A 143,671-nucleotide genomic window follows, 5' to 3' on the forward strand; every position below is an offset into this window, starting at 1 on the left:
GATCTCATCCTTGGGGGGTACTCGACTGGAACGTCTCTCTTCACATGGGGGTACTTGGCTTAAAAAGGTTGAGAAACACTGCTGTACATGATATTGTATGTAACCAGTGCCCCTTCTGTGCCAGGTACATGAGGCCTGAGGTCACCAGCCGTTCTCTAGACCCGCCGCCAACACTGCATCCTCAGGGAGAAGCTCGACATGGATGATTAATCGCGTTTGGAGCTTGGGAGAGCGCAGCACATGCTTCTCCATTCAGGATTTTGCAGAGTTTTGGCCCTGTCCTCTCCTCTAACTCTCTGAACCTTCCAGGCCTGGCACGAGTTTGCTGTTCCTGGAAGCCGCGCAGATCCTAATGCTAATTCTCTCCCTGGTGATAACCGACTGTGTCGCGTCCGTACTGAGGAGTACAAGGGCCGTGTTACTGCATGCTTCACCAGGATTTTCATACACTGCCTCAATCTATGTGCTGCAAAATTTTACAAATGAGGTATACCCCATTATATATCAGCAGTGTCCAACAGTCACCATTTATATCCATCATCTGGTCCATCACATCGTCATGTTTCTCAGTCTCTGCTCATCCCAGTTCATGAATAGAATCCCAAAGCTGCAGGAAAGACTGACAAAGAAGCATAGCAGTGTGAAAAACTGGGCGACAGCTCCTATGGGCAGCTTAATAGCAGCCATTCACATGAGAGCACAACACCGGATGAGACTTTAGAGGAACTTTTCAAAATGTACTTTCTGGCATGAATTTTGTCATACAATTAATTTTCATCATGGACTTCAGAGAGGCAGCGTCTTTCAGCAACATGTGTGGAGAAATGACAATCTGGGAAGCTTTACGAGCCCCTCCTGACTCTGAGCTCTAATGTTACCCGTCTCACATAGAACATGTCACATTAGAGCAATGCTTTCTTCTCGGATCTGTCAACAAGATGTTAAAAATGACTTCACAGCTTTGTGACCTCACAGACCGCCATGATGATGCCAGCCGAACCTCAACCCCTCCAATCCCTCTTATTCCATCATGGCGCATATCAACACCTCCCTGAGGCTGCAGTACACTCACAGAAGTCTGGAGGCCGCCCAGCCTAGACCGCCTCACATGCCATATTACAGAAAACCATATCCAGAGCCCCCAGACCCCAGTCTCCATGTCCGATCTATTAAAATATGACAATATTATTGCCGCACGGTAAAAAAAAAAAAAAGGGAAATGGCCTGGTCATTAGGGCCTAAACAGGCTGCGGGGGCAAGGGGTTAAAGGGCATCTCCAATTATCAACACCTTCAGCTGATTAAGGCCGCACATAACCTGTACCTTTCTATAAGGGTCTGAATCCCTACCCTCATGTCGTCATCACTGGACTACAATACCCAGCATGTTTAGTTGCCCCATCTCTGCCTGTCTATTGATGATATAGTGTGTAATAGGGAGGCCATGTGTCCAGTGTGGACCTGACATGGTTAATGACTCAGCTATGAGTAGCTGGAGATGATTGGCCCCTGCGTGTGGCTCTGGTAATTCCTCGGCTCTCGTACATATGACGCATCTCCAGCACATTGTGGTTCCCGATGTCACCGCGTCCTTTCTCAGAACACGGTGTAAAAATGAGATGCGTTGCAGCCTCCGTCCTGGGATCCCATTGGAACATCATGTGCTCAGGGATTAGGAGCTTTATGCTCACATGTTACTGGGGTCTCCATGTCCTGGGTGGGATCCTGAGTGATGAATGATTAGCCCTGTGTGATGACCGCCGTATTATCCAGTAATTCCAGTATCTACGCCTTTAGCCCTGTCAGTCCGGAGAAATCAGCTCCTGGTTTTAGATGCTGGTCTTGGCACTGAAATGAATGTACTCTCATACTCCAATGTAGCAGGCTCTCTCTTTCCTGTATGTGCTGGTTTATGAATACAATACCACCCTCCAGTAAAGACTGACACCATCACAGACAGGAGAGGAGAGAGGAGATTTATTGGGGGGTATGTAAGGGGATGATAGGATGTCACAGGTGATTTTCTAGTTTATTTTGTACTCATACAGAGGGCAGCAAGCTTGATGGTTACTGTCACTTTACGTGACACAACAGGCTTGGTGGTTGCATCTCACACTTGGTGGGTTTGTCACTCCAGTTTAATCTTTAAAAATATTGCATCACTTATCAGGGACCAGAAGACGGTGAACAACATCAGTAGACCCCTAGAGGATCAGGTGACAACCACAATGGCTAAAAACTTCCTCCCCTAGCATTTGTTGCTGGTCCCTAGGAGGCTGCTCCTGCCACACCCTACCCGCTTAGGTGTTCCTCACTGAGGTGCACCACCCACTTGTCTAAGATCAACTCTGTAGGTGACCACTCACACATTTACACAGGCCCCAAAGTCCTAAATTCTCTTAAAATCTGACCCTACTCAATGCCAGCCAATGTCATCTCCACTGTTCTTCAACACATGTGATCCTCAGGGAGTTGCTTGTGGGCTGCCACAATTACCTGACCTCTATCCAGTTATTGCTGCACTCTAAGCAGACTCCTCGGGGCCCATCTCTTGTCAGGTCTTATCAGAATCCCTCCATGTCTAGTTCTCTTGTCTGATCAGCAGCTGGGGACCTCTGCCGGCCAGATAGCTTCAGCCACACACTGTGTCACGTCCTGCTAGCATCCTTATATATAAATTCCTTAGTTTATTGTACTATAGGGCCATCTAGAGGCAACAATTATCATTGCAGGCATACATACATGGATTGCATTGTATGGATTCAAGGGCTTTCTTCAGTCTTACAGCCTCAGGCTATGTTCACACTACGTATAAGTACAGCCGTTGCTGTCGTACTTTATGCAGCGTGGAACATTGCCTATTCTTCTAAGGGATCCCAGCCGGAGCATATACACATCGTATACGGTCCGACCGGGATTCCTAGTGGCGCCGCAAGGAACTGACATGTCAGTTTTCTGAAACCCTGTCAGTTCACAAAATGAAGCGATCGGCTCCGGCCGCTTGCTTCACTGTGTCCTATGGGGATTTCTGATGCGCCCGCATCAGAACACTACGGCTATAAAGATCATCCAACCGGTACTTAAAGAGGACCAATCACCTAAATGTAACTGTCCCTATTATGAAAGTATATCTCTCCCTAACTCTATTCATGAAGATACAGACTGCATTTGCAGTCTGTATCTTTATACTTTACCTGATCCTCTGTTCCCTGGCTGTTCCGGTGGGCGCCGCCATCTTGATGACGTCACTTGCGTTCCAGCGGTGCGTTCCAGCGTGACGTCATCAAGATGGCGCCGCCGCCGGAACAGCCAGGGAACAGAGAATCGGGTAAAGTATAAAGATACAGACTGCAAAGGCAGTCTGTATCTTCATAGATAGACTTCATGAAGATACAGACTGTATTTGCAGTCTGTATCTTTATACTTTACCTATCCTCTGCTTCAGTGCCGCACGGCCGGGCGCCGCCATCTTGATTACGGGCCTTGCGTTCCACCGCTGGAACGCAAGTGACGTAATCAAGATGGCGGCGCCGGCCTTGCTGCACCGAAGAAGAGGATAGGTAAAGTATAAAGATACAGACTGCAGAGGCAGTCTGTATCTTCATAAATAGATTAGAGGAAAGGGACTAGAAAATACACAGCGATCTTGCGCTGTATAGCGCGAGATCACTGTGTATTAACGGAGCGGCGGGCAAAGGATCATGGGAACCTTTCCTGCCGCTCTGCATGACGGGAGTTTCCTGTCTCGCGCCGGCTCTTTTGAAAAGAGCCGGCTCGAGACAGGAAAATAAAAAGTGAATAATTAAAAAACGTGATAATAAAAATAATTAATTATATTTACAAATGTTAATAAAATGATGATTTACATCTAATTAGGGAAAAAAAAAATTTTAACTTTCGTCCATGATTGGTTCTCTTTAAGTAGTGTGAACATAGCCTCAGGTGTATAACATCCAGCCCCAGGACCTCAACCTCATCCACCACCTATGACCAGAAAAGAGGTTGTAAACCTGGCCTCTCCCCAACATCAGTGTCTAACCTCACAAATGTCTTCTGTACGAATGGGAAGAGGTTCTCAGACACTTCAACAACCTGTAGAAAGAGTGGACGCTGTTATACCTACAAAAGTGAATACCAGCCATATAATAAACCCATCCCAGAGCCCTAACCACAGGATGGCATGACGTTGGGAGGGTCTTGCGCAATATTTACAGTTTTTGTCTGGACATATAGGGGGAGATTTATGAAACATGGTGAAAAGTGAAACTGGCTCAGTTGCCCCTAGCAACCAATCAGATTCCACCTTTCATTTTCCAAAGAATCTGTGAGGAATAAAAGGTGGAATCTGATTGGTTGCTAGGGGCAACTGAGCCAGTTTCATTTTACACCATGTTTGACAAATCTCCCCCATAGTGTTACGTTATACAGTCATGGCATTGAATTGAGTGTGCAAAACTGTACAAATAAATAAAAAGTACAAGGCATATACTATACACTTTAGTTTAGCAGTTCTGTTGCGGGCAGGTTATGGTGAATCATTTTACCTCATAGAAGATCTCACGGTGGTTACCAGCCATATGGATGCTATAGGGGTTGGGAATACTGGGTGACCAGCTCTGGATATACATTACTATTTTTTGTCAAAATCTCTTGTTTTTTAGCAATTGATGATCCTGGAAGAACAGAACACCCTCATGCGGATTCAAACTATGAAGAATAAAATTCCCCACAATCCCATCTAGGTCATAATGAGAAGCAGCAAGGAACAGGCCGCACGCAGTACATAAAAAAATTGCATCAATTCGTCATTTCTCGTTAAGTTTCATTGATCTTGTTAATTTCTTCCAAAAATCCCCAAAATTATAAGACGCCGGCAGTCTGTGAACGATCAGCTCAGATGTTTCTCCTAATTGTAATAAGGCATGGCGGAGCGGTGGGATGAGTTCTCATTAATCATTATATCATTACCGCAGAATCCATATGACGGCGTTCACTCGTTACAATGTATCAGGCTGATACAATGTATCAGACATCTGCAGCTCAGCGCGCTCTCCTGATGGTTTGTAATAGTTTGTCAGTGCCGTTCAAATATATCAGTCTATACTGTACAGACTGGAGACAAGTGTACAAAACCCTTGACTGTATAATGTTATCAATATCAACCTTCCCAGAGGTCCTGAAAACGATAGAGATCAGGGTGACAGGAAGGAGAACTGTTAATAATAGTCTGTGGGTGTAGGTGATATGAGCACTATGGTAGTGGGCACCATTATAAAGACATTGTGGGGGATCTGATCACTATGGTAGTAGATAGTATTAAGGGCACTGTGATATCAGTACTACAGTAGTAGCACTATTATAGGGGCACTGAGGATATGAGCACTATGGTAGTAGAGCACTATTATAGGAGCACTGTGGATGATATGAGTACTATGGTAGTAGAGCACTATTATAGGAGCACTGTGGATGATATGAATACTTAGGTAGTAGAGCACTATTATAGGAGCACTGTGGATGATATGAGTACTATGGTAGTAGCACTATTATAGGAGCACTGTGGATGATATGAGTACTATGGTAGAGCACTATTATAGGAGCACTGTGGATCATATGAGTACTATGGTAGAGCACTATTATAGGAGCACTGTGGATGATATGAGTACTATGGTAGTAGCACTATTATAGGAGCACTGTGGATGATATGAGTACTATGGTAGAGCACTATTATAGGAGCACTGTGGATGATATGAGTACTATGGTAGAGCACTATTATAGGAGCACTCTGGATGATATGAGTACTATGGTAGTAGAGCACTATTATAGGAGCACTGTGGATGATATGAGTACTATGGTAGTAGAGCACTATTATAGGAGCACTGTGGATGATATGAGTACTATGGTAGAGCACTATTATAGGAGCACTGTGGATGATATGAGTACTATGGTAGTAGAGCACTATTATAGGAGCACTGTGGATGATATGAGTACTATGGTAGTAGAGCACTATTATAGGAGCACTGTGGATGATATGAGTACTATTGTAGTAGGTACTATTATAGGAGCACTGTGGATGATATGAGCACTATGGTAGTACCACTATTATAGGAGCACTGTGGATGATATGAGTACTATGGTAGTAGAGCACTATTATAGGAGCACTGTGGATGATATGAGTACTATGGTAGAGCACTATTATAGGAGCACTGTGGATGATATAAGCACTATGGTAGTAGAGCACTATTATAGGAGCACTGTGGATGATATGAGTACTATGGTAGTAGAGCACTATTATAGGAGCACTGTGGATGATATAAGCACTATGGTAGTAGAGCACTATTATAGGAGCACTGTGGATGATATGAGTACTATGGTAGTAGAGCACTATTATAAGAGCACTGTGGATGATATAAGCACTATGGTAGTAGAGCACTATTATAGGAGCACTGTGGATGATATGAGTACTATGGTAGTAGAGCACTATTATAGGAGCACTGTGGATGATTTGAGCACTATGGTAGTAGCACTATTATAGGCGCACTCTGGATGATTTGAGCATTATGGTAGTAGAGCACTATTATAGGAGCACTGTGGATGATATAAGCACTATGGTAGTAGAGCACTATTATAGGAGCACTCTGGATGATTTGAGCACTATGGTAGTACCACTATTATAGGAGCACTGTGGATGATATAAGCACTATGGTAGTAGAGCACTATTATAGGAGCACTGTGGATGATATGAGTACTATGGTAGAGCACTATTATAGGAGCACTGTGGATGATATAAGCACTATGGTAGTAGAGCACTATTATAGGAGCACTCTGGATGATTTGAGCACTATGGTAGTAGCACTATTATAGGAGCACTCTGGATGATTTGAGCACTATGGTAGTAGCACTATTATAGGAGCACTCTGGATGATTTGAGCACTATGGTAGTAGCACTATTATAGGAGTGGACAAGGAGAGAAAGGAGCTGTTGCACCTCACACCTATGGATGACACTAATGCCTCTCGGCTACATTTAAAAACCAACGCCAGGATGTTGGTATATAATTTGATCAAACCATATTGCCTCATGTATCGCAGACAGGTCCCCTACACTAAACCCACAATGTGTCGGTCAGCGACCCCCAACTTCGCAAAGCGAGCGCAAGCAGGAAAAGGAGGCCACGGAACGGCCCTGCAACTATTATAGGAGCACTGTGGGTGATTTCAGCACTACGGTAGTAGGTACTATTATAGGGGCACTGTGTATGACAGCGTTTCCCAACCGGGGTGCCGCTGCACACTGGGGTGCCAGGAGAACCCGCCAGGGGTTCCACGGGACCACAGTGGGAAATTTGACACTGTCACTTTAATATACTTAGAAGCTGCGGCCGCGCAGCTTCTAGGGATATGCCGACCGGTTTGATGTTCCGCCCACTCACACAGTGAGCGGGCAGAACATTCAATTGAGCAGAATGTAGGAGCAGGACCTGTCAGCGTCCTGCTCCTACATTCAATCCCATAGGCCGCCAGCACTTCACACCTGCAGCCTATGGAACTCTGGGACGTGACCTCTCCAGTAGTCGTGATGATGTGACCTCTCTAGCAGGCGTGATGTGACGTCATCGAGCTTGCCGGAGGTTCCGTCCCCGCGGCTCGCATAATGGGGCCCAAAGAGGAAGGAGGGCTGCTCTCTGCAGCCACACAGCCTGGATTAGGTGAGTATGATGTTTTTGTTTTTTTTAAACTATTGGTGCATATTGGTATACTACAGGGGGGCATTTTTATTATATGAGGGCATACTGCAGGGGGGCATTTTTATTATATGGGGGCATACTGCAGGGGGCATTTTTATTATATGGGGGCATACTGCAGGGGGCATTTATAATATATGGGGGCATACTGCAGGCGGGAATTTTTATTATATGGGGGCATACTGCAGGGGGGATTTTTTATTATATGGGGGCATACTGCAGGGGACATTATTATATGGGGGCATACTGTAGGGGGCATTAGATGGGGGCATACTGCAGGGGGCATTATTATATGGGGGCATACTGTAGGGGGCATTATGTGGGGGCATACTGCAGGGGGCATTATTATTATTATATGGGGGCATACTGCAGGGGGCTTTATTATTGTATGGAGGCATACTGCAGGGGGCATTATTATTGTATGGGGGCATACTGCAGGGGGCTTCATTAGTATATGAGGGCACAGCAGGGGATCCTACATACAGGGGGCAACCCACATTTCTACTTGATTTACTTCATATAACACCAAACAGCGCAGTTACTATGGGAAGCTATAGAAGGGAGAAAGGAAGGGAAGTTGCTAGAAATGTGCGGAGCCTATGATGGTTGTCTCGCAGGTTCTGAAGAAATGAAACGTAGCTGGAAGAAATCATAATGGAGGCCTGGGCCAGATGGAGAGGAAAAGGGAAGGTCACACCTCAGATCAAAGAAGACGTCATCAGTGAGTTACTGTATGACGGTTTTCATATTTTGTAGAACATTATCCAGTAAGGATGCCCCTAGCTAATTTTTTTTCCAAGTGGTGCCCCGAGGTGGAAAAGGTTGGGAAGCACTGGTGTATGATATCAGCATTATGGTAGTAGCACTATTATAGGAGCACTGTGGATGATATCAGTAGAACTATTATAGGAGCACCGTGGTCCTTCATGTGAGACGAAATTCCTCCCCTAAAGAGTATTGGTCGGGGTGGTTTTGGCACCATTACATTTGTATGGTTTATCTTACAGATACGTTTATACATCAGATGAGACCACCCAGCGAGCACAGCCTCCGACCCGGCTGCCGCTCTCTAGGAGGAACATGACAGTGATGAATGACGCTGCTCTGTTCTCTGTCCCGAGTCCAAGAAAAAGAACAATTTATTATATTCTCAGTAAAATTAAAATGTAGCAAACAGAAAGTGAACGCCACGTCCAAAAACGGTACACAGTAATGGCCGGTAACAGGGTGCTGGACATCACAGCAGATACAAGGGTGCAGACTGTACAATGAGGGGGTACGTGTGTAAATGAGGACATGTGCTGTCACAGTATCTTACATACCTGTACTGTTTTTCTACTTCATGGATATAATCGCTCTCTGGTTTCCTCTCTGAACTGTGACCCTGCTGATGCCATACACAATGAAGACACTTTTCCCACAATCCTCCTTGTTTGCAGACTCAGTGGAGACCAACTGCCAGTACTATATGGGGATTGCAATGGCACTGAGCATGTGTGACCACCTTAGTGGGTCATAACCATGGGCAACAGGTTATGGTAACAATGCAGTATATAGGGGATCAGTAATCTATGTCTCATACAGGGCATTAGCAGAAATGCTTCTACATGTCATATATGTTTCATTTCCCACAATGCCTCAGTTTAGACCCAGTTTTCTTAATGACACATCCCTATAAGTCGCTGTCCTCTGTATCACATAGACATTCTCACATTGTCGCAGAAAATGACAGCCACCATTTTTATGTTTAAAGATGTGCGAATCACGAGAAAATTTGTTTCTCAAATATTTGCAAAACATATAAACAAATTTCATTAAAATTGTTCAAATATAGTGGCTACAATAGTGGGACTATTACAAAATAACTGATTTTTCAACCCTTGTTGCTGACATTGCCAAAAGTTGAAAAATGATTTTTAAAAAATATTAATCATTCAATTTCCACTATGGACAGCAGCGGACATTGGTGGATCAGCGACGTAAACTCATTTTTGTCCAGGACAGCAGTGGACATTGCTAAATTAGCCGCGTCAAATGACGCCCGAAGAACGTTGGTAGATGAGGGGCGTCAAATCAAATGTTCTTCATGGGCATCATTGCACGCCGGTGAATCAGTGGCGTAAAATTAGTCTCTCACAGGACAGCATTAGACATTTTAAAGCAGAAGCCCCATCAGGGTCAATGTCTTAGCCGTAGAAGGCTCTAGAACAGACACCTTTTTTCTGACAACCTCAAGTTGGAGAAGATTGTCCTACTGTACTGAATGTTCTGCCAAAAAAAAAGATGTCTTCCAAAACCTTAATGAATCTGGACCTTTTTCCAAGACCTGCATAATTAATCAACACCAGGTTAATGTCGTGTTAAAGGCATCTCCAGCTTAAATGATCAGGAAAGGGGGAAAGCCATGATGGGGTATGGGAGTGACCATCCCACCCTTGCTTTGGTCACTCCCAAATAACCTCACTCTAATGGTGCATTCACATGTGCCCATCAGTACTATGTAGACTTTGAGAAATACGCAGTTTCAGACTTGAACTAGTTAGTTGCATACTGAACTTTGTATTATCAGCCTGCCCCATAGTCCTGACAGTATTATGAGTAACTTGCCTTTCAGTAACAGAAAGCTGCTGGTAGTAGCTATTGAGGTTTCTTAGATCACATTTAGAGCACATTAGCTTCTGTGATATATACCCCATCAAGAACCACAACAGCCATTGAAACTTCACACAACAATTACCTTATCAGTAACCATTGTGCGAGCTTGTGATATCTTAAAACCCCCCAGAACAGTTATTGTCCAGTTATCATACGCGTGCGGAAAAATGGGACATGAAGTGTAAGATTCCTTGGCACAAGTTCCAGGGTTGAAACCCTACGGCTATGCTTAACAAAAAGTGATATGCCCTCTTGGTGAAACAGTCTACACTACAGGCAAGACAGGAAAGTCCTACTGGGGGTCACAATGGCCTCTGCCGCACTGAACACCCTCTCTGATGCAACGCTGCTGGCTGGGCATGATAGATATTCAGGTGCAAGGGGAATTTCAAGTAGGACTTAACTTGGAATTTTAGCTGCTGCCTGATGTTAAAGTGACTGTACCACCAGGCCCAGGCTGAAGCACTGGAGGCAGGCCGACCCACCTATAGTGGGAGGAAACCCTAGCCCATCTATGATAGGGTTCCATTGATTCTAATGGAGTCACGTATTGGAGGGGATGGAGTTTCTTCCTGGAGTGCTTCAGCCTGGGCCTGGTGATACAGTCACTTTAACTTCAGTGTGGGGCTGCTGGGTTTCTTCTTTTGGTGGCTTCATAAAGTAATTCAGGATTGTTTGGAGGCTAAAACGACCACCGTGGCTACTGCTGGCTCTCACGCTTGTGCTACTAGTGCTACTATCTGCCCCCCTTCCCTATCTTTCCCCCCCTCAACCTCCCACCAGGAAGTGAAGTTAACTCATTCTTAATGACTGTTGACCCCAGGCTTTTCTGTGTGACAATGACATCTTTTGTGACAATGACATCATCAGGAGGGAGGCAGGTCTAAGCGCTGTTAGGCCAGCCTCCCTTTTTCAGATGACTCAGGTTGCTCAGCTCTGATTGGCTGAGCAAGCTGTAAGCCATCTAACAGTTTTACAGAGTCAGTTAGACATCACAGGAGATAAAGTGCATTATGGGAAACCCCAAACCAGGAAGTGAAGAAAAAATGAAGACACCAACTGGAGTTTCAGTTCATTTTTTTTTTAGCAGTGCCGGAGTTGTCCTTTAACCTGTTCTGAGCCTACAAAGATCTCATATTCACCCCAGGTATATCCGTCACAGGTAAAGTATAACACATCCATTTATACGGTATATACAATCCCCGCCCCCTACACCCTATGGATATTTTTGTTCATTCCGGGTGTATCTCGCACAGGTAACGTGTTACTCTTCCGTTGCTATGGACCCTACAGTCATTTTACTGGAGCCTGAAGGGATCTCATGTTCCCTCTAGGTGTATCTGGCACAGGTAACGTGTTACACATCGGTTTCTATGGTACATACGCTCATTCCACTCTGCATTATAGTTATATCCTGTTCATTCCGCGTCTATTTGGCCTATTATTAGAGATGAGCGAACCTGGAGCATGCTTGAGTCCATCCGAACCTGATCGTTCGGCATTTGATTAGCGGTGGCAGCTGAAGTTGGATAAAGCCCTAAGGCTATGTGGAAAACATGGATATAGTCATTGGCTGTATCCATGTTTTCCAGACAACCTTAGAGCTTTATCCAAGTTCAGCAGCCCCCGCTAATCAAATGCCGAACGTTCGGGTTCGGATCGACTCGATCGATCTCTACCTATTAAACCAATTAAAACCTCATTTTACATCTCTCCTTACTGGAAATAATGTCCAATCTTTTTCTTTACTATTTTTAGTAAGACCCTAAGATGGTGTTGGGGCCAGGAGCCTGAATGTTATGGGTTAGGGTGGAGAGAAGTGCCTAGGCAGATAAAGGAGCCAAAGCAGCACAGAGAACTAAGCACTCACTGCAGACATTACTGGATGTGCTTCTGCCCTTACCTCACTAACGTCTCATGCCCACAACTAACATGGCCGCCCGCTCGTCACAGACGTCAGCCGGAAGTGGAAGTCGCTTCAGTCAGGGTGGACAAAGATGGCGGCTACCTGTGTCCTCCTGTCATCGGTCACACGGCTGCTCCGTCCTGCGTTAGGAACAGTGTGGCGGCCGGGATGGGGGGGAGTCCTGGGGGCGCAGAGCCGAGGAATGCGGCAGTGTAAGTGCGGAGCTGGGGTCTGGGCCAGGGGGTGGAGGGGGACAGAGCCGAGGATTAGGGGCTGGAGAGGGCTGCAGTAATGGGGTGAAGGAGGGGGGGGGGTACAGAGTTATATAGGGAGAGGGGTGCGGAGCTATAATCTTTCCGGTGCAGTCATGTGACCTTTCTCCGTTTCCTTTCAGTGACTGAAGTAAAAGAGGGGAAGGTGACCACGGTGAGTGATGAGCAGTAAGCAGTGCTGTGCATGGAGGACTGTATACTGCTATATACCAGTGTGACAGCCTGGATCTTTCTCTATTAGTGATGTCACTTGTCCTGTGGGGTGGAGGGGGGGGGGGGGGGTCTGACTTCTGGGACCCCCCTCCCCCCCTCTCTTTCCTTCTGGCCTGTACAGCCACTCACAGCTGAGGGTTTGTTACACTCTCATCCAATGTGACATAAAGCTGTGAGACTGCACCAGGAAGAAAGTTACAGCCATACAGCCATCATTACCCAACAACCCCAGAATTGACAATGACTCTGTATATTACAGGTGGAGGGGCGAATCCTGGAGGAGAAGCAGACTATGGCCCCCCCGAATCCTGAGGGCCAGTGTCCGATCTGCAGGTGGAACCTCAAACACAAGTATGACTACATGGTAAGACTTCTGCACTGCCTGAGCTCACGCCACAACGCCAACACTGTGTATGGCCAGCAGAATAGCGAGCGCAGCTCTGGAGTATAATACAGGATGTACCTCAGGATCAGTACAGGATAAGTAATTTATGTACATAGTGACCTCACCAGCAGATAAGTGAGTGCATCTCTGGAGTATAATACAGGATGTAACTCAGGATCAGTACAGGATAAGTAATGTAATGTATGTACACAGTGACCCCACCAGCAGAATAGCGAGCGCAGCTCTGGAGTATAATACAGGATGTAACTCAGGATCAGTAATGTAATGTATGTACACAGTGACATCACCAGCAGAATAGTGAGTGCATCTCTGGAGTATAATACAGGATGTAACTCAGGATCAGTACAGGATAAGTAATGTAATGTATGTACACAGTGACCCCACCAGCAGAATAGCGAGCGCAGCTCTGGAGTATAATACAGGATGTAACTCAGGATCAGTACAGGATAAGTAATGTAATGTATATACACAGTGACCCCACCAGCAGAACATAGAGTGCAGATGATCAGGTCTCCATTAACTGAGGTCCTTTCCTCTATTGGATAAGTTACTGTAAGGTAAAGAGTTGATAATGTCTTCTCTCTGCAGGACGTCCTTGTTCTCAGTCAGTTCATCCACTCAGATGGCGGTATGTTGCCGCGGAAGGTGACGGGCCTGTGTACAGAGGAGCACAAGAAGGTGGAGGCGTGTGTAAAGATGGCGCACCGTGCAGGTGACGTAGTGGCTCCGTGTCCTGTCACATGCAGGTCGGAGCAGTGTAGGAGTATGTAATCCGTCCGTCACTCCAGTGTCATCTCAGCCGTGGGGAAATCTCTGACCTAGTGACATCATAGATACTGGAGAGATGATGATACAGTAAAGGACAACACTGATTACCATATTCTATCACCCTGTATATTTAATTCTTTACTGTTTTCGAGGCACCTGCTTGTTGTCAATGAGTGATGACATTCAGGGGCTGAAAACACATCTTGACCTAGCCAGGAGCCCATCGTCGGACTGTCCGCACCGATACACTGTGACGAGCCCATTGGCTTGTGCAGTACTGAGTGGGCCAGGATGGTTTCTGGGATCAGGACCTGCCATAATAGAGCAGCTGTAGAGGCCAGATCTGCAGGGGAAGGGGGTGACTAGATGAGTCAGCCACCTTAACACCTCTGAACCTGTGACATGAATGATGCGGTCTGCTCTGTGGTCAGTGTATTGAAGAGCCGGAGGAGCAGATTGATGTATAGAGGTTGTATTGAAGCTGTACCCGCCATCCTATATAATACATGGTTAGAAAAGTGCAGCTAAATTCTTGCAAAAACGCCACCCCCTGTCCTCAGGTCGTGTTTGGTATTACAATTCAGCTCTATGCACTTCAATGGAACAGAGCTGTAAAACCCACATTCAAACGGAGTACGGGAAGGTGCAGCTTCTGGGAGAAAGCGGCATGTATTTCTAAGCCTGGACAACCCCTTTAATCTGAATTGCTACTTTTTCTGGGCTTACAAGTCTAGTGGGCGATCCTAATCAGAGATTGACAGCCTTCCTGTTTGCATAAACAGATGTCCATCACTGGTTAGGACCACCCATTGCACTCCTAAGGCCAGAGAGAGTAAAGACATGTTATAATGAATATGAACTTGATCCATTCAGCCCCTCATGCTCTATAACACGATGCCTGCAGATTGCACTGCATTTACCATGTGACATGTTCCTGTTATACTAACAAAGATACTAGTGTCACCATTGTGATGTTTATTTTCTCCTCCCCAGGACTACTTCCCAACCACCGTCCCAAACTGCAAGAAGGACAAAAACCCAAAGAAAAGTTTCATCTGAACAGGTGAGAGCTGAGGAGCCTCTAGTTTTTTCAACAGGTTGACAGCCACATTTGGGGATCACAGCTATGAGGAAAAAATGGCAGCACCTCTATGCCTCTGTTCACATTGTCGGTTGCATGCGACTTAAGTACAGACAAAAAAAACTGTGCAACAGCAACCTACAGGTGCAAGTGCCGACCATATATACTCCCCCTGGGGTATACACGATAAAAACCTGCTCTATAGATAATAAAAAATGTAGATCTTAGCAAACTATTTGATCAGAGTGTACCATGTCACCACGTCAAGGTGTCCTCAGAGACATGGTCCCTACTCTAGCATTCTCACACTAGCAATGGCCTTTCCTGGCACAAGCCTACAACTGGGCAGAGAGGATTCAAATCTCTTTTTATAGCACCCTTGGGACATTGGTGGAGTGCAAGCCAACAGGAGGTAGCCCCCCCCCCCCCCCCCCCCCCCCCCACACACACACACACACACACACACACACATACAACAGAAAAAATGGCACCACCTCTATGCCTCTTTTCACACTTTTTTAATATCTATAGAGCGTTTTTTTATCAGTACACCAGGGGGAGTATATACGGTAAGCACTTGTACCTGTGGGTTTGCTGTTGCACTTCGGTTTTTTTTTTGTCAGCTATAAGGACCTGTCTTGAGAAGTGCAGAGCAGTGATCACAGCTGATTGGGGGTGTCTAGCTAAGCACAGTCACTGACCAGGAGCTGGTAACTTTCCCATGAAGGACAACATTTTAGAAGTTGGTGGCTCCTTATAAATGTTCCTATAGAACACCAGCTACTGACATGCCCCGCTGCTCAGACAGAGCTGATGGGTCACATGACACTTTCTTGCAGCTGACTCCAATAAGAAAGGAGTCCAGGTTCATACGTTAGAGTTTCCTATCTTAATTGTTTTTTTTCCCTCCTAATCATATCTTGAATGTGGCATCTAGGAGGTTAAAGGGAGAGTAAGATTTATTTTGGTACATTGCTTTAAAAAAAAAAAAATCAAACTATATTACTATGTAATATAACTTGATTAAAGTAAATGTATACTACTTTATTTCCGTGGAGTGGCAGCAGTAAAGGGGGACATGGCCCCTCTCCTGCCAACAACCTGTAAGTTCCCAGACCCCTGCTGTGATCCTGCGCTGCTGCACAGGGCTAGTGATACAGAGAAGTCCTTCTCCTTCCCTCTTATTAGAACATACAGCACCTGGGGGGAAGCTGCCTGTCACCATAGCAGAGTGCGGCAGCCTCTCCCCAGTTAGCAGTCACTACTTCCATTTAAGAAAGCTGGTAAATAAACAATAAAGCATGTATGTTAATGACGTTATGTTACAAAGTAATATAACTTTATTATGCTATGTACTAAAAAAAAAAAAAAGTTTTACTCTTTGGATTACCCCTTTAACTCCTTCAAGATAGAGCCCTTTAATGCACAGATGTCCGGGTAAAATTAAAGCGTAACTGTCATTTTTTTTTTTTTTTATTGCAGAAATCAGTAGTATAAGCGACTTTAAGAAACTCTGTAATAGGTTTTATCAGCCAAAAAAGCCTCCTTCTGTACTCAAGAAGCAATCTCCCAGCCTCCCCCCCCCGACTTCTTATCTGTGCATTATCAGGCAAACACGTCTACATTACAGAGAAGCCAGTGAAGACGGGTTCTGCTCTCTCCATTGTAAGCCTATGAAGGGGGGAGGGGCTGAGGGAGATGAGGGAGCAGGAAGAGGTGACATGAAGGTCAGCTGTTTGTAGACTCTCTGGGCACCTAAAACGCAGGATTCTGGGGTCAGAAAGGTCAGTGCTTATCTATGAACTTACTGAGAGAAGATTGCAGGGTGTTGTGCTGTGCAGAAATCCTCCGTGCTCAGTCACTCCTAACAGCCTCTCCCCTCTCCATAGCCACATAATGGAGACAGAAATCCTGCTTCATCTGATGTGAGGGGGGAGGCTGGGAGATTGCTTTTTCACTACAGAAGGAAACTCTTTTAGTACATAAAACCTATTACAGAGTTTCTTAAAATCGCTTGAACTGTTGATATTTAATGTTTTCAGAAAAATGACCCTGAAATGACAGTTACGCTTTAATGCAATGTTCCTCCCCGCCTTCTGAGAGCCATAGCACTTTTATTTTTCCACCTACATGACTGGTCAGGGTGTAATTTTTTTTTGTGCCATGATCTCTAGTTTTTATTAATATCATATTGGTGTAACTGAAAAATTTTGATTGCTTTTTATTAATTTTTTTTTTCTGATATATAATTTTAAAAAAATTGTCAATCTTGGTTCCTTCCTGCACACATCAAACCCCCTAAAGTCAGGAATGTATATGTACATTCCTACTGCACAGGGTATGTGCAGTAGGAACGTATATCTACGTATTACTGATGGGAAGGGGTTAAACAACTGGAATCAAAGGTCGCTCTTATTCTGTCAGGTGTCAACCATTATACCCAGGAGCTGAGCCTGGGTATTTCCTCATCCTATTTCCGCCACAGATTTACAGCTTAATGGGTTGTCCGAGATAAAATAACATTTACCTCTGCTGCCCGGAAGATGTCAGTGATATATACATACCTATCCCGTTCCGTCGCCAGTGATTTGAAAACATCCAGTGAAAAGCCATTCCCACCAGAAATGAAAGCTCAGTATAAGCTCTGTACCGGCGGTGCTGAGCTTCCGTTTCCAGAGGGAACAGTGTGTGACAGGATGTTTTGATGTCACTGACAGCGATGGAGAGCGGGTGGCCCGGAACCTAGCATCGGCGGTGGAAACTGGGAGAAGTTTCCCAGGGCTGGATCCAGATTTTCCAGGCACCTGGAGCTAAAGGCATCCGGCTGATGCGCTTAGTACTTTGTTAATACTGTAAATTTGATCATTTCTATTTAAATGTAATTTTATCCCAAACACTGCCTTTAAAGTGACGCTACCCCGGGCTGTGTCATGTAGCTGGATTTTATCTATTGTCCCTGTTGTCAGCCGCTTCAGGCCTCTGTATGTTCTCCTCTCAGGTATCTCACTTTCTGGTCTGTGTCCTCCGCTAAACCCATCCTGAAGAAAGGACTGAAGTGGTGTAAGAAGAAAATGCCGGTTGGGGACCCCATCATGAAGGATAATGTACGATATGGCCGTAAACCACTCCTCTTCAGACAGTGAGCGGAAATTACGGCGGCGTCCTGTGCTCACTGTGTGACTGTATAATACGTGAATAAAGATCTGTTTTCTCCATGTGTGTGTGTCAGTGCAGAGTCGGTTCACACAGAGAGTTAGGAATGGGGCAGGTTTATTGGGTTTGTTACAGTCAGTATAATGGGGGGGGGGATTGTATCAGTCCCATTGACCTTTTAGAAGATCTGGTGTATGCCATGACAGATGTGATCTCCAAAGTGAGGTGATAGCAGTGACCTCCTCAGATCATGAAGGGCAGGTCAATGTTCCTCTCTCCATTTCCAATGTATACGTAACCGTGCTGTGGAGTCAGGGGGACGTGGTAAAAGGTCATTCCCAGCCACAGCAGACTGCGCAGGACCACCACACTGCTGCCCTGCTCCCACTGCAAGCTCCAACAACCTGTGGGGAAAGTAAAGAGGGGTTACACCAGGGGGAATCATATCCAGGGTACACATTATACAGTTCAGTAAATCCTGATAGTATCCAAATTGTGGATCACCAGCTATTGTAAAGCTAAAAGTCTCAGAATACCTTTGCAGACACAGGGCATGATGGGAGTTGTAGTTTTCTGACAGCTAAGGAGCCTAATAACCAGAGCAAAGGCGCCATAGGTTGTTTAGTTTTAAAGGGCAGCAACACAAACAGGCCTGGACCACTTGTCTGGTCAGCATGGCCACCCTGACAGAGCACTGGCAGCAGGTTCCTGGTTCTTCATAGTGTTTCGGATATGAGGATCTCATGTGGAGGCTGCAGTGAGATCTCATCCCCCTCTGAGCAGCCGTGTGGAAACTTCCCTTAGAGCTTTTGTCTTCTTAACAATGAAAACCATATTTTATTTTCTTTGTGGCAGCCGCCAAAAGGCGGTCTCTGGGAGTGCTCCATGCTCAGGCCCCAGGGCAGGGGAGGGCGCGGCGGAGGCCACATGGGAAAGCTTCAGATGTCCTGATAGACGGGTGCGGTCGTCTGAGGGGCCGCTCGACCACAACTAATCTTTGCTCTGTAATGAGGAGCAGAGGACGCGTCCACTCCGGTTATTACACTGCCTGTGTTACCACCGTGTGCCAAAGCGTAGGCCGGAAAAATAAAATCGGCATCTGTCACGGGTGGACTAGAGGCGTCGCTGGCTCCAGATGAACCATTTTTGGAGACTTTAGCTGCTTTGCCATCATGGCAGGACATTTGGTCACATGCTCGGAGGTGTAGGAGCCATTATCTCTAATAACAATTCCCATCACACTTATCCCCATGGAAAACCACCAGATCCCATAAGCATCAGATACTGTAAGAGGTCCTTGACTTTTTAAAAAGATACCACCTTAAGTTTCAACTCTCCCTCCACACGTATGAAGACTCAGCCTAGTTGACCAGACTAGTTCTGAATAGAGAGAGGGGTAAGCTGTCCTTATGTTCCCAATAGAGATGAGCAAACCAGGTTCGAGTCCATCCGAACCCGAACGTTCAGCATTTGATTAGCTGGGGCTGCTGAACTTGGATAAAGCTCTAAGGTTGTCTGGAAAACATGGATACAGCCAATGACTATATCCATGTTTTCCACATAGCCTTATGGCTTTATCCAACTTCAGCAGCCACTGCGAACTTTCGGGTTCGGATCGACTCGAGCATGCTCCAGGTTCGCTCATCTCTAGTTCCCAACCATTAAAAGATCCGGCAGATGAAATACACCAAGCCTGATCCTTCAAGGGCGTGTTCAAACTAGTGATGCACGATGCACTGAAATATCGATACTACTATCGATATTCTCGGCCAAAAAGCTGTTCGATACCAGGATTTCCTGGTATCGATACTTTATGTTAAACTGCAGAATATAGCACAGAGAACACGGCTGCTGGCTAGCTGAGCGCCGGCTATGTTCTCTGTGCCGCCCCATGCTCTTACCAAATTCAAAAGGCTGACACATAGCAATCGCTTGTGCGGGCTACTTTACTGTGTAGATGCCGCTGTCACAACTGACAGCGGCATTTAAAGGGGTTATCCAGCGCTACAAGAATATGGCCACTTTTCCCCCTCTGTTGTCTCCAGTTCAGGTGTGGTTTGCAATTAGCTCCATTTACTTCAATGGAACTGAGTTTAAAACCCCACCCAATCTAGAGACAAGAGAGGGGAAAAAGTGGCCATGTTTTTGTAGCGCTGAATAACCCCTTTAACCCCTCCAGAGCCGCTCCATATGCAGCGGCCCCCACAGCTAATAACTGCAGTCCGAGATCCAGCAGGCGGCAGTCATTTAACCATCGCAACCTCCTTCTCTGGGACCCAGAGATGGGGGGATGTTTTGCGGCTGCCCCAAGTCCGGGGTTAGGGCAGGATTATGGCTCAGATGCTTTGCAGATTCAGCAGAACCCGGTGTCTGAGAGAGGGAGCAGACTGTAATAAATGCAGCTTAGCACCGGCAGTTCAGGGCATAGGATCCATACAGGCAATCCATATAATCTGCCCCCAGGCATCTCTGCAACTTACAGTATGTACTCAGAGCACAGGACATACAGGCCTCAGGGTGGATTAACAAGGAACTATATTAGAACATTAAGGAACTGTCCCAGCTGCGACCACAGAAAGTGATGCTGAGAGCTATTATAATAACTGCACAGTGACATAGAAGGATGAACTATCCATACAATCTAAAGGGTTACTAGGAGCCACATAATGGGATTTGAAGATGGATAAACTGTTTAGTACATATAGAAGTAATCTACAGTAACTGTTTTTGGTTTTCTGCTCTGATCCTGGCAGTATTCTGCTCCAGAGCTGCACTCACTATTCTGTTGGTGATGTCACCGTGTACAGTACATACATTACATTACTTATCCTGTATTATACCCCAGAGCTGCACTCACTATTCTGCTGGTGGGATCACTGTGTACATACATTACATTACTTATCCTGTACTGATCCTAAGTTACATCCTGCATTATCCTCTAGAGCTGCACTCACTATTCTGCTGATGGGGTCACTGTACATACATTACTGATCCTAGTTACAGCCTGTATAACACAAGTTCTTTGTAGACACGAAACAAGCATGTAATGATGGGAGATATCAGATATAAAATGCTGAATTATGAGTGCAGCTCTGACATTAGAACAGGTTGGTAACATTGAGGTTGGTGAATGGATATGTTGGGGGTGATATAGTTGGGGTACAAGCATAATCATAGTCCCAGCTAGTCCCTGTATACAGCATTAGGCAGTGGAACAGCATTCTCTGCACAACTGCAACTGTCAACTCCCAGCATACCCTCTTTTACACTACAACTCCCAGCATACCTCCTTGTGAAGGGAGTTGTAGTACACAAGGAAATATGCTGGGAGTTGTAGTGCACAAGGAGATATGCTGGGAGTTGTAGTGTAAAAGAAGGTATGTTAGGAGTTGTAGTAAACAAGGAAGTATGATGGGAGTTGCAGTTCTACAGCAGCAACCTCCCAACACAACTCCCAGCATACCCCCTTGTGCATAACAACTCCCAGTCTCATAGCTGCAGTCTGGGAGGGGGACATCATATTTGTAATACATAGTATGCTGGGTTCACACTACGTATATTTCAGTCAGTATTGTGGTCCTCATATTGCAACCAAAACCAGGAGTGGATTAAAGACACAAAGGATCTGTTCACACAATGGGAAAATTGAGTGGATGGCCGCCATATAACAGTAAATAACGGCCATTATTTCAATATAACAGCCGTTGTTTTAAAATAACAGCGAATATTTGCCATTATATGGCGGCCATCCACTCAATTTCAACATTGTGTGAACAGATCCTTTCTGTGATTTTAATCCACTCCTGGTTTTGGTTGCAATATGAGGACCACAATACTGACTGAAATATACGTAGTGTGAACCCAGCCTTCAGATACACAGGATACTCAGAAATAAGTTGCCTAAGGGTATATGCACACTGAGCAATTCTCGCGGAATTCCGCCCGAATTCCGCCATAAAAAGCGGGCGGAATCCGCGTGGAATTCCGCCCGTGTAAATGCAACATTGCTCCTTCCATAGAGAACAATGGGATTTCCGACTGCCCGTGCACACAGAGTAAATTTCCGTCTGGAATGTACATGTCAATTCTTTGTGCGGATTCCGCTAGAGGAATCCTATAGAAGTCAATGGGGTTTGAATTCTGCTGGTAATTCCGCTTGCATTCCGCTTGATTTCCGCGCGGATTCCGCTCAAATTCTGCCAGAGCAGAATAGGCGAGGAATTTCAAGAAGAAGTCTTTCAGCTACAATTCCTCTAGAATTGCTCAGTGTGCAAGGGCCCTAAGGGTACAAACACACACGGCTTATACGCTGCGTATTTACTGCTGCGAGAGGCTATGTGCACACTGAGGAATTCTCGAGGAATTGAAGCAGAACGTTTTCAGGCAGAATTCAAGCAGAATTTAAGCCCCCCATTGACTTCTATAGGATTCCTCTAGCAGATCTACAGCAGAAAATTCTGCTCGGAAATTCTGCAGTGTGAACAACAGAGCAGAAAACCCATTGAACACAATGGGACTTTGCTCTGTACATTTTTTACAGGAGGAATTTCAAGCTGAATTCCTCGCCTTTTCCTCAGTGTGCACATACCCATACGCAGCAGATTAGATCTAAATAACTGAACACAGTATCAAATCTGCTGCGTATCTGCTGCGTATCTGCTGTGTGTGTTTGTACCCTAATGGCGCGTTCACACCTACAGGATCTGCAGCTGATTTTCTGCAGCAGATTTCATTTAAATAACTGAACACAGCATCAAATCTGCTGCAGATCCTGTAGGTGTGAACGCACCCTAAGGGTACAAACACACAGCGTATACGCAGCAGATCTGCAGCAGATTTGATGCTGTGTTCAGTTATTTAGATCTAATCTGCTGCGTATTTGTTGCGTATCGCAGCAGTAAATACGCAGCGTATAAGCCGTGTGTGTTTGTACCCTAATAGAGACCACCAACTTTTCCCCGACCCCCTTATCTAATAAAGCCAGTGCTTCATTACTGATATGGAGGAAACTAAGGAGTTAGCAACGGAATCTGCGGGATGTTCTCCAAGCGGATCCCTAAGGGTGCGTTCATACTACGGAATTCTCGTGGATAACATCTTGTGGATTCTGTCAATTCTTTGGGCGGATGGTGGAATCTGCCCGAGCATAAAATGGAGTTTTTGGCACGAGCGGAGAGTCAAGCGGAAGCAAGCGACAGAATCTACGGGATTTTGTCCGCAAGAATTCCGTAGTGTGAACGCACCCTAAATATGCAGTGCTTCTCAATTCTGGTCCTTATTGCCACCAACAGGTGATGTGTTGAGGATTTCCTTCATATGTCACAGGTGATATAATTATAATTTGTGTATGGGATATTCACAAAACATGTCCTGTTGGTGGGCCATGAGGACTGGTACCTGCAGAACAGCAGAGAGGAAGCCTAATTTTTCATGGTTTACACCTGGAAACAGGCGTAAACCATGGCATGGTGTGTAGATTACTGCGCCCATCTGGGACAGGCGGAGTTCCTGACAGATTCACGAACAGGGCCTAATCTAAGACTTAGGCCATGTTCTTACAATGTATGAGACTGGCCATTCTGTGACCCGTCCGCAGTGTTCTGATATTCTTTTCGGCATCCGTGTTCGCCGTGTATACACTCCGGCCAGGATCCCATAGACTGAGAGGTAATGCATATTTTCGTAATAATCGCGGCCGTTATACAACGGGCGTGATTTTACGAAAATATACGTTGTGTGAACATAGCCTTATGGTGCGTTTACACAGAAAGATTTATCTGACTGATTTTTTTTAAGCCACAGCCAGGGATGGATTTGAAAAGAGGAGAAATCTCAGTCTTTCCTTTATGACCTGCTCCCTGTTTATAGTCTGTTCCTGGCTTTGGCATCAATGATCTGTCAGATAAATCTCTCTGTGTAAACGGACCATTAGGCTGGGTTCACACACAGTATATTTCAGTCAGTATTTTGGTCCTCATATTGCAACCAAAACCAGGAGTGGATTGAAAACACAGAAAGGCTCTGTTCACACAATGTTGAAATTGAGTGGATGGCCGCCATATAATGGCAAATATTTCTGTTATTTTAAAACAACGGCTGTTATATTGAAATAATGGCCGTTATTTACTGTTATATGGCGGCCATCCACTCACTTTCACCATTGTGTGAACATAGGGGGAGATTTACAAACATGGTGTAAAGTGAAACTGGCTCAGTTCCCCCGAGCAACCAATCAGATTCCACATTTTATTCCTTACAGACTCTTTGAAAAATGAAAGGTGGAATCTGATTGGTTGCTGAGCCAGTTTCACTTTACACCATGTTTGATAAATCTCTCCCATAGTCTGTGTTTTCAATCCACTCCTGGTTTTGGTTGCAATATGATAACCACAATACTGACTGAAATATACGTAGTGTGAACCCAGCCTTAGGCTGCAATCACGTGCCATAAATGATGTGCCTATGGACTGGGAAGCCCTATCATGGACTGTTTCCCCACCAACATGATGTATAAATATGATACTGACAGTGGGGAAACTCTTTGAAACCTCGCGGCTCTATTACTACCGCAGGGCGGGGAAACAGTCCGTGATAGGGCTTCCCTCTTTGTAGGGCCCGTAATTTGCAGGACGTGTAAATGCAGCCGTAGGCTGGGTTCACACTATGTATATTTGAGGCTGTATTTGGTCCTCATGTCAGGTCCTCATAGCAACCAAAACCAGGAGTGGATTAAATACACAGAAAGGCTCTGTTCACACAATGTTGAAATTGAGTGGATGGCCGCCATATAACAGTAAATAACTTCCATTATTTCAATACAACAGCCGTTGTTTTAAAATAACAGCACATATTTGCCATTAAATGACGGCCATCCACTCAGTAACAACATTATGTGAACAGATCCTTTCTGTGTTTTTAATCCACTCCTTGTTTTGGTTGCTATACAGCCTCAAATATACAGCCTCAAATATACGTAGTGTGAACATAGCCTTAAAGGAGAAGTCCCGCGAAATCAAAAAATGACAGGGAGGCAGGAGGGTGTAACAAAATAATACACAAAGTAAACTTACCTATCCTTGTGCCCCGTAGTGCCGCTCCTGGATCCAGCTGCAACGTCACATACCCGGTTGAGTGATTGCCCACTCAGCCAATCAGTGACTAGGACGGGACATTGGAGTTTACATATTTTATCATTTTCCTGCACTACCCTTCCTTCCTCCATTTTTTTTAATTTGGTGGGACTACTTCTTTACTAAGTCTTAATAAATGTCCCGCATTGAGTTCTCTGCGCCATGCGTGCCACCAGTGTGCTCCTCACCATACGTGACCTCAGCCATCAGTGTGCTCCTCACCACACGTGACCTCTGCCATCAGTGTGCTCCTCACCATACGTGACCTCAGCCATCAGTGTGCTCCTCACCACACGTGACCTCAGCCATCAGTGTGCTCCTCGCCACACATGACCTCAGCCATCAGTGTGCTCCTCACCATACGTGACCTCAGCCATCAGTGTGCTCCTCACCACACGTGACCTCAGCCATCAGTGTGCTCCTCACCACACGTGACCTCAGCCATCAGTGTGCTCCTCGCCACACGTGACCTCAGCCATCAGTGTGCTCCTCGCCACACGTGACCTCTGCCATCAGTGTGCTCCTCGCCACACGTGACCTCTGCCATCAGTGTGCTCCTCGCCACACGTGACCTCAACCATCAGTGTGCTCCTCACCACACGTGACCTCAGCCATCAGTGTGCTCCTCACCACACGTGACCTCTGCCATCAGTGTGCTCCTCACCACACGTGACCTCTGCCATCAGTGTGCTCCTCACCACACGTGACCTCAGCCATCAGTGTGCTCCTCGCCATACGTGACCTCAGCCATCAGTGTGCTCCTCGCCATACGTGACCTCAGCCATCAGTGTGCTCCTCACCATACGTGACCTCAGCAATCAGTGTACTCCTCTGGTGAGGTCCCCTCCCCCTGCGACTAGCATCCTGCCCTGGGATTTTCAGCGTTTGATCGGCAGCCACACTCTGGCTCAGACACGGATTAACAGCTCATAAAACAGACTCCTGGCAGAGTGCACCGCACGTTCCTGAGCCGCAGCACAGCCGGGACACATACATAAAAGGTCACACATCACAGCAGCGAGAAAGTGATAGAGCGGGAGATAGGGTCAGCGTCTTACATCATCGTCACCTGCAGCGGCTCAGCATCATCTCCTTTACTGGTCATAGGGAGCAGGATCAGCATCCACTTCTCCTGTACTGCTGGGCACCCTTCTCCTTCCTCTATGTAACTCTCACCCTGTGACTTCCCACAGAACAGTATACTCCCCTCCTGAAGCACTCTGTATCTCTTTAGCATCTTAAAGTAACTATACATCATGTATCTTTGAAGTTCTTCACTTGCCATAACCTCATAACCACTGCAATACACCTGCCCAGACACTAGGCGGCGCACAATGCACCAGGTAGGATTGTACTCTCACCTTTAGGGATATCATGTTCCAGTGAGTCTAGGAAGTCAATAGCAGGGTCCTGGTCGGCCTTCTCCAGCAGAGACTTCTTCTTGGGGATCAGCGTTGGAGTGAAGTGAAGGAAGGAGCTCAGCTTTTTGGCCTCGCTGACAGTAAGACCTGGAAGGGGTGGGATCATAGGGTCAGAGGTTATGAAACCAGAGGATATGGAGCAGGTGCTTCTGTCTAATGAAAGAGGCAACAATCTGCAGAGGAGACAAGCAGAGATGTTCTGCAGTGATGATGCTGTAAAGCAGGGATGGGGAACCTTCGGCCCTCCAGCTGTTGCAAAACTACAATTCCCATCATGCCTACACAGCCAGGGGTGATTCTAGCCTCTCTGCTGCCCGAGGCGAACTATAGAATGACGCCCCCCCCCCCGTCAATCCGCCCACATTATAATCCACTACTGCCCCCCCCCCCCCCCACTGCTGTCCCCAATAAACATAATGTTTGGTCCCTTTCTGCACAGAGGATGTCAGGAGAGGAGGGGGCTGACTTTATAGGAGAGGTCCCAGCAGCACAGAGGATGTCAGGAGAGGAGGGGGCTAATCCTATAGGAGAGGTCCCAGCAGCACAGAGGATGTCAGGAGAGGAGGGGGCTAATCCTATAGGAGAGGTCCCAGCAGCACAGAGGATGTCAGGAGATGAGGGTGCTAATCCTATAGGAGAGGTCCCAGCAGCACAGAGGATGTCAGGAGAGGAGGGTGCTAATCCTATAGGAGAAGTCCCAGCAGCACAGAGGATGTCAGGAGAGGAGGGTGCTGATCTTTTAGGAGAGGTCACAGCAGCACAGAGGATGTCAGGAGAGGAGGGTGCTGATCTTTTAGGAGATGGTCCCCCTCTTCCCCCCTTATAGATGGTCCCCCTCTTCCCCCCCTTATAGATGGTCCCCCTCTTCCCCCCCTTATAGATGGTCCCCCCCCCCTTATAGATGGTCCCCCTCTCCCCCCTCCCTTATAGATGGTCCCCCTCTCCCCCCTCCCTTATAGATGGTCCCCCTCTTTCCCCTCCCTTATAGATGGTCCCCCTCTTCCCCCCCCCTTATAGATGGTCCCCCTCTTCCCTCTCTCCCCCCCCTTATAGATGGTCCCCCTCTCCCCCCCTTATAGATGGTCCCCCTCTTCCCTCTCTCCCCCCCCTTATAGATGGTCCCCCCTCTCCCCCCCCCCTTATAGATGGTCCCCCTCTTCCCCCCCTTATAGATGGTCCCCTCTCCCTTATAGATGGTCCCCCTCTCCCCACTCCCTTATAGATGCCCCCTTATAGATGGTCCCCCTCTTTCCCCCTCCCTTATAGATGCCCCCTTATAGATGGTCCCCCTCTTTCCCCCTCCCTTTTAGATGGTCCCCCTCTTCCCCCCCCTTATAGATGGCCCCCCTCTTTCCCCCTCCCTTATAGATGCCCCCTTATAGATGGTCCCCCTCTTCCCCCCCCCCTTATAGATGGTCCCCCTCTTTCCCCCTCCCTTATAGATGGTCCCCCCCTTATAGATGGTCGCCCTCTTTCCCCCCTCCCTTATAGATGGCCCCCCCTTATAGATGGTCCCCCTCTTTCCCCCCTCCCTTATAGATGGTCCCCTTCCCCCCCCTATAGATGGTCCCCCTCTTCCCTCTCCCCCTCCCTTATAGATGGTCCCCCCTTATAGATGGTCCCCCTCTTCCCCCCCTACCTTATAGATGGTCCCCCTCTCCCCCCTCCCTTATAGATGGTCCCCCTCTTTCCCCTCCCTTATAGATGGTCCCCCTCTTCCCCCCCCCTTATAGATGGTCCCCCTCTTCCCCCCCCCTTATAGATGGTCCCCCTCTCCCCCCCTTATAGATGGTCCCCCTCTTCCCTCTCTCCCCCCCTTATAGATGGTCCCCCTCTTCCCCCCCCTTATAGATGGTCCCCCTCTCCCCCTCCCTTATAGATGGTCCCCTCTCCCTTATAGATGGTCCCCCTCCCCCCCTTATAGATGGTCCCCCTCTCCCCCCTCCCTTATAGATGCCCCCTTATAGATGGTCCCCCTCTTTCCCCCTCCCTTATAGATGGTCCCCCTCTTCCCCCCCCTTATAGATGGTCCCCCTCTCCCCCCCCCCCCCTTATAGACAGTCCCCCTCCCGCCCCTCCCTTATAGATGGTCCCCCTCTTTCCCCCCTCCCTTATAGATGGTCCCCCCCTTATAGATGGTCCCCCTCTTTCCCCCCCCTATAGATGGTCCCCCTCTTTCCTCTCCCCCTACCTTATAGATGGTCCTCCCCCCCTACCTTATAGATGGTCCCCCTCTTTCCCCCCTCCCTTATAGATGGTCCCCCTCTCCCCCCCCCCCTGCACAGCAGATAAAACAAAAACAAATAACAGCACACAACTCACCTGCCATCCGTTCCCCCGTCGAGCCTCTCTGGTCTGGTCCCGGCTGATGTGCGGCTGCCCGGGGTGTCCCGTCCTGTCCCCGGCAGCGCGCGCATCAGAGAGCTCCCCGTGTGCCTGTGGCTGTGACTTCCGGCGCACGAGGATCTCTCTGATGCGTGCGCTGCCGGGGACAGGATGGGACACCTCCGGCAGCCGCACATCAGCCGGGGGACTAAGGCTGCATTCCCACGTTCCGTGATCCTGACGGATCACGGACGTGGAATGCATTTACCGGAGTCCCCCCGCGCCCGGACAGCATCTGTAATGAGATGCTGTGAGCGGGGGAGACTGTATTCATAAGCGCCGCGCTGTAGTAACAGCACCGCGCGGCTGATTCATTACAGCGCGGCGCTTATGAATACAGTCTCCCCTGCTCACAGCATCTCATTACAGATGCTGTCCGGGCGCGGGGGGACTCCGGTACATGGTACGATCAATGGCGGATTATAATGTGGGCGGCCGCCCGAACCGCTCATATTATAATCTGCCACTGAATGCCGCCCCCATGAAGACAGCTGGTGGCGCCGCCTGAGGCAGACGACTCAGGTCGCCTCATGATTGCGGCGCCCCTGTACACAGCTGAAGCTAAAGCTTCGGCTGTCCAGACATGATGGGAATTGTAGTTTTGCAACAGCTGGAGAGCCGAAGGTTCCCCATCCCTGCTGTAAAATAATGTTGGCAAATACTTCCATATAATGAGTGACGGAAGAAGGGGGTAACACTCTGCAGAATCTGCAACTTAGAAAACTGATGCATGATTGGCATCAGGTGCCCCAAACACCAGATTCTGTTAGTGTCCCCTACAGGTAGCAGGAAGCATTGCACCCCTTACAGTTAGGCTGCAGGGACATGAGGTGCGTCCTTGCTACACACATCACAGATTTCTCATTTCAGGTGTCTAGAGCTGCTATCGGGTCAGAATTTGGTTCACGTGTGAATGCGGCCTTACACTGCCGACAAGGGCGGGCAGTGGGTCCTTACCTCTGAAACTGACATTTACATTGACCTGTCCGAGTGGATTCTTGACGAATGCCCCACGTGGCGCCACCGCGGCCTCTCGATCAATCAGTGCGATGGTGCCGACCAGGCGAGACTCCTCCTTAAAGTGGTTCTTCATAAGGAGAAAGGAAAGAACATTAGAGACGACCCTGCTACACAGCCCGATATAGAGGACCCCAGAGAGATGTATAATTACCGTCACCTCCTCCTCAAACACGGCCAACCCCTCCCCCGCCTTCCTGTGCACCGTCAGCTCATACTCATGGGCGGGGTCTCCGATAAAGCGACCCTTGATGAGTTGTGCTTCTCTGATGACATCATCGGTAGGTGGAGGCAGAAGGCACCAATCCAGACAGTTCAGGCTGCAAAACACAGGGATTATAGTCCCCAAAATACAGAGGAGCGCCCCTCCCCCAGACCAGAGACACAACGATTATAGTCCCTTAAATATAGGAGAGGGCCCTCCTCCCCCCAAGACCAGAGACTACAGTCCCCAAAATACAGGAGAGGGCCCCCCTCCCCCAGACCAGAGACACAGAGATTATAGTCCCCAAAATACAAGAGAGCACCCCCCCCCCCCCCCCCCAGAGACACAGAGATTATAGTCCCCAAAATACAAGAGAGCACCCCCCCCCCCAGAGACACAGAGATTATAGTCCCCAAAAAAAAGAAGAGCGCGCCCCCCCCCCAAGAGCAGAGACACAGAGATTATAGTCCCCAAAATACAGGAGAGGGCCCCCCCTCCCCCAGACCAGAGACACAGAGATTATAGTCCCCAAAATACAAGAGAGCGCCCCCCTCCCCCAGACCAGAGACACAGAGATTATAGCCCCCAAAATACAAGAGCACCCCCCCAGAGACACAGAGATTATAGTCCCCAAAATACAAGAGCACCCCCCCAGAGACACAGAGATTATAGTCCCCAAAATACAAGAGCACCCCCCCAGAGACACAGAGATTATAGTCCCCAAAAAAAGGAGAGCGCCCCCTCCCCCAGACCAGAGACACAGAGATTATAGTCCCCCCCCCCTTAGAGCAGAGACACAAATATTAGAGTCCCTAATCGGAGAGTGAGGGAACAGGGAAGTACACAGTATATCAGGGCTTCCTGGCACCCCAGCTGCATGCTGGGAGTTGTAGTTTAGACGCGGCTATCGGGGCATGCTGAAAGTTGTAGTTTAGACGCGGCTATCGGGGCATGCTGAAAGTTGTAGTTTAGACGCGGCTGTGGGGGCATGCTGGGAGTTGTAGTTTAGATGCAGCTGTCGGGGCATGCTGGGAGTTGTAGTTTAGATGTAGCTCAGGGGGCATGCTGGGAGTTGTAGTTGTGACGTAGCTCAGGGGGCACGTTGGGAGTTGTAGTTTAGACGCGGCTATCGGGGCATGCTGGGAGTTGTAGTTTAGACGCGGCTGTCGGGGCATGCTGGGAGTTGTAGTTTAGATGTAGCTGTCGGGGCATGCTGGGAGTTGTAGTTGTGACGTAGCTCAGGGGGCATGCTGGGAGTTGTAGTTTAGATGCAGCTGTCGGGGCATGCTGGGAGTTGTAGTTTAGATGCAGCTGTCGGGGCATGCTGGGATTTGTAGTTGTGACGTAGCTCAGGGGGCATGCTGGGAGTTGTAGTTTAGATGCAGCTGTCGGGGCATGCTGGGAGTTGTAGTTTAGATGCAGCTGTCGGGGCATGCTGGGAGTTGTAGTTGTGACGTAGCTCAGGGGGCATGCTGGGAGTTGTAGTTTAGATGCAGCTGTCGGGGCATGCTGGGAGTTGTAGTTTAGATGCAGCTGTCGGGGCATGCTGGGAGTTGTAGTTGTGACGTAGCTCAGGGGGCATGCTGGGAGTTGTAGTTTAGATGCAGCTGTCGGGGCATGCTGGGAGTTGTAGTTTAGATGCAGCTGTCGGGGCATGCTGGGAGTTGTAGTTGTGACGTAGCTCAGGGGGCATGCTGGGAGGTGTAGTTTAGACGCAGCTCTGGGGGCATGCTGGGAGTTGTAGTTTAGACGCGGCTGTCGGGGCATGCTGGGAGTTGTAGTTTAGATGTAGCTGTCGGGGCATGCTGGGAGTTGTAGTTTAGATGTAGCTGTCGGGGCATGCTGGGAGTTGTAGTTCTGCCCTCTCACCTGTAGAAGGTCCTCCTGCCCCTCAGCTGCTCGCCCTCCTCTGTGCCCTGCGCTATGTAGTAGTCCCCCCGGACCCCCAGGATTTTGCCCCAGAAGAAGACGCAGGAGAGCCGCATGTCCCTCCGGAGCAGCAGCAATGAGGTCCGCAGGGCGGCGCTCTGCTCTGGGCTCAGGCCGCAGCCGGACACCAGCTCCATAGACGGCTGCAGGCTCTCGGCGTCCATCACTGCTCTCTCTCAGCGGTAGCCGTCTCCTGAGGAACAGTAACCAGGAAATGCTCCGGTCTCCATAGTAACGCGTTCTGTAACCAGGAAAACGACTTCTCCACAGCAACCGTCTATACGCTCCGCCTCTTTACTTACGTCACTTCCTCCTCTCTTCCTGCCGCTCTCGGTCCCTCCCTCAGTTTGCGATCGGGCTGATGCCCCAGACAGTGGGAATAACGGCGCAGCACCCCGCCTGTCACAGCCAATAGTAGCGCGCTTTATATGTTTGTGCTGACTGATGGTGAATGAGAGAAGACGTGATTGGCTGCAAGCTTGTGACGTTGTGACTACGGCGCATGCGTGGTGGAGGCTAGACCTGAAGAGTCCTCAGACCATCACAGGACAGTTACAAAAAATGAAAGCTAAAATGTCATTGGTTGCTATGGGGAACAGGCGCAGGATTTTATTAATGGGGCCTAATGTGATCCTCAGTGATCCCCCCTTTGTTTTGACCCAATAGCTGCCTTGATAGCCAAGGTACAGATAGTAGGGGAAACCCGCTGGGTGACTGCAGGCCGGGTCATCAGAGCCGCAATCATAAACTCAGGTCATTGTCTAACTAGGGGAGGCTAAGTATCAGTACAACCAATGCTGCCCCATAATCCTCGGCACAGGCCGTATATACAGTATGGAGCAGCTGTTGTATACTTCACTATTATATACAGTAAGTAATTATATAACATGTTTCATCAGTTTGTTTTTGTCCCACACACCCAACCAAATTTGTCAGTGTCCCACACATTTACCTGACCAAACCCAACTATGATCCAACCAGACTAATCCCTGAACTAACCAGACTCAGCCCAATCCAACCAGTCCTAGCCCTGATCCAACCAGACCTAGCCCTGATCCACCCAGACCCAGCACTGATCCACCCAGACCCAGCACTGATCCACCCAGACCCAGCACTGATCCAACCAGACCTAGCCCTGATCCAACCAGACCCAGCACTGATCCACCCAGACCCAGCACTGATCCAACCAAACTCATCCCTGATTCAACCAGACCCATCCCTAATTCAACCAGACCCATCCCTGAACCAACCAGACTCAGCCCGATCCAACCAGATTCAGCACTGATCCAACCAGACCCAGCAATGATCTAACTAGACTCATCCCTGATCCAACCAGACCCAGATTCAATCGGACCATGTTTCAGTGCCCCACGCATTTACCTGACCAAACCCAACTCTGATCCAACCATACCCAGCACTGATCCAACCAGACCTAGCCTTGATCCAACCAGACCCATCCCTGATCCAACCAGACCCATCCCTGATCCAACTAGACCCAGCACTGATCCAACCATACCCAGCAATGATCCAACCATACCCAGCAATGATCCAACCATACCCAGCACTGATCCTACCATACCCAGCACTGATCTAACCAGACCCACAACTGGACCAACCAGACTCACCCCGATCCCACCAGACCCAGCAATGCTCTAAGGCTGCATTCACACGCTTTGGGAAGTTGTTCGTGCTCACGGATCCGTGCGCACGGACAATTTTACAGCCCATTGCTTTCTATTGGGCTATTCAGATGTTCCGTGATTTCACGGATCTGTGATCCGTTCCGTTAAAAAATAGGACATGTCATTACTTGGAACAGAAGCACGGAAAGGATTCCCCATAGAAATCAATGGGATCCGTGTTTTTCACGGATGTGACATCCGTGTTCATCCGTGAAAAACACGGATGTGATATAATCGATGTAATTTAAAATGCTTTAACACAGATCCGTGAAAAAAACGGACACGGATACAAAACGGATGCAAAACAGATGAAAAACGGACTGTTTTGCACAGATCACGGAGGTAGCTGCCGGACCACAATCACGGACCGGGAAAAACACTGAACGTGTGAATGCAGCCTAACTAGACTCATCCCTCATCCAACCAGACCTAGCCTTGATCCAACTAGACTCATCCCTTATCCAACCAGACCCAGCACTGATCCAACCAGACCTAGCCTTGATCCAACTAGACTCATCCCTGATTGTACCAGACCCAGCTTGAATTCAACCAGACCCATCCCTGTTCCAACCAGACCCGGCCTGTCTGCCTACTTCCAACCAAATCCATTCCAATACACTTGGCAAAATACCCTGCCTTGGATTTGGCAGAGGCTTCAGAAAACATGGTGATCTTTCTGTGTAGCCTAACAGATTGCACCATTTTTTCCTAAACACTGAGAGCCTTTTCTTGCCTCTAAGCCTCTGGTCCTTTCATTACACCACAGTGCGGCAAAAAACTTAAAAATATCCTGCAAGTGCTGCCATGTTTGATAGAAAGCAAAGTGTTAGATAAAAGCCTGTATTGATGTGGGCTCCGGAGGTGGTGCACTCTGCTTCCTACGTCCAGGCTCGAGCTCCTCGTCAATATTTGCTCCAGAGATCTGTCCATCGGAAACAGCTCGTCCTGGCGCCAGCTCTGTCCTAAAGGATGAGCGGCTAAATTATGGCAGTGTCCTTCACACCCTTATGTGTTATCCCAATGTCAATACAAATGTTCCGCTTTCGTTGCATCAGGAGGTTTGTTAATGTTCCAGTAAAGGCGGCAATTATCTCGTAATTCACAGATGACTGAGGGAAACAAGAAAAGGTAATAATATAGATGAATGGAACAATTTGCCTTTTTTGAGAATTTCTTCAGAGTTTTTGTTCTTTGCTGTTTTTTTGTAATATTCGTGCGCTTTGATTCTTCATTACGAGCCGCATGCGTCGCACCGGGGGCGGTAATCTCATCTCATCCGTTCTCTGCCTCCTCATCGTCTTTTATTACATCCTCATAAAAAGTGAAAAGCAACAAAGCTGGACATTTATATGGTTATAACGCTCTCGGTGCTGGCTCGTGCAGCTGCTCTAATAACTTGTAACATGTGTGTACGAGTAGAAGCGCCACATGATGTGCCCGGCCGCAGGTGGGTCCCTATGGGTGGGATCATACAGGGAAGATGGCCAATGTTTTTTCTTACTCCCATATAAGCAGAGCTCATTCTCGCTGCTCTGCCGCAATCTTTCACCAATTTAGATTTTTATTTTGCCTATTTTAATAATTTCGCTATATTTACTCTTTATTTATAGACACAGAGCCACCTCAATTTTTTTTTAATAACTCTTCACGCACCACAGTCTTTTGTCCCAGGGTCTTAGGGTTTAGGCCTCCAACCCAAACATTTATAGAACAGAATGAGGGACAAACAATATGGCACACTATTTACTGTGCCCAATACCGGTACAAGTAGGGGCACCCACTCGGGCGCTCTGCAGGCTATATCAGGGATTACAGTGCATTTACATCCAGTGATTACAGGGAGCATCTTCTTGAAGTCATTTTCTTTATCTTCTCCAACCAGCCCAGACCGTCAGGCGTCAGGATGATTTTCTGCAACCACAACACCAATCCGCGAATCTGCTGAACAAATATCTCCATACTCACCTCTATAAAAATTCCTATTAATATAACGTAATGTTCCCTCTGTGTCCCCCCGCATATTTATTATACCCCTCACATAGGTGATTGGATGGGTTTGTTACCCATAGATGCAGGACGTCCTATTAGGAATAAATATCTGACCAGAAGAGTGCTACAGGTTTTTAAAATACACTTCAGAAATCTGAGGACGCCTTTGAATGTCTGCAGACCTCCTTTACACACCTTTCACCTTTCTTTGCTATCTTTCTTTGTATCTAGCACTTTAACAAAAAACTTGTTATGTCTTAGAGCTGAACATTTCTTTTCCTGTCTTCCTGTGAGATGTCACCATAGGCTTCTGCTGATCTGTCTCCTGCTGCAAGAATAGAAGCTGCAGCATGAATAGAGGAGGAGAGAAGCTGCTGCAAGAATAGAGGGGGAGAGAAGTTGCCGCAAGAATAGAGAGAGAGAAGCTGCTGCAAGAATAGAGGAGGAGAGAGAAGCTGCTGCAAGAATAGAGGAGGAGAGAGAAGCTGCTGCAAGAATAGAGGAGGAGAGAGAAGCTGCTGCAAGAATAGAGAGAGAAGCTGCTGCAAGAAAAAAGGAGGAGAGAAGCTGCTGCAAGAATAGAGGGGGAGAGAAGTTACTGCAGGAATAGAGGGAGAGAAAAGCTGCTGCAAGAATAGAGGAGGAGAGAAGCTGCTCCAAGAATAGACAAGGAGAGAAGCTGCTGCAAGAATAGAGGAGGAGAGAAGCTGCTGCAAGAATAGACAAGAAGAGAAGCTGCTGCAAGAATAGAGGGGAAAGAGAAGCTGTTGCAGGAATAGAAGGGGAGAGAAGCTGCTGCACGAATAGAGGGGAGAAAGAAGCTGCTACACGAATAAAGGGGAGAGAGAAGCTGCTGCAAGAATGGAGAGAGAGAAGCTGCTGCAAGAATGGAGAGAGAGAGAAGCTGCTGCAAGAATAGAGGGGGGGAAAGAAGCTTCTGCAAGAATAGAGGGGGAGAAGAAGCTGCAAGAATGGAGAGAGAGAGAAGCTGCTGCAAGAATAGAGGGGGGGGGGGAAGAAGCTTCTGCAAGAATAGAGGGGGAGAAGAAGCTGCTGCAAGAATAGAGGGAGGAAAGAAGCTTCTGCAAGAACAGTGGGGGAGAAGAAGCTGCTGCAAGAATAGAGGAGGAGAGAAGCTGCTGCATGAATAGAGGGGGAGAGAAGCTACTGCAAGAATAGCGGGGGAGTGAAGCTGCTACACGGATAGAGGGGGAAAGAAGTTGTTGCATGAATTGAGAAAAAAAGAGCCTGCTGCAAGAATAGAGGGGAGAGAAGCTGCTGCAGGAATAGAGGGGAAGAGAAGCTGCTGCAGGAATAGAGGGGGAGAGAAGCTGCTACACAGATAGAGGAGGAGAGTTGTTGCATGAATTGAGGGGGAGAGAAGCTGCTGCAAGAATAGAGGGGAGAGAAGCTGCTGCAAGAATGGAGGGGGAAAGAAGCTGCTGTAGGAATAGCTTGGGAGAGAAGCTGTTGCATGAATTGAGGGGGAGAGAAACTGCTGCAAGAATAGAGGGGAGAGAAGCTGCTGCAAGAATAGAGAGGGAAAGAAGCTGCTGTAGGAATAGCATGGGAGAGAAGCTGCTGCATGAATAGAGGGGAGACAAGTTGCTGCAAGAATAAAGGGGGGAGTGAAGCTGCTGCAGGAATAGCAGGGGAGAGAAGTTGCTGCAAGAATAGAAGGGGGGAAGAAGCTGTTGCAAGAATAGAGGGGGAGGGAAGCTGCTGCAAGAATAAAGGGGGAGAGAAGTTGCTGCAAGAATAGAGGGGAAAGAAGCTGCTGCAAGATTAGAGGGGGGAGGGAAGCTGCTGCGGGAATAGCGGGGAAGAGAAGCTGCTGCAGTAATAGAGGGGGAGAGAGACTGCAGCAGGAATAGAGGGGGAGAGAAGCTGCTGCAGAAGTAGAGGGGGAGAGAAGCTGCTGCAAAAATAGAGGGGGAGAGAAGCTGCTGCAGGAATAGTTGCCAATAATATTTTTAGCCTTTTGCCCTTGGGCGGCAGGGCAAGCTGTGATCCCTACACTGGATCTTTTGAGGTACATATGTGTTAGTGATTTTCATTTGTTTTACCCCTTAGTGATCAGGCTGTTTTTGTTGTTTCTTCCCATCAGTCTAGTTCTGGTTGTTTTTGCAGGATATGTTGTATATTGTAATGGCACAATTAGGGTACATATAATTTTATAATGTTTATACAGTGTGGCCGTGGAAGTAACACAGCAGTGCCACAGTTCCACCATTGTTTTGTGAGGTTTTATGACGTTTGCTGTACAGTAACAACTAGTGATACATTTATTTTGTTGAGGCGATTATATGACTCCAGATTTATGATATATTTGTTTGTTTTTGGCGGGGGCATTTTTACTACTTTTGGGCTTTTGCGAAATCGCTTTAAACAACAGATTAGTTCTGTCATCATATTCAGGGATCAGTAACCTTGATATTTTTCTGCCCATGAGGCCGCCAGGGCTCCCACTTGTTTTGCCAGATGAGTTGTAGTTTTCATCTGGGACATTTTGGAGAATATAAAACTTTACAATTACATCTTATTCTGTTTTTTTGGAGGCAACATGAACAAACTGCACCAGTTCTGAAATTTGTTTCTACTACTCTTAAAGTAATTCTACCATCGCTTTATTGTTTTTTACATGAATAGAACAACGCTGGGATTCCGATGCTGTGGTACTTTTTTGAACCGCGGTCCCGTTCCCGTGCACGGCGCTGGTCTATTCCCGAGCATCGGCCCGGGCATGAAGGTAGCTGGGCAAGAGGGTAGAGTAGGGTACAGTAGATCGTCACACCATCCCGCTTCAAGTGCTTCATGCCTGGCCAGTGCTTAGGAATAGACCGGCGCCCAAAAAATTCATGTATGCGATGTAAGGGTGGTACATACACTTTAACCTCTTCGTCTTGTGGGATAAATTATTAGATCACTTTATTTACTAAGTCGACATGATTGCAGCAATACTAAATTTCTGTAGTACTTTAATGTTGCGGATTAAGAAACCCATCAGCACGGTAAGGGTGTCCCCTTTCTATAGCATATTGTAGCCGCATGTCCCGGCCTGACTGCAGGTCACCCAAACTGGCCCTTGAGTGTCCCCCATATGAAGGCATGTTTGCAGTCACTTAGGGGTTAATTCAGTAGGAGAGGAAAGTTAGAAAATAAACCATATTATTTTTTTATACTGACTTACACTTATCAATGACCTACTGTATGAGTTATAGTGTTTGTCCAAATGGTGAAACCATACAATATACTGGAATATTTTTGTACCCCAGTATATCAGTCCTGTGCATAGGAGCATGGAACAGCCATGGGGCCTTTATGTGCCCTCAGGCTGGATCTGGCTTGAGGCGGTTAGTAGCCAGGCTCTGAGTTTTCTCCAACCCCAGGAGCCACTAGTAACTCCTCAGACACTAGCAGCACCTGCACAATTGTTAGAGAGCATCAAGGTGCAGGGATGGGAAAAGGAATGAGGAGGGAAGGTGCAAAACTTTGGCACAAATCTGATTGACAAGAAAGAAAAGTTCTTAGCCTTTGGTTGGTGGCTGGTTATCCATTAGCCGGTGCCTGGCATTTTACCATAGCAACGGCCCTCCACACTAAAGAGAACGAGGAGGAGGGATTAAGGGGTGTCGCAATCCTAGGGCACAGGTACTCTAGACCAGTGATTTTCAATTAGTGTGCCGCGACACATGGTCGGGTGTGCCGCGGAAAAAGTTCCCCAAACTATGGTGCCCCTGCCGATCGCCCCGCTGCTGCTGTCCGCCTCACCTACAGGCCGCCTGTAGCGCCCGGACGTGCTCCTCCTATCCAATTAGCGGAGGCCGGGAGTGTGGTGCGCTGCGGCGGGCCGTGATGCACGCATCCAATCAACGTGTGCGCTACGGCCCCCGCTGATTGGAGGAGCACGTCCGGGCCCTACGGGCGGCCAGTAGGTGAGGCAGACAGCAGCGGCGACCATCTTGGAGGAGGTGAGGAGGAAGGGGGGGGAGAGAAACCTGGGGATGGGGGAGAGAAACAGGAGAAAACAATGGGGGAGAGAAACCTGGGGATGGGGGAGAGAAACATGGGGATGGGGGAGAGGAGCATGGGGATGGGGGAGAAACGGGGGAGAGAAACATGGGGATGGGGGAGAGAAACATGGGGATGGGGGAGAAACAGGGGGGAGAGAAGCATGGGGATGGGGGAGAGGAACAGCGGAGAGAAGCAGGGGGGAGAGAAGTTTGGTGGAGAGAAGCAGGGGGGAAAGAAGTATGGTGGAGAGAAGCACAGAGAGAAGCATGGGGGAGGGAAGCACAGGAGAGAAGCAGGGGGGAGAAGTATGGTGGAGAGAAGCACAGGAGAGAAGTATGGAGGAGAGAAGCATGGGGAAGAGAAGCAGGGGGGAGAAGTATGGTGGACAGAAGCAGGGGGGAGAGAAGTATGGTGGAGAGAAGCACAGGAGAGAAGCAGGGGGGAGAGAAGTATGGTGGAGAGAAGCAGGGGGGAGAAGTATGGTGGAGAGAAGCACAGGAGAGAAGTAGGGGGGAGAAGTATGGTGGAGAAAAGCACAGGAGAGAAGCACAGGTGGGGAGAAGAAAACAGGCCCAGGTTTTACACTGAGTGAGTATAAATACATTTAGAATCTATATTATTAACTACAGTGGTGCCTTGGATTACGAGCATAATTCGTTCCGGGACTGTGCTTGTAATCCAAATCCACTCTTAAACCAAAGCAAATTTTCCCATAAGAAATCACTGATAGGCAGACAATTGGTTCCACACCCCAAAAATAATGATTTTATATTCTGAACAACATGTAAAACTAATGAAACAAACATTCAGAAACAGCAGAATATGTGATATTATAAGTTACTGTACAGTATAGCAGTATGTGGAGTATAATGTATAGTAAGTGCATAAACCTGATAACACAGCAGCAGTTTGTAGAGGATGGAGCTGCAGATCCCCATAATGCAGGAGCGTAGTACAACAGGCTAGAATAGAGAAGCAGGGCTGCTGTCAGAGGTCTGTGTGGTCACATGACAGCAATGAGGAAGGGGTGTGTGTTCAGCATGGACCAATCAGAACTGACAGAGACTGCAAGGCGCAGGAAGGAATGAGCAGGACAGATGGGCACAGTATAGCAGCACTCTGTCCAGAGAGAGAGGGGTTACAGCTATGGAGAGATTACCTCCACAGTCCTGTCCCCTGATGTAAGCCCCCAGCCTGAAGTGAATCTGCTATGATTTGCAAGGTGAGGGAGACTTCCTGGGTCAGAGTACAGGGCTGTAGACCCCGCTATGCAGACCATGCTCCGCCCCCACTAGCGCTCCCACCCAGTACAGGGAGCTCTTAAACCAAAGCAATGCTCTTAAACCAAGTCACAATTTTGAAAAAACTGTGAGCTCTTAAACCAAAACGCTCTTAAACCAAGTTACTCTTAAACCAAGGTACCACTGTATATGTATAATATGTACTGTTTTAGTGTAATTTTGTGCCATTTTGGTTGGTGGTGTGCCCCGGGATTTTTTAAGTATAAAAAGTGTGCCGCGGCTCAAAAAAGGTTGAAAATCACTGCTCTAGACCACACCAATTTGACACGGCTGCAAGTTTAAAAGTTGTTTTTTAGAACAATAACTGCATTACCTGCCGAATGGAGCCCACAACAGATCCTAGATTAAAACCAGCTATCTGACGATATGAGCGGACTATTGGGTTTTCTGCCTTTTTGGTTTCCGGTTAGAGGGATTTCACTTTGTGTCTTTTCTTCATTGTGCATTTTTTTTCTCGACCGTACACAGTCCAGCTCTTTTTTTCCTGCTCCTGAACCATCTCCTGAGCCATCAAGACCAAAAAACAGGGCATGTACATTAACATTAGATAATCTAATAAGAATGGACTTTCCCTCGTACTGCGCAGTGTGTATATAATGTGAGTGAACCCTGAACCCTTTATTTTGGGGTTTCAGACTTGATGTGATTTTTTTGGGTCACCTCCTGTCTTGTATTCAGTACCGATGCTCGCTCCTCAGGAAGGATCTTTACACAGGTTCTCAGTTTTCGCCCAGGAGGCGTCTCACTAATTGAATTTCACGCTGAGTCTGAATGGACGGGATTTGGCTGCGAGGCACCGAGGAAAAGCAATAACCTCCCAAATACAAAACACAGGGAAGGAAAACAAACGCCTTCCCTGACTCACAGTAACCTTGGATTGTGTAACGGGGTCTGCACCCCTTCATGGCCAGCCAGACCGTCCAGTGCTTCGGAACACATATTTTCCTGCTCCTTCAGCTGGGGGCAAGTGCTACCCCAGTGTCCTGTCATTGTGGACGGCACAGTGGGGGTCATTCCATTCATCTCTATTCAAGTTTGGTCACGTGTTCAGCACTGCTACATCTCTGCTCCTTGGTGTTGTAGTCAGACTGACTCCCAAATAGTACGTTTTCATGCATCTCCATCATTAACGATGGGTTGTGGTTATTTTTGTTCCGCTCCGCTCAACTGGCTGAAAAGGATCAGTAGACTGGACTGCACTGCCGTACATAAGTGGTGCTGGCGTGCTGTCAGGTGACCTTCCTCTGGTTAATCAGCAAGAAGGATTTGTGCGTTGCTTGTCCCTAGGTACCATTCAGTGAGCGTTATTACATCCACCACTACAGCCCCATGGAAATATCCTAAAGCTATCGTGGTTTCTAGTCATTGAGATGGCAAGAAGGTAGTGACTGCCCTCAGACTGGTTTCCCACTCGGTTTCGGTCCTGTTTAAAACATGCTCTGGGGCCCTTGTGCCCTATATGATACATGGATGCGCCATGTACCATCTACAGTTAATGGAGAAGAATGTAGACCCCCCCCACCCTGGGTCCAGCTGCTCCCCTCCTCACTGCTATAACCAACGGGTTTAGCAGCCCTCTGATCGGTAGTGGTGGGGGCCAGCTGTGCCGTAATCCCTGTCCATTATCACCAGATGGAGCCGGCTGCCTTACAACATTCTCCTTTCTGTAGGTCACGGTGATCTTTGCCCAGAGATCTGCTTGTTTTGAGACTCCAAGATCCCAGTAGCAATGCTCTAGGTTTTGAGATCCACACTTGGCACTGGTCCACAAGATCAATACGAAACACGGGTGATAGGATTATGTGATTGTATCAGATTTTTATTAATTAGGCTGCATTCACACGTCCCGCGACCACGGACAATTTTAGGAACCTTTAGGCTGGGTTCACACTATGTATATTTGAGGCTGTATTTGTGAGGCTGTATAGCAACCAAAACCAGGAGTGGATTGAAAACACAGAAAGGCTCTGTTCACATAATGTTGTAATTGAGTGGATGGCCATCATTTAATGGCAAATATTTGCTGTTATTTTAAAACAACGGCTATGGTATTGAAATAATGGCCGTTATTTACTGTTATATGGCGGCCATCCACTCAATTTCAACATTGTGTGAACAGATCCTTTCTGTGTTTTCAATCCACTCCTGGTTTTGGTTGCTATGAGGACCTGACATGAGGACCAAATACAGCCTCAAATATACATAGTGTGAACCCAGCCTATTAAAGTGAATGTGACCATTGACATAATCCCGCACCGGGAAAAAAATAGGACATGTCCTAGTGCGGATCGCGGCACGGATCACATCATGCTCTTCTGTCATTTGTGCTGCTGGGAGGTGGGAATCCGTGCCGAGCGGCGGCTGGGCTCCAGCTAGGGGATCGTGTGAATGATCCCTTATTTTTAAAGTGATAGGGGGTTAACATTACAAAATTAAAACATAAAAAGAAAAGAGGCAAAAAACGGCACAGGCGCCTCGTGTGATACCAGAGGGATTAGGTTGATAAAGAAAGAGAGCGGTAGCGTGCTCACCTTTTAGCCACTTGGGCTAGTAGCATATCACCCTAAACAGGGTATGGATCTTGGGTGAATCCTTCACAACTCGACTATGGTTCGGCTGATGAATCCTGGACTGCAAATGCTGGTAGTACCTCCAAGACGGGATACTCCTCACAGAGGGCCCGTAAAGTGAACACAGTGAAAATAAAAAAGAAAAAAAGGAGGTAAAAGCAAAACCAGCGCTGTCTCTGGAGTAAAGCCAGTATCTTGGATCAATTATAAGTAGAACAGTAACAATTTATTGCACAGAGTTAACATGTTTCAGGAGTAAAATCTCCCTTCCTCAGAACAAAGGTGCATAACAAGCTCATGGCAGCACTGACATTTAAACACATGGAAAACCCGCCAAACACGCCCCCAGGGTGTGGGAAGGGGGGGGGAGGGGGAGGCGGGGAAAAGAGGGAAAAAAACACAATTAGCATAAAATTCATTATATATAAATTCATTATATGTAAAAATATAAAAAACAGTTTTTAGACCACAAGTCATGAGACTGACCGGCTCGTATGGAGCCGTCATGGAGTTCAAATGAGGCAATTTAAATTGTATTAGTAGTAGGTGTACTCTGTACGCCGGGTCTATAGCGCCGCAGGCGATACAGGTAGGAACGCTAATCTCTTCAATAACGTGAAGAATCCAATATAGACCGTCACGAAGTACAAAAGGGGCGGAGCTTACCGCAACCAACTCAGATCAAATAGGATCTCTCTCTGCAACGCTGCGCTCGGCTAGCATACAGGTAACGTGAAGAATCCACATATAGACCGTCACGGAGTGCAACAGGGGCGGAGCTTACCGCAACCAGCTCAGATAAATCAAATAGGATCTCTCTCTGCGACGCTGCGCTCATTTGAACTCCATGACGGCTCCATACGAGCCGGTCAGTCTCATGACTTGTGGTCTAAAAACTGTTTTTTATATTTTTACATATAATGAATTTATATATAATGAATTTTATGCTAATTGTGTTTTTTTCCCTCTTTTCCCTTTTGCTCACACTTGTCTTGCTTGGTGGCCACTTTCTCCGCTGGTGGCGCCTGCCGGGTTTGGGGGGGCCTTTTGGGGTTTGGTCCTGTGACATTGGGGTTGCAGGGCTTATTCTATGGCCTCCCTTCCCTGCTTGCGCTCACTTTGCGGGGTTAGTGGTCGCTGACTGACACAGTGTGCAGTTAGTGTAGGGACTCATGTGAACCAGGGGACCTGCACGTGGTACATGAGGCAATATGGTTTGATCAAATTGTATACCAACATCCTGGCCTCGGTTTTTAAATTAGCCATAGGCGTGATGTGCAGCAGCTCCTTCTCTCCATGTCCAATCGAATATAAAGCTGTTCTCAGAGATCTGAATCCCAGTGCATTGTGGGAGCTCGGGTGCTGAAAGTGTATACAGACTGGAGGGATCATAGGGAGCACTACACAAGAGGAGCCTGTCTCTGTTTTGATTGCCAATCAGCGCAATTATAGAAACAGCTTTGGATGTGACTGGAGTATGAGACCTGATATAATTATGAGTCACCTGGAGTCCTGGAGAGTTATCTGGTTCTCTATTTCTCCATAGTGGTGTTCCCCTTTAAGCCCAGCGGCCTTGGAGTGTGGGAGTTGCTGGAAACGCTTCTTAAGATGACATGAAGATTTCATTACCGGCTGCTAAATTGAAACCAAAACGACCTGAATTATTGTCAGCAATGACTTCCTGCTGCCACATTGGTTCCTCTGAAGCCATCGCCATCCATGTCGGATGCGGTTTAACGCTGGCGAATGAGAACGATGACAGGTGCGCCACGGCCCCAGATCTGAGGAGATTTTTCCATGCCATCTGCCAACAACCGACACCAGGGAATCCGTGCCCACTTAGATTGGCACCTGTTCTGTAGTCACTACAGTATACACGGAAGGCACTGCTATATACTACAGTGTGGAGGATTCCTATATACAGTGCTGAGAAACTAGGCTTTATCAGGTACCTGCAGAGCTGCACTCACTATTCTGCAGTTATATCATGTGTTATCCTCCAGCCACCTCCAGAGCTGCACTCACTATTCTGCTGTTATATCGTGTCTTATACGTCAGTCACTCCCAGAGCTGTACTCACTGTTCTGCTGTTATATCATGTCTTCTCCTCCAGAGCTGCACTCACTATTCTGCTGTTATATAATGTCAACAAGCAGAGTTCCGTATGCAGCTCTGGGTGTGACTAGAGGAGAAGACATGACATCAGATAGGAGACGCAGTCTGGGAAATGTTCTGTTTATCTGGTCTTTGCTCCAAGAACATTAATAGGAAACAGTCCGGGCACTTTATTACGACTGTGATAAGAAACAGGCCGGGCATGCCGCCGCGATCTGTAATAATAAGAATATGGGGATCTCACTGCGTTCTCAGTCTTGTAGTGGCCAAGTGATACCTGCTCCTCTGCCAACCACAACCCCAGAAGATATAAAACCATTGCCATCTGTGAGGAAAACAAGGAGCGGAAATTCTCCAGACTAAAAGACAATGCCCATCACCACACCCACAGCGAATCACCCGCAGGGTCCGGCAGCGCTGTGCAAAAGTATTCACCACCCTCCTGGATCATGACAAGACTCAAACCCACGACATATGACAGAACCTGAAGCAAAGACACATGACAAAACCCAAACCTAGAGACAGATGACATGACCCAAACCGAGAGACACGTGACAGGACCCAAACCTAGAGAGATGACAGGACCCAAACCGAGAAACACATGACAGAACCCAAACCTAAAGACACGTGACTGGACCCAAACCTAAAGACACGTGACAGGACCCAAACCTAGAGACACTTGACAGGACCCAAACCTAGAGACACTTGACAGGACCCAAACCTAGAGACAGATGTCAGGACCCAAACCGAGAAACACGTGACAGAACCCAAACCTAAAGACACGTGACTGGACCCAAACCTAAAGACACGTGACTGGACCTAAACCTAGAGACACGTGACAGGACCCAAACCTAGAGACACGTGACAGGACCCAAACCTAGAGACACGTGACAGGACCTAAACCTAGAGACACGTGACAGGACCCAAACCTAGAGACACGTGACAGGACACAAACCTAGAGATATGTGACAGAACCCAAACCTAGAGACACGTGACAGGACCCAAACCTAGAGACACGTTACAGGACCCAAACCTAGAGACACGTGACAGGACCCAAACCTAGAGACACGTGACAGGACCCAAACCTAGAGACACGTGACAGGACCCAAACCTAGAGACACGTGACAGGACCCAAACCTAGAGACACGTGACAGGACCCAAACCTAGAGGCACGTGACAGGACCCAAACCTAGAGACACGTGACAGGACCCAAACCTAGAGACACGTGACAGGACCCAAACCTAGAGACACGTGACAGGACCCAAACCTAGAGACACGTGACAGGACCCAAACCTAGAGATACGTGACAGGACACAAACCTAGAGATATGTGACAGAACCCAAACCTAGAGACACGTGACAGGACCCAAATCTAGAGACATGACAGGACCCAAACCTAGAGACATGTTACAGGACCCAAACCTAGAGACACGTGACAGGACACAAACCTAGAGATACGTGACAGGACACAAACCTATATATACGTGACAGAACCCAAACCTAGAGATACGTGACAGAACCCAAACCTAGAGACACGTGACAGGACCCAAACCTAGAGATACGTGACAGAACCCAAACCTAGAGACACGTGACAGGACACAAACCTAGAGATACGTGACAGGACACAAACCTATATATACGTGACAGAACCCAAACCTAGAGATACGTGACAGAACCCAAACCTAGAGACACGTGACAGGACACAAACCTAGAGACACGTGACAGGACCCAAACCTAGAGACACGTGACAGGACCCAAACCTAGAGACACGTGACAGGACCCAAACCTAGAGATACGTGACAGAACCCAAACCTAGAGACATGTTACAGGTCCCAAACCTAGAGACACGTGACAGGACCCAAACCTAGAGACACGTGACAGGACACAAACCTAGAGACACGTGACAGGACACAAACCTAGAGACATGACAGGACTTCAGCCTGGTGGTATGCGGTACCAGAACAACCATGTTAAAGGACTAAATAAGGTTTAAGAGGGAAGTGTTTTAAAGAAAAAAGCTGAACACAAGAACAAGGGTACATTATCGGTTGGGGGAAAAAAGGTCAGAAACAACTCAAGAAAATATTACTTTACTGAAACAGTAGTAGATACTTAGAACAAACTCCCAGCAGATGTGGTAGGTAAATCTACAATAACCGAATTTAAACATGTCTGGGATAAACATATATCTATCCTAAGATAAAAGAGCAATGCTAATAGGGCGGACAATCTGCTAACGTTTCTATATATCGTGGTAAATACTTGTAATCAAAGTATTTTAGGAGTGATACCTTTATTGGCCAACAAAAAATTGTTAGAGCTGTGAGCGTTTTCTATATGGAATAGTTGACAGCAAGCAGTGAAGGAGTTACACCTTGTGAGATCAATGAAGCATTAGTGACTTCTAGCGGTAGTTCAGTTTATTGCAGCTCTTTCCAGTCATTCACAAATCACCAGTGAGAAGAACTGAGAATGTTTCTGATCGTGCAGCGCCCTTACTGTGGTATACTCAGGTATCCCTCACACCTCATTGTACTGTAATGTCCAGACTAGATATGAGCAAGTACAAAAATGCTCCAATGCCCGTTACTCGAGTCAAGTATTTTCCAATGCTCGATTCGAGTAGCGAACCCCTTTAAAGTCAATGGGAGACTCGAACATTTTTTCAGGGGCCTCCTATTTGGCAAGTGAGGGTGTCTGGTACACCTTAAACCTTAAGAAAGTGATGGAAACACCACAGAAATGGAACTGGCACAGTAGGGGGAGCATGCATGGATGAATTAAAGACTCCCAGGTCCCAGAATTACGCCACTTTTACAGACTGACAATATTGCGCACCCACCCCGAGATAAAGCCCGATTTAAAGTCTAAGGGCCCTATTCCACAGTAACAATAATCAGCCGGATCGGCCCCATTTGGCCCGATTCGGCCGATTATCGTTCGGGGAAATAGAGAGAACGATCAGCCGATGATCGTGTCATCGGCTGATCGTTCATTTAGGGCCAGATCATCATTCCCCCACCGCATATCGCTACGGTTGAATAGCGGTGCGCGGCGGGCGACCGTCGATTTGACAGCAGCAGCAGCATCATACATTACCTGTCAGGTCTTCTCCGTGCTGTCTTCATCCCCGGGTCCCGCGCTCTCTATCTTCTGAATGGCCGGTCAGCTGACGGAGCGCTCAGCCAATCACAGGCCGGGACCGCCGCGGCCTGTGATTGGCTGAGTGTGGCCTGTCAGCTGACCGGCCATTCAGAAGATAGAGCGCGCTGGACCCTGGGATGAAGACCGCGCGAGAAGCCTGGACAGGTAATGTATTACTGCTGCTGCAAGGACATCGGTAACGATGTCCTTGCAGCCCTCGCTCAACGATCATCGGGCCGTAGAATAGGACCAGTAAACGAGCGGAGATCTAGCAGATCGCCGCTCATTTACATCGTTGATCGGGCCCTCCTCGGCCCGTGGAATAGGACCCTTAATCCTCCACATAGCCTAGAAAAAAAGACCAGGGGGATTGTTCTAATTTAATAGAGAACAGTGGAAGACAGTGGAGGCAACATCCTGACAGTAACTTGTCAGTTTAGGGCAACGCCAGAACATATGCAGGACCCCTCCCTTGCCTCTTTGGCACCTGGGACATAAGGCATCGGGACGGACTTCCACTTCCACTCAAATAGGAATGCTGGGATTCTGTACACTCTGTGCAGGCGATATACTTGGGACAAGCAGTGCTGCTCACCTACAGACAATTGGGGTGTCATCCCCAGGACCTCCTTCCACTGGTCATCCTCAAGAGGACCCAAGTCGGCCTTCCACTTCTCTTTTTTAGTCAGAGGATACTTTTCCAGAAATTTGTTATGTAAATAAATATACTGTATAGAAATTAAGCCGGAGGTGGATGCAGAGGTGCCCACAATGTTAATAGGTGGAATAGTAACACGTTCCCAAGTCAGGATGTCCCCCTCCCCTTCACATGCATGCCGCAATTGCAGATATTTATAGAAATGAGCCCTAGATATAGGAAATTCTTCTAACTGTTGAAAGCTTTTTAATTGGCCGTTCTCATACAATTGACCCACTATGCTAAGACCCAGCGTCTGCCACTGAGTAAACCCCTCTAGAAAGAAGAGTTCCCCCAGCCAGGGAGAATGCCAGATAAAGGTATATGCCGAGCATCCCGTCAGCCCATACATGTCCCTCACCTTCCACCAAACCCTATGGCACAATTGTAACGTAGGCTGTCCCGCAGCAGCAGTGGAACACCTGAAATAGTTTCCGGGATTTAGAATGAGCTTGCAATAGTTTGGCAGTAGAGTCCGATATTGCGTCAGTCTCCCATCCCCTAATATGCTGCAGCTGAGAGGCTAGGAAGTAGAACATAGCATTGGGCACTGCAAGTAGCCCGGCCAATTTTAACCTCTGTAAGGTTTCCAGTTTGATACGAGGATGTTGAGAACTCCATATTAGATTTCTAAACAGGTTGTGTATTTTATGAAAAAAGCGTAAGGGAACCCAAACAGGAGAGTTATGTTACCTGTATAGCTGTCATGCCTCCAGCATCTGCTGTCTACTGTACAGACTCCATCTAGTGGCTGACTTTGCCTTTATTTATTTTGACCCTCTACTGTTACCATCCCTCCTCAGTAGAAGTGATGCACTGTTGGATAAAGAACCCCATTACCACACGGTAGTGACTAAATCCCATACCGCAAAGGGACCTCACTGGGTGCGCGCACACAGCTCCCAGGCAAGCCCTGCCCCGGCCGGATTTTATTGGCTGCTCCACTCTGGGCTTCCTAGCAGTCAAAATCAGACCCTGCCGGACCCCCGACCCTAATCCGAATGTTTAGTATTAGGGTTAGGGTTGGGGGTCGGCTTAGGGTTACGTCCCATGTCTAACCCTCCCCACAGCCCCAACCCTAACCCTCCTGATTAGCACCAACCCCAAGGGTTAGGGTTGTTGTGTGGGCAGGGGATAGTTAAATGTCTCTCTGACCACTGAATAGAGGCTTTCACATAGCTCCCGCTGTGTAATCCTTTCTTCTCTGCTCTCTGCTGCCGACTAATCTCCCTCCTCCCCTCTCCAAAGAACAGACAGGGGCATGACTGATGCAATAAGACACAATTTCCTGATAATGAGCAGTGAATGGAAAAGAGGAAGGGGTGGGGTGGGGGGGCTGGGAAAAGTCTTTTTGAATGCAGATAATGGCATATTTGCCTAATAAACCCAATTACAATGAATACCTGCAGTAAAATGCGCAGAGCCAGGGAAGCTATGCCAGGGAACCAACATGCGAATATTCATAAATACTTGACTAGGCTGCAAACATATAAGCACAGTGCACAGTGATAAAAATATTCTTGAAAAAAGGTTCAAATGATAAATGTCCCCCTAAGTCTTTCATACGCCCTTATATCTTTGGATATCACAATCCTTAGGTATTTAAACTCTGTAACAATTTTCAGGGTAGTGGAAGGGTCAGGTAGCTGTATAGAATCTGCATCAACTGGCAGCAACACTGACTTGTCCCAGCTGATAGACAAACCCGAAAAATTACCATATTCGTTTATAAGGGCCATGGCCGATGTACCAGTGTCATTCAAGTACAATAACAAACTATCCGCCTATAGTGCAATTTTCTCCTCCTGGGGACCTCTTGAACCCATGAACACCCGGATGATTACAAATTAAAGCCACAAGTAGCTCTATGACAAGCGCAAAAACTTTGGGGATGGGGGCAACCCTGCCTTGTTCATTGCTGCAAACTAAACCTGTAGGATAAGCCTCCATTAATCTTTAACCTGGCATGAGGTGAAGAATATAATAACTGAGCCCAGGAGATGAACTGAGGCCCAAATCACATTTTTTCCAACACAGCCCACAAGAATGGGCACTCAACGCCGTCAAAGGCTTTCACAGCGTTAAGCGAGCACACTGCTGTATTCCGGGAGCCCTCAGAAGGCAGCTGGAGATTAACGAACAAACGGCGAATGTTCGTCGTAGTCGACAAACAGGTTCCTTTTAAATAGCTCCCCGGGCAACCCATCCAAACCTGCGCCTCATGGAAGAGGCTGCGACCTCCAATTCCTCCAATGTCAGCGGCAAATGTAAAGAATCTCTTACGTCATCAACTAGGGTAGAAAGAGAGATAGATGACAAGAATTCTTTAATGTGAGCACTATTGGCGTTCTGGATATGAGTGAGAAGTGCAGGGTCTCTATGAGAGCTAGAAAGATTCCCTGTACGCTCCCCCTCTACAAAAAACATATGTTTGGCAAAGATTCACTTATGGGCAGCTGATTCCAAATCAAAGTCTGTAATCGCCTGTTGGGCTTCCCTGAGTCTAGTGGCCGTGGCGGATGAGCTACCCACTATATGATTTTCTTCTGCCTGCAGTAGGGAATCCTGGAGAGCTGACAGAAGACGGCCCTTCGCTCTTTTGGTATGAGTAATTTGTTGTATAAAATAACTCCTCAAATAGTCCTTCATGATATCCCATTCTGTAGGGTGGCAGTGCCAGCGTTAGGACTAAAGAATTCCTCCGCTGCCATGTAAATCCAGGGAATCTCAAGGATCGCTAGCCAAGTGCGTACAGCAGGGTACCACACCCCGGGGTGTTCAAGAAGGAGACTTGGAGGGGAATGATTGGAGAGCGAGCGCAGAATAAATTCAACTTCTAATACCCAGGATAACGTGTGCGCGTCTCTCAAGGCTAGATATATACGGGATAGACTGTAATCGCACACCAGGATGCTATGCACTCCAGATATCAAATAAGGTTATCTCAGATGAAATCGCACTTAGGGTATTCGAACAGTCGTCATCGCCATGGACACCCTATCCATGAAGTTATCCATGACAGTGTTGAAATCTCCTACAAGGGGCAGTGGGGCCGCTGTAGTATGTTAAACAGCCATTATTTCATATTTAAAATAACAGCTGTGGTTTTGAGTACCAAATAACGGCTGTTAAAAATCATTGTGTGAACATGGTTTAAATAAGTGATTGCACAGATCAGATTGTGTCTATGTGATCAGCACTCTATACAGATCAGAGGGGTCACCCCACAACCTGCGGTACATGGGGCAAAACCTGGAGAGCTGAAAGATATTCCATGTAATCTGTGCCAGGACTGGAGCAACTTGGTGGAACCTGCAGAGTCTGTTTGTACTGTGTCAGTCTCTACAGTAGTTCTGGTATTTTATTCATTAAGCGGGAAGCTCAGGATACAGTTCAGTGATACCTAGGTTTAAAAGTAACTTGGATTGAGAGCGCTTTACAAGATGAGCTCACAGTTTTTTAAAGTTGTGACTTGGTATAAGAGCATTGGTTTGGTTTAAGAGCTCCCTGTACTGGGTGGGAGCATGGGAGTGGCATGGTCTGCATAGGTGGTCTACAGCCCTGTACTCCAAACCAGGAAGTCTCCCTCACCTTCCAAATCATAGCAGATCAACTTCAGGCTGGGGATGGCATCAGTGGACAGGACTGTTAAGGTAATCTTACCATAGCTGCAACCCCTCTCTCCCCAGACAGTGTTGCATTTATGTTCCCACATATTTTCTGCTCATTCCTTCATGCTCCCTGCAGTCTTTATCAGCTCTTGTGTTTCCCATCCTCTCCATTCCTGCTATAATGTGCCTGCACTTACACTCAGCTATACACACTGTTGCTATAATGTGCCTGCACTTACACTCAGCTATACACACTGTTGCTATAATGTGCCTGCACTTACACTCAGCTACACACACTGTTGCAATAATGTGCGTGCACTTACACTCAGCTACACACACACTGTTGCTATAATGTGCCTGCACTTACACTCAACCATTCACACTGCTGTATATAAAGTTTCTGTCACTGTCCTCCTGCACAGCTCTGTGATTCTTACTTCCTGATTGGTCCATGCTGAACACACCCCCTTCCCCATTGCTTTTATGTGACCACACAGACCTCTGACAGCCCTGCTTCTCTATTCTAGCCTGTTGTATTATGCTACTGTATTATAGGGATCTGCAGCTCCATCTACAAACTACAAGCTGATTGCTATACTGTACAGTAACTTATGATATATTCAACTGTTTCTAAATGTTTGTTCCATTTGTTTTACATGTCATTCAGAATAGACCAATTGTCTGGTTTTCAAAAATTTCTTATGCGAAAATTTGCTTTGGTTTAAGAGTAGATTTGGATTATAAGCACTGCCCCAGAACAAATTATGCTCGTAATCCAAAACACCACTGTACATTGAATTGTGATGAGCCGTGATGTTGTAGACTGTAAATCTCTTGATGGGTTCTGGACGTGGTATGACATCAGTGGATTCAGTCACCAGTGACACATGATGTGACATCATCTATGTTTCTCTCTTCACATCTTCTCTACCTTAAACACAAAATTCTGGATGTCGCGGGCCAAAAGTTCTGGTTCCTCAAAGGCCGCAAAGTGACCGCCGCGTGGCATGTAGGTGTAGGAGACAATGTTGTGGAACTTCTGCTTGGCCCAGACCCGAGGCGCATGTGCCAACTCACAGGGGAACGCGGCAATGCCAGTGGGGACATACACCCCGATCCTAGAAGAAGAAGCAGCCATAAAGAGCATGACCTCATATTTACATTTCTTACCATTCAGAATCTCTTCTGTGGGTGACTAGAAATATTCTCATTTACTGTACATCCAGAGACTTAGCTGGAAGAAATATTAGGTCAATTCTGAGGATCTGTTAGTGCCCTTGCACACTGAGGGCCCTATTTCACCGGACGATTATCGTTCAGATTATTGTTAAATCGTTCGAATCTAAACGATAATCGTTCGGTTGAAATGCAGTTAATGATTAACGACCGAACGAGAAATCGTTGATCGCTTTATAAGACCTGGACCTATTTTTATCGTTGCTCGTTCGCAAATCGTTTGCATTGAATAAGACGTCGTTCAGTCATTCGCAATAGATACGAACGCAATAGCGAAGAAATAGCGAAGAAAAACGATCGCAATTACGATCATAAGTAACGATTATCGTTCCATGGAAATGAGTGAACGTTTTCAGGTCTTTCGCAATAGCGGTCGTTTGAGATCGTTAACGATTATGCAAACGATAATCGTCCGGTGGAATAGGGCCCTAAGGAAATCACGCGGATAACCTCCAGTGGATTCAGTGCACGCTCCCAGCTAGCTGTCCCATAGGCTTTATTCTCTGGCCAAAGAATTGACATGTCAAGAACCTAGTTGCTTTGTCAACGAGAATCCCTAAACCTGAGCACTGCAGTACCAGACATAACCTGGGGACGGAGGGGGCATTGTATTTGAAAGAAGCAGCCATGTTTTCTGATCCTGGTCAATCCCTTTAAATGCACGCAAGCATGATGTAATTCTATAAATGTCCCCTGTACATCATCAGCCCCTCCCCCATCAACATCCCTGAACTTTCCCCACATCTCGAAGACTTACTTGGTGTCAGGGGTGCGGTTATAGTTGCGCGTAAAGTTCTCCTTGTAGAACCTCATGGAGGATGCGATTGATCCCGTAATCCAGTAGATCATGACGTTGGTTAAGAGATCATCCAGAGAAAATTTCCTTAGCAGAAGAGACATGGATCAGTCAACAGCAAAATCTTCACCACCCGTGTCCCAAGATGATGGATCTACATCTGGGTGTAATATGTTTGAACTGTGTCATACGTTCCTGTCACATCCAGATTACATCTATGCCTTATAGTCACCTCCAGAGCTGCACTCACTCTTCTGCTGTTACATCATGTCTTCTTATACTTTGGAGGTCACCAGACTCAAGATGTAACAGTAGAATAGTGAGTGCAGCTCTGGAGGTGACTGGTGTATAAGCATAGCATACTAGTGATTACAGCCTAAGGGTATGTTAACACTGAGCAAATACGGCGGAATTCCGTGGTGGATCTCTCTTCTGCGGAATCCTGCCGTGCTCAGTGTCCCGGTGTGAGTGAGTAAGAGGGCGCACGCTCCTCCCCTGCCACCGCTCTCCGCTCAGAGAAGTGACATGTCACTTCTTTGAGCGGAGAGCGGCGGCTGTGGAGGAGTGCGCTCTCCCATAGACGGGCTATGGGACACTGAGACAGACGGCATTACGCCTGTTTTACTCAGTGTGAACATACCCTAAAAAGTTTTTCTGCAAAGCATCATGGTCTTAAACAGATTTCCATATGCTGTGACCCGCCGTCTTATCCTCCAGAGTTATAGGTAACTCTGTACCTGTCCAGGCCGCCATCTTCTAGGTCCCGGAAGGAGTTGTCAGTCCATGTTGAGAACTTCTCTAGGATGTAGGCAGCGAGTCCGGCGGGTGAGTCGTTCAGAGCAGACCCTATGGGAGACGAGGACGATGTGGAGTTAAGGAGACCGGTGATCTCATAGGTTATAAAAAGTTTTCCTAGAAATCAATAGTGCATGGACGGATAAACTGTATAATAAATAATAGTATGGGCCAATGTCTCCTACTTCACTTACGAGATGCTGCTGTCCCCTGTACCTGATTAGGATCCTATGGGGGACATCTATGAAGGTTGCGTTCCTGGCACACACCACAGAGAAAGTGGTAATTCTTAGCGTCTCTGTGGCGTACGCCGGTTGTAACCCCAGCTCACCAGATAGTTGCGGCAAGGGAGAGGAGGCGTGGCCTGAGTTACCATGATTACTCAGAACAATTATCGTTTCAATTCGAACACTATAAAGATAACATCCCGTATAATAGGGCCCTTAGTATATCCACTGGGTGGGTGGATTGGGGGTGTCCCCTATGTGTACTACTACTCATCTCTGCACTCACTGAATAACCCTAACAACTATAAAATTATTCCGAGCTTTCAGTCTTCTTTGAGAAATTATATTGTACATAGCGTCACCCAGGACACTGATCAGAACTATCTGCTGGATCACTAGAAGCAGGAACAGATCTGTAAGCTGGGGGTGCAGTGCTCCAGAGTGTGGAAGAAGATATTTCTGCAACTTTATGTGAAACTGATATGCATATGTATATGAAACTAGCCTGCTATCATCCCTCTATCCCTTATACCTTTCTCCTCATTGACCCTGCTGCCTCCCAGGCTTCCTCACTGCCACCATTGTCACTTATGACCATCTGGACATAGGGGCCACTCACCTATGGTGTCAGGTTTGGTGGCCTGTATGTGCAGGTATCCAGTCTCCCGCACAATCCTGAACACGTTCTTCTCCATGTAGGGATAGAGCCGTCTGACATCTTCTCTCGTCAACCCCACCAGCCAGGGCATGTATTGGCCGATCAGCAGTGACTTCAGCCTTCCCAAGCCTCCAGTCGGAAGCATCACAAAGTTCAGATGGAGACCCTTTACTGACCTACGGGAAAAGATGTGAACTATGAATGGAGAACAACCCCAAATATTCTACCCCCAGATAATGCAGACATGTCCTAATCCTACCACACACCATGGACACTCACTCAGGCTTCATCTGAGACAAGATGGTGGTGATTCTGCTGCCCCAGTCCCCACCCTGGAGGTAAAATTCATTGAAGCCAAGTCTGAGCATTAACTTGTAGAAGATCCGGGCGGCGGCGAAAGCGTTGAATCCTATAAACAGAGAGAAAAGGGTAATGCCAAACCGAAATGTCATCACGTCATTAAGAGCCAATTACGTCTTCCATAAACTGTATCTATGATGGAGTCTGGCACTCACCCGTCTTAGATGGCGCATCAGAAAAGCCATATCCTGGGATAGACGGACAGATGACCTCAAAGACAATGTCTGTATTGAGACCATGGTTCCCGGAATCCGTAAGGAGGGGGAGGATGTGATAGAACTCATAGAAGGAGCCCGGCCAGCCATGGACCATGAGGAGAGGATAGACTTTCTGTCCGGGGCTCAGATGTGATGGCTTCACATGGATGAAATGTATGTCCAGACCTGTGGGGTAAAGATCACACACGTGTCAGGAGTTTCTCGAGATTATGTCATGTATTGTCTTCTCTACCTTCTATGGTCGTCTTGAAGTGCGGATATTTATTCAGGGTCTTCACTTGCTTCTTCCAGTCATATTTGTTCCTCCAGTAGGAAATCACTGTCCGCAGGTGTGAAGAATGAAACCCATAGAGGAATCTGGCGTCTTCCAGAGGAGAGAAGAACCTGGTGGCATCCAAGCGTCGGTGAAGATCCTGGAAAGACATAATAATACACAGGAGTCTGCTGGAGCCATGCGGAGGATAGGGCCTCACAGAACGCTAATGCGGAGAAGTCCACAACGTTTACAGCAGCAGTAAAGTGAGACCTCTGAAACCTCAACTGCAAACTGCCGAAAAATCCACAGTGGAAGATGACCTGAATCCTCAGCATGTCAATCATTGTGAGATTTATTGTGGATGCTTCTCATGTTCTGATGCGGCAGAATATCCACAGCGGGGGCGTGGCTTGGCCATGGACCCGTGAGGATGTTCTTCACAGGAGCTCCGTTCCAGCGGCCGCTTACAGCCTCTATAAGCGGGTTCCACACTGCTCATCTGATATGCGCAAACATCAGAGCACCCCAGCTGATCCCCTGAATCGCTCGATGACGAGATCCGCCTCCTCTACCCCCGGTATTGATCGCTTTTTCAGGCCGGCTCCGGCGACTCCCCAGACCGCGCTGCACAACAACATGGCGCCGGTCACCTCCTCACAGCGCGAGATGGCTGACCCATACCCTGCCTCCTCTTCTGAGCCCTGGACAGATCACCAGCCTCCCGGTCCTCTTGAGGTCGGGCCTCGGGGGTCACACTCGCCTCCACGGAGCCTCTCCCCGCTGGCGACCGCTCCGGCCATGGCTGTCCCGGACCACGTGCAGCAGGACTCTCCCGCCGCCATTGTGCAAAGTGAGTTGCAGCTGCTACGCAGCCTTATACAAGCCCTCCCTTCTAAACAGGACTAAGATCTGGTGGTACAACGTATTGAAGCCGCCCAACAACAGGCCTTGGAGGCCGTGAGGGAGGATGTGACGTCTCTGACTACCCGCGCCTCGGCCGCGGAGGACGCCATTTCTGCCCTATCCGCCAGAGTTACCTCTCTGGAAGATGACTCCTCCAGTACTAGAAACCAGCTACAGGTCATGTCCCTGTTAGTAGATGACCAAGAAAACTGGGGGCGACGTAATAATGTACGCCTGAAGGGCCTCCCGGAGCGGGGCGCACAGGATGACCTTCTAACCCGGGTCTCTACCATCTTTAATCAGGTCACCCACCGCCCTGCTGATGCCACTTATGTGATAGACCGCGTCCATCGGGTGGCCAGAGCCCAATCCGCTGATGGGACACCTAGAGACACTCTGCAGACTACATTATTATGCAGACAAGGAGGCTATTCTGCGCGCCGCAGGAGAGCATGGAGATGTGCGCTTTGAGGACACCGTGGTCCATTTATTTCCAGATGTATCCTCCCGCACGCTATCCATGCGGAGGAGTATGCAACCTTTGCTGGTGGCGATCCATTAGGCTGGAGCCTCTTATAGATGGGGCCACCCATTCCATGTCATTATCCGGAAAAACAATGACACGTGCCCACTCCACCGCCCGGAAGAGCTGCCGGAACTGTTCACCTTCCTTGGGATCCCAGCTGTATCGGTCCCAGACTGGTTGTCATTGGACCGCCCCCAAGCACCCCCGAACAGACGTCGTCGCAGACCGTCAGCCCCCCCTATACTTCGGGATGAGTTTCTCCCTCCGCCGGATGTTAATGCAGGTCCGGATCTGTCGGCCCCTTTGCCTGAGGAGGCTTGAAGGCTGAACTCCTCCATGCTCCTCATACTTGCCCCTATGCTCCGTCCCCAGTTTGGACATCAGTTACATGGGAACTTTCCACAGGACAATGACTCTGTTGTGACCCTCCCTTCCCATGTTGCTGTCCCCATGTGTTACAGCATAACCTCTCATTGCCCGCTGGATAGACCTTCCCTCCGGAGGTTATTCGTCTTCATGGTCTCCGGTGTCCGGTTGTGATTTGACCACATATTATGTTTATGCCTGAGTGCCTTCTCACATGTTCCTACGTTTAGTCAGATGTTTGCTCATACCTGTTTTATGTTTTTCTTTCCCCTTTTTTCCCCCGCTAAGCTTTGTGCCCCGTGGAGGCCCCGCTCCTCCCCCCTTGTTTGTCGGGGGGTGCGATGCCTCTTTGGAGAAATATTCGCCAGTTATGGTGGTCACTGGATACGGCTCTCCCCATGGTTTTCTACCTTTCTCCTTTCTCTCCCTTCCTGGGGCCCTCGATTTAGGTGGTCTCCAGCTAGGATCTTTCAGGGTCTTACCCGCCCTTCTTTCTTGTATCCTTCCTCTCCCCCTCTTGGGAGTTCTTCTGTGTTTGTCTCCTATTCTTGGCCCCTCTCCTTGGCTTTCTTTATTGCCTGGGGATACAGGGCATCTAATCTCCTGAACCTCGTATACCCCCCCCCCTGCTTCCCCCCGCCTCCCTCTTTTCCCCACTTACCTCCCCCCTCTCCTTGTCTCTTTACCCTCCTAATCTTTACTGCTCCTGCCCCTCCCCCCCACTAGGCGACATGTCTCCACCTCAGCTGGACCTCCGGGTGGGCTCTCTGAATGTAAAGGGCCTGCACGACCCAGGCAAGCGTTCTATCTTGGTTAATCTTTTGCGCAAACAGAAATTACATGTGGTCTTCCTACAGGAGACACACCTAACAGAGTCTCAACCTGTCTCCATCTCTAATGCATATTTCCCATTTGCCTATCATAGTTTCTCATCTAACCCCAAATCCTGCGGGTCGAGTATCCTGATCTCCAAACACCTACCCTGGGACCACATGGACACCAGGACGGACGATGCAGGTAGGATGGTGCTTCTTAAAGGCCGCATTGCCACACACGTGTTTACATTTGCTTCCCTTTACTTGCCCAATACGGGCCAGGCGCAGGCACTTTCTGTTATGCTTGACTCCATGGACGACTTTGTGGAAGGGACACTCCTGGTGGGAGGGCATTTCAATGTGGCCCTAGACCCCTCACTGGACACATCTTCTGGCTCCTCTCATCTTAGCCACGCGATGATCCTTCGGTTTAGACAGACGCTACATAACCACCGCTTAGTGGATGTATGGCGTCTTTACCATCCAACTGACAGAGATTATACCTTTTTCTCCCCGGCCCATAACCACTACTCTAGACTTGACTTTTTTCTTGTACGCCATAGAGACTTGCCCCTGACTCGTTCCTCTTCTATTGATAGTATAACTTTCTCGGACCACGCCCTTGTCACACTGACTCTGGACCTGCCTGCTTTGCGCACCTCACAGGGGCAATGGAAACTGAATGCGTCCCTCTTACAGGACCCCCAGCTAGTGAAGCATGGAGCGAGACTAAAAAGGGAAAGGACGGCGAAGACCGAACGCCTCTTGACCCAGTTAAGAGACCTAAAGGTAACCCATAAAAGAACCCAGGACCCCGATACCACCGCTGCCCTATTGGCCAAAAGAGAGGAGCTGAGAGCCCACCTGATACATAAAGCTAAGGCCACTCTATCGAAATGCAAACGTTACTACTACGAACATGGCAACAGGCCGGGGCGGGCGCTGGCGCGCGCCTTGAGGTTGCAGCAGGCTAGGCCCTATATACCCATGATTAGATCCCCTGCACAGACCTCCCTCCACATGCCTGCTGATATTGCAAACGCTTTTAAAGATTTTTATGCCACACTGTACAATATTGACGCCTCAAACCCTGACACACTCAGCGCTGGCTTCCGGGATCGTATTCAACGTTACCTGGTCAGCTCAGGAATGCCACGGCTTGATTCGGAGGTGGCCGAAACTTTGGAATCCCCAATTACCAGTGAAGAACTCTCTCTAGCGGTAAAGGAGTCCCAGACGGGCAAGGCACCGGGCCCAGATGGGTTTACCCTCGGATACTACAAAATGTTCCTTGGTAAATTGTCCCCACACTTCCTGGCGGCATATAATTCCCTGTCCTCGGGGGGGGGGGGGAGTTGCCATTAGATACCACTCGAGCACACATTTCGGTCATTGCCAAGGAGGGGAAGGATGCCACGCTTTGCTGTAGCTACCGTCCGATCTCCCTCCTGAATGTTGACCTCAAGGTTGGTCGGCCTCCTTGGGGGGATAATTCACCCTGACCAGGTGGGCTTCATGCCACAGAGAGAAGCTAGGGACAACACTATCAGGGCTATTAATCTACTCCACAGGGCCAAGTCCCAAGATTTGCCACTCATAGTCCTCTCTACTGACGCTGAGAAAGCGTTTGATCGCGTCAACTGGTCATTCATGTCGGAGACTCTTTCCTACATCAGTTTGGGATGTGGCTTTCTGAACTGGATTCTTGCCCTGTATCATACGCCCTCCGCTAAGGTCAGGGTTAATGGCCTTCTCTCAGAGGACTTCAGGATTCCTAACGGTACTAGGCAGGGTTGCCCCCTGTTGCCTCTCATTTTCGTGCTGACCTTGGAACCGTTCCTTTGTAGAATATGCTCCAATGCTGATGTGGGAGGGGTCACGGTGCGCGACACCACACATAAAGTTGCGGCGTATGCCAATGATTTGCTTTTTTTTGTCTCCAATCCCACGATTTCTCTTCCCTCTCTGATTAAGGAGATGGATGCTTTCTCTCATCTCTCTAACTTCAAGATAAATTTTGCAAAGTCGGAAGCAATGAACGTGGGGCTTCCTGAATGTGTGGTGTCGACGCTCCGGTCCTCTTTCCGCTTCAGGTGGTCCTCGGGCGCCCTTAAATACTTAGGTATACTTCTCCCTTCTGATTTGAGGAAACTCTACGAGCTAAATTTCCCCCCTCTTCTATCTAAAATTCAGTCTAGTTGTGCCGAGTGGTCAAGGGGCTATTTCTCCTGGTTTGGACGTTGTGCCATCCTGAAAATGAATGTCCTCCTCAAGCTCCTCTATAGATTCCAATGTGTTCCGACGTCCATCCCGCTTTCCTTCTTTAAAGCTATGATGTCCCTCAAAATTAAATTTGTGTGGAATAACAAAGCCCCCCGTTTGAAGAGGTCTCTACTGTGCCGCCCGAAATCTCGAGGCGGGCTGGGCCTGCCGGATATCCGTTTGTACCACCAGGCCGCGCTGCTCACTTGAGTGGTGGACTGGTGCAGGCATGCAGCTTTTAAGCCATGGGTTTCACTAGAACAGTCCTTCGCTAGCGCCCCCCTCGCCTGTTTGCCATGGATCCACCCCTCCATTGTCCCTTCTCTAAAAACTCACCCGACAATTGGTCCCACACTACTCGCCTGCTCCTCCCCAACCAGTAGACAACACCTGCTGCCCTCTCACTCGCCCTGTTTCCCCATTTTGGGTAACCCGTCCTTCCCCTCAGGGATAGAGGACCCTGTTTTTAGAGCCTGGTCTAAGCATGGTAGGACTCGAGTGCAGGACTTTTTGTCCCGAGATGACTGGATATCCTCTGAGGCTTTGGGTGACATTAGAGATCCAATGCCACAGGGATCATGGCGTGTACAGCAGATCCGTCATTTCCTCCTCTTGCTTCCGATGCCGTCCTCCTTTGGCTCTTCTAGGACGCCGTTCGAAGTTATGTGCTTGGACAAGGGTATGCTGCGCCACTCGCTCTCCCTGACATACTCACTCTTGATTTCTCCTCCGGATCAGGAACCCCCTGAGTTCCTACTAAAATGGGAATCCGATCTGAATTTGACTCTCACCACTCCCCAAAGGGATAAGATCCCTCTCCTGGTCCACAAGTCGTCCATGAATTCTGGGTTCCAGGAAGCTGGATACAAGATACTCACTAGATGGTATAGGGTTCCTACCCGTCTTCATGCCATTTGGCCGCATGTGGACCCTGTGTGTTGGCGGTGCGGCCGGGAAGATGGTACGCACGTACACATATTCTGGTCATGCAGCTCCTTGCGGCCCTTCTGGGACGTGGTTTGTAACATGATTAGACGTATCACTAACCTTTCCTCTGAGCTCACACCGGCATTGTTCCTCCTGCACCACTGTGATATCACAACCCAGAAATCACCTGGTGATGGCGGCTCGCTCTTGCATTCCCCTCTTTTGGAAAAAAGCTACACCCCCTCCTGTGTCCCTTTGGATTACAAAGGTGAATAATCTGATGCTGATGGAGGACCTTACATCCTCCTTGACGGATTCCAACAAGAGATTCACTCAAACGTGGATGGCTTGGATGGAGTTCAAAGACACGCCCGAGTACGCTGGCCTCCTAGGAGACCCGGACTAGGGGATGCTCGACCCATTCTGTGGAGGCTCCACATTGCCTCTCAGACACCGGTGGGGGGGTGGTTTTCGGGCAGGACTCCTACTCTGGCGCAGGTCCACACGGCAGTGGGGACGGGGCAGTCTCACCCTCCCTGTCTCTTCCTTTCCCTCCTTCCACCCCCCCTTCCCCTCCTTTTCCCCTTTTCTTCCTCCCCCTATGTTACTTCTCTCCCCCTCTTCCCCGTCCCTCTTCCTACACCTCGGTTAGGGCTACTTTCTTCTCTCTGTTGAATCCTGGAGTTCACCGCCCTCGTCTTGGGGGTACCCCAGGTGGCTATGTTCCTTTATCTCTATATAAATATTGAGGAAATAGGGGGAATCCGGCGACGCCTGGTGTGCTGTGTAGTTGCTGTTTCTGCTTATTATGGTGTATGATGCATCCCGTCTTTACTCTGTTATTTTTGCTAATCGTTCTGTGTGGGTGCAGGTTCCTTTAAATGCACTCCTGCGCCGAGGTGCTGTTGTATTTCCCTGCCTTTGCTCTAAATAAAGAATTTAAAAAAAAAAAGAATATCCACAGCAAATCTGCCAGGTGTGGCCCTACCCTTAAGCTCCAGGGCGCCCCCTATCCCCTGGGAGACATCACAGTCATGGGTTTTATATCTATATTATGGAGTTACTGGGGTCTGCCGTGAGTCTTGAGGGGGGTGGGATCCACTCATACCTCTATGTCGGCCTCTGAGGCTTCGATGATAAATGGCCGCACACGAGGGTCCTCTCCATGGCTGACGGGCTTCTCCCCGGAGCCCCACCAGCCTTCTCCCAGCTCTATAGACTTGATTTTCTGTCCATGCAACTTCCAGCACAGGAGCGCTCCCCCAAGGCTGACTGCGACGGGGACCAGGAGGCTGTGAGGCCAATGCTCAGCAAAGGCCGACCTGTGGGAAGGAAGAGGTCCGACATCACATTATAGGACTTTGCCAAAATGGACGCCATGGTTTAAAGGGTTTCTCACTGCAGGAATAGGATTTGAACTCTACGGCCTCACAGCAGCACAGAGGCTATCAGCAGATTAGTCAATGCAGCTCTGGATGTGATTGGAGCACAAGGCTCAATGTTATGAACAGATATTGATTATGTGCCCCCCCCTTTCCAAGCTCCCTCTGTGAGACAAATCCAGCAGTTAGGAATTAAGTGGACCCCCGCAATAAGGTGACCCCACTGTTAAACATTAATTTATCTATGAGACCGATGATCCTGGGCACTAGGTGAGGGGTGACGGGTGACTGGGATGTGTGGATCCGGGAAGCTGAGAACTCCATGTCAGGCAACAGCCGCACCGTTGCTCACTCTCATAGTTATAAACTCCGGCATCACGTAATAACATTTTTGCAACTTTCAATTATTTTTCACTTAATTTTTACTTTGTTATTCCCTAGAAACAGTCAGCAAGCTGCTGTTGACAGATCTTACTCATTATGTGTCTGTTCAGTACTTTGCCAGTACTTAGATGACTGATGGCTCATTTTCTATTAGCCAGTGATTATTATTATTATTATTATTATTATTATTATTATTATATTATTGTAGTAGCTTTTTTTGCGATAACAAGATGGAAGCTGCAATATAACCGCAATGTGTATACACAACTGAACTCTCACCAACGTTAATATACAAGTATAAACTGTGTTTTCTAGTTAAAAGGTTCCTGCAGAATTGTGATTCCAGCTTTGGTTGCAGCTCGAGTATAAACCATTCAGGATGATTACAATATTAGATTCAAGTTATCAGTGGGTCTATGCAGGGGTGGGGAGATGGCCAGAAAATGTTTGCAAAGTTTTACAGTATGGGGGGGCAACTTTACCCTGAATACATTGGGGTCCTACCAGAAACATGTAGAGTACACCTAATGCACCCCCACCCTCACCTGCCATCCTCCAGAAGCTGTCTCCACATAGTAGGCTCTGCTATCCCGCCGTCTCACTGTGGCTGCCCTTTGTCCTGTGGCTGCCCTTATCACATGTAGGGGCTGGCACAAGCCGCCCGCCCTCTGTACCACCTGTCTGTGCAAATATCAGGCGCCAGGATCACCAAAGTGCACAAGGAAATCACCTGAGACAACTGAGCCCTCCTCCATGCTCTCCCTACTCCACCTGCCTACCCTCTCCCCTACATCTTTCTGCTCTCCCTCCTCCTCCTTAACCTCCCTGCTGTCCCTTCTGCATCCCCCTGCTCTCCCTCCTCCTCCACTTCCCTGCTTTCCCTTCTGCATCCCCCTGCTCTCCCTTCTCCTCCTTCACCTCCCTGCTGTCCCTTCTGCATCCCCCTGCTCTCCCTCCTCCTCCACCTCCCTGCTCCCCCTTCTGCATCCCCCTGCTCTCCCTCCTCCTTCACCTCCCTGCTTTCCCTTCTGCATCCCCCTGCTCTCCCTCCTCCACCTCCCTGCTCCCCCTTCTGCATCCCTCTGCTCTCCCTCCTCCTCCTCCCTGCTTTCCCTTCTGCATCCCCCTGCTCTCCCTCCTCCACCTCCCTGCTCCCCCTTCTGCATCCCTCTGCTCTCCCTCCTCCTCCTCCACCTCCCTGCTTTCCCTTCTGCATCCCCCTGCTCTCCCTCCTCCTCCACTTCCCTGCTTTCCCTTCTGCATCCCCCTGCTCTCCCTTCTCCTCCTTCACCTCCCTGCTCCCCCTTCTGCATCCCTCTGCTCTCCCTCCTCCTCCTCCACCTCCCTGCTTTCCCTTCTGCATCCCCCTGCTCTCCCTCCTCCTCCACTTCCCTGCTTTCCCTTCTGCATCCCCCTGCTCTCCCTTCTCCTCCTTCACCTCCCTGCTGTCCCTTCTGCATCCCCCTGCTCTCCCTTCTCCTCCTCCACCTCCCTGCTCCCCCTTCTGCATCCCCCTGCTCTCCCTCCTCCTTCACCTCCCTGCTTTCCCTCCTCCTTCACCTCCCTGCTTTCCCTTCTGCATCCCCCTGCTCTCACTCCTCCACCTCCCTGCTCCCCCTTCTGCATCCCCCTGCTCTCCCTCCTCCTCCACTTCCCTGCTTTCCCTTCTGCATCCCCCTGCTCTCCCTTCTCCTCCTTCACCTCCCTGCTGTCCCTTCTGCATCCCCCTGCTCTCCCTTCTCCTCCTCCACCTCCCTGCTCCCCCTTCTGCATCCCCCTGCTCTCCCTCCTCCTTCACCTCCCTGCTTTCCCTCCTCCTTCACCTCCCTGCTTTCCCTTCTGCATCCCCCTGCTCTCACTCCTCCACCTCCCTGCTACCCCTTCTGCATCCCTCTGCTCTCCCTCCTCCTCCCTGCTTTCCCTTCTGTATCCCCCTGCTCTCCCTCCTCCACCTCCCTGCTCCCCCTTCTGCATCCCTCTGCTCTCCCTCCTCCTCCTCCTCCTCCCTGCTTTCCCTTCTGCATCCCCCTGCTCTCCCTCCTCCACCTCCCTGCTCCCCCTTCTGCATCCCTCTGCTCTCCCTCCTCCTCCTTCCTGCTCCCTTTTCTGCATCCCCCTGCTCTCCCTTCTCCCCCTTCACCTTCCCTTCTGCATCCCCTTGCTCTCCCTCCTCCTCCTTCACCTCCCTGCTCTCCCTTCTCCTCCTTCACCTCCCTGCTCTCCCTTCTGCATCCCCCTGCTCTCCCTCCTCCTCCTTCACCTCCCTGCTCTCCCTTCTCCTCCTTCACCTCCCTGCTCTCCCTTCTGCATCCCCCTGCTCTCCCTCCTCCTCCTTCACCTCCCTACTTTCCCTTCTGCATCCCCCTGCTCTCCCTTCTTCTCCTTCGGCTACCTGTTCTCCTTCCCGCTGATCTGAACTATATGACGGCAATATGTGGGCTGTATTGGAATACTTACAAGGAAATAACATGACAGTAGTTACAAGACCAGGAATGGTAGTTTTATCTGGGTATTACATGGCAGTGGCATGTGTGCACTATATAGTATTATGTAGCCATTGTATGGTGGTGTTATATAATATATGCAACTTTCCAGGCTTACATATGGGCCTTGGTACTGTAAGTGGGACCCTTGATCATATCTTGCATTGGGCCCCTGGCACTTCTGTTTTTAAGGATTCAGCACGTCAGACAATCTCAAATAATGAAAAGAAAACTTTATTAAAATGACAGAGAGGCGTTATAGCCCCAGAGAATGAGGGATGGGGAGGGGGGCTTTATTTCTTTTCCACTTTTGACACAAAGTTCTGGATGTCGCGGGCGAGAAGTTCAGGTTCCTCAAAGGCAGCAAAATGTCCTCCACGTGGCATAAAGGTGAAAGTGACAATGTTCTTGTATTTATCCTTTGCCAATACCTGAGGGGTGTGAGACAACTCTGAGGGAAATGCTGCAATACCGGTGGGGACATAGATCGGGGTCCTAGAATACAGAGAGAGATCACATGATCATACACACAGCTGGTATAACCCGGGTATATAACTATATATGTACAGCTGGTATAACCTGGGTATTTCCTGTATATAGTGATACATGTACAGCTGGTATAACCTGGGCATCTCCTGTATATAATATATATGGACAGCTGGTATAACCTGGGTATATCCTGTATATAATTATATATGTACAGCTGGTATAACCTGGGTATATCCTGTATATAATTATACATGTACAGCTAGTATAACCTGGGCATCTCCTGTATATAATTATATACGTACAGCTGGTATAACCTGGGCATCTTCTGTATATAATTATATATGTACAGCTGGTATAACCTGGGTATATCCTGTATATAATTATACATGTACAGCTAGTATAACCTGGGCATCTCCTGTATATAATTATATACGTACAGCTGGTATAACCTGGGCATCTTCTGTATATAATTATATATGTACAGCTGGTATAACCTGGGTATATCCTGTATATAATTATACATGTACAGCTAGTATAACCTGGGCATCTCCTGTATATAATTATATACGTACAGCTGGTATAACCTGGGCATCTTCTGTATATAATTATATATGTACAGCTGGTATAACCTGGGGATCTCCTGTGTAAAATTATATATGTACAGCTGGTATAACCTGGGCATCTCCTGTATATAATATATATGTACAGCTTGTATAACCTGGGCATATCCTGTATATAATTATATATGTACAGCTGGTATAACCTGGGGATCTCCTGTATATAACTATATATGGACAGCTGGTATAACCTGGGTATATCCTGTATATAATTATATATGTACAGCTGGTATAACCTGGGTATATCCTGTATATAATTATACATGTACAGCTAGTATAACCTGGGCATCTCCTGTATATAATTATATACGTACAGCTGGTATAACCTGGGCATCTTCTGTATATAATTATATATGTACAGCTGGTATAACCTGGGGATCTCCTGTGTAAAATTATATATGTACAGCTGGTATAACCTGGGCATCTCCTGTATATAGTGATATGGAGCATGCTGGTATAAACTGGGTATATCCTGTATATAATTATATATGTACAGCTGGTATAACCTGGGGATCTCCTGTATATAACTATATATGGACAGCTGGTATAACCTGGGTATATCCTGTATATAATTATATATGTACAGCTGGTATAACCTGGGTATATCCTGTATATAATTATATAGGTACAGCTGGTATAACCTGGGCATCTTCTGTATATAATTATATATGTACAGCTGGTATAACCTGGGCATCTTCTGTATATAATTATATATGTACAGCTGGTATAACCTGGGGATCTCCTGTGTAAAATTATATATGTACAGCTGGTATAACCTGGGCATCTCCTGTATATAGTGATATGGAGCATGCTGGTATAAACTGGGCGTCTCCTGTATATAATGATATACATACAGCAGAGGCGTAGCTAGCTTTTCCTGCACCCGGGACAAAGATTCCGTTTGGCGCCAGACACATTCACATATGCACATATACAGAAACATGACATAAATACAGACACAAGAACGTTCACTTTCAATGTAGGGAAGATGCATACTTCCTCCTTCCCAGTAGCTAAGTGACTCTGTACCCACAATCTGACCCCCCCAAACCTCTTGTACCTTCGGATAGCTGCTTTTAATCCAATATCTGTCCTGGGGTCCGTTTGGCAGGTGATGCAGTTACTGTCCTAAAAAACAACTTTTAAACTGGCAGCCCTGTGCCCAAAGGTCGGGGCTTAGATTGTGTATGCATTTGGCTGGCACAATCTCTCTCTCCGCCCTCCTCATCATTAGGAATGCTCCAGGCAGATTGTCTCCTATTCACCACCTGTGTCAGCACGGCACATGGGCTGGATCGTTAAAGAGGATGTACTATCAGGTACATCCTTTTTAATTTGACCCAGGGATAGAATGGCACCGTCACGGGGAAGCCGGTGCCGCGGTCCATTTTTTGAACCGTGGCCCGGTTCCCGTGTACGGGGGCGTTGTATCAACGGGTCCCGAGCTGGAGCTGAAGCACAGGAGGCTGTGCGGCCTGCCTCCAGTGGGACGGAATTCCCTCCCCTCTATGACACGGCCTCATTAGAATCAATGGAACCGCATCATACAGGGGCGGGGTATTCCTCCCACTGGGGGTGGGCCAGCCCGCCTCCTGTGCTTCAGCTCCGGCTCGGGACCCCTTGATACAACGGCGCTGTACACGGAAACCAGGCCGTGGCACAGCTTTCCCCGTGACAGCACCGTTCTATCCCTGGGTCAGATTAAAGAGAATGTACCTGATGGTACATCCTCTTTAAGACACCTGTGCAATGTTCAGACAGGAGAAAATGTTCCAGTGGCATTCCTAATGATGAAGAGGGTGGAAAGGAGGGACGGAGGGGAGGTGCAAAGTTAGGGCACAGATACTCCCCTTGGACACGGGGCTGCAAGTTTAAAAGTTGTTTTTAGGACAATAACTGCATCACCTGCCGAACGGACCCCAGGACAGATCTTGGATTAAAAGCAGCTATCCGAAGGTACAAGTGGTTTGGGGGGTCAGATTGTGGGTACAGAGTCGCTTTAAAAGCTGCAGACAGAAAGGCACTGTGTATGAAGGAGGCTGGCGCCCCCCTCCATCCTTGCTCCCGGGGCAGCTGCCCCCCCTGCCCCACTCCTCGCTACACCCCTGCATACAGCAGGTATAACCTGGGTATCTCCTGTATATAAGTACGTGTATGATATTTCACCTTGCGGCTTCAGAAGTTTGGGATTCCCTTGTCAGATTCTCCTTGTAGAACCTCATTGAAGATGTGACGGATCCCGAGACCCAGTAGATCATCACATTAGTGAGCAGATCATCCATGGAGAACTTCCTGTGACACATACATGACATACTTTATTATTACCCTCTACTAGTCATGAGAAAAAAAACTATGTTTTTCAGCAAGCTGAAAAGAAAGATGTTTTTGTAAATGTATTCCATTTTGCTGACCTCTAGTGGCCAATGTAAAAACTACAATATGCAATTTTCATGTGGACAGTGAAGTAAATGCACCCAAACATTACGGTCAACTCTCTTTCAATATGTGTAAGGATTGTTTTATATGATGCATTGTTTCTAACCTCTGCAGGCCACCGTCCTCGAGATTTCTGTAGTCTGGATCTGTCCAGGTAGAGAACTTCTCTAGAATATAGGCAGCAAGACCAGCCGGAGAGTCATTGAGGGCAGAACCTGGAGAGAGAGGACATCAGCTGGTCACACATGGCAGAGAAGACACCCCCTGAGGGTCATCGCTAGTAATCTCTGACCTATGCCTCTCCAGACAGTTGTAGTTCTGTAACTATTGGAGAGCCACAGGTTGGAGACCACTGACTTAAAGGAGCCCTCCGTTCTCTGCATTACGTTAAATGTTTGACAGCTATATAAAAGTGAGGAAATCTCTCCCTGTCCCTGGACTCTTTACCCACAGTATCCGGTTTAGTAGCCTGAATATGGAGGTATCCCGACTCCCGCAGTCGGGCGTACACCGACTTCTCAAAGTACGGGAAGAAACGTCTGACATCTTCTCTAGTGAAGCCGACCAGCCAGGGCAAATGGCGACCAAGAAGTAGGCACCGCAGCATGTGGAGGCCTCCCAAATTTATAAACACCATGTTGAGGTGGAGACCCTTTATTGACCTGAGAACAGAGAAGATAGGATAAAATGTAAGGCCGCCCATAGGCCACACAGCTGTCTATTCTTTCTGACCTGCATATGCATTATCACTTGGCTGTATGTAATGTAGATAGAGGAATAAGCTGCTGCAAGACACCATTCCCCCTTCCCTCTACACCCCTCTATCCCCTCCAGACCCTTAAGACTCCTCTGTCCCCTTTCATACTCAGCTTTCCCCCTTTAGACTTTTCTGTCGCTATGCTACTCCAGTTCCCTCTGCTTGCTTTGCACTCCTGTTTCCTCCTGCAGAAACTTGTTTTCCCTGCTCCAGACCCCTCTGCTTCCTTCTCAAGACTCCTCTGTGCCTTCCAGACTCCTCTATTCCCCTCCCTCTAGACACACCCCCTCCCCCTGTGGTGTCCCACCACGGGTGTTGCTAGTGTATACACCCTTCGCAAAAGCCTGTACTCTAAGTAAAAGTGGTGATGTAGTCGTACCTAAGTTTTGCCACTAGATGTCGCTAGTATGGATACCGTATACTTAAGTATTGCACAGCTATAGTACTCAAGCGGTTATTGTTGTTTGTGATTTGTGCACCAATGAGAGCTCTTTCCTCATCTCTACCCATCTCTTTTCTCCGTCTTTCTCTGCACTCTCTTCTCACCCACCCACAGCAGGTATTACATACATTGTAGGAGGTACACACATGGGGAGAGAAAGTGTAGACACACTTAGTCTTAGTCTGGTTCCTGTACAAGGAAGACACAAGTGAGATGGGTCCTTACAGCAGTCATGGCCAGGTCCCCTGCTAGAGCCAAACTCCAGTGTAGTCTAAGGTGTGGTAGTAAACGGACACACGTGGGAGACAAGGACACTCATTTCTTGAAAGCACCACTTCTATACACTATGCAGTGTTAGACACTCTCAGAGAGGACAAGTCAGGGATCATCCCAGCCCACACCGTGAACAAGTCTAAAGATGCAGGACAGTATCCCGAAGAAAGAGGAACTGATCCGGATAGAGCAAAGTTGCTAGAAGCCTTTGTACTCTATCTTGCAGCGCGGGTGTAGCCAGGAAACCTTGGCCACTCTGCTCAACCCAGGTAACAAGGTCTTGGCCTTGTGTCACCTTCTTATTCTACTTCTAAAGTTCCAGCAGAGCAGAGTACTACATTGGGTTGGGACTCTCTCAACATCCTCCTCTCTACTTCTCTGAACTTACTCTATTCTCTGCACGCAACCAAGCCAGCATGGCTATTCTACCTCTCAAGCTCTCAGCACAAGTCTTGTCAGTCAAGTCCAAAGTTTATTATCAAGTCAGAAGTCTATTGTATATCACTGTATCAAGTATTCTTGGAGTAAAGAAGAGATTATTTATTGTAACAGGGCTCAGTGAATTTTGCTTAAGCGCCGACACAGTAATTGCATCTACCTTGGGTCATCTCCCCTTTCTGTGGCTGGCGGTACCGATAGTCTGGGTGGGTCATCACTCCACTCCGCACCACCGTGATAAGCGCTCAAGGAACCCCCTCACAGGCCGGCAGGCCACCGACCATTGGGGAAGGGTATAGCCAGCCTCCCTAAAATAAAAGCAGGTGTGTCACCATACCTGTGTGCCCAACCGGCACTGGCGTCACGACAATCTAACACCTGGCTGAGCTATATCCCAACCAACCACTATTGCAGTGGAGTCACACACCACCATCTAGCAAGTGACCGGTCGAGTCTCACACCGGGGCTGCATCACACCCCCAATGCTCTGGCTGAATCTTATTTCTCCTAAGAACAAAAGGAATGGACTTGGTACACTCCTCTTGGCTTAGCAACAGAAACTGACTGAAGGTGATGGTACTACAACTCCCAGCATACAGGACAAGACTTACTCTGGTCTCATCTGTGACATTCTTGTGGTGATCAGACTCCCCCAGTCTCCTCCTTGCAGGTAGAACTCACTAAATCCCAGTCTGAGCATCAACTTATAGAAGATACGAGCAACCGCAATGGCGTCCAAACCTAAGGGTGACATCACAACCTATAGAATCACATATGTTGAGCGATATATTATATATAACATTCAAATGTACTGCATAGAACAGATATAACAGTGTAATAATACACTGTATGACATAGTATATGGAATATAAGGGGAATCTATGTTACAGTATATAGAATAGAATAATATAGTGTGATATCTGTGGCTCGGGCCCTGACAGTATCTTTTCCTCAACAAGGGTTGTACTTTTAGTGCAGTGATTGGAGCTCCGGGGCCCCTGCGCCCACCATTTTTGTCTTTTCGGTCCACCATTCTCTTATCCAGGAGATTTGGTAGCTCCGGGTGTGACTCCACCCCTGAGGATTCTCTACAGTGACCCATCCCCCGCTTACCTTTCTTGTGTGAAGCTTCAGAGAAGCCATATCCAGGAATCGAGGGACAGATAACCTCAAATATGAAGCTGGGGTCCAGTCCGTGCCTCCCCGGCTCTGTCAGCAGAGGGATGATGCGGTAGAATTCATAGAAGGATCCGGGCCAGCCATGGACCAGGAGGAGAGGGATGGCCTTCTGTCCAGGCTGGAGGTGCGGAGGCTTTACATGGACAAAATGGATGTCCAGACCTGCAGGAAACAAGTGAGAGTGTGCGGCCAGGTTAAGGACCAGTAATGTACTGTACTATATACTATGTCGTTTCTAGTTACTTCTCACCCTCGATGCTGGTCTTGTAGTGCGGGTATCTGTTGATGATCTCTACCTGTTTGCCCCAGTCATATGTGTTCCTCCAGTAGGAGACAACCTTCTGGAGCTCTGTCCCTTTAAATCCATAATGGAACTGCGCGTCCTCCAGGGGGGTGACATAGCGGGTCTGGTCCAGGCGGGCATGAAGATCCTGCAGAGATAAGTGAGAGGAGGCCGGCTGTAACTCAGGGGCAGGTACCTAGAAGAGGGGCAATATGGTGCCCTTCATGATGAACCTTGATCTGATTAAATCTTCCTGTTTTAGTCCTCACACAGCTGGGGGTTTGTTACAATATAATAATTCAAAACAAGCCTAATATGAGTGTATGTCTGCATCCATATTCTCCAATCAGAAGACGCCCATCCATAATGTGACCTATCAGGGCAGACCTATCAGTCTATCAGTGCCGGCAATGGCATAGCTACCATAAAGGCAGACCATGCCACTGCTATGGGGCCCTTGCACTCAGGGGGCCCACAGGTCCCTGGCCCTCTAACTGTGAGCGTTCATGATGAACGCTTACAGTTAAATGCTGCGGTGCTTTGGCTGACGGAGCAAGAAGCCATTGGCCCAATCCCCATAAACATACTGACGTGGCACGGCGCAGTCAGCTTGAACGCCGGGCCAGGTGAGAATGTATGGGGGGTTATAGGATCTATGGCAGTTTTTTGCTATGGGGCCCCTTGAATCCTAGCTACACCCCTGAATTGTGCAGACAATGCTCTGTGAGCCCAATAAAGTAAACTTTTGTAATTAACTGGCCTATCAGTGCAGACAATGCTCTGTTGCTCTGTGAGCTCGATACAGTACTATCACGTAATACACTGCCTATCAGTGCAGACAATGCTCTGTGAGCTCGTTACAGTACTATCACGTAATACACTGCCTATCCGTTCAGACAATCCTCTGTGAGCCCAGTACAAGATGTCAGCACCTCCCTCATCCCCATCTGTCCCCTGTACCTTAATATCATCCTCCGACACCTCAAGACGGAAGGGTCTCACTGCAGTGTCCTCGTTCTTCTGAGGCTTCTCCCCCGGACCCCACCACCCGTCCCCCATCTCTACGGTTCTCTTTTTGCGTCCACGTAACATCCAGCACAGCAGAGCACCACCGACCCCGACCGGCACCAGCACACTGTGCGGCCAGTGATCATTGAACGTCGACCTACAGAAAAGAAAAGAACAAATATCTACTGTATACAGTATATATATGAAAGTTTTGTCACATGACCTTCTACCAGAGGTGTCAGGGAGAAGTATATATATATATATATATGCGCCCAACCCCTACTGACAAAACCTTCAGGACTACAGGGCCACATGTGACATCACAATAGACTTTACAAGGGACTACTACCCTCAGCTGCCCTGACTACCCCACCTGTTCTTCTTAAACTGTGGTCAACACATTTAAAACATAGGCACATATGTATATCCTGCAGAATATTACACCACTGGCCTCTATACAGATCTGCAGAACTCTGTCCTCTCTTCCTCATGACAGATACATAGTGATATATCCTGCAGAATATTACACCATTGACCTCTATACAGAACTGCAGATTATTGCTCTGTCCTCTCTACCCTCTGACAGATAGTGATATATCCTGCAGAATATTACACCACTGACCTCTATACAGAACTGCAGATTATTGCTACGTCCTCTCTACCCTCTGACAGATAGTGATATATCCTGCAGAATATTACACCATTGACCTCTATACAGAACTGCAGATTATTGCTCTGTCCTCTCTACCCTCTGACCGATAGTGATATCTCCTGCAGAATATTACACTCTTCACCTCCCTACAGATCTGCAGGACATTGCTCTGTCCTTTCTACCCCCTGACAGATACATAGTGATATAGCCTGCAGATTATTACACTCTTGCCCTCTATACTTATCTGCAGAACTCTGTCCTCTCTACCTCCTGATATATCCTGCAGAATATTACACTCTTTACCTCCCTACAGATCTGCAGAACATTGCTTTGTCCTCTCTACTCCCTGACTGATACATAGTTCTCTATCCTGCAGATTATTACACTCTTGCCCTCTATACTTATCTGCAGAACTCTGTCCTCTCTACCTCCTGATATATCCTGCAGAATATTACACTCTTTACCTCCCTACAGATCTGCAGAACATTGCTCTGTCCTTTCTACCCCCTGACTGATACATTGTTCTATATCCTGCAGATTATTACTCCTCTTTCCATACACTGTGAGGTGTTGGGGTCTCACCTGCCATTCTCCAGGATTTGCCTCCACATTTTGGTGTCTCGGTTCTGCGTCTCCTCCTCTTCCTCTCTGCTGGGGTGTGATCACTCACTGACTATAGACTCATAGACAATCCCTCTTGCTAAAGTGCAAATCAAAGGCAGTCAACATGTTCTTAAAGGGCCAGTGACCTGTATGTGACAGCAGTGTTATATGAGGAGCCATTGATAGCGGCCACACACGTCAGTGTTCCTGTAACAGCTGTAGCCAGGCGTGATAGGCAGCCTGTCTGTATTCTGGAATGGCTGATAACAGAGAGTAATAGATCTCTGCACCTTATAGAAACATAGAAGATTGTCGGTAAAATAAGCAGCTAGTCCTCCCTTACATTATTTCCTTTCTTATTATCTTACGATAGATATATGTTTATCCCGGGCAGTTTACAGCTACTTAAAGTGTTACTGTTGTTTAATTTTTTTTTTTTTTTTTTTTTGCAGAAATCAATAGTACAGGCGATTTTAAGAAACTTTGTAATTGGGTTTATTAGCCGAAGAATGCATTTTTATCACGAAAAAGCAGTTTGAAGCTCTGCCCCCTGTCTTCATCATTGTGTATGGATAGGGGAGGGGTGGAGAGAGAGATGAGGCACCAAAACAGGACAACAAAGAGTTAATTTACAGCTACATCACCGGGCTATCTCCTCTGATAGTCAGCGCTGACCTCTCTGACCTCTGAATGCAGCTTTCATGGAGCTCCCGGCTGTGTAATCCTTTGTTCTGATTTCTGCAAAAAAAAATACAACAGTGACACTTTAAGGTCCCTATACACTTTAGACTTTGGTCGGCTGTACCTGCGTGCCGGTGGAGGGTTCGGCTATCAATCTAATGCGTATGTGGCTGTTCTGAACAACCATAGACCGATGATGTCCTTGATGATAAAGGTCAGGCATGATGGAGAATCAACGCCCGACCCCGTCTCCTCCAAGCTTTTACTATTCTTTCATTAAATAAAGGCTTCCCTCATGTCCCCCTTTTCCCTTCTTCCTCCCATAACATACCGTATATAAAGGTTTCCATCATTGTTCCCCTTTAACTTAATTCCTCCCGACTCTACAAAGTGGCTGTGCAGGACCCGTTTTTACTATATACCCGGGAAGGGGGTGGGGGAACAAAATAACATACACTTACCTCCCTGGCTCCTGCTGTGGTCCCAGGTGTCAGACGTGATGAAACAGGCCCGCTCAGCCATACAGCAGTATAGCTGGGTTACTGCTACAGCCACTGTATGGCTGAGCGGGCCTTCTCCTTCACGTCTGACACCTGGGACCACAGCGGGAGCCAGGGAGGTAAGTGTATGTTATTTTTCTCACCCATCCCCTTCCCGGGCATTCCAGAAAAAGGAGTCCTGGCTGGACAATCACTTAAAGTCTTTTCTGAATTCTTTGCTAACACAGAACTGCCAGTGTAGTTAGTTACAGTGTATGGCCACATTCACGCAATGTGAGAACATTGGCCGTTGTTTGAGACGGCCATGTCAAACAATGACCAATGTCTTAAATGTTACTGCATGAATGAACATCGTTTGATTTTAATTGGAATGCGGGCACACTCGGGTGTGCATTGCATTTTACCATTGACCTCAGTGTAAAGTATGGCCAGGAGACCTGTCAATTATTTTCTGCGGCCGAAAACAACGGCCGTAGGGTATACAGTGTATTTACACTACGGCCGTTGTTCCATACACTTTAATGTACTCGAACGCTATCAAAAAACAATGGCCGGTGTTTATTGCAAAAATACAGTGTGTGAACATGGCCTATCAGTGCAGACAATACTCTGTGAGCTCAGCATAGGTCTCCATCCTCTCTGGTTTGTTACAGTGTATCAGCGCAGGCAATGCTCTGTGAGCTCAGCACAGGTCTCCATCCTCTCTGTTTGTTACAGTGAATCAGCGCAGGCAATGCTCTTTGAGCTCAGTACGTGTCTCCATCCTCTCTGTTTGTTACAGTGTATCAGCGCAGGCAATGCTCTTTGAGCTCAGTACGTGTCTCCATCCTCTCTGTTTGTTACAGTGTATCAGCGCAGGCAATGCTCTGTGAGCTCAGCACAGGTCTCCATCCTCTCTGGTTTGTTACAGTGTATCAGCGCAGGCAATGCTCTGTGAGCTCAGCACAGGTCTCCATCCTCTCTGTTTGTTACATGGTATCAGTGCAGGTAGCATGTATGGGTCGGTATGATTTATCTCTGGGGTAGGGCTGACATGAGGAGTGTGCTTTGTTCGGCCGCACCTAGCTCCAGCAATCAGTAGCCTGAGCGGAGTGTTTGTAGTGCACACAGTAACTCGGGGCTGGAGCTGCAGCTGATAACAGCGAGATGCTGACATTCTGCACCAGAATCCTTAACTGGCAGCATCAGCCATGACGGGTAAGAGAGTAGTGAAATCTCTAAACCCTTATCCTCTGAGCCCCTTGGGAGTGTCACCCAGCTTTTCCTGATTCCTGAATGGTAAATCATCCTCATCTTGGTCTCTGCCCCCAACATATCACTGCTGTGTCCTCATAGGCAGACAAGTTATGATGCTGCCTTTTACAGTATCTCATATGGCGGTGTTATTCAGTGACTGTACAGTGGTGTTATATGGGCACTGTATGTGGTATTATTCAGTGACTGTACAGTGGTGTTATATGGGCACTGTATGGCGGTGTTATTCAGTGACTGTACAGTGGTGTTATATGGGCACTGTATGGCGGTGTTATTCAGTGACTGTACAGTGGTGTTATATGGGCACTGTATGGCGGTGTTATTCAGTGACTATACAGTGGTGTTATACGGGCACTGTATGGCGGTGTTATTCAGTGACTATACAGTGGTGTTATACGGGCACTGTATGTGGTATAATTCAGTGACTTTACGGTGGTATTATATGGGCACTGTATCGCAGTGTTATTCAGTGGCTGTACAGTGGTATTATATAGGCACTGTATGGTAGCGTTATGACTATAATGGTGTGAAATAGGCACTTTATGACAGTGTTATTCAGTTACTGCATAGTGATGTTATATGGACACTATATGGCGGTGTTATGCAGTGACGCAATATGGACACTGTATGGCGGTGTTATTCAGTGACTGTTCGGTGGTATTATATTGGCACTATATGGCGGTGTTATTCAGTGACTGTACGGTGGTATTATATGGGCACTGTATGACTGCTGGGTCCGGATGCTGTTATTGTCAGCCATTGATAAGACTGAACATTATGGTAAATCTCCTTCTTTCTCTGCAGCGCCGGACGTCCAGGAGGCAGAACTCGAGGAGCTTCTCATATACGACGATCTCTTCCTGGACTACTTCAATGCTTTTCTCGCTCTTCCCGTGAGTTACATCCAAAATCATTGAAACTTATAGCCTAAACTTGTTATTTTTCACCTATATGCTGGCAGTGAATAATATTCTAGGCTGAAAACATGCCACAACCCAATACTTCTCACTGCTGAGGATTTGGCGCAACGTATTAATTCACATCCAGGCTGATACATTGTTACAAACCATCAGAATAGAAGGTTTTTAGGACGTTGCATAATTCCCATAAAACTGCTATGGCCCAGTCATGCCAGTGACTATCACTTATCAGAGTATGGCGTGCCGTTTTTTTTTTTTTTTCCACAAATGCATGCGGCTAGATGTTGGCTGGGAATCAATGGAAGTTTATGATTTGCCTTACACACAAAGCTTTTTATTTTGTGGCGTTTTTCTCTCCTCTCTGGCATTTTTGTAGCTCTGTGGCAGTTCTACAAAAACACAGCAGGCTGAGGGTTTGGCGATTTTTTTGGCAACCTGTTGCGTTTTTCTCCCATAGACTTTAATGGAAGTCTTCAGCTCTGCTAAAAAAACGCCATAACCTATGCATATGGCGTTTATTAGGGGCACTTTTCAGGGAGAAAAGTGCCACTGTCTATTCCCCAGGGGGTTAACGTAACCACACAAAAACACAAAAAAATGCAACAGCTCACCGCAATGGCAAGATACAGACCCACTACAGACATGAAAATAGTTAAAAGCAGCCCCCCCCCCCAACCCAACTGCCAAAAAAAACTTTCACAAAAATAATGAGGCTCTTGGTTACCATTTGAAAATGGTGTAAACTACCCCACCACGTTACGGTGGCCTCATGAACGGGGCAGTCCTACACTGTACTATGGCATGAAATACGCCTATGCTCTGAGCATGCAAGATCTGTCTTAGGCTATGTGCACACTGAGCAATTCTCGAGGAATTGTAGCTGAAAGTTTTCAGGCAGAATTCAAGCAGAATTTAAGCCCCCCATTGACTTCTATAGGATTCCTCTAGCAGATCTACAGCAGAAAATTCTGCTCGGAAATTTTGCAGTGTGAACAACAGAGCAGAAAACCCATTGAACACAATGGGACTTTGCTCTGTACATACTTTACGGGAGGAATTTCAAGCTGAATTCCTCGCCTTTTCCTCAGTGTGCACATACCCTTATACCGGCACAAGTAATTACACCACCTGGGTGGGACAGGTGGAGTGCACGACCAAGTAGAGACAGCCAGAGACTAAGTAGAGACTAATTTGGTTAAAGGGGTAGTCCAGCGGGGGGGGGGGGGGGGGGGGTTCCAGCGGCGGTTCCCGCATAGCGGCGCTCCGGTCCCCGGTTCCCGGCCGCTTCCTGGTGTCTGACGCGGGCCCGAGACGTGACGTCTCAGGTCCGCTCAGCCAGTCAGTGACGGAGGCGGGATCCGCCGCTGGAACCAGCGAGGTGAGTGGACGTAGTTTCCCTCAGCCACCTCCTCCCCGGTGTCAGGGAAAAAAATGCCCCCCCCCCCCCCCATCTAACTTAACCCCCTGTGGACCAGACTGTGCTCTATTTTGGGGAGGGGGGATAGTTAACTTACAATCCGTTCTTCTTCTGATCAGTGGCTGCCGCAGTATCTCTGCTTCAACCGCTGATTGGCTGAGCATCGTCAGCTTAGCCAATCAGGGGCTGCAGCAGCGTCCTTGCTGCAACCACTGATGCTGGGGGAAGACGTCAGTGGTGAGTATCAATACGGCCCCCCTTTTCCCCCCCCCAGCACTGTAGCCATCCCAGCAAGGAAGGGGGGCAATTAACTCCTTCCTTTCTGGGATGGGTACATTGTGACATCAATGTGGCCCCCATGGGGTTAATTCAGGATTCCTTGCATCCTCACTTATCCCCCTAGGGGCCACATTGTTCAGTCTGGCACACAAGGGACTAGGTATGGATGTCATGCATCCGTACTTAACCCCTTGTGTACCATACTGTGAGCAGAGATGCTGCCTACTGTAAGGTGCAGAATACCTGTCACAATGATGGGTGTTCTGCTCCTGGCCTTTTTTGTGTGTGTATTTTGCCCCCTTTTGTATTTCAGTAATCCTGTGGATTACGTCAGATTGGTTGGACTATGTCGATGACCAGCGTTGTTTTTATATATATATATATATATATATATATATATATATATATATATATATATATATTATTTTATAAAGTGGTCAATGAGGGGTGTGGGGTGCTTTTTTTTTTTTTTAAAACAAAATACTGTTCTCTAATGTGTCGTGTTTTATTATTTTTTACTTTCAGATTTAGTAGTGGAAGCTGTCTGATAGACGGATTCCACTACTAAGTCTGAAAGTAAACAATAATAAAACAACACATAAGAGAAAAATATTTTATTTTATTTCTTTTAAAAGAACACCCCCACACCCCTGGTCATCTGCCCACAACGCTGGTCATCGGCATAGTCCAACGAATCTGACATAATCTTCTGGATACCGATATCTGAAAAACAAAAGGGAAAACCACACACAAAAATAGGCCAGGAGCAGAACACCCATCATTGTGGCAGTTATTCTGCACCTTACAGTAGGCAGTATCTTAGCAGATGCTGCTCACAGTATGGCACACAAGGGGTTAAGTACGGATGCATGACATCTATTCTTAATCCCTTGTGTGCCAGACTGAACAATGTGGCCTCCAGGGGGTTAAGTGAGGATGCATGGCATCCTCAATTAACCCTATGGGGGCCACATTGATGTCACAATGTACCCATCCCAGAAAGGAAGGGGTTAATTGCCCCCCTTACTTGCTGGGATGGGTACAGCGCTGGAGGGGGGGGGGGGGGAGAAGGGCGGCCCTATTTATACTTACCCTGACGTCTTTAATCTTCAGCAGAGCCTGGCACACTGAGATACAAGTGTGCCGCTGTAGCCGCTGATCAGAAGATGGGGAGAAGACCATAGGGTAAGTTAAAAACCTATGTGTGAGGGCACCCTAAAGGGGGCACGGAGTTCTTCCTTATTCACCCATATTAGTTCTATAGCTAGCAAATTCAGCATTTTTCTCGAATACCTTTATTCTCATTTCTCTGCTACCTGGAAACCATCAACAAGCAGGCTACACATCAAATTGTTCTGATCATGTGCTTCTCTTCACATTCTCTTCACTTTTCTTGGGACTTAAAGAATCAAACTTATCAGGCACTATCACAGGAAACAGGATTGCAATAGCAAAAATGACATGTTTGCTGATTGTTTCCATGCACAATAGATTGTATTCACCTGTCCAATGGCTGATAGCAGGTACCAATAGACAGTATTCACTTAAACATGTTACCTGGAAAGGTGCGCTGTCCCTTTAAGTCTAGGTAAACAGAGGTAGCTGAGTGTGCTGTGTGCTGTGGGTTGGGGATTAGGTGATGGGTCGGGTGTGTTGACCCTTGGCGCCAGGTACAGGCTTGTTGTACACTATACACTTCAGACGTATCGCTGTAATAACTCAACAGATAAGTTAACAGCACGAGGCAGAGCCAGGCCATGAACCATGGCAACCCCTACCCAGCCAAAACAGGACATGCGCACACCTGGCTCTGCTCAGTCACATCAGGCATCTCCCTCTGTTACAAATTCCTTCAGTACAGAAAGGTTTAGGGGTGCTAGAGAAGTTTAGTGGTCAATACCTAGTGCCCCTGGTGGTCTACAGCGGTTCAGGGACTATTATCTAGTATCCCTGGTTGTATAGAAAAATTCAGGGACTATTATCTAGTATCCCTGGTGGTCTAAAGAAGATTAAGGGTGGATACCTAGTGTTCCTGGTGGTCTAAAGAAACGATTAGAAGCTAAAACTAGAGATGAGCCAACCTGGAGCATGCTCGAGTCGATCCAAACCCGAACTTTCGGCATTTGATTAGCGGTGGCTGCTGAAGTTGGATAAAGCCCTAAGGCTATGTGAAAAACATAGATATAGTCATTGGCTGTATCCATGTTTTCCAGACAGCCTTAGAGCTTTATCCAAGTTCAGCAGCCACCTCTAATCAAATGCCGAACGTTCAGGTTCGGATCGACTCGAACCCGAACCCGGTTCGCTCATCTCTAGTTAACACCTAGTATCCCTGGTGGTCTAGAGAGGTTCAGGGGTTACTACCTAAAATCACTGGTAGTCTAGAGAGGATTAGGGGTTAATACTTAGTATTCCTGGAGTTCTAGAGCAGAGTTAGGGTATCTTTGGTTGTCTAGAAAGTTCTTGGGTGTAATAGTATCTCTGGTGGTCTAGGAAATATTAAGGGTAATATCTAGTTTCTAGAGATGAGCGAACCGGGTTCTGTTTCGAGTCCATCCGAACCCGATCGTTCAGCATTTGATTAGCTGGGGCTGCTGAACTTGGATAAAGCTCTAAGGTTGTCTGGAAAACATGGATACAGCCAATGACTATATCCATGTTTTCCACATAGCCTTAGGGCTTTATCCAAGTTCAGCAGCCACCGCTAATCAAATGCCGAACGTTCAGGTTCGGATGGACTCGAGCATGCTCAAGGTTCGCTCATTTTTACTAGTTTCCCTTTGTTTTAAGAAAGGATAGGTATTAGTACCTTGCATTTCTGGTTGTCTATTGAGCTTCAGGGGTTAACATCTAGTATCTCTGGTGGTTTAGAGATGTTCAGGTGTTAAAGGGGTACTCCAGTACTTAAATTTTTTAATATAGTGCTGTTCTTATATAAAACATAATAAACATGTTATTCTTGACTCTCCACGCTTCCCTGGTGTCCTCCTGTAGGATCTCCGGGTCCCCTCTGACTGCTGTCACTTCTGGTTGCCATATCTGTCTACAGACCTCCGGATCCTGCTTTGAAACTCCTCCCAGTCCTAAGCTCCATCACTGACCTGACTCCACCTTCCCATTACATCCCCCCCAGGCCTTCCCTGTGAGGACGTCCTATGACCGGCTGACTGGAAACGTCCAGGATCTGGATGGGACATTGCAGGATGGGCCCCAGGAATACGGAGCGGATGACGTACAGAGGGAAGCGACGCTCTTCTGGCTGCGACAGGAGAGACTCTTGCTGTTTAGGAGGTGAGCACAGAGGAGTGTTGGGGTTCACCAACCCCAGGGACCCTTTTAGAGCCACACACTCGCCCCTCTCCTATTAGGCTGCACCAGTGGGGGTGCCTGTTCCGTGTGACGTTGCTTTTTCTTCAATCTTTTGCAGGTCTCCGCTCTATTTAGAATATAAATTGGCCAAATTACTAGTCCGCCCCCTGGAGGATCGGCAGCCTGCTAGCCGCTACAGCATCCGAGGGTACAGCCGCCAGACTGACAGCACCGCCCTGTCCACCGGTCACTGCTCCACCGTCCCCCTGCACCTCAGTGGCCCCAGTATCTGGCCGGAGCTGCCAGGACCCGCAGGAAGGTTCCCGAGTCGTGTTCATAGCACCCCGGCCGCCCCAGGTGATTATAGTCTTATAACAGTCTTATATAACAATGGTCCCTCTTACAGCCCCCCTCCTTACCAGGATGTGATGTCATCAGAATGTTGGGAATTCGCTTGGGAGCCACACCAGGCTGGTGTCGGCTGTTTACTATAGGTGACATCCACCTACAATGGATTGGAGATAACTCAGATCCTGGCCATTTAGCCCCTTAGATGCTGTGGTCCAAAGCAACTGAGGCATCCAGGTGGTTAAAGAGAGAGAGAGAGAGAGAATGAAAAAGGTGAACATTGTCACTACAAATTCCTGGGGTGGAAAGGGGTTAGTGTAAAATTGATCACAAATGACATCTACAGGCCACATGACAGTCCCCGGCCATCACACCTGCAGTGACTTGTTGGTGTTTTCTCCCTGCAGGTTATGAATCTGACACATACAGATTGTCGCTCCTGGCACAGTATGGAGAAGCCATTATACGTCTCTGCCAACCTTCTGCCCCCCAGATGGCGGACAGTGACCTCTATGCGACCTTCACTCACAGTGACACCATTGGTGAGGAGCAGCCTCAATAACCAAAAATCTCAGGGACCAGTTATTGTATACTTAGAGGACATTGCTGGATCCGGGGGATATGAGGAGGCTGGAGATTTGTGGGTGGGGGTTAGTAACCCGTGTCTTGCTGCAGACCTCGATATGTCTTTTGCTATTTCCTGTGGGGTAGGTAGATTCCTTCATGTGTGATGTCAGAGCTGGGCTGTGCACCTTTCATCAATTAGGTGTATCTATCTTCTGCTCCTCCTCCCCTCTCACAGCATGCAGTCTTAGTCGCAGAAGATGCATCTCTCTCTTCTCTATTATTTACCATTAGATGAATTTTTGGGGACTAAGGTGTTTAAGGGGTTAATGAGTATATCTCATATAGAAAGGTTTAGGAGAAGCATACAGAGTATGTCTGGTGGTTTAAAGAAAATTAAGTATATTTAGTATTAATGGTGGTCTACAGAGGTTTAGGGGTTAATGCTTAGTATGCCTGGTGATCTATATGGATTTAGGGTAAATAATTATTATCCCCAATGTTCTAGAGAAGCAAAGAAGCTGCAGCGGCATCCCCCACCTCCCTATTAGTAACCGTTAAGATGGATTTTTTTGGTGTCTGAGGGGGTTTGCAAATATTTATTTTCTGTATGATTATATGTATAGATCCCAGTTGTTCGGAGTCTCCGGGTTTGCAGCTCCGCATAGAGGACTCAGCCCAGGGGGACTACAGGTACGGCTCATTGAGGCCCTCAGTCCCACAGACTGTATAGACCTCACTAATTCTAATCATCTGTATAGAGATCCTGGTGGTGTTGCCTGGAGTTACAGTGAGTTGGGAATCGGCTGCACAGACATAGAAGATCTTCACAGCATAACCGAGGAGGAAGAGAACTTTGTGAAGCAGCACAATCTCACCATGTCCGGCCTGCAGCGGCTGAAGGAGGAGGCTCTGAGCACGGTGAGGTCATCTGGCCTGTGGGTGGGGATCAGTAATACCATACATTACCCCACAGACACATCTACAACACCTGCATAATTGTGATGGTTTCCTGCTAGCTCTCAGGATTCTGCATCTCAGATCTGATTGTACCCCCTGCTGGTTCAGTGTCTCCCAGGACAATCTTCTAGCCCCAGTCACAGTGATGTTTTCCTCCTTATTCTGCAGAGGGAAGGAGTAGGAAGTTTCATGCGCTTCCTCCAGGACACTCAGGGGATTCAGATGTTTCACTTCTGGATGGACTGTGAAGCTTTTAAGGAGCAGTCTGTAGATCTTGAAGTCAGTCACGGCCCTGAGGATGCCCGGCACCTCTGTGTCCACCTCTTCAGGTACAGTCCAGCTAGGGTAGCGCACGCCTCCTCATTCTCCTCAGTACTCACTCTGGTGGACACAGTCAATGAGATCTCTGTATGTAATGTCCTGGGGTGGATGGAGAACATCTCCCTACAGATGAGGAGCCTCACTGTATATTAGAGATGGGAACCCTTCGGCCTTACAGCTGTTGCAAAACTACAATTCCCATCATGTATATCCTCCTGAGCAGGGAGGACAATGGGCAAGGCCACTGCTGCCATAGAGGAAAAGTAAATCATCTATATAACACGTTCTCTGAAGAATCTCGTATCTACCATGATAGACTATAATAATTACTTTGTTGTTTCCTGACAGGAGCCTCCTGAATAAGTATCAGCCCTTCCTGAGTCCAGAGTGTCAGGTGAGCGGTGTTGTTGGGGCTTCTCCTCCATTGATATGTGAAGGAGAAGCCCCAAGATTGGCTACTGGTTGGGTTATTGGGCTCTCCATGCTCTTTGATTCGAACAAAGGATGGCTGAATACAGAGCGGCCATGTTACTGCCAGTCATTCAATTTCAGGAGCAGATCCGTCTGTGTCAGCAGAACCTGGGTCCTTCCTATCTCGCCCTAAGGAGACCCCAATACGATGCCCTCAGACGCCTGCGTGCCTACTGGATCCCCAGGTTCCTCATTCACCAGCAAAGGCGGCACCCTATAAGGTTGGCATCACCCTCCGGATTCACAACGAGGCAAAGATGGGAATGGCAGCAGTCACATGACATGATATGTGTACAAGGATTGATTGTTCATGTCTGCTCTGTATGAATGGGATATGTGGACGGATTGGTTGGTCCTGCCTGTTCTTTATGAATGACATATGTAAAGAGATCGATTGCTCATGTCTGTTCTATTATAATATAACATCAAAACGTTTACAAAACGCTTTCAGGCACACAGGACAAAAGGCGGTGTCACCGGACTCAGCGTCTCCAGTGGTCATCACTCATCCGTCACCTCTTATGGATGGAGTCATGGATGAACTTGTGTCCACCACCCCTGGGGTAAGGTCCACCGATTTAAAGTCCTCCAGCCTCATGTATCTTGGGAAACCATGACAACACATGCTCTGAATCCACCTAGACTTATTGTCAGAGCAGGAATCACTGGGCAATGTTCGTCTATTTCAGATACTCAGTCATCCAGATGATCAGGAGATTCCCGACTCCTCTATACCAGATCGAATGATTCCATCTCTGAGGAATGACACCCAGGCTGGGGGGACCTTTCTCCACTATATTAACAGGTGACAACTCAAGCGTGGCTCCTGGGCCCCCAATTTATACTAGGGACCCTCTTGATAAACCACAGGCCATTTATGATACAGCAAAGAGGCCTCTGAGCCACAATTGACACCAGGGTCCAACTAGCTGAGCAGCCCCTGTATCTGGGCCACTGGGTGACCATAAGGGCAATGACCAGACTGATCTACAAGTGTCAGGGCCCTATTCCACGGGACGATTATCGTTCGCATAATCGTTAACAATAAATGATCCAAACGACCGCTATTGCGAAAGACCTGAAATCGTTCACCCATTTACATGGAACAAAAATCGTTACTTATGATTGTTCTTGCGGTCGTCTTGTCGCTATTGCGTTCATCACTACTGCGAATGACCGAATGACTTCTTATTCAATGTGAACGATTTGCGAACGAGTGACGATAAAAATAGGTCCAGGTCTTATTAAACGATCAACGATTTCTTGTTCGGTTGTTAATCGTTAACTGCTATTCAAACAAATGATTATCGTTTAGAGTCGAACGATTTAACGATAATCTGAATAATAATCGTCCCATGGAATAAGGCCCTCAGTCTTCATGCTACTCTAGCATTTTCTCATGAACCAGACAGATTAGGCTGAACAGGGCTGGGAAGTCACATCTGGTGGTATAGACTCATCACATTTAATTCACCAACAGGTTTGAGCCGCCAAAGACAACTCAGATTTTCCTTCTATGGCAAGAACTGAGCGAGTATGGAGAATGGGGGACGGAGCGGGATGGCAGCGGTCCCAGTCAGCACCAGGTCCCCGATGTCTCTCCAGAGTCCATCACACATGCAGGTACAAGCTGTGGCCTCCATAGGGTGGGGCACATCTATATAATATACAGCTTGGGAAGAAATCCTGCAATGTGAGCGGATTATAGGAAGCGCCTGGTTACAATTATCACCTCTGCTGCTGGTGCACACGGCTATAAAGTGCAGGGGGGCAGATACTTTTGCATGATCATGTGATTACTCTGTGTTCCCTTCATCTGATGTTACAACATTTTTAAAGAAGGGCGTGAAAACTTGGGAAATCAGTGACAAATGGACGTCACATGATGTAATTCAGCTTTCCACACCCCCTAAGGACCTGACATCTTCCAGGTGACAGCTGGCCGCATAGTGGACACATCGGCCGAGGCTCGGGACCCTCAGACCGGTCATCAGGAGGGATCCAGCTGGAGGATTTAGGGTCTGCGTACCACTTAGCCCTGGCTGCTCTGCGTGACCCCTGGATACGATTTCTGAAGTATGACATCACCATGTTCCTAAAGTAAGTGATGATTGGGGGGGAGGAGTAGGGATCACAGTAGGGATCGGCAAATCCAATAACAAGAATGAAATCTCTACAGCTGGGGTCAGCAGAATACAAAAGCCATGTATGAAATAAAATCTCAGCAATAAATAATAAAAAAAATAAAATAAATAAAAATAAAAAAATAAAAAACACAAAAATCTATAAAATACCAAAACATAGAAAAATAGTTGTATTTTGCATTTTTTAAAAAAATTAATAATCCAAAAGCAAAATATGATTCCAAATAATATAAAAAAAAAATTCATAAACTTGGTCGGCGTGTACAACTACAAGTCCCAGCATGTCTCTAAGCCAAGCTGCTGGATTATCTCCACTTTGCTATTCCATCCTGACAACAGGCATGGGCCCTGGGGACAGAAGGGTTAACAGCGCTGATGTAAGGCGCTTAATAACAACACTCGGAGGACACTTGAGATGTTGGGTGAGATTACATCTTGTTATTCAAGCCGCAGATCCGGACTAAACACCGTGCAGAACTATCAGCTCTGAGAACCCATCACACCTGGACATGTTGCCCCTACAGGTCCACGGGGCGGCGGCCATGACCCCTGGCATCAGGAGGGTGACGTGGGGGTAAGAGACGAGCGTGATGTATCTGTACGTGGGCTATGACTCCTATCCTCTGCAACTGCGCTCCTCTGATTGCTGTCAGTGAATAAGAGTAGTCATTATTTACATCCAAAAGCTGAAAGTCCATCCCTAGTTCTGGTATTGCATCTGAGGGTTTGTTACAGTGTATCAGTGAAGACAGATCCTGTGAGCAGCACAAATCTGTCTCATGTTTTAGACTCTGGGGCAATCTTATCTACACTTACACACTGTGACAAAGCCTCAGCTATGCTAGTGCTGTACTGATGGTGCTTTTACTTCCCTCTCATAGGTTCTGCGTTCCGATGTCGCACAAGTCCCATGAGTCCTCAGCAGATGGAGGGATGAAACAGAGAAAGAAAAGGTAAAGACTTGTGGGGGACACAACTTTACACGCTGCCCGACACTAGTCTCATAACCACAGAATGGAGGCAACTTGCAAGAAAGTGGTGCTGGTTTTTGTAGTTTAGGGAACCAAACATCTAGTCCCACCTCCCTCCATGACACAGTGGACAATGTTGCATCCTAGTCAATACTTTGGGCTTTCCACAAGACAACAACCTATGGTAGATTCCAGGTTGGAGATTGTCCCTGCTCCATGTTATTTTCATGTCTTCCGTAGATCAAGCAAGGAAAACCAACAGTGGGGTCCAAGCTATGGAGGCGGCAAGAAAATCAAGAGAAAGAAAGAGCCCCTGATGGTTTCCGGTCTTCTCATAGGCCTTCCCGATCTTGATCCCACCATCCCCCTGGAGATGCTTCAGCACAGGGCGGTTTATAAGGCCTACAAGAAAGTAGTTCAGGAGACCGAGGAGCTGCAGACCCTGAGGACACTGGAGATGCTTCATGCACTGCAAACAAATACTGAACAGCGAAAGCTACTGGGATTGGTCCAGAAGTTTCTAGAGTTGGACACTATTCAAAACCCACAGCTGCAAGGACTGAGGAAACATCTGACCAGTGAACTGTCCAAGGGTGCAATTGGCAGCTCATCCATCTCTCAGGTCACGAGGTTCCTTGCTACTCTCCTAGCCACCTCTTTTAACAAGTTCTGGGGGGAGATGTTTGGACGGCTGAAGGAATGCGGAGTGGAGCAGTCAGGAAATGAAGGTTGGGGGAGACTTGAGCCAATTCTTTTAGCGCTAAGTACCAAAATGGCCGTGAAGCGTCTTCATGGTCGGAGGGACGATGTGCATCATCCAGTGCAGCTGCAGCCAAGTGCAGATGATGGAAACACCTTTAACCAAGCCCTTGAGTTGGCGTCTCGGGGATGGCCAACTCCAGAAGTCCTGCACTTCCTGAAGTATCTCCAGACACATGGTTCCCAGGAGGGGCTCCCACTGCTGGAGAACAACCTGCTGTGCTGCCTGGAGCTGAGGAAGTATAAGAACGCTCATCACGCCATGCCCGACCACGGGCTCCTGAAGAGGAAGGTTCTAGTGATCAAGGAGAGATTTCTCTTACCACATGGGAGTCCTGTGCTGCAGGTAAGAAACCTCAACAGTACCACACTGCAAGTAGGAGGCCCCACCACCACTGACCCAACACCGGACCCACCCCAGGTAAAGGACCCCAACGGCACCAGAACCACCCCAGGTAAGAAGACGAGAGGGATGGGGACACCAGACATGGTCCCTGTATAACAATGCTCACCATAGCTGCTCTATAGTAGAGACAGCTACAATGTCTGCCAGTGTCCCATAATACCACCCATAGTTCCACCTTATACTTACACAGTTACACGTGAGTGGATATTGTTTACTTCATCATGATCTCAGTCACCACCTAACTGGAATATTCAGAAACTTAACACAGTCTTAATTAAAAATCTATAATTTAGCATCCACAGCACTGATACATAACTATGTGTCTCCATGGTTACAGACTACACAGGAGCCTTTGTAGTCTAATCCTGCAGTCATACTTCCCTCCATCTGTTCCTTATTTATTGGTAACATACATGTAGTAAGATAGTAAAAAGCAGGAGAGAGATACAAGAAAGTGTGACTGCAGAATCAGACTACACAGGGTCTGTGTGTAGTCTGTAACCATGGAGACCAAAATCTCATTAAATCTTCTCTATCACAGGAGAACCCTCAGAGGAATCAAACAAACTAAGACAGAGGCTGCTCATTGTGATATATAAGGCAGATAAACACTACAACCCGCATCCAAATTACACAAGGAACCACTGAATTTTTGTTGTTGTGTACAGTTGTCCTCAGAACTCCTGGAGGTGGCGCTGCGAGACTTGGAGGCGGAAGGGGCGACACACAGTGACCTACCCTCCATCTCACTATTCGACCATCTCTATGACTGGCTGACAGACTCATTACTGCCATTCTGGGCCGGATTTCGGAAAGCGTGGGTGGCACGTTCCCCGTCCAGTGCTCGGAGAGTCCCATGTAAGTGCGGCAGGAGGATAACCAATGTAATAGCGCAGCACAATGGCACATGCTGTGCTCCAAGCCCAAGGAGGATCAATCACCCCAATTCTCCTACAACCACAATATTACAGCTAGTGGTGTCTGGGCTCTGATTGCAAGAGGTACTAACAAGCCCTCCATACACCACCTCTAGAGGGCAGCTCTCTACACAACCATTTATAATTAAAGGGAAATGATCAGCAAGTTTGTACATACAGTATGGTCCACGGATTTGTACAGTGCTCCATATACATCCCCTCAGGGCTGTGGAGTCGGTAAGCCGCAACTCCGACTCCTGAATTTTATCAGGACCAACTCCAACTCCTTCATAAATGGCCAGTCAGACACCAGGGGAGTTATTTAACACTGCAGCCATAGTGCACATACACACAGCCTGCTGCAGCCATAGCGCGCATACACACAGCCTGCTGCAGCCATAGCGCACACACACAGATAGCCTGCTGCAGCCATAGCATACATACACACAGCCTGCTGCAGCCATAGCATACATACACACAGCCTGCTGCAGCCATAGCGCGCACACACACAGCCTGCTGCCGCCATAGCACGCACACACACAGCCTGCTGCAGCCATAGCGCACACACACAGCCTGCTGCAGCCATAGCGCGCACACACAGCCTGCTGCAGCCATAGTGCGCACACACAGCCTGCTGCAGCCATAGCGCGCACACACACAGCCTGCTGCCGCCATAGCATGCACACACACACACAGCCTGCTGCAGCCATAGCGCACACACACAGCCTGCTGCAGCCATAGCACACTGAAGAAAAAGACACAATCTTCTCCCAGAGAGAAAACAACACATTGAGGACAGAGGTTACTGCTGCACTACTTATGTCTTCTCCTCCTCTATATTACACAGGATATCTTCATATTACACTGCTGCTCATATACAATCATCCGGCATCCAGGAAGAGAACAGCACAGATCTCCCCCCACACAATGGACTCTTCCAGCTCAGAAACAAACAAACTTTTCCCCGACCACCCTTATTAATAGGGCCAGTGTCCTATTAGAATGTTGTTCATAAAATATATTGATGAGCAAAACTTCATAAAATTCATATCAAGTCTCAATTTTAAATTTTTAAAGATGTTTTTAAGCTGGAGTCGGTACATTCTTTCCAACTCCGACCCCAGCCAAAACTAGCTCAGACTCCACAGCCCTGCATCCCCTAGGGGGCAGCTCCCTCTATATGTCTACCATTAACCCCCAATATCTCTGCAGTGCTCCATACACATCACCTAGGGGAGAGCTTTCTCTATATATCTATCATTAACCCCCAATATCTCTGCAGTACTCCGGGTCCAGCAGATGCTCAGGAAGCGTTTGGCTTTGTTTGAGGTAGAAGAGACTCTGCTAAAAACATTTCACCTCCCCCCCATTCAGCAAAGCTCCAGCAAGGCACTACCCATGGTCACCTTCAGTTTCAGCATGAGTAATGGTCTCATCTTAAAGGTACAGTACACAATAACTATGAAAACATGTTATATACAGTGCAGTCATTTATCTGTATATTCTCCATAGGAGAACAGCGCACCGACGCCTGAGCCAACGGCCAGCAGGAGAACGTCCCAGACTGGGGTCTTACCGGCCATAAGTCCGACCTCTCTAACAGCCAGAATCACAGAAGAACTCATCTCCGCTCAATGACAAGGAATAAAATCCATTCAGTGTGAACAATGTGTCAGATGCTTTGTGAACACCCAGGACTACTATTTATCTCCATAGAGTGATCGTAGCACTGTATCATGGGAAGACTCAACTAGTAAACATTCTGCACACCAGTCATGTCTGTTCCTGGCATATCCAGAGCTGCATTCTTGATTCTGCTGGCTGCCCCTTGGAAAAACAGAGCACCCTGCTTACAACAACAACATCTAAAATAACACTTGCAATCTGTCCAAGATGCATCAGACTGCAGCCCTGGGCCTGGAGAATTCTCCTGTAAGGATTCTAGCTGGGTATGCTCTCTACAGACAGTACAGTGAGTGCAGCTCTGTAGGTGATCAGAAGACATGATGTAGCAGCAGAATAGTGAGTGCTGCTCTGGAGGTGACTGGAGTATTAGTCCTGAACTGTGACTGCAAATTTGCTGTAAGCTCATTGAGCCAATATGACAATCTGACCAGTGTTACAGAGCGGATCCACATCAGTTTGCACATGCCTTAATAACCTATGAGTATCCTCCATAGTTGTGGTCTAATCACAGAGTGTCCACCCTATGGTCACACATCCTTCTGCTGCTTCATCTGTGCAAAGTCCATGGCGATCTGCAGGACCTCATCCAGGGTCTTGCTTGTCCCGGTCCCATTAGCCACAATGACGGAGCCTCCTGCATTTCCCTTCATTGCGGAGCACACAGCCACAGCCCAGTCTGCAGCGGACAGACCAGGCACCGAGCCCTGAAGAACAGGAAAGTATGAGAGCCCCCTGCAGTAATATATGAGATCCCACTGCCATCCCCTAACCCTCTCCCCCAGGTAAAACAAGGGGTCTGTGCGGGGAAGGGACAGCACCAGAAATACTTTCAGATCTTAAGTGGATTAAAGGAGAACTCCGGGCTGGGGTGATTTTTGGCAGAGTGCTGGGGAGGAAGAAAGAAGTAACATGCCCTCATTTCCCTCGCTCCAGCACTGATGCTGGTATCCAGCAACTTCAGTACCCTGGTCCGGAGTCAGAGTGGGGACTTGGGACGTCACAGCCAGGATGTGACAGTCAGCGGCCGTAGCGGGGCAAACATGTCACATCCTAGGTCCCCACTCAGACCCACAAGCAGCCAGGGGCGGGGGACCGAAGCTGCAGGATACCAGCAACAATGCTTCTTTTATCCTCCCCAGAAAACTGCCAAAAATCACCCCAGTCCAGAGTTCTCCTTTAACTATTCTATAAAGTTCTGCAGATAATAGACACTATGGGGGAGATCAAACATGGTGTAAAGTGAAACTGGCTCAGTTGCCCCTAGCAACCAATCAGATTCCACCTTTCATTTTCCTAAGAGTTTGTGAGGAATAAAAGGTGGAATCTGATTGGTTGCTAGGGGCGACTGAGACAGTTTCACTTTACACCATGTTTGATAACTCTCCCCTCCGTGTGTATGCATATATTTGCCAGTGAACAAAAGGGTTTTAACTTGTCCTATCCTAGTTCTGATCACACGGCTGAGGATTTGGTACAACGTAGCAGCTCACCTTTGGGACGTGGCAGGCACACAACACCTTTCTGGAGCTGTGCTTACCAAGCAGCATCACAGCCGAACCCGGACATCTGTCACACAACTGATTCACCAGCTTCACCAGGACCTACCGGAGACGCAGAAATAAAACTGGAGACATAGACGGAAACCGGGGACACTGAAGACTGAGAAGATAGTGTGTGTGTGTGTGTGTGTGTGTGGGGGGGGGGGGGGGGGGGGGGGGAAGGTAACAGAGCTAAAAATCTAATCTCCCTATAAGTAGTGAGGACATGGCCTTCTGCTTATAGAACTGAGAATACTTACAGAAGACGGCGACTCTAAGGGTAGTATTACACGGGCCGACGAGGGCCCGATAATACCTGTAAATGAGCGTCGATCCTATTACACGGCCCGATAATCGTTACCGATGTCCTTGCAGCCCTTGGTTAAACTATATACTTTACCTATCCACGCTCCAGGGCTGCTCCTGCGGTCCGCTTCTCCCCGGGTCCCGCGCGCTCTAACTTCAGAACGGCCTGTCAGCTGACAGGTCGCTCAGCCAATCACAGGACGCGGCGGTCCCAGCTAGAGCAAGCGGGACCCGTGGAGAAGCAGACCACAGGAGCAGCCCGTGAGTGTAGATAGGTAATGTAGATCATCAGCTGCTGGCCGCGCACCGCTATTACACGTAGCGGTGCGCGGTCAGCACCCGACAATTATAGGTTCTAACCTATATCAACGATCAGCCGATGATCGTTGTATTTATTACACGGAGCGATAATAGTGTAATAGTACCCTAAGACATGTAGTAAAGATCATCATAAGTTACTGCTCTGCAGGGTTACACATCCTCCCGATCACTGCAGATTAACCCAACATCTATATCAATGGTTCCAAATATCCCCACAATTCTGTCATCTATATAACTACTCACCGGAAGAGACTCCACACATACAGAGTCCACGATAACTGGATGATGGGAAGAATACTTCTCTGCCAGACTCTGAACCATCCCCATAGCCTGAAACAGGGAAACATGTGGGTAGGAAAAGTGGTCACTATGTACATACATTACTGAGTTACATCCTGTATTATACTCCAGAGCTGCACTCACTATTCAGCAGTGCCATATGGATTGTCATACAGGACCCCTGATCTATACCTCAACACTCTGATCCAGGGGCCCCTTGGCCACAGATAGGGGAGAACCTGTTTATGCATTGACTCCTAGAAAGTACAGTTGGGTTGCAAGAGAAAAAGGGGGAGATTTATCAAACAGGGTGTAAAGCAACAGAATAGGAATTACAGCTCTGGGAGATAAGCCACAATCAGATAACACCACCATCTTTACCAGTTGCTCTTCCACCTTGCGTAACGCCGTATTGGCAGATCTCTGCAAAGTCTTGAGAGACGCCTGTAGTTCCTTTCTCTGCCACTGAGGCATGGGGGCATTGTCCACACTCTGGAAAACAGAGATAAAAAGCATTACAGCGCTCACCTTGGGGAGTATAGGGCGCCGCCCTGCAGGCCGCCTCCACCACTGCTAACCAGAGTAGAAGAGCTGCTGCCCAGGATGGATCAGTGACTGATCTTGGACAGCGGAGGAGACAACATCTTCTGCTTTGCAGCTTGTGTGTTCTGCCTGCAGTCTAGCAGGCACCTTTTCTAAGCTCTCTGCATGCTGTCAGTTATTTGGAGTTTTCAGGCTCCAAATGTAAACAAAATGTGGACAGCAAGCATCGAACATAGAGAAGAATCGCAATGTAAAACCCAAACATAATCACTAAACCTGTGAACGTTAACTGTACAGGTGTTCTCCAAGCTGCTGCTCTACAGCTTACGAAACACTGTAGTGTAGGGCAGGGCTGTTATATGTAGTGTAGGGCAGGGCTGGTATATGTAGTGTAGGGCAGGTATATGTAGTGTAGGGCAGTGATAGCAGATAACAGTGTGCACATGGATTATACATGTTATTCCCATAAGTCTCTGGTGGTCTCTGCTATGTTAGGGAGGCAGCAGGTGCACTGTCCCCACAGACCCCCAGCTTCCCACTTCTACCTCAGTGTGGAGCCAGCAGCACTACATCCCCACTGAGCAGGAAGTAGTGGAGGCTGAGGGGTTTGCAGTCAGTGCAGGACAGGCTGAGGCTCGGGGCAGGCTGTCAGCAGAGGTGAGTGATGGCCCCAATATAACTGATTGATGTACAGCCCAAAGTACACTTGTCGTCCTGGGGCGGGGCTTATTGGGACATTAATTTGCCCCACACAAATAAATATCCTGATAAGCCCGGCCGCTGGACGGCAAGCCCCACCCCCTGCTCCGGCAGCAGGTGGGCTGTACATCAATCAGTAATATTGGGGCCATCACTCACCTCTGCTGACAGCCTGCCCCAGAACCTCAGCCTGTCCTGCACAGCAAACCCCTCAGCCTCCACTACTTCCTGCTCAGTGGGGATGCAGTGCTGCCGGCTCCACACTGAGGTAGGAGAGGGAAGCTGGGGGTCTGTAGGGACAGTGCACCTGCTGCCTCCCTAACATAGCAGAGACCACCAGAGCCTTATGGGAATAACATGTATAATCCATGTGCACACTGTTATCTGCTATCACTGCCCTACACTACATATAACAGCCCTGCCCTACACTACATATACCAGCCCTGCCCTGCCCTACACTACATATAACAGCCCTGCCCTACATTACATGTAACAGTGGGGGGATTACAGTGTGAGCTGCCTGTCGTGTCCTTGCTGGCTGAGAACCTGTACATAGAGTACAGATCTCCAGAGGGGCGTGGCCAGCAGGAAGGGACAAGTAATGCACAGGCAGACAGAGGGCTGAGAGCACATTCAGCTAGATGTATTAGGGAAACTGTTCATTTTAGATTATTATTGTATATTGCAAAAATTCTTAAAATGTCCCTAACTAACTAAAACTAAATGGTCAAAATATTTTGTAGTTACGCTTTAAATACGATGTACAATTTTGTTAAAGTGTCACACTTTTTTTGCACAAATCAAATCATAGTCCAGGCGATTTAAAGAAACTTTGTAATTGGGTTTATTAGGCAACTATGCCATTATCTGCATTCAAAAAGACTTCCCCAGGTCCCCTCCCTCCTCTCTCATTCTTTGCTCATTATCAGGAAATCTCAACTCTTTTACATCAATCGAGCCCCGTGTAACCTAAGGAGAGAGGAGGGGGGAGGGGGAGATTAGTCACCAGCGGAGAGCAGAGAACACAGGATTACACAGTGGGAGCTTAGCCTGGTGATGTAGCTGTAAATTAACTCTTTGCTGTCCTGTTTTTGTGCCTTATCTACCTCCACCCCTCCCCTCTCCATAAGAGAGCCATAAAGAGGGGAGGGAGGAGAGCTTCAAATTGCTTTTTCATGATAAAAATAAACCCAATTACAAAGTTTCTTAAAATTGCCTGTACTATTTCTTTCTGCAAATTTTTTTTAAATGACAGTGACACTTTAAAGGAGACCTGTCACCCCCCATGCCAGGGTGACAGGCTCCCGACCCCCAGCTAGATCCTCTTATACTAACCTCATCTGGCCGAGTCCTGTTCCCGGAGCCGGTCCCGGGACGGAGATATCCCGGTCAGAAGCCGACGCGCGCACTCTGGAGATAGGTCCGGCGTCCATAGAGAATGAATGGAGCCGGACTCATCTCTGTAGCACGCGCCGGCTTCTAACCAAGATATCTCCGTCTCCGAGCGGGACTCGATGACCAGATGAGGTTAGTATAAGGGTATCTAGCTGGGGGTCAGGAGCCTGTCACCCCGGCACGGGGGGTGACAGGTCCTCTTTAAGACAACTAATAGTTAATTTGATGTCAGCCTACAGGTGGCGCCATACTTATCACTCTGGGATAGATCTGGAGCATCTGCTCCCAGTCTATTCTGTTTAAAGTAACGTTCCCCAACCTGTGGCGGTCCAGCAGATGGAGGCAGTCAGGCATGCTGGAAGTTGTAGTTCTGCCACAACTGGGGATGCACAGGATATTTTCCAGTCCACTTACCCATGTGAGGAGTCCGACCTCTCTGGAGCGCTGCTGGGCATCACTCAGTGTGTTGGGCTTCGTCTTCATGCGCTCTGTGATGGATTCCACCTCCGTCCATAAAACCTGCCCAGTCTCACGCGCCTGTGGATCAGGAAAATTACACTGGAGTTATTCACTGCGAAGGCTCCTGAGGATTGGCGGTCATGTGCTACGCGTTTTTTTTTCTTATATCGTGTCACCTCACCAACATATGTAGTATGCAAATAATTTGTTTTATATGTTTCTAGTACTGATTCTCATCCAGAGCTGCTGGGAGACCCCAATATAATTGACTCCCCTCTCCTGGGGGTCCGGCTATACTTTGATCCAGTACAAGGACGCCCTCTGCTGATGGATCGGTGATGCAATGTAAGCCAACAGCTTGTGTAAGTATATATCAGGGGTAGGGAACCTTGGCTCTCCAGCTGTTGCAAAACTACAACTCCTATCATGCCTGTAAGCCAAAGCTTTAGCTTTGGCTCTCCAGGCATGATGGGAGTTGTAGTTTTGCAGAGCCAAGTGTTTCCCTAACCCTGGTATATACAAAATCACAACAACACAGCCCCAAGTATTTCATATACTCAATGACCGAATAAGAATAGTGAACACTGCTCTGGAGGTGACTGGACAATATTTCACCTCTATTATGACACCCACCTGTTTGGCTTCTTCTCCGGTGATGGCGATGAGGCGGACAATCCCTTTAACCAATGGTTTTTCGGAGATGATCACCACGTCTTCTATGGCTCCCGTCCTGTGTAAATGCCTGGGGGGAGAAGGAGCAATGACATGATGGGGGGGGAGCTCATGCTGGACATGACATCCATTACAGGGGCTGCCTAATGATCTAACATCTCTCTCCACCGCCTTTTGTCTCTCTACTCAGAGGGCCCCATGTGATGTGAGTGCTAAATCGGAGGCCACTCACAGGAGGTCTCCCCAGCCAGACTACCCCAATAAGATCCATAGTAAACAGATTCCTCACGTCCCGCAGCAGAGCTCCACAGATGTCTGCAGACCGTCCTGACAGCCACGATTCATCAGCTTCTCCACAGGGACCCCAACCGAGACCACACGGACGGGATCTGGATACACCTGCCAGGGGGAGACAGCCCTGTAAATCCCTACAGATCATTCATAAAGAACCCTATAGACACAGAACTATGTGGGGGAAGGGACAACAGATAACATAAGGTCAGACCTGCTGCACAACTACCACTCTCATCAGGCTCTATCCTGATCCTGCAGGCCCCAAGGTGTACAGTATGGAGGGGTCACTCATCCCCCCCCCCCCCCACTGCAGTAATTCACAATTCTGCACATCTCCCACAATACAATTCAGCAGAGTGTGAAACAGGATTGGCTACTACCTCATCCACAGTCCTTAGACCTGCGATACACTTGGCGTCGGTGAGGGGGACGTGTGCCGTGTCGATCTCCAGATCCTGAGCGATTAGATCCTGCAGCAGCGTCTCCACCTTCTGCAACTGCTGAATGCTTAGTGCTCCCTAAGACACAAATTTACAGAGGTCACCCTCACTATACAAGCTCCTGGTATCCGTATACTGTCAGGAGAGGGTACAAGACGCCCAGTATATAGCTACCATACAGCTCCCATATCCGTATACTGTCAAGAGAGGGTACAAGACACACAGCTCCTGGTATCTGTATATTGTCAGCAGAGAGTAGAAGACGCACAGTGTATAGCAATGATATAGCTCCTGGTAGCCATATACTGTTAGCAGAGGGTAAAAGTCACACAGTATATAGCTATTATACAGCCCCTGGTATCCGTATACTATCAGCAGAGTGTAGAAGTCAAACAGTATACAGTATGCGGGCATGCTCACCATGATGCTAACATCAAAGCGTAGGCGTTCTGCGGTGACATGGGACCCACGTTGGTTTGCGCTCTCACCTAGGACCTGACGCAGGGCAAAGTTCATCAGGTGGGTGGCGGTGTGCTTCACCATACATGCCAGCCGCTGACCCTGGGGGGGGAGAATTACAACATGGCATCAGTGACCTTATCAGTGTGACATTCATCCCTGAGGGGTCATACTCTGCTGCATCTCTTCATTGAATACTACATCTCCCACAATGCACTACATCAGATTATTACACTACTAGAAGGATGGGAAACCCTACACAAATCTCCCACAATGCATCACATCGAAGTACTGCATTGCATTCTAGGAGTTGTGATGTTTATATGACTTTATATACTGCGTTTCCCCAAAAATAAGATGCCCTCCAAAAATAACACACCCCACCTACTCTACCCTCTAACTTAAAGTAAGGCACCCCCTACTCTACACTAGGGCACCCCCCGAAAGTAAGACACCCTCTCCCCCTGCCTCCCTCACAGAAATAAGACATCACACGAAAATAAGACAGGGGGAGAATTATCAACCATGGTGTAAAATGAAACTGGCTCAGTTGCCCCTAGCAACCAATCAGATTCCACCTTTTATTCCTCAGACTCTTTGGAAAATGAAAGGTGGAATCTGATTGGTTGCTAGGGGCAACTGAGCCAGTTTCACTTTACACCATGTTTGATAAATCTCCCCCATAGAGCCAGTTTTTTTTTTGTTGGGGGGGGGGATATAAGGCAGTCTTATTTTCAGGGAAACACTGTATATGTTATGGCGCCCACAGTCTGCACCTTCATCTCTGATTACTTCTGATGTGGAACCATTGCAGCTCCTATAATACAATGCACTATTCCATTGTGTTGCATTGTGAGAGATGTAGTGTTTACCTGTGACTTAGAAACACTGCATGCTACACTGACTTGTAATACAGTGTTGCCATCCATGTTGTAACGGCGACACAAAGACCACATAATGCAATAAACTGCTGCACTGTACATGAGATAACGTGAGGGTCTCACACACTACAACCCCCTTGATACACCATAAAGCAATATCACGGCGTAAAGCACCTGCCGGGTCACAGAACAGTCGCTGTTAGTGAAGATCATCCCAGCTGGATAATCTTTATTTTTATTGAATTGGGATGTAGGCACATTCGTGTGCGTGTGCATCCCAATTCACCATAGCACACAATGTAAAGTTCGGCTGGAGCTGCACTCTCCATTGCGTGACCTGTCAGGGATGTGCGTCCGCTATTTAGTGAATAGCAGCCGCACAAAACTGGCATGATAGTTTTTGCTGCGGCCGCAAGGGATCCCGGCCAGAGGGTATACTATGTGTATACGCTCTGGCTGGGATCCCATTGACTGCAGTGTAACGTAAGTTTTGTATAAATCATGGCCTTGATTAATACAACAATTACATTGTGTGAACATGGCCTAGTGCAGTGTGGTGTAGTGTGCCAGCAGACTGCACTTCAGTGTAGCCTACAATTAGCAAATGACACACAATGCAGCAGAGCACAGACACTGAATCAGCGGGGGATGCTCAGAAGATTAAGCCATTGCTCAGTATGTCGTGTGCACACACCTCATCCAGGTAAAGAGTCAGCTGATCCCCCACCCTCAGTGGCTTGGCGGCGGTGATCTCATGTACCACGTAACCTCCGGCCACATGCACCGACTCCACTGGGTATAGGACGTCCTGCAGGGAAGGGACAGATCAAAGGAGCATCAGCCCAGAGCACACAATCAGAAAAAAAGGAGGCGCCGCAAACAGTCCATGATCAGTCACCCTCACCTGCTCCCCTTCTCGTGTGAAGTACCCCACATCACAGCTCTGTCCCCCCTGCTCAGCATAGTAACAGGTCCGGTCCAAGATGGCGGCACATCGCTGCCCTCTGTCCACGTCATACACCAGGGCCTGGTCCTTGTACAGCATCAGTACGGTGGCCTGGCAGGGACTAAATACTGTCGGGAGACACTAACATGATGATACATACCGATAAGGTGACCATATAAAAGAGTGATGCCAGCCATCTTACCGTATTTCCTGTCGGCCCCCAGCCTGTAGCTGTATTTGGGTGAATCATTGGTGCCGGGGATCCCCCTGCGCTGTAGCTCAGAAAGAGAAAGGACATCCAGTTGCAGCCGAGCAGGGGCATCGTCTGCTTGCTGGTTTCTCATCTTCATCTAAAACACAGAAAATATCAGATATCCAATCAGATACTGCAGAGTGCAGGAAGGGGGCAGCAGGGGGTGCTGTTACAGGTGCCATGTGTATGTATGTGCAGTCACTGACCTCAGCCTCCTCCGCAGCCAGCTGGTCCACAGCCGCCATATCCAGGGCCAGTCCTCTCTCCTCCAGCATTAACCCAATGAGGTCCAGGGGAAAGCCCAGGTTCCGGTGCAGAGACCAGGCCACACCCACTGCGGAGAGAGCACTGCATAAGAACGCAGAACACCATCACATCATACTAAGCCGCAGTCTCATCACTTACCTGGGAATGTCTGACTAGCTCCTCCCTGTTGAATAGTGCGGTCCATGATGTGGCGCCCCCGCTGGAGGGAGGCCAGAAATGCCTCCTCACTTTCATTCAGAATCTTCATGATCTGAAATTAACGTAAAAATCACACCGATCATTCAAGAACATTGGCGTCTACTCTTCACACAACACTGTCATGCATTCCTGGAGTTGCAGTGCTGCTAGATTAGAAGTGAACACTACAACTCCCATAATGCAACACATCTGGGTCATGTGACTGGTAGGGGCCATAGAGTTAATGGTGATAACTGTGCATAACTCATTGGACACACTGGAACAAACCCTCAGCTGTGATGACATTATACAGACAATGAGGAGGATGAGGCAGCACTGACCTGTGACTTCTCCCGCTGCAGCTCCGGATAGGCTTCCCCCTGTAACATAACCGCACAGTGTCAGGATTCAGCACAGTAACAAAGTAAGTAGTGGGCCGGACCACCATGTCTCCACCTACTAAGATCTGCACCACCGGGGGAACCAAGGAGGACAGCGAGCCGGGGGGAGCGCGGAGAACCTCAGAGGAGAAGCGGATGGCTCTGCGCAGGATCCGCCGCAACACCAGCCTGGAGGGGGAGAGGATGCAGAGTATCAGGATCCCAGCACCATCCGAGTTATGTCCGTTCTGAAAAAGCTGGGTGATGATCAATATGGCCACCGTACAGCTCTCACCTAGCTTCTCCAGACCCCTGAATGTCTGTATCTGGGGACAAACCCTGTATTATCAGTCACACAGCTTTTTCATATAGCCGAGAAACATCCCCCTATATTAAAAGGGGTACTCCAGCAAATATATTATTCTTTCATATCAACTGGTTTCAGAAGGTTACATAGACTTGTAATTTACTTCTAATTAAAAATCTCTAGTCTTTCCATACTTATCAACTGCTGTATGTCCTGCAGGAAGTAGTGTTTTCTTTTCAGTCTGACACAGCGCTCTCTGCTGCCACCTCTGTCCATGTCAGGGACTGTCTAAAGCAGGAGAGGTTTTCTGTAGGAATTTGCTACGGCTCTGGACAGTTCCTGACATAGACAAAGGTGGCAGAAGAGAACACTGTCAGACTGGAAAGAATACACCACTTCCTGCAGGACATACAGCAGCTAATAAGTACTGAAAGACTGTAGGTTTTTAAATAGAAGAAAATTACAAATCTATATAACTTTCTGAAACCAGTTGATTTGAAAGAAAAAGATTTTCGCCTGGAGTACCGCTTTAATAGTCACTCAGCTTTTCCAACTTCCCGAATGTCTTTGTTGCTTGGACCCCCACTGTATTAGTAGCCCCTAGCTTTACAAACCCCCTGAATGTCCCTGCTTGGTACCCACAGTCACCCTGTGATTTAGCCTGGGTTGTGGGGCATTTGTTAGCACTCACTCTGCTCCGGACATCCCAGGGTACACCCCATCAGCAATGCACACGCACAGGGTCCGGATGTGATCGGCCACCACCCGATACGCCATGTCCACGTGATGGGCATCCTCTGCACCCAGCTTACCCTGGTACGGAGGGGCCTGTGAGGTCTGAGAGGAGAGAAGCCTATTGGTCCAGGTCACACAGGTGACATCTCTAAACACCTGAGAACGTGATCGGTGATACTCACCCTCTGAATGGCCTCCAGGATGGGGGAGAACAGGTCGGTGCTGTAGTTGGAGCGTTTGCCTTGTAGGATGGTGACCAATCTCTCCAGTCCCATTCCGGTGTCCACATGACACTGTGGCAGCTTCCTGAGGTTTCCATCGGCCTCCCTGCCAAAAATTACAGGAACAGGTTCTAGATTATCATGATCCAACAGTTATAGCTTATAACACCTGGTTCTGTATCATCATCACCTGCATTATCCTAATCACCAGCTGTTACATGAACACCTGGTTCTAGACGGTCAATAACTACTCATAATACTTCATTAACAGCATGGTCTAGAGAATCATAACCCTGTTTTACGTAAGGACAAGGTTCTAGACAGCCAATACCTACCCATAATCCTTCAGTAACAGCAGGTTCTAGAGAATCATAACCCTGTATTACACAAGGACAAGGTTTTAGACTAATCAAAGTCTTTTAATTGGCTTATTAGCTTAATCTAATTACACTACTGTATGGCAGGTTCTAGATCAGGGGGGAAGGGGGTCAAACTCAGGCCCTTCAGTTGTTGCAAAACTACTATTCCCATCATGCCCAGAAAGCCAAAGCTTTATCTTTGGCTGTGCAGGCATAATGGGAATTGTAGTTTTGTAACAGCTGGAGGGCCTGAGTTTGACACCTGTGTTCTAGGTTATCACGACTACAGAGACTTATCTGCTGCAAATTATAAACTCCAGGATCTAGATTATTACAAATAACTATTACCAAAACTTATGCTGCGTTTACACGGAGCGATAATTCACCCGATCGTACGATTAACGATTTCGAAGTAACGATTTTTTTTTATAACGATCAGCGTTTAGACTGAACGATATATCGTACGGAAAAATCGTTTTGCGATCGCTTAAGCCTATCTCGCTAATAGGTTAAATCGGTGAACGACTGTTTACACGGAACGATCTGCGAATTTTTGGCGAACGACCAACGACGATTTGAGAACATGTTGTAAGATCAAAATGAGCGATTTTTCGCTCGTTGTTTGATCGTCTGCTGCGTTTACACGTACGATTATCGTTCGTATTCAATTGTTATCGTGCAAATTCGCACGTTAATCGTTCCGTGTAAAAGCAGCACTAGTCTTTCTAATGTGTTAGTAACAAGTTCTAGATCAGGAATGGGGAACCTTTGTCCCTTTAGCTAAAGCTTTGGCTGTCCAGGCATGATGGGAATTATAGTTTTGCAACAGATGGAGGGCGAAGGTTCCCCATCCCTGTTCTAGATTGAGATATATCTGTGACGCTACATAAACACCACATCCTTCATAATAGCAAGGCTTGGTTCTAGACACCCGTGAGCCAGCTATAATAATAAATTAATGAAAGGTTTGGGATGTGTTATATTCAGTGCACATTTTGAACTAGATTACACTACCCAGTCTTGTATGTAAAGTATGGGTTCTAGATCATCATCCCCTACCAGTACTAGACTGGCGGTCTACTCTTTACAGTTTTTATAGGTTGTTGTGAATTATAAACAATAGGTTCTAGTTAATGACCCATCATAGTAACCTACTGGCAGGGACACAAGACCCCCCTCCCTACAGGCTCCTCAAGCAGGGTTCATCTACCTGTTATACTGCATGAACACCAGGTTCCAGATCTCCACCACGTCCGGACTGTCCTGGTTCACCAGGGCTGCAGCGTTTCTTCCTCCAATGTGATCATAGTGAATCTCCGTGCAGGGCCCGCAGGGGCCCGTGTCCCCCATTTCCCAGAAATTTTCCTTTAAACCGCCTGGCAGGACACGGGACGGCGGTACTCTAATGGGGGGGGGGGGGGGGGGGGGGGAGACATATGATGAGAACCCTCCAGACTGGAGATCTAGAACAGATTATCAGGCCTCACTTACCCCAGGCTCATCCAGATCTCCCTGGTCTCCTCATCTGCACTGAGGCCGAGCTCGGGGTCTCCCTGGAAGTAGGTGACATAGAGGCGCTCAGCAGGGATCTCGTAACAGTGTGTCAGCAGCTCCCAAGCCATCATACACGCCTCCTCCTGCAGGAAATCATCCAGAATAGATATCTGTATGTGGTGGTAGTGGGGGGGTGACATCTGTATGTGGCGGTGTGAGTGTGTGTGTGTGTGTGTGTGTGTGTGTGTGGGGGGGGGGGGGGTGATATCTGTATGTGGCAGTATGTTGGGGTGATATCTGTATGTGGCGGTACGTTGGAGGGGCAGATATCTGTATGTGGCGGTATGTTGGGATCAGATATCTGTATGTGGCGGTATGTTGGGATCAGATATCTGTATGTGGCGGTATGTTGGGATCAGATATCTGTATGTGGCGGTATGTTGGGATCAGATATCTGTATGTGGCGGTATGTTGGGATCAGATATCTGTATGTGGCGGTATGTTGGGATCAGATATCTGTATGTGGCGGTATGTTGGGATCAGATATCTGTATGTGGTGGTATGTTGGGATCAGATATCTGTATGTGGTGATATGTTGGAGGGGCAGATATCTGTATATGGCGGTATGTTGGGGGTGATATCTGTATGTGGAGGTATGTTGAAGAGGCAGGTATCTGCATGTGGCGGTGTGTTGAGGAGGGTCATATCTGTATGTGGCGGTATGTTGGAGGGGCAGATATCTGTATGTGGCGGTATGTTGGAGGGGCAGATATCTGTATGTGGCGGTATGTTGGAGGGGCAGATATATGTATGTGGCGGTATGTTCGAGGGGCAGATATCTGTATGTGGCGGTATGTTGGAGGGGCAGATATCTGTATGTGGCGGTATGTTGGAGGGGCAGATATCTGTATGTGGCGGTATGTTGGTAGGGGCAGATATCTGTATGTGGCGGTATGTTGGTCGGGGTGATATCTGTATGTGGCCGTATGTTGGTCGGGGTGATATCTGTATGTGGCAGTATGTTGGTCGGGCTGATATCTGTATGTGGCAGTATGTTGGTCAGGATGATATCTGTATGTGGCGGTATGTTGGAGGGGCAGATATCTGTATGTGGAGTTATCAAGTCAGGGGCAGATATTAGTACATGGGGGTATGTTGTGTGTGTGTGTGGGGACATATAATGGTGGTATGAGGTCAGGGGTCACAGACGTTGTCATTCTTATACCTTGAAGTAATCTCCAAACGACCAGTTTCCCAGCATCTCAAAGAAGGTGTGGTGGTAAACGTCGCGGCCCACGTCCTCCAGGTCGTTGTGTTTCCCACCAGCTCGCACACACTTCTGACTGTTCACCACCCGGCAGTATCGTGCCAGCTCACTCCGGGGGTCCGCTGTACCCAGGAAGATCGGCTTAAACTGGGGAAAAAGAAAATATCACATGACTCCCCAACTGCCAATAAGGCGCACGGACGGGACAGTGGTACCATTATTAACGTCCTGATGACTATCTGGGGGGACATGCAGGTATCAGTCATGTGATGAGCTTAGAAAACATTATGTGACATACTTATCACTCATGTGACATTTAAGGTAATTAATGTCCATAAGCGAAATAAACCCATTTTCTGCAGCACCATTACCCATACATGATCTGTTAATTATATACAGAGAATATACAAGTTATAATAACCGCACCGTGTGAACAGCTCCCATCAACACACCTAACCTGTCAATCATCTACACGGCCCCGCCCCATGCCCTCCAGCACCTTGACAACCTCAAAACACGTCCCCCCCCCCCCTACAGCCAATCCAACGCAGCGCCGGCCTCACGTGACCTCACCTGGTTCATGCCCGCGTTTACGAACAGCAGACTGGGGTCTCCCCGTGGTCGGACGGAGGAGGACGGGACGTGCCGGTGTCCATGTCGCTCCTCGAAATAACGCAGGAACGTGCGGCGTATGTCCGCCGAGGAGGACGAGGACAGGGAGCGGCGGCTGCACGGCACACGGGCTGTCAGTCCCGGCAGCAGCCGTAAGGAAGCCGCCATCTTGTGACTGGCAAGGGCACTATTAGTGTAGAGGGGGTGTATGAGATCACTTCCCCCCGCGCATGTGCAGTAGAGGTTTTGGATCGGAAAGTGTAGATTTTAGAATAGAACTTTGGAAAGTGGATAAAAGAAGTTGTCGAGTTTTCTTTTTATACCTTCTGTATTAGACACCAGCCTGGATGAGGACATGGTCTATGATAACTTAGAAGGTGATTATTGGTTATAAAGGCTATAAAGACTTGATGCTAGTTCTCTTAAAGGGGTATTCCCACTTCCATTAAAATAGTCAATCATGTAGGACTCTTCAAGTTATAAAGTTTTGCTAATCCATTCATTTAGCAAACCAGCCTCCTCCTGATATGCTGCTCTCCCTTCCATTGTTGACAGCCCATTGTCTAGGTTATTATACAATCTTGCTATACATCTACATTATAGCTCTATCTATCTAAATCGTTGCCTCAAAATCGTTAAACGATCGATTGGGCGAATTATCACTCCGTGTAATGCTGCGTTTACACAAAGTGATAATTCGCCCAATCGATCGTTTAACAATTTTAAAGCAACAATTTGGTTTTTATAATGATCAGCGTGTAGACGAATAGATTGTCAGAAAAATCGTTATTCCGATCGTTTTTAAAAAGGACCTGTCCCGGGGTGACAGGCTCCCGACCCCCCGCTAGAGCCCCTGATACTTACTTGATCGTGCCAGGTCCCACTTCTCTGGCTGGTTTTGGGATGGAGATGTCCCCGCGGGAAGCCCGGCGCACGCGCCGCTGAGATGAGTCCGACACTCATAGAGAATGAATGGTGAGTCCGACGCTCATAGAGAATGAATGTTGAGTCCGACGCTCATAGAGAATGAATGTTGAGTCCGACGCTCATAGAGAATGAATGTTGAGTTCGACGCTCATAGAGAATGAATGGTGAGTCCGACGCTCATAGAGAATGAATGGTGAGTCCGACGCTCATAGAGAATGAATGGTGAGTCCGACGCTCATAGAGAATGAATGGTGAGTCCGACGCTCATAGAGAATGAATGGTTAGTCCGACGCTCATAGAGAATGAATGGTGAGTTCAACGCTCATAGGGAATGAATGGTGAGTCCGACGCTCGTAGAGAATGAATGGTGAGTCCGACGCTCGTAGAGAATGAATGGTCAGTCCGACGCTCAAAGAGAATGAATGGTGAGTCCGACGCTCATAGAGAATGAATGGTGAGTCCGACGCTCATAGAGAATGAAAGGTGAGTCCGACGCTCCATTCATTCTCTATGAGCGTCGGACTTATCTCAGCAGCGCGATCAAGTAAGTATGAGGGGCTCTAATGGGGGGTCGGGAGCCTGTCACCCCGGCACCGGGGGTGACAGGTCCTCTTTAAGTTCGTTTAAGCCCATCTCACACATAGGGTGAATCTTTGAAAGACTGTTTACAAGAAGCGATCTGCGAATTTTTAGCAAACGACCAACAGTGATTTGAGAACATGTTGAAAGATCACAATAAACGATTTTTTGCTCGTTGCTTGATCGTTCGCTGTGTTTACACGAGCCGATTATCGCTCAAATGCGATTGTTATTGCGAAAATTCAAATAATAATCGTTCAGTGTAAACGCACCATTTACAGAGAAAGATTATCTACCAAAGATTTGAATTCAAAGCCAGGAATTGATCTGAAAAGAGGAGAAATCTCAGGCTTTCCTTCATGACCTGATCTCTGTTTATAGTCTGTTCCTGGCTTTGGCTTCAAATTCTTTGGCAGATAATATGTCAGATAATCTTTCTGTGTAAATGGACCCTTACAATTGCTTTAAAGGGGTAGTGCGGCGCTAAAAATTTATTCACAGAATAACACACATTACAAAGTTATACAACTTTGTAATGTATGTTATGTATGTGAATGGCCCCCTTCCCCGTGTCCCACCACCCCCCGCCCGTGTACCCGGAAGTGTGTGGTGCATTAAACATTACCTGATCCGTGTCAAGCCCGTCCGCTATCTTGTGCCAAACGTCATCTTCGGACGGATGGCCGAATCGCTGCCGCCGTCCCCCCTCCGCCGCGTCATCAGCTGCTCAGCCGCGATTGGCTGAGCATAACTGTTCTCAGCCAATCGCGGCTGAGCACAGTTATGACGCGGTGGAGGGGGGACGGCGGCAGCGATTCGAAGATGACGTTTGGCACAAGATAGCGGACAGGCTCGACACGGATCAGGTAATGTATAATGCACCACACACTTCCGGGTACACGGGCGGGGGTGGTGGGACACGGGGAAGGGGGCGATTCACATACATAACATACATTACAAAGTTGTATAACTTTGTAATGTGTGTTATTCTGTGAATAATTTTTTAGCGCCCCACTACCCCTTTAAGAGCAGATTGGTGATTTGTAACCTAGACAACGAGCTGTCAACAATGGGAGGAATAGAGCAGCATATCAGGAGAAGGAGACAAGATTGCTTTGGGGCTCATGCACACTAAGCAAAAGGCAAGGAATTTCTGCTTGAAGATTTTTGCTTGAAATTCCTCTTCTATTCTGTCCCCCCCACCCCGCTAGGCCCTGGTGCATATACTCACCTCAGGTAATCGGTGTTCTGTGGCACAGCTTCGACCCCTCTTCTGTCTCCTGTGATTGAACGCCGTACGTCACGATCTCCCGTAGAGAATGCATTGTATAGAGTGACTTCCAGCCTTCAATCACAGGAAACAGAAGAGGAGTCACAGGAGCGGTTGACGTGAGTGCGCAACGGATTTGAACGGCGCTGCAGGACCGGAACCAAGTCGCACCGCAGGACACCGATCACCTGTGGTGAGTATATGAGCCAGCACCTAGTGGGGGGGGACAAACAAAAAAAATTGTGAACTGCTTCTTTAAGTGCCAGAGATTTGTAATACAGTATATGTTACAGGAGGGAAGAAGGGAAAGGGGGACATGATGGAAATCTTTATATATGTTACAAGAGGAAGAATAGAAAGGGGGAACATGATGGAAACCTATATATATGTTACAAGAGGAAGAATGGAAAGGAGGACATGATGGAAACCTTTATATATGTTACAAGAGGAAGAAGAGAAAGGAGGACATGATGGAAATCTTTATTTATGTTACAAGAGGAAGAAGAGAAAGGGGGAACATGATGGAAACCTATATGTTACAGGAGGAAGAAGGGAAAGGGGGGGGCATGATGGAAACCTTTATATATGTTACAAGAGGAAGAAGGGAAAGGGGGGACATGATGGAAACCTATATATATGTTACAGGAGGAAGAAGGGAAAGGAGGACATGATGGAAACCTTTATATATGTTACAGGAGGAAGAAGGGAAAGGGGGGACATGATGGAAACCTTTATATATGTTACAAGAGGAAGAAGAGAAAGGAGGAACATGATGGAAACCTTTATATATGTTACAGGAGAAAGAAGGGAAAGGGAGGACATGATGGAAACCTATATATATGTTACAAGAGGAAGAAGAGAAAGGAGGACATGATGGAAACCTTTATATATGTTACAGGAGAAAGAAGGGAAAGGGAGGACATGATGGAAACCTTTATATATGTTACAGGAAGGAGGAAGGGAAAGGGGGGGCATGATGGAAACCTTTATATATGTTACAAGAGGAAGAAGAGAAAGGAGGAACATGATGGAAACCTCTATATATGTTACAGGAGAAAGAAGGGAAAGGAGGACATGATGGAAACCTTTATATATGTTACAGGAGAAAGAAGGGAAAGGGAGGACATGATGGAAACCTTTATATATGTTACAGGAGGAAGAAGGGAAAGGGGGGACATGATGGAAACCTTTATATATGTTACAAGAGGAAGAAGAGAAAGGAGGAACATGATGGAAACCTTTATATATGTTACAGGAGAAAGAAGGGAAAGGGAGGACATGATGGAAACCTATATATATGTTACAGGAGGAAGAAGGGAAAGGGAGGACATGATGGAAACCTTTATATATGTTACAGGAAGGAGGAAGGGAAAGGGGGGGCATGATGGAAACCTTTATATATGTTACAGGAGGGAAGAAAGGAAAGGAGGACATGATGGAAACCTTTATATATGTTATTACAGTAGGGGGCAGGAGATAGGATACAGGATATATTTTTATATATATGTAAATTCTTTACATAACATGGATACGTGTATCTAGTACACGGTGTGATGTCACTCTAAGACTTTCCGCCTCCCCGGTTGCTATGGATACAATCACGTTCGGCACTCCGCTCCTCACGCCTGGCTTTGGCTGCGGCCGCCTCACAAGCTGTTTAGTCCGGAAAGGCGCGCGCTCGGCGTTTGTTTTCCGGCGGCTCAGGCTCTGCGTGCGATTAGTCCGGCCTGGTCGTTGCTCCGGAGCTGTCCCCTGCAGAAGGCCGCGGATGACGGGAGGGAAAGATGGCAGAGACCGGGACGAGGAGGAGTAACGATGACATGTGCTGGTGCCTGCGGAGACTGGGGGGAGGAACGGACCTGCTACTGCTGCCTGAGGGGGAGGAGGTGAGGAGACCCCCATATAGAGACAGCCAGAGACCCCCATATACAGACAGCCTGTCCTAGGTATAAGAACAGAATGAGAACCCAATGCAGGAGGAGTCTGACACCCTGACACATGGATGGTGTGACAGCCAGAGACCCCAATACTGGGACACCTTCATATACAGCCAGAGACCCCAATACTGGGACACCTTCATATACAGCCAGAGACCCCAATACTGGGACACCTTCATATACAGCCAGAGACCCCAATACTGGGACACCTTCATATACAGCCAGAGACCCCAATACTGGGACACCTTCATATACAGCCAGAGACCCCAATACTGGGACACCGTTATATAGAGACAGCCAGAGACCCCGATACTGGGACACCGTTATATAGAGACAGCCAGAGACCCCGATACTGGGACACCGTTATATACAGACAGCCTGTCCTAGGTATAAGAACAGAATGAGAACCCAATGCAGGAGGAGTCTGACACCCTGACACATGGATGGTGTGACAGCCAGAGACCCCAATACTGGGACACCTTCATATAGAGACCCCAATACTGGGACACCTTCATATAGAGACCCCAATACTGGGACACCTTCATATACAGCCAGAGACCCCAATACTGGGACACCTTCATATAGAGACCCCAATACTGGGACACCTTCATATACAGCCAGAGACCCCAATACTGGGACACCTTCATATACAGCCAGAGACCCCAATACTGGGACACCTTCATATACAGCCAGAGACCCCAATACTGGGACACCTTCATATAGAGACCCCAATACTGGGACACCTTCATATACAGCCAGAGACCCCAATACTGGGACACCTTCATATAGAGACCCCAATACTGGGACACCTTCATATACAGCCAGAGACCCCAATACTGGGACACCTTCATATACAGCCAGAGACCCCAATACTGGGACACCTTCATATAGAGACCCCAATACTGGGACACCTTCATATACAGCCAGAGACCCCAATACTGGGACACCTTCATATAGAGACCCCAATACTGGGACACCTTCATATAGAGACCCCAATACTGGGACACCTTCATATACAGCCAGAGACCCCAATACTGGGACACCTTCATATAGAGACCCCAATACTGGGACACCTTCATATACAGCCAGAGACCCCAATACTGGGACACCTTCATATACAGCCAGAGACCCCAATACTGGGACACCTTCATATACAGCCAGAGACCCCAATACTGGGACACCTTCATATACAGCCAGAGACCCCAATACTGGGACACCTTCATATACAGCCAGAGACCCCAATACTGGGACACCTTCATATACAGCCAGAGACCCCAATACTGGGACACCTTCATATACAGCCAGAGACCCCAATACTGGGACACCTTCATATACAGCCAGAGACCCCGATACTGGGACACCTTCATATACAGCCAGAGACCCCGATACTGGGACACCTTCGTATAGAGACAGAGACCCCAATACTGGGACACCTTCATATAGAGACAGCCAGAGACCCCAATACTGGGACACCTTCATATACAGCCAGAGACCCCAATACTGGGACACATTCATATACAGCCAGAGACCCCGATACTGGGACACCTTCATATAGAGACAGCCAGAGACCCCAATACTGGGACACCTTCATATAGAGACAGCCAGAGACCCCAATACTGGGACACCTTCATATAGAGACAGCCAGAGACCCCAATACTGGGACACCTTCATATAGAGACTGCAATACTGGGACACCTTCATATAGAGACAGCCAGAGACCCCAATACTGGGACACCTTCATATAGAGACCCCAATACTGGGACACCTTCATATACTGCCAGAGACCCCAATACTGGGACACCTTCATATAGAGACCCCAATACTGGGACACCTTCATATAGAGACAGCCAGAGACCCTAATACTGGGACACCTTCATATAGAGACAGCCAGAGACCCCAATACTGGGACACCTTCATATAGAGATAGCCAGAGACCCCAATACTGGGACACCTTCATATAGAGACAGCCAGAGACCCCAATACTGGGACACCTTCATATAGAGACAGCCAGAGACCCCAATACTGGGACACCTTCATATAGAGACTGCAATACTAGGACACCTTCATATAGAGACAGCCAGAGACCCTAATACTGGGACACCTTCATATAGAGACAGCCAGAGACCCCAATACTGGGACACCTTCATATAGAGACAGCCAGAGACCCCAATACTGGGACACCTTCATATAGAGACAGCCAGAGACCCCAATACTGGGACACCTTCATATAGAGACTGCAATACTGGGACACCTTCATATAGAGACAGCCAAAGACCCCAATACTGGGACACTGTTATATAGAGACAGCCAGCGACCCCAATACTGGGACACCTTCATATAGAAACCCCAATACTGGGACACATTCATATACAGCCAGAGACCCCAATACTGGGACACCTTCATATGGAGACCCCAATACTGGGACACCTTCATATGGAGACCCCAATACTGGGACACCTTCATATGGAGACCCCAATACTGGGACACCTTCATATGGAGACCCCAATACTGGGACACCTTCATATGGAGACCCCAATACTGGGACACCTTCATATGGAGACCCCAATACTGGGACACCTTCATATGGAGACAGCCAGAGACCTTAATACTTAGACACTTTCATATAGAGACATCCAGAGACCCTAATACTGGGACACCTTTATATATAGAGACCCCAATACTGGGACACCTTTATATATAGAGAGACCCCAATACTGGGACACCTTTATATATAGAGACCCCAATACTGGGACACCTTTATATATAGAGAGACCCCAATACTGGGACACCTTTATATATAGAGACCCCAATACTGGGACACCTTTATATATAGAGAGACCCCAATACTGGGACACCTTTATATATAGAGACAGCCATTCCCCAATATAAGAGCTGAAACAGCCCCCAATACAGGAACTACCTGAGCCCCTGATTGGTGAGGGGACACATGGCACCACTGTGGGTGAGATACATAAAAGCTGCAGAGCAGAGGTGGAGGTGTGTGAGGACAGGTGACACACTACAGCAGAGCACCCCACCACCATAATGACCCAGGGTGCTACCAGACATACTGTATATAACACAACAGATCAATGATCCCTACTGTGTACAGGGCTCCAGAGCAGATGTGTGTGACACAACAGATCAGTGCTCCCTACTGTATACAGGGCTTCGGTGCCGGTGCAGATGTGTGTAATACAACAAATCTGTAATCCCTACTGTGTATGGGGCTCCAGAGCAGATGTGTATAACTAGTGTTGTGCGGATCTGTCAAAATGTTTGGTTTGGTAATGTAACTGAACTCTGTGTTTGATTCTTGGTGATGCAGAAGTCAGATCCTGCCCTGAAAACATGAATACAACCATAGGCTATGTTCACACAACAATTTGTAGCCAAAATCAGGAGTGACAGGGCAAATATATAGGGATATATATTATACTGTAATATCACCTAACCCCGTCCTGATTTATATTATACTGTAATATCACCTCACCCCGTCCTGATTTATATTATACTGTAATATCACCTCACCCTGTCCTGATATATATATTATACTGTAATATCACCTCACCCCGTCCTGATATATATATTATACTGTAATATCACCTCACCCCGTCCTGATATATATTATACTGTAATATCACCTCACCCCGTCCTGATTTATATTATACTGTAATATCACCTCACCCCGTCCTGATTTATATTATACTGTAATATCACCTCATGCCGTCCTGATTTATATTATACTGTAATATCACCTCACCCCGTCCTGATTTATATTATACTGTAATATCACCTCACCCCGTCCTGATTTATATTATACTGTAATATCACCTCACGCCGTTCTGATATATATATTATACTGTAATATCACCTCACCCCGTCCTGATTTATATTATACTGTAATATCACCTCACCCCGTCCTGATTTATATTATACTGTAATATCACCTCACGCCGTTCTGATATATATATTATACTGTAATATCACCTCACCCCGTCCTGATTTATATTATACTGTAATATCACCTCACCCCGTCCTGATTTATATTATACTGTAATATCACCTCACCCCGTCCTGATTTATATTATACTGTAATATCACCTCATGCCGTTCTGATATATATAATACTGTAATATCACCTCATCCCGTCCTGATATACATATTATACTGTAATATCACCTCACCCCTTCCTGATATATATATTATACTGTAATATCACCTCACCCCGTCCTGATATATATATTATACTGTAATATCACCTCACCCCGTCCTTATATATATATTATACTGTAATATCACCTCACCCCGTCCTGATATATATATTATACTGTAATATCACCTCACCCCGTCCTTATATATATTATACTGTAATATCACCTCACCCTGTCCTGATATATATTATACTGTAATATCATCTCACCCCGTCCTGATATATATATTATACTGTAATATCATCTCATTCTGTCCTGATATATATATTATACTGTGCTATCACCTCATTCTGTCCTGATATATATATTATACTGTGCTATCACCTCACCCCGTCCGCCGCAGCCGCTCGCTCCATAGTGTGCACTGACAGGGTTTTCTGCGGCCACTATTTAATGAGTAGCGTCCGCAGAAAGCTGACATGTCAGTTGTTTGCGGCGCCGCTTGGGATCCTGGCCGGAGCATATACTATGTGTATACACTCTGGCCGGGATCCCATAGAAGAACATGCAGCGTGTCTTTTCGTACAAAGTACAGCCATTGTTGCCAATTGCAACAACGGCCGTACTTTTACGTTGTGTGAACATAGCCTTATACTGTAATATCACCTTAACCCGTCCTGATATATTTTACTGTAATATCACCTTAACCCGTCCTGATATATATAACAGGGCAGTTTCTAGGCCATTTTGGAAACAGGGCGACTCTGAAAAAAGCGCCCCCCCCCCCCCCACCTCCTATTAATGGGGGGGGGGGGCGCTATCAATCACTGCTGAGTGAGGTGCGAGGTCTGGGTGGGACACACACTGCAGAGCGCCCCTATATGGAACATGTGTCCTGGACTCCTGGGAGGGCTTATGCTGGGGGATACCTACAGAAGGAACCAGTAAGAACAGACACCACAGCTTCATTGAATAACTACAACTCTCAGAATGCCTTACACTTATGAAGCTCTCAGTTGTACTTCAACTTCCAGTATATTCTGAGGGCTGTAGACTGTCAGTACATGCTGGGAGTAGCAGTGTTTGCAGCTGTTGTAGTTGGAGTCGCATTGGTTCCGGAGCAGGCCCCTCTGAATTTACTAAGGCTGGGTTCACACTACTTTTTTGCAATGTTTTTCCAAAAAAACGGATAAAAATGTATGGAAAAATGGATGCTCGTGTGCATTCGTTTTGATCTGTTTTTCCATTGACTTCTGTTTTTTTAACATACACAAAAACGCAGTAGACTAAATTTTTGTGTACGTTAAAAAAAAAGGATGCTTTCTGATATGACTGACAGGAAAAGAGGCTTCTAACCGACCTATTTTCCTGTTAGTCATCGTGCAGAGCTCACGGACAGACAGAGAGCCATGACTAGTCACAGCCCAGGTGACTAGTTCCTGGCTCTCTGCTTGTTTCATGCGCCAATATATTAGACCGTTTCAGCACCTAAATTTCTACAGAAGACATAGAACACAGGGTAAGGAAGCATTTTGGCATCTTCCGGGCACCGCTAGTAGTAATACCGGGAAAATCTAAGTTAATGATTTGCTTTATCTTTTACAAGTCTATGGCACTATACATTCTTCCAGAGGAATGAAAATCCGCCTCAGGAATGGAAGAATGGAAGAATGGAGCGCCATAGACTGTAATAGAAATCAGTATAGCAGCAGATTTCACTGTGATACTCCCAGCGTGAAATTTACTGCAAATTCGGTATGTGTGGATGTGCCCTTATAAACCCTTGGTAAGTTTGAACCTGAACCAGAATCAGATGGTGTAGCTGTATCTTCTTTTCTTTTCCAGGCTGCGTTATCAACAGCTGAACCATGCGGGTCTGGTTCTGGATCTTAGGGCCCTTTTACACAGAAAGATTATCTGACAGATTATCTGCCAAAGATTTGAAGCCAAAACCAGGAATGGATTTGAAAAGAGGAAAAATCTCAGGCTTTCCTTTATGACTTGATTTCTGTTTATAGTCCATTTCAGGCTTTGGCTTCAAATCTTTGGCAGATAATCTGTCAGATAATCTTTCTGTGTAAAAGGGCCTTTACTGTAAGGGTAGCTTCACACTTACCGGATTCGCATCGGATTTCATGCTGCCAGTTGTGGGTATGTAACCCCATTGCAAATCACACTTCCAAACTCGCAGCGTGAAATCTGCTGCGAATCCGGTACGTGTGAAGCTACCCTAAGTTGTCTCATCTCTAGTGTATATACAGACAGATCAACACACACTATACACACTACACAGTATGGACATCACACATACATAGGATATCACACACAGCACACTATACATTACATAGGATATCACACACACACAGCACACTATACATTACATAGGATATCACACACAGCACACTTTACATTACATAGGATATCACACACAGCACACTATACATTACATAGAATATCACACACAGCACACTATACATTACATAGGATATCACACACAGCACACTATACATTACATAGGATATCACACACAGCACACTATACATTACATAGGATATCACACACACACACACACACACACACAGCACACTATACATTACATAGGATATCACACACACACACACAGCACACTATACATTACATAGGATATCACACACAGCACACTATACATTACATAGGATATCACACACACACACACACACACACACAGCACACTATACATTACATAGGATATCACACACACACACACAGCACACTATACATTACATAGGATATCACACACAGCACACTATACATTACATAGGATATCACACACACAGCACACTATACATTACATAGGATATCACACACAGCACACTATACATTACATAGGATATCACACACACACACACAGCACACTATACATTACATAGGATATCACACACAGCACACTATACATTACATAGGATATCACACACACACAGCACACTATACATTACATAGGATATCACACACACACAGCACACTATACATTACATAGGATATCACACACAGCACACTATACATTACATAGGATATCACACACACACACACACAGCACACTATACATTACATAGGATATCACACACACACACACAGCACACTATACATTACATAGGATATCACACACAGCACACTATACATTACATAGGATATCACACACAGCACACTATACATTACATAGGATATCACACACAGCACACTATACATTACATAGGATATCACACACACACAGCAGGGCTCCAGACTAAAAAATTTACCTAGGAGCCATTGGCTCCTAACCTGAAAAATTTAGGCGCCAAATAGAATATTTGGTCGCCAACATTTTAAACCATGTAAAATTAATGTTATGTTACATGGGACTTACTGTGTGCAGAGGCCACGGCAGCCTCCTCCTCCTCCTCCTCCTCCTCCTTTAGATTCTCTCTTTTCTTAGTTTGAAAATGTTCAACATGGAAACTTGCAACCTGACAACCATATACAGTCTGACAACCATATACAGTCTGACAACCACATACAGTCTGACTCAGTACTTCAGCTTTTAATGAGGCTTACTCTTCTGAACTTGAACTTAAAGGGAACCTGTTGACCCCCGTGCCAGGGTGACAGGCTCCCAACCCCCCGTTAGAACCCCCTATACTCACCTCATCGCGCCGGGTCCCGCTTCTGAAGATGGTCGGGGTCACGGAGATCTCAGCCGCTGCAGCCCGGCGTGCGCTGAGAGATGAGTCCAACGCTCATAGAGAATGATGGGAGAGTCCAGCGCTCCGTCATTCTCTATGAGCGTTGGACTCATCTCTCAGTGTGCACGTCAGGCTGCAGCGGCTGAGATCTCCGTGACCCGACCACCTCCAGAAGCGGGACCCGGCGCGATGAGGTGAGTATAGGGGGGTCTAACGGGGGGTTGGGAGCCTGTCACCCCGGCACCGGGGGTGACAGGTTCCCTTTAAAAGCTTGCAACAGTCTATACATACTGAGCTAGACTTCTGACTGCAGCCATAGTGACCCCCCACAAGATGTGTATATAGATAGATATATCTCTCACCTAGTGACTAATGCAAGTGACCCCCTACAATACAGACACCTGAGGGGCCCTGATAATAATAATTGTGCATATATCTATCTCCCAGTGTCTGCAGCCAGTTTGCCCTACACTTATAGATGGCCCCCTCCCCTTATAGATGACCCCTCTCCCCCCCATTATAGATGCCCCCTCTCCCCCCCCCCATTATAGATGCCCCCTCTCCCCCCCCATTATAGATGGCCCCCTCCCCTTATAGATGACCCTCTCTACCCCCATTATAGATGCCCCCTCCTCCCCCCCATTATAGATGCCCCCTCTTCTCCCCCCCTTATAGATACCCCCTCTTCTCCCCCCCTTATAGATACCCCCTCTACCCCCCTTATAGATACCCCCTCTTCTCCCCCCCATTATAGATGCCCCCTCTCCCCCCCCATTATAGATGCCCCCTCTCCCCCCCCATTATAGATGCCCCCTCTCCCCCCCCCATTATAGATGCCCCCTTCTCCCCCCCATTATAGATGCCCCCTTCTCCCCCCCATTATAGATGCCCCCTCCCCTTATAGCTAGCCCCCTCTCCCCCCCTTGAAGATGGCCCCCTCTACCCCCATTATAGATGCCCCCCCTTTCCTCCTCTATGCTAAGCAGTATTTAAAAAAAATAAACACACAAACTCACCTGACAACCCGCTCCCCCGGCGATCCTCTTCTTCTTCGGACGCTGTCCCCGGCTGATGCGCGGCTGCCGGGGGTGTCCCGTCCTATCCCCGGCAGCGCGGCGCATCAGTGAGCTCTCTGTACGCCGGGGCTGTGACTTCTGACACAGGAAGCGTCTCTGACGCGCGCTTCCTGTGCCGGAAGTCAGGGCCCCAGGCAGCTCACTGATGCGCCGCGCTGCCGGGGATAGGACGGGACACCCCCGGCAGCCGCGCATCAGCCGCGCATCTTAAAGAGACAGCGCGCTGCCGCCGGGGCCAGTCGCAAATGGCGCCCAGATTAATAAATCTGGGCGCCATTTGCAAAATATTAGTCGCATTGGCGACCATTTTGGTCGCCATCTGGAGCCCTGCACAGCACACTATACATTACATAGGATATCACACACAGCACACTATACATTACATAGGATATCACACACAGCACACTATACTTTACATAGGATATCACACACAGCACACTATACTTTACATAGGATATCACACACACACAGCACACTATACATTACATAGGATATCACACACACACAGCACACTATACATTACATAGGATATCACACACACACAGCACACTATACATTACATAGGATATCACACACACACAGCACACTATACATTACATAGGATATCACACACACACAGCACACTATACATTACATAGGATATCACACACACACAGCACACTATACATTACATAGGATATCACACACAGCACACTATACATTACATAGGATATCACACACACACAGCACACTATACATTACATAGGATATCACACACACACAGCACACTATACATTACATAGGATATCACACACACACAGCACACTATACATTACATAGGATATCACACACACGGCACACTATACATTACATAGGATATCACACACACACGGCACACTATACATTACATAGGATATCACACACACACGGCACACTATACATTACATAGGATATCACACACACACGGCACACTATACATTACATAGGATATTACACACACACGGCACACTATACATTACATAGGATATTACACACACACGGCACACTATACATTACATAGGATATTACACACACACGGCACACTATACATTACATAGGATATCACACACAGCACACTATACATTACATAGGATATCACACACGGCACACTATACATTACATAGGATATCACACACACAGCACACTATACATTACATAGGATATCACACACGGCACACTATACATTACATAGGATATCACACACCGCACAATATACATTACATAGGATATCACACATACCTTTGCACTCTTTACACACAAATATAGTGCAGTAATTTTTTGTAGCTGGGTGCAGTCTAGGAAGGGTTAAAGGACAACTCCGGTGGGACCCCCACCAAAAAAAAAAAACACAGACACCATACTCACCATCCCTCCGGTGACGATCGCCACTCCATTCGCCCGCCGTCCGCCTCACCGTCACCTGCCTCCGCCGTCCATCGATGTCTCTTGCTTCCGGGTCCATGAGAGAGAAAAGGCTGCCAGTGCGCTTGCGCACCGGCAGCCTTTTCATTGGCTGGAGCGCATCACATGGCTTCCAGCAAGCTCAGCCAATCAGGGCTGAGCAAGCTGGAAGCCATGTGATGCGCTCCAGCCAATGAAAAAGCTGCTGGTGCGCATGTGCACCAGCAGCCTTTTCTCTCCCATTCACTCTCAATGAAGACGCCAAAGAGGAAGAAGACCCGGACCGCCCCCCCAGCTCTGACGTCGTCGTCACCAGATGCCGCCCGGGAGAAGAGGACCGTGACGACCGTAATAGGTAATGTATACATTCTTTAACTTCCGGGGTCGGGGGTCGGAAAGTGGGGGAAGGGGGCCAGACCGGGTATTTAACCACATTACAAAGTTATATAACTTTGTAATGTGTGTTAAATAAGCCAAAAAAATTTTTCACCGGAGTTGTCCTTTAAATCACCAGGCACAGGTCCTATGCTAATAACCCTCCCCCCCCTCCTCCTCCAGACTGAAGCTGCAGAGTCTTGTGAGCTAAGGGGAAAGGATGAAAGTTAGAGGGAAGATGAGAAAGTATAGACTGTGGGGTATGAAGCTGCCCCCCACTCCATAATCACATACACCCCAAGGCTGGGTTCACACTATGTATATTTGAGGCTGTATTTGTGAGGCTGTATAGCAACCAAAACCAGGAGTGGATTGAAAACACAGAAAGGCTCTGTTCACATAATGTTGTAATTGAGTGGATGGCCATCATTTAATGGCAAATATTTGCTGTTATTTTAAAACAACGGCTGTGGTATTGAAATAATGGCCGTTATTTACTGTTATATGGCGGCCATCCACTCAATTTCAACATTGTGTGAACAGATCCTTTCTGTGTTTTCAATCCACTCCTCGTTTTGGTTGCTATGAGGACCTGACATGAGGACCAAATACAGCCTCAAATATACATAGTGTGAACCCAGCCCCCCACTGCACTGCTGATCCCCCACAGTGACCCCCCTCCAGACAGCAGCAGCACTTACACAGACCTTCTCCACAGCTGTGTGCAGGCTGGGTCGGGGGAGGAGACGCTGTCACGCTGCCTGTGCTGGATGATCAGCAGAGCCGCAGGGGGGAACATGGGGGAGTCCCTGCTGCCTCTTCTATCCTGTTCTCTCTGGTCACAGGCCACAAAGGAGCCCCCAGGAGCCAGGTACTGTGTGTGGGGGCGCTCCAAAGTCCGAGCCTGCTGCCCTGTGCAGAACATCACTGATGCTGTGTGGTGAGGGAGGGCGCCCCCTAGCTGTCAGCGCCCCGTGCAGTGGCCCGGCCTGCACGGTGCTAGAAACGGCCCTGATATATAATACTGTAATACCACCTCACCCCGTCCTGATATATATTATACTGTAATATCACCTCACCCCTTCCTGATATATATATTATACTGTAATATCACCTCATTCTGTCCTGATATATATATTATACTGTAATATCTACTCTCTGTATCCTGATATATATTATACTGTATCTACTCTCTGTATCCTGATATATATTATACTGTATCTACTCTCTGTATCCTGATATATATATTATACTGTAATATCACCTCATTCTGTCCTGATATATATATTATACTGTAATATCTACTCTCTGTATCCTGATATATATTATACTGTAATATCACCTCACCCCGTCCTGATTTATATTATACTGTAATATCACCTCACCCCGTCCTGATATATATATTATACTGTAATATCACCTCACCCCGTCCTGATATATATATATTATACTGTAATATCACCTCACCCCGTCCTGATATATATTATACTGTAATATCACCTCACCCCGTCCTGATATATATTATACTGTAATATCACCTCACCCCGTCCTGATTTATATTATACTGTAATATCACCTCACCCCGTCCTGATATATATTATACTGTAATATCTACTCTCTGTATCCTGATAATATTATACTGTATCTACTCTCTGTATCCTGATGTATATTATACTGTAATATCTACTGTCTGTCCTGATATATATTATACTGTAATATCTACTCTCTCTATCCTGATATTATACTGTATCTACTCTCTATATCCTGATATATATAATACTGTAATATCTAATCTCTCTATCCTGTTATATATTATACTGTAATATCTAATCTCTCTATCCTGTTATATATTATACTGTAATATCTAATCTCTCTATCCTGTTATATATTATACTGTAATATCTAATCTCTCTATCCTGATATATATAATACTGTAATATCTAATCTCTGTATTCTGATATATATTATACTGTAATATCTACAGTCTGTCCTGATATATATTATACTGTAATATCTAATCTCTCTATCCTGATATATAATATTTGCTTTGGACTGATCTATATACTTTCACACCGTGTAAAAACAGCTGTTTTGTAATACAGATGTTGTTTTTACAACATTTATAGATAGAAACAGTTAATAGATAGTTAATAGAGATTTTATAAAATGATACAGTAACATATCAGACTGGTGAGTGATGTATCTGCACCAAAACTGATACATTTAACATCTGTTTATTACAATAGGCGGCTCCACTGATTCCTGTGGTGTCTACACCAGAACTGATACTTATATATCTATCCATCCTATTACCCGGCACCAGTGACGACTGCTGCTATTATTCTCCTGCAGGTGGCATGTATACTAAATACAAACTATCTTATGGTATATCAGCCCTGGCCACATTTGGTTATGTTCATACCATAAGAACTTTCATAATTTTATGTACTGATTTATTTATTTATTTATTTATTTTCATTGGTTTTATTTTTTCTGGTTATTGCTCTATGCTCTTTTAGTGTACACCTAACTAGGGACAATTGACAGTTTTATATGTAGACTATAGCGAACTGCATACGTATTTTATATGTTACTGTATCATTTTACAATCTTTTATACTCTATATATCTAACTTTTTTTTCTTTATCCAACTAGAGGATTTTAATCTCTTTATCCTATATCGATTTCTGCACATTTCCTTGGGGGACATTTATTTGCAATACATAATAAAAGTGACGTTTTAGAGTATCTGGTGTGGGGCATTGTAGTGGAAACTGAGTAATTACTACTGATGTTATATATCCCTATAATTTCTTCAGGTTTCCTTGGGCCGTGGTCTTGGCGTCACCTACCAGCTGGTCTCCAGCGTGAGCCCCCTCATGATCTCCCGCACCCACTGTGTCTTAAGGCAGAACGGGGAGGGTCAGTGGACCATCACCGACAACAACGTAAGTCTGATGTGTGGGAGAGGTAGGATGTACTGGAGCCGACTGATCCTGCAGTTTCTTTCCTGCGGGGGGGGGTCTCAGAACTTATTGACAGGAAGAGCTAGTGGAGGTGGAAGCCTGTGGATACAGATACTGTGAAGGGAAGTAAAGTAGTTATGAGGTGTGACACTAGATGGCGCCCAGTATCATTACTACTTTATTATGTCTGCAGCTCGCCTACTGTGAATCCTCCAGGGTCAGCTCCCTTGTGGTGTTTGCAGATGTTCTTACTACATCACTAGCACCGCTGCTCTTGGGAATCTGCACTTGGTACACTGATGGCCCAGACAGCGTGTCTGCCTGTATGCCCTGTTTTTAGTGCTGGGTTAAAATGTTATTATACCACATACATATAAGCAGCAGAGGTAACACAAGTAGTGGGAACCTGGAAACAAAAACAGTAACGTTATTGCTTTTTATCCATGCGATGTTAGTTACCTCCTGAGCTGAACTCAGGGGTTGGGCAGCTACTGTTTCTACATCAGGTGACTGTATGGAGCCTGCTATGATAAATGGAAATATATTAGACTGAGAAAGCAAGCGAGTGCAGCTCTGGAGTATAGTACAGGATGTAACTCAGGATCAGTACAGGATAAGTAATGTATGTACACGGTGACCCCACCAGCAGAATAGTGAGTGTAGCCCTGGAGTATAATACAGGATGTAACTCAGGATCAGTACCGGATGTGTAATATAATGTATGTACACAGTGACCCCACCAGCAGAATAGTGAGTGTAGCTCTGGAGTATAATGCAGGATGTAACCCAGGATCAGTACAGGATAAGTAATGTAATGTATGTACACAGTGAGTGACCCCACCAGCAGAATAGTGAGTGCTGCTCTGCAGTATAATACACAGTGTAATCTATGTACACAGGGCCATAGTCCAGGGTATATTTTTGGGTGATTGGATTTGATATTGGAAGGTTATTTTCTTCCATTTTGTCTTGCAGAGCCTCAATGGAGTTTCACTCAATAAAGAGAAGCTGGAGCCCCGAAAACCGTATGTCCTAACCAGTGGGAGCTGCATTCAGCTCGGTGTTCCCCTCTCCAACGCTGAAAAGGTTGAGTTTGAGTACGAGTTGGTTCAGGAAAATCTAGAACAGATCCGACCATTCCTGACTCGTCTACAGCCAGGGAAGAGCAGATCGACCAGAAGCAAACGGAAACTAAACTGTGAAGACTCCGAGGCCTCCGGGACGGAGGGCACCTCCAGCATGTCCAAAGCCAAAATTCACCGGGCCTTAAGAGACAGTGAACCAACCAAATCACATAAGGCTGAAGTGTCCAAGCAGCCTACGTCAAAGATTGAGGAGGAGCTGGAGGGCTCCATGGACGGTGATGTGATGGCCTCCACTCAGACCCCATCTCAGAGCAATTTCCACTTAACCAAAATGAGACAGTCCATTGTAGAGCTCAGGACCCTAAATGCTCAGGTCCAGGAAAAGCTGAAGACACCACAGCCGGGGGGATCTACAGATAACAGACACAGTCAGTCCTCTCAGCAGGAGCTCCAGGAGCTGCAGAAGGAGCTGAGCAGCAAACACGAAGAACATCTCCAGAGGGTCAGTGTGCTAAAGATGATCATCCAGGAGAAGCAAGGAACCAAGGTACCGGGGGGAGACATGGGTAGTGAATAACCCTCCCCATCTTACATAGAGATAGTGTTATTGTACATTATTCCTGAAGTTCTAGGTGTGCGCTAATAGTGGCTCTCCCAATCCCAGTAGTAGTCATAGAAGTGTAGGAATCTGGCACTTTTTCAGCTTTTTAGATTTTCAGAGCTCAGAGCCAAGATCCAGCCAAGCCTCCTGTGACATCAGAGAATGATGCGTTGTCTACATGAAGAGGGAGGAACGGGGGAGCTGGAAATAATACACACTTTGTAGTTCCACCATATTCTATCTCCTGTTGAGGGCGAGGCATGGAAAACCTGCTGACACTAGTACTATTAGTGATAACATTGGTAGTAACCTGTATGTATTGAGGATAATGGCTTTATTTAAAGTGTTTATTATTATTATTTTTTTTTTACAAATCAATAGTACAGACAATTTTAATATACTTTGTAATTGGGTTTATTAGCCGAAAAATGCATTTTTAGTCTGGGTTCACACTACGTATATTTCAGTCAGTATTGTGGTTCTCATATTGCAACCAAAACCAGGAGTGGATTGAATACACAGAAAGGATCTGTTCACATAATGTTGAAATTGAGTGGATGGCCGCCATTTAATGGCAAATATTTGCTGTTATTTTAAAACAACGGCTGTTGTATTGAAATAATGGCCGTTATTTACTGTTATATGGCGGCCATCCACTCAGTTTCAACATTGTGTGGACAGAGCCTTTCTGTGTTTTTAATCCACTCCTGGTTTTGGTTGCAATATGAGGACCACAATACTGACTGAAATATACATAGTGTGAACCCAGCCTCATAGTGATGGATAGGCTGTATTCTCAGTGATGTCACCACTGATCTCCCCCCGTCTTCATTGTTCTCTATGGAGAGGGGAGATAAGGCACCAAAACAGGACAACAAAGAGTTAATTTACAGCTACATCACCATGCTATCTCCTCTTACAGTCAGCACTGACCTCTCTGACCTCTGAATAGCAGCTTTCACACAGTTCCTGCTGTGTAATCCTTTGTTCTCCTCTGGTGACTAATCTCCCTCCTCCCCCCCTCCCCTCTCCATAGGTTACACAGGGCTCGACTGATGTTAAAGAGCTGAGATTTCCTGATAATGAGCAGTGAATGAGGGAGAGGAAGGGGGGGGGGCGCTGGGGAAAGTCTTTTTAAATGCAGATAATGGCATATTTGCCTAATAAACCCAATTACAAAGTTTTCTTTTAAATCGCCTGTACTATTGATTTCGGCAAAAATAAAAATGAAACAACAGTGACACTTTAAATATTTTGTTTATACCAGAGTACCCCTTTTACCCCCTTCTATCTATTCTGAACATATGAATGATCAGCCTAGTATCGGAAGCAATAGCGGTCTTATGTGTATGGCCAGCAGAGGGAGCAAGTGTTCTCCCAAATTTCTATAATGAATTTATAGTGACATCTGATAAAGCTTGTGTGATGACTGTCTGGCTGCAGAACCTGGTGACATTGCTATCTCCTTCTGGTCACAGGGAGGCTCTTCTCAGGCAGAGGAGGAGCGTCTGAAGGAGCAGCTGGCACAAGTGCTGAAGGAGGTAACGTATATTTCTGCTCTGTGCTGTGATATATGAGAAATAAATAGCGCAGCATGGTAATATTGTATGAGGGTGCAGTGATAGGTGGTGTTCTTGGTCCTATATTAGTATTGGGTAGGGGTGCAGTTATGGGCGGAGCTCTCTTTCCTATACAGTAATACCTCGGTTTTCGAACGCTTTGGAACTCGAACTGCTTGGTATTCGAACGAAAATTAATGTTTAGAATTCGAAGTTTGCTCGGTTTTTCGAACGTTTTTCGAATGTTTTTGCGAGCGTGGATGGTGGGTTGTACCTGGCGAGTTAAGCAGTGGTGAGGCTTGACATACAGTACAGTGCTGTATAAGACTGCTGGAGTGCATATACAGTGCAGTAGTAGTACAGGCAGTGCACCACCATCTCCCATACATTACAGTGCTTGGATGGGGGGGACGCTATACAGTAAAGGATGGGTGAGAAGTTGGTGACTACTGTACTATAATTGCTGGTTCTGATGAACATTTCTAATGTTTAATGTCCTGTACAGTATAGTGCTGTTCTGTACTGTAGTGATTATACTGAGCACTTATCAGTGTAATAAATGAGTATTGTAGGTAATTATTGTGGCTGCTGGAACCAATTAATCACATTTACATTATTTCCTATGGGAAGACACTTCTCGGTTTTCAAACTGCCTTCCGGAACCAATTAAGTTCGAGAACCGAGGTACCACTGTATTAATATTGTAAGAAGGTGCAGTGATAGGCAGAGCTCTTGATCCTAAATTAGTATTGGATAGGAGTGAGTTATGAGCGGAGCTCTTTTTGCTATAATAATATTGTGAGAAGGTGCAGTGATAGGCAGAACTCTTGGGTATATTAATATTGTAAGAGGGTGCAGTGATTGATTGGGGTCCCCGATATCTTCACAGCACTCGCTGCTTATGGAAGATCTGAATCGCAGTCACCGAGACTTTGAACAGATAATTCAAGCAAAAAACAAAGAGCTGCAGGTAATCAGGGTGCAAGATTAGTGACCCACAGGGGTTGTGCTCCGTCGAGCTCCCCTATGGGTTGTAGTCCGTACATTGCAGGAACTGACTTGTCTTTCTCTTACAGGAGGAGAAGGAGAAGGTGGAAGCTCAGAAGGAGGAGGTTCTAAACCACATGAACGATGTCCTGGACAATGAGCTGCAGTGCATAATCTGCTCCGAGCACTTCATAGAGGTAAGAACTAGCGTGGGGGAAACTAGAGCAGGGCAGCAGGGGTAGTCCACCCCAAAAAAAAATTTAAAATTCTTTCAAATCAACTTGTACCAAAAAGTGCTCAAGTCTTCCAGTACTGCTGCTGTATGTCCTGCAGGAAGTGACGTATTCTTTCCAGTCTGGAGAGCAGGAGACGTTTTCTATGGGGAATTCCTACTGCTCTGGACAGTTCCTGACATGGACAGAGGTGGCAGCAGAGAGCACTGTGTGACTAGAGAGAATACACCACTTCCTGCAGGACATAACGCAGCTGATAAGTACTGGTAGACTTGAGATTTTTTTTTAAAATAGAAGTAAATTACAAATATGTGGCACTTGTTGGAATCAGTTGATTTGGAAGAAAAAAATTATTAGTGAACTACCCCTTTAACCACCTTCTGTCTTAAAAAAAGGTACTCCGGGCTGGGGTTATTTATCGTGTATGGCCGGGGAACCCCCTATACTCACCTGATCTCGCCAGGTCCCGCTGCTGGAGATGGTCGGGTCACTGAGATCTCAGCCGCTGCAGAGATGAGTCCAACGCTCATAGAGAATGACGTAGCGCTGGACTCTCCTGTCATTCTCTGAGTGTTGGACTCATCTGAGGAGCGCGCACGCCAGGCTTCGGGGGCCGATATCTCCGTGACCCGACCATCTCCAGAAGTGGGACCCGGCGGGATTAGGTGAGTATTGGGGGCTCTACCGGGGGGTCAGGAGCCTGTCACCCCGTCACCGGGGGTGACAGGTCCTCTTTAACTTTTGTTGTCCTGTGTTGGTGCCTCATCTCCCTCAACCCCTCCCCTCTTCATAGAGAACAATGAAGACAGGGGGGAGAGCTTCAAACTGCTTTTTCATGATAAAAATGCATTTTCTCAGCTAATAAACCAAATTACAAAGTTTCTTAAAATCGCCTGTACTATTGATTTCTGCAAAAAAAAATGTTAACGACAGTGACAAAAAAAACAAAACAAAAAAACATTTTGAATGTGTGGACCCCACCAAGCATAGAGCAGGGAGAAATGTGTGTCTGAGCGCTTCTCTCCCCAGCTTGCTGCAGAACATCAAGTCTATTATAAATCTATGTTTTTTTAAGTAAATTCCAGCAGTGCAGAAACTCTGTTGCCCCATCTCTATCTGCACCCAGGTACCCAATATTCTAGAACTTCTGCTACTTTGGAATGGCGATGTTTAGCCACGCAGTCATGTGATTTGGATTAAATACAATAGCACATTACTGTTTGTTGTTTACCCCCCGCCCCCCCCCCCCCCCCAGGCTGTGACCCTGAACTGCGCCCACAGCTTCTGCTTCTTCTGCATCCAGTCCTGGAGGAAGAGGAAGGAAGAGTGTCCCATCTGCCGGCAGGAGATAAAGTCCCAGACACGTTCTCTTGTCCTGGACAATTGTATTAACCGCATGGTGGACAAGCTGAGCCCCGAAATGAGAGATCGCCGACTGGCTCTCATACTAGAGCGTAAAGGTGAGAGGTGGGTGACCCATGACAAAGCTTTCTGTTTTAAAACTCTAAAACCGAAGCCTTAAGTATATCTGCAATCTAAGGCTGGGTTCACACTACGTATATTTCAGTCAGTATTGTGGTCCTCATATTGCAACCAAAACCAGGAGTGGATTGAAAACACAGAAAGGCTCTGTTCACACAATGTTGAAATTGAGTGGATGGCCGTCATTTAATGGCAAATATTTGCTGTTATTTTAAAACAACGGCTGTTATATTGAAATAATGGCCGTTATTTACTGTTATATGGCGGCCATCCACTCAATTTCACCATTGTGTGAACAGATCCTTTCTGTGTTTTTAATCCACTCCTGGTTTTGGTTGCAACATGAGGAACACAATACTGACTGAAATATACGTAGTGTGAACCCAGCCTCATAATGATGGATAGGCTGTATTCTCAGTGATGTCACCACTGATCTCTAGTGATGGATAGGCTGTATTCTCAGTGATGTCACTGCTGATCTCTAGTGATGGATAGGCTGTATTCTCAGTGATGTCACTGCTGATCTCTAGTGATGGATAGGCTGTATTCTCAGTGATGTCACTGCTGATCTCTAGTGATGGATAGGCTGTATTCTCAGTGATGTCACCGCTGATCTCTAGTGATGGATAGGCTGTATTCTCAGTGATGTCACTGCTGATCTCTAGTGATGGATAGGCTGTATTCTCAGTGATGTCACTGCTGATCTCTAGTGATGGATAGGCTGTATTCTCAGTGATGTCACTGCTGATCTCTAGTGATGGATAGGCTGTATTCTCAGTAATGTCACCGCTCATCTCTAGTGATGGATAGGCTGTATTCTCAGTGATGTCACTGCTCATCTCTAGTGATGGATAGGCTGTATTCTCAGTAATGTCACCGCTCATCTCTAGTGATGGATAGGCTGTATTCTCAGTGATGTCCCCGCTGATCTCTAGGGATGGATAGGCTGTATTCTCAGTGATGTCACTGCTGATCTCTAGTGATAGGCTGTATTCTCAGTGATGTCACTGCTGATCTCTAGGGATGGATAGGCTGTACTCTCAGTGATGTCACCGCTCATCTCTAGTGATGGATAGGCTGTATTCTCAGTGATGTCACTGCTGATCTCTAGTGATGTATAGGCTGTATTCTCAGTGATGTCACTGCTGATCTCTAGTGATAGGCTGTATTCTCAGTGATGTCACTGCTGATCTCTAGGGATGGATAGGCTGTATTCTCAGTGATGTTACTGCTGGTCTCTAGTGATGGATAGGCTGTATTCTCAGTGATGTCACTGCTGATCTCTAGTGATGGATAGGCTGTATTCTCAGTGATGTCACCGCTGATCTCTAGTGATGGATAGGCTATATTCTCAGTGATGTCACTGCTGATCTCTAGGGATCGATAGGCTGTATTCTCAGTGATGTCACTGCTGGTCTCTAGTGATGGATAGGCTGCATTCTCAGTGATGTCACTGCTCATCTCTAGTGATGGATAGGCTGTATTCTCAGTGATGTCACTGCTCATCTCTAGTGATGTATAGGCTGTATTCTCAGTGATGTCACTGCTGATCTCTAGTGATAGGCTGTATTCTCAGTGATGTCACTGCTGATCTCTAGGGATGGATAGGCTGTATTCTCAGTGATGTCATTGCTGATCTCTAGTGATGGATAGGCTGTATTCTCAGTGATGTCACTGCTGATCTCTAGGGATAGATAGGCTGTATTCTCAGTGATGTCACTGCTGGTCTCTAGTGATGGATAGGCTGCATTCTCAGTGATGTCACTGCTGATCTCTAGTGATGGATAGGCTGTATTCTCAGTGATGTCACTGCTGATCTCTAGTGATGGATAGGCTGTATTCTCAGTGCTAATATGTGGTATAATCCTGTATGGACGCTGTGGTTCTATAGATGACACTGCACATAATGTAGGTTATAGTGCTGTGGTTATTGTTAAGGTGTTATTGTTAAGGATTAACATTCACTGTTTTTAGTGTGGAGGAGGAGGAGGAAGACGACTGGTTTTTCCACTTGGTGTGGCTCACCTCTTCCTCCAGGGCCTGAAGTGCTGAGCTTTCCTGCTGATCCCTCTTGGGGGTGGACAACTGACTAGCTGGGGTGCCAGGACACAGCACCTGCACCAGGGTCATCCATGTCTGGCCGGCTGGTGGTCCCGTCTGCAGCATCTTTTGTCCTCACATCTCCTGTAGGTCACATGACGTCCTGTCCTGTAAAGACTAATGACCAGTTTCTGCAGTTTTCCAATTAATTGCTACAATTGTTCTGACATCTTATTATCTGCTGTGTGTAACCTGACCTCCTTGTCTCTCCCAGATCTGGCAGCCAAGCCGAACCCCATCACCATCCTCTCTGACAGTGACAGCAGCTCCCTGCTCTCTGACCTCTCCATTCTGTCCAGCAGCGATGAGTCAGACTATTTTCTGGATGGCGACATATCGGACAGCGGGGATAGTGCTTCAGCTGATGAATATGACAGTGAAGATCGGTGGGACCTCTCCTCTGATGATGAGGATGACATTTTCTTCATCATGTGATTGGTTCTTCCAGAATGGGCCGCAGGAGGAAGCATTAAATCCCTGTAGCTGTTCACTGGACTGAGAGTTGCTTTATTTGCTCTGTGGGCAGAGCCAGGACACGGGTGCTCTGTTACGGGAGAGGGTTATTTATTTTGTATCATAATGTACAGGATCGGGAGGCGATGGGTCTGCTGTAATTTTGTTTTGTTCATATAAAGCTCACAATTATGTAGAAAGGTGTGAAGCTTCTTTGTGGCCATCCTGTCAATGTTACCCTGCACTATAATTCAGGTCAGTCCTCCTCCTGAGAAACACTTCTGTCCTTAAAGGGGTTATCCGGGTAAGAAGAAAAATATTCTTAACAATCACCCTTCCCAATATCACCCTATGTCTAATATACATGTATAATCTATCTTAAAAGGGCATTGCGGCACTAAGAAATTATTCCCAAAATAACACACATTACAAAGTTATACAACTTTGTAATGTATGTTATGTATGTGAATGGCCCCCTTCCCCGTGTTCCCCGCCCGTGGACCCGTAAGTGTAGTGCATTATACATACCAGATACGTGTCGACCCCCGTCCACCATCTTTTGACAGTGATGTAATCTTCGGGAGGCCGGCCGACCCACTCCTGCCTTCCCTCATGCCGTCCCCCTTTGCCGCGTCATAACTGCTCAGCCGCGATTGGCTAAGCATCACTGTGCTCAGCCAATCACGGCTGAGCAGCTGATATCAGTATATCAGTAATAGGACACTGGCCCTATTAAATAAGGGTGGTCGGGGAATATATCAGTAATAGGACACTGGCCCTATTAGATAAGGGTGGTCAGGGAAAAGTTGTCGGTCACTATTTGGCAGTTTGTTTCTGAGCTGGAAGAGTCCATTGTGTGGGGGGAGATCTGTGCTGTTCTCTTTCTGGATGCTGGATGACTGTATATGAGCAGCAGTGTAATATGAAGATATCCTGTGTAATATAGAGGAGGAAGAGAAGACATAAGTAGTGTAGTAGTAACCTCTGTCCTCAATGTATGGTTCTCTCTCTGGGAGAAGATTGTGCGTTTTTCTTCAGTGTGCTATGGCTGCACCAAGCTGTGTGTATGAGTGTGTGCGCTATGACTGCAGCAGGCTGTGTGTGTGTGTGTGTGCGTGCTATGGCGTGACACCTTGTATATCACTATGGCTGACCTCTATATCACAGGGATCTGGCATTGTTAGCAGTGTATCTTTGTTTATGGTGAATATTTAGTTAGAAACATAGAAGATTGTCAGAAAGAAAAGACCACCTGCTCCATCTAGTCTAGTTCTGAGTTGTTCAGGACATGGAGGCTGAAGACTAGCTGCATCCACTGCAACACAGGAGAAGCTGCTTTATATCTTTCCTCATGCCCTTAGAAGTCGCCCCAGGATCATGTAGGACATTAGGGAGAAGCTGCTGAGCCAGTGTGATAAATAACTCCCATGGTATCTGACCGGCCATTTATGAAGGAGCAGGAGTCGGAGCTGAGGCTTACCAACTCTACAGCCCTGGTTATAGATGTTCTTAGAGTCTAGATGGAACAAATGTTTTCATTCACAGTCAGCAAGCAGAGATCTAAACCTACACTACACCCCCCTACCCAGTTGCCCTATATGAAGCACATAGCTACCCCATGCGTGTGTCAGCTCTGCTACATCATTAGCTAGTATAGAGTACATACTGGGGTGATGTGATGCAAAATCCTCTTCTGCTCTTCCCCAGATCAGATTACTCTGTAGCTCCTCCTGTCCTGCTCTCCACCAGATTACTCTGTAGCTCCTCCTGTCCTACTCTCCACCAGATTACTCTGTAGCTTCTCCTGTCCTGCTCTCTACCAGATCAGTTTACTCTGTAGCTTCTCCTGTCATGCTCTCCACCAGATCAGATTACTCTGTAGCTCCTCCTGTCCTGCTCTCCACCAGATCAGATTACTCTGTAGCTCCTTCTGTCCTACTCTCCACCAGATTACTCTGTAGCTCCTCCTCTCCTGCTGTCCACCAGATCAGATTACTCTGTAGCTCCTCCTGCTCGTTCCCAGATCAGATTACTCTGTAGCTCCTTCTGTCCTACTCTCCACCAGATTACTCTGTAGCTTCTCCTCCCCTGCTCTCCACCAGATCAGATTACTCTGTAGCTCCTCCTGTCCTACTCTCCACCAGATCAGATTACTCTGTAGCTCCTCCTCTCCTCCAGATTAGATTACTCTGTAGCTTCTCCTGTCCTGCTCTCCACCAGATCAGATTACTCTGTAGCTCTTCCTCTCCTCCAGATTAGATTACTCTGTAGCTCCTCCTCTCCTGCTGTCCACCAGATCATATTACTCTGTAGCTCCTCCTGCTCGGTCCCAGAGCAGATTACTCTGTAGCTCCTCCTGTCCTGCTCTCCACCAGATCAGATTACTCTGTAGCTCCTCCTGTCCTGCTCTCCACCAGATCAGATTACTCTGTAGCTCCTCCTGTCCTGCTCTCCACCAGATCAGATTACTCTGTAGCTCCTCCTGCTCTCCACCAGATCAGATTACTCTGTAGCTCCTCCTGCTCTCCACCAGATCAGATTACTCTGTAGCTCCTCCTGCTCTCCACCAGATCAGATTACTCTGTAGCTCCTCCTGCTCTCCACCAGATCAGATTACTCTGTAGCTCCTCCTGCTCGGTCCCAGATCAGATTACTCTGTAGCTCATCCTGCTCTCCACCAGATCAGATTACTCTGTAGCTCCTCCTGTCCTGCTCTCCACCAGATCAGATTACTCTGTAGCTCCCCCTCTCCTCCAGATCAGATTACTCTGTAGTTCCTCCTGTCCTCCAGATCAGATTACTCTGTAGCTCCTCCTCTCCTGCTCTCCACCAGATCAGATTACTCTGTAGCTCCTCCTGCTCGGTCCCAGATCAGATTACTCTGTAGCTCCTCCTGTCCAGCAGCTTGGCTGTTGTTAATCATTAGCTACATTCACTGTTGAACTCTGGCCAAGTCTAAAATTCATTACCTGTGACCTTGGACCATGAGCCACAGCCCTGTCCATCCACCATGCTCTACACTATAGCTCTGTCTGTCTACCATGCTTTACATTAAATCTCTGCTTGTCCTTCATGGTGCTTGGTTATATTGTGGGGGGAGGGGTCTCTGACTGTACCAGCCTTGTACTCTAATAGGGGCAGGAGTTTGGACTGGCTGCACCATCCGTCCTGTTACCAGCTCTTCCTCTTCAGGAAGTTCCTGGTTCCTGATAAAACTCACTGTCGGCCAGGTGTCACAATCTTTACCACAGCAGCTGCCCATGTGGTCATACACAACCGGGTATAAATCAGTGTGGAGATGTGCTGATCATTGGAATCACAGGGGTAATAATACCCAAACTAAGGTCTGGTCAGGAATCCGGAAAGGTGTTAGGACTTTAAGAAGTCCGGCCTAATTTAACTTTTAACAAGCGGCAGGGGAGGGAGTAACAAGGAAGCATCGCTTACCTCTCCCCGGGCCCACGATGCGCTGCCTGACCGGCCCTGTGACTCCTGCCAGAAGACATTTTCCCCCTGGGTTGTGATGACCTCACAACTCAGGGGACATGCTTGGCCCGGCTAATGGACAGCCTGCTCAGCCAGTCAGTGACAAGAGTGGCATCCTGCCCAGTCACAAACTGGCTGAGCGGCCAAGCCGGGTTATGATATCTGCAGTGCCGGAGATCCTGTAGCCCAGCGGGGGCCCCGAGAGGTGAGTTTATACCCTTTGTTATTGCCCCCCCCCCCCCCCCCAATGCCACTTCTTTTGTTAAAAAAAACCTGGAGGCTGGATTTCTCCTTTAATTGGGAGACCATGTCCTTAATGTACAACTGACCACCAGGGAACGAGACACAACCTGTACCACCAGCCACCAAAGGACCGAACCCAGACTCTACCACCGACAACCAGGGGACCAGACCCAGACTGTACTACTGACCACCAGGGGACCAGATCCAGACTGTACCACCAGGGAACTAGATACAGCCTGTACCACCAGCCACCAAGGGACCGAACCCAGGCTCTACCACCGACCACCAGGGGACCAGATCCAGACTGTACCACCTACAACCAGGGGACAGGATCCAGACTGTACCACCAGGGAACTAGACACCGCCTGTACCACCAACCACCAAGGGGCCAAACACAGGCTGTACCACCGACCACCAGGGGACCAAATGCAGACTGTACCACCGACCACCAGGGGACCAAATGCAGACTGTACCACCGACCACCAGGGGACCGGATGCAGACTGTACCACCAACAACCAGGGGTGTTTCATGTTCCATCATGCACTGGATGTACCATGAGGCAGTGATCTGAGGAGGATGGTGTTAGGAATGAAGAACACTTGGCTGCTATGTAAAGAGAAGAGGAGTAAAGCAAAGACTGATCACGCTTAATAACAATCACTATGATCCTCATCATCCTCTCCGCTAATTCCTATAATCCTCATCACTCATATAACTTGTTATTCTCATCTGGGGGGGGGGGGGGGGAGACTAATCACATTGCATGAACAGTTTTTTCTTTTCTGACATTTTGCTAAAGAATCTGAAGAACAGGAAGGAAATACTTTTTGACTTATCCAGGAAATTCCTTGACAGAGCGCCGCTCTGGAGGTGAGGGGTGCAATGATGCTGTGTGATGCAATGTGACCAGAGATAACAAATAAGGAAGTGTTGGGGTCTGTGGGTTTTTTGGGGGAAAATTTTATTTATTTTAGATTTCCTCTCAAAACCTTTTGACAAGAATTCTCCTGGGAATCCCTGCGCGTGTCGGTATTCTGGGAAGGCCCTGCGTAGCAGTCTTCTGGTGGGGGCCTGTGTGTGGGAGGTCCCTGTGTGCCAGCCTCCTGGGTGTCCCAGTCTTTCTCCCCATACACTTTTGCATCTTCAGTTTCTTTTATAACTTCGTTCTTTATGAGGTCTTAAAGGGGTACTCCGCTCAAACATAACTTTTGATATGTTGCTGCCCATGGTGAGACTAATAATTCCTCTAATACTTGTTGTTATCTATTTATTCTCCTTCCTCCAGTTCTGAGCTGCTGCTTTCTGCCGACGACACTAAAATCTGTGTGTGAGCTTTTCTTTCTGTCTCCCCCTCTTCCCCGACCTTCTGAGACGGCTCATGTAAACAAGTCCCTGGCAGGCTTTATCTGCAACGTTGTACCTTCTTTGTAATGTTGGTAGGGTTATTCTGCGGTCAAGTTGCTGATGAACTCAGTGATTAACCCCCCAGCATTACAAAGAAGCTACAATGTTAAAGATAAAGCCTGCCAGGGACTTGTTTACATCAGCTGCCTCAGAAGGGAGGAGGGGGGGGGGGGACAGACAGAGAGGCTAACACAGATTTTTGTGTCTTCAACAAAAAGCAGCAGCTCAGAACTGGGGGAAGGGGACTGAATGCATACTAAGTATGGAAGGAATTGTTAGTCTCACCATGGGTTGCAACATATCAAAAGTTATGTTTGAGTGGAACACCCCTTTAACCTCAATGTAAATTGTGTAACTGTGACTGGCGGCAACTTTTTGTCACACCGCTTCCGTTATGAAGTCGTCCATCAGACAGTTACGCACAATGTTTCGGTTGAAGGACTTGGATGCGATTTGCTGTTGTGGCAGCGTGTCATTGTGTAGTTGTGTCACTACGTGGTCTTATCTGTGTCGTCGTATCAATGGGTCCTTGTGCCACATCTTGTGTCGTCATGGCAATGTCGCTGCTTTGCCACGCAGCCTTGTCACTGTGCGGCCATATTGCTCTTACCTCTTGTTGCGGCTGCTTGGTTTTCTGGTGCCAGATAACAGGAATGTCTGTGGATTATATTCTCCTGCCTCTCACTCCCATCATCCGCTCTTTATAGGTTTGTGGATGAGCTCACGGCTCATAAGAGGATGATGACAGCGGGTGGGGCCCCTCATCCGGGGCGATGTGTGTAGAAGTGTCAGCTGGGGCCCCATTAATTGGGGAGTGACCGGCTCTCATGTGTCACACAGATTATGTGATGAGCCATCCAGGCTGTTCAGCTCTGCTTCATTTCCATCACCCAACTTTCCCAGTGCCCAGCAAGGACGGTTATGTACGGGCACCAGGATAGCAGGGCCACAGCCTGTCTTCTCACCCACAGACCACGAGGCTCAGGTCCAGGATTGGGGGGTTCTAATCCTCTATTAGCTGCAATGATAGAGAATCCCCAGCATCTGATCCACCATGGGGTCAGCACCAAACCAGCACAATGGGGGTGATAGTGATGGTTGGGGGTACAGGGGGTAGAAGTAACAATGCCTCAGGGGCTAAAGGAATCTGCCCCATACGAAGACACTGGGTAATAATGGTGGTGAAGATGATGGTTGTGGTGGTGAGGAGGAGGGTAGTGATGGTGGCTACAATGATGATGGTGGTTGTA

At 47.4% G+C, this 143,671-nt stretch overlaps 7 protein-coding genes across 13 annotated transcripts; 3 read left to right on the forward strand and 4 right to left on the reverse strand.

The window, feature by feature from the left end:
* The first annotated feature begins 12,364 nt into the window (after window positions 1-12,364).
* On the forward strand, window positions 12,365-18,257 carry MRPS18A (mitochondrial ribosomal protein S18A). The gene is made up of 6 exons (XM_069955066.1): window positions 12,365-12,514; window positions 12,697-12,728; window positions 13,047-13,151; window positions 13,782-13,905; window positions 14,955-15,024; window positions 18,041-18,257. The coding sequence occupies exons 1-6, from the start codon at window positions 12,394-12,396 to the stop codon at window positions 18,183-18,185; spliced, it is 597 nt and encodes a 198-aa protein (XP_069811167.1). The 5' UTR covers window positions 12,365-12,393; the 3' UTR covers window positions 18,186-18,257.
* A 26-nt stretch (window positions 18,258-18,283) lies between these two features.
* On the reverse strand, window positions 18,284-32,578 carry RSPH9 (radial spoke head component 9). The gene is made up of 5 exons (XM_069954167.1): window positions 32,223-32,578; window positions 30,303-30,468; window positions 30,089-30,218; window positions 26,687-26,833; window positions 18,284-18,599 (listed from the first exon to the last, which is right to left on the reverse strand). The coding sequence occupies exons 1-5, from the start codon at window positions 32,444-32,446 to the stop codon at window positions 18,439-18,441; spliced, it is 828 nt and encodes a 275-aa protein (XP_069810268.1). The 5' UTR covers window positions 32,447-32,578; the 3' UTR covers window positions 18,284-18,438.
* Window positions 32,579-32,931: 353 nt separating this feature from the next.
* On the forward strand, window positions 32,932-95,200 carry LOC138774416 (uncharacterized). 3 transcript variants are annotated; one of them, XM_069955252.1, is made up of 19 exons: window positions 32,932-33,152; window positions 80,415-80,503; window positions 85,360-85,517; window positions 85,654-85,892; window positions 86,291-86,425; window positions 87,074-87,140; window positions 87,209-87,368; window positions 87,576-87,736; window positions 88,077-88,122; window positions 88,281-88,420; window positions 88,651-88,762; window positions 88,889-89,004; window positions 89,680-89,822; window positions 90,131-90,299; window positions 91,225-91,296; window positions 91,555-92,419; window positions 93,148-93,337; window positions 94,679-94,839; window positions 94,909-95,200. In XM_069955252.1, the coding sequence occupies exons 1-19, from the start codon at window positions 33,077-33,079 to the stop codon at window positions 95,032-95,034; spliced, it is 3,225 nt and encodes a 1,074-aa protein (XP_069811353.1). In that variant the 5' UTR covers window positions 32,932-33,076; the 3' UTR covers window positions 95,035-95,200. The 3 variants fall into 3 exon arrangements, with proteins under 3 accessions (XP_069811353.1, XP_069811354.1, XP_069811356.1); XM_069955253.1 differs by lacking the exon at window positions 32,932-33,152 and adding an exon at window positions 79,456-79,553 and having other exon boundaries at window positions 94,909-95,199; XM_069955255.1 differs by lacking the exons at window positions 32,932-33,152; window positions 80,415-80,503; window positions 85,360-85,517; window positions 85,654-85,892 and adding an exon at window positions 86,072-86,156 and having other exon boundaries at window positions 94,909-95,195.
* LOC138774525 (epoxide hydrolase 1-like) lies at window positions 53,141-66,166 on the reverse strand. The gene is made up of 9 exons (XM_069955471.1): window positions 66,061-66,166; window positions 64,858-65,071; window positions 57,927-58,107; window positions 57,632-57,859; window positions 57,396-57,525; window positions 57,078-57,292; window positions 56,174-56,282; window positions 55,398-55,523; window positions 53,141-54,522 (listed from the first exon to the last, which is right to left on the reverse strand). The coding sequence occupies exons 1-9, from the start codon at window positions 66,087-66,089 to the stop codon at window positions 54,321-54,323; spliced, it is 1,434 nt and encodes a 477-aa protein (XP_069811572.1). The 5' UTR covers window positions 66,090-66,166; the 3' UTR covers window positions 53,141-54,320.
* On the reverse strand, window positions 68,212-77,260 carry LOC138774124 (epoxide hydrolase 1-like). Its single transcript, XM_069954711.1, has 9 exons — window positions 77,155-77,260; window positions 75,873-76,077; window positions 74,880-75,060; window positions 74,564-74,791; window positions 74,062-74,191; window positions 71,988-72,202; window positions 71,647-71,755; window positions 71,271-71,396; window positions 68,212-68,493 (listed from the first exon to the last, which is right to left on the reverse strand). The coding sequence occupies exons 1-9, from the start codon at window positions 77,181-77,183 to the stop codon at window positions 68,292-68,294; spliced, it is 1,425 nt and encodes a 474-aa protein (XP_069810812.1). The 5' UTR covers window positions 77,184-77,260; the 3' UTR covers window positions 68,212-68,291.
* Window positions 94,225-110,730, reverse strand: AARS2 (alanyl-tRNA synthetase 2, mitochondrial). 2 transcript variants are annotated; one of them, XM_069955256.1, is made up of 22 exons: window positions 110,348-110,728; window positions 109,733-109,921; window positions 108,505-108,650; window positions 108,224-108,415; window positions 106,616-106,760; window positions 106,390-106,535; window positions 105,472-105,580; window positions 105,353-105,391; window positions 104,973-105,084; window positions 104,774-104,901; window positions 104,517-104,664; window positions 104,273-104,442; window positions 104,063-104,176; window positions 102,449-102,589; window positions 101,969-102,106; window positions 101,584-101,693; window positions 101,256-101,364; window positions 100,578-100,700; window positions 97,908-98,018; window positions 97,491-97,577; window positions 96,573-96,683; window positions 94,225-95,786 (listed from the first exon to the last, which is right to left on the reverse strand). In XM_069955256.1, exons 1-22 carry the CDS (start codon window positions 110,552-110,554, stop codon window positions 95,610-95,612), a joined length of 2,952 nt encoding a protein of 983 aa, XP_069811357.1. In that variant the 5' UTR covers window positions 110,555-110,728; the 3' UTR covers window positions 94,225-95,609. The 2 variants fall into 2 exon arrangements, with proteins under 2 accessions (XP_069811357.1, XP_069811358.1); XM_069955257.1 differs by lacking the exons at window positions 94,225-95,786; window positions 96,573-96,683; window positions 97,491-97,577 and adding an exon at window positions 97,587-97,783 and having other exon boundaries at window positions 110,348-110,730.
* A 4,025-nt stretch (window positions 110,731-114,755) lies between these two features.
* On the forward strand, window positions 114,756-137,487 carry RNF8 (ring finger protein 8). 4 transcript variants are annotated; one of them, XM_069955261.1, is made up of 8 exons: window positions 114,756-115,048; window positions 128,641-128,769; window positions 129,763-130,419; window positions 131,952-132,014; window positions 132,922-133,002; window positions 133,109-133,216; window positions 134,508-134,719; window positions 137,049-137,176. In XM_069955261.1, exons 1-8 carry the CDS (start codon window positions 114,947-114,949, stop codon window positions 137,086-137,088), a joined length of 1,392 nt encoding a protein of 463 aa, XP_069811362.1. In that variant the 5' UTR covers window positions 114,756-114,946; the 3' UTR covers window positions 137,089-137,176. The 4 variants fall into 4 exon arrangements, with proteins under 4 accessions (XP_069811362.1, XP_069811360.1, XP_069811359.1 ...); XM_069955258.1 differs by having other exon boundaries at window positions 114,757-115,048; window positions 134,508-134,712; window positions 137,049-137,487; XM_069955260.1 differs by having other exon boundaries at window positions 115,047-115,108; window positions 134,508-134,712; window positions 137,049-137,487.
* The last annotated feature ends 6,184 nt before the right edge of the window (window positions 137,488-143,671 follow it).

The sequence above is a fragment of the Dendropsophus ebraccatus genome, chromosome 15, assembly GCF_027789765.1.
Source record: "Dendropsophus ebraccatus isolate aDenEbr1 chromosome 15, aDenEbr1.pat, whole genome shotgun sequence".
NCBI lineage: Eukaryota > Metazoa > Chordata > Amphibia > Anura > Hylidae > Dendropsophus > Dendropsophus ebraccatus.

Excerpts from the sequence above, each read along its gene's own strand:
- MRPS18A (XM_069955066.1), top strand. The coding sequence starts at position 12,394 with ATGGCGGCTACCTGTGTCCTCCTGTCATCGGTCACACGGCTGCTCCGT. Across the intron at positions 12,729-13,046 it reads AAGAGGGGAAGGTGACCACG|GTGGAGGGGCGAATCCTGGA; the intron begins GTGAGTGATGAG and ends TGTATATTACAG. Across the intron at positions 13,906-14,954 it reads AAAGATGGCGCACCGTGCAG|GACTACTTCCCAACCACCGT; the intron begins GTGACGTAGTGG and ends TCTCCTCCCCAG.
- RSPH9 (XM_069954167.1), bottom strand. The coding sequence starts at position 32,446 with ATGGACGCCGAGAGCCTGCAGCCGTCTATGGAGCTGGTGTCCGGCTGC. Across the intron at positions 30,469-32,222 it reads GGCAGGAGGACCTTCTACAG|CCTGAACTGTCTGGATTGGT; the intron begins GTGAGAGGGCAG and ends TGTGTTTTGCAG. Across the intron at positions 30,219-30,302 it reads TGTTTGAGGAGGAGGTGACG|AACCACTTTAAGGAGGAGTC; the intron begins GTAATTATACAT and ends CTCCTTATGAAG.
- LOC138774416 (XM_069955252.1), top strand. The coding sequence starts at position 33,077 with ATGCTGCCCCATAATCCTCGGCACAGGCCGTATATACAGTATGGAGCA. Across the intron at positions 85,518-85,653 it reads AGACTCTTGCTGTTTAGGAG|GTCTCCGCTCTATTTAGAAT; the intron begins GTGAGCACAGAG and ends AATCTTTTGCAG. Across the intron at positions 88,763-88,888 it reads TTGTGTCCACCACCCCTGGG|ATACTCAGTCATCCAGATGA; the intron begins GTAAGGTCCACC and ends CGTCTATTTCAG.
- LOC138774525 (XM_069955471.1), bottom strand. The coding sequence starts at position 66,089 with ATGTGGAGACAGCTTCTGGAGGATGGCAG. Across the intron at positions 65,072-66,060 it reads CAGCTTCTGGAGGATGGCAG|GTCGGCCTTTGCTGAGCATT; the intron begins GTGAGGGTGGGG and ends TCCTTCCCACAG. Across the intron at positions 55,524-56,173 it reads GAAGATGGCGGCCTGGACAG|GAAATTTTCTCTGGATGATC; the intron begins GTACAGAGTTAC and ends TCTTCTGCTAAG.
- LOC138774124 (XM_069954711.1), bottom strand. The coding sequence starts at position 77,183 with ATGTGGAGGCAAATCCTGGAGAATGGCAG. Across the intron at positions 76,078-77,154 it reads CAAATCCTGGAGAATGGCAG|GTCGACGTTCAATGATCACT; the intron begins GTGAGACCCCAA and ends TCTTTTCTGTAG. Across the intron at positions 72,203-74,061 it reads ATGTCACAGATGAGACCAGA|GTCAATAAAGGGTCTCCACC; the intron begins GTAAGTCTTGTC and ends CTCTGTTCTCAG.
- AARS2 (XM_069955256.1), bottom strand. The coding sequence starts at position 110,554 with ATGGCGGCTTCCTTACGGCTGCTGCCGGGACTGACAGCCCGTGTGCCG. Across the intron at positions 109,922-110,347 it reads TAAACGCGGGCATGAACCAG|TTTAAGCCGATCTTCCTGGG; the intron begins GTGAGGTCACGT and ends CTTTTTCCCCAG. Across the intron at positions 96,684-97,490 it reads TATGTGTGGAGTCTCTTCCG|GTCCTGGTGAAGCTGGTGAA; the intron begins GTGAGTAGTTAT and ends CGTCTCCGGTAG.
- RNF8 (XM_069955258.1), top strand. The coding sequence starts at position 114,947 with ATGGCAGAGACCGGGACGAGGAGGAGTAACGATGACATGTGCTGGTGC. Across the intron at positions 130,420-131,951 it reads AGGAGAAGCAAGGAACCAAG|GGAGGCTCTTCTCAGGCAGA; the intron begins GTACCGGGGGGA and ends TTCTGGTCACAG. Across the intron at positions 133,003-133,108 it reads CAAAAAACAAAGAGCTGCAG|GAGGAGAAGGAGAAGGTGGA; the intron begins GTAATCAGGGTG and ends TTTCTCTTACAG.